This window comes from Grammomys surdaster, unplaced genomic scaffold (assembly GCF_004785775.1).
Source record: "Grammomys surdaster isolate TR1022 unplaced genomic scaffold, NIH_TR_1.0 97, whole genome shotgun sequence".
Classification (NCBI taxonomy): Eukaryota; Metazoa; Chordata; class Mammalia; order Rodentia; family Muridae; genus Grammomys; species Grammomys surdaster.
Window position 1 is genome coordinate 20,183,909 of NW_021604576.1, and position 102,966 is coordinate 20,286,874.

A 102,966-nucleotide genomic window follows, 5' to 3' on the forward strand; every position below is an offset into this window, starting at 1 on the left:
AGGAAGGAAGGAAGGAAGGAAGGAAGGAAGGAAGGAAGGAAGGAAGGAAGGAGAGGTAACTAATCAGCACTGTGGCAGAACTTAAATAAGTGTAAACAGGATATTTGAGTTATGAGCTAGTGGGAAACAATGCCTTACGATAAGGGCAAAAGGTTATAAATAAATATAGTCTCCGTGTCATTTTTTGAAAACTGAGAAGGGCATATGTTTTGGGTTTTACTGCTGTGAACAGACACCATGACCAAGGCAACTTTTATAAGGATAACATTTAATTGGAACTGGCTTACAGGTTCAGAGGTTCAGTCCATTATCATCAAGGTAGGAACATGGCAGCATCCAGGCTGACGTGGTGCAGACTGAGCGTTCTATATCTTCATCTGAAGGCTGCTAATGGAAAACTTGCTTCCAGGCAGCTAGAAGTAGGGTCTTAAAGCCCATGCCCACAGTAACACACCTACTCCAACAAGGCCACACCTCCAAATTGTGCCACTCCTCGGGCCAAGCGTATACAAACCACCACAGCATAGAAAGGCCTGTAGTTACACCTTGGCGTAGGCTCAGATGAGCCAGTTCAAGAGCATGATAGGAGAGCTGGCTCTGCTACTTGCTGGTGACATCATTGGATGGGCCAGCCAGGAAAGGGCAGGAGACCTCACTCCAGTGGTATGGGTATGGGAGAGTTGGCAGGCTCGTGAGCTCAGGTACCTCTCAGGCCCAGAATTCTATAATGACTATATCTGACCCCAGGCTTTTTTCAGTTGGGAGTGTTTTGATTATTGCTTCTATGTCAGTAGATGCTATGGGTCTATGTAAATTATTTACCTTATCTTGATATATCTTTGGTAGGTTAATATATCTAGAAATGCATTCTTTTTTTTTTTTAGGTTTTCCTGTTTTGCAGGATTCAACAATTTAACGTATGACCTTATGATTTTCTGTATCTCCACAACTTCTTTTGTAATGTCCCCCTTTTCATCTCTAAATTTATTAATTTGGATTCTCTTTCTTTTTGGTTAATTTAACTAAATGCTCTGAATAAGTTTGGCCCCCATAGATTCATGTGTTTGAATGCTTGGCCTATGAAGAGCGGCACTATTGGGAGGTGTGGCCTTGTTGGAGTAGGTGTGGTCTTGTTGGAGGAAGTGTGTCACTGTGGGGGTTGGCTTTGAGGTCTCCTAGTGCTTAGGCTCTGCCCAGAGTGGAAGAGAATCTTCTCTTGGCTCCCTGTGGAAGCCAGCCCCCTTTTGCTGCCTTTGGACCAAGATGTAGAACTCTCAGCTCCTCCAGCACCATGTCTGCCTGCATGCCGCCTTGTTTCCCTCCTTGATGATAATGGACTGAACCTTTTCACCTGTAAGCCAGCCCCAATAAAAGTTTGCTTTGATAAGAATTGCCTTGGCCATGTTGTCCTTTCACAACAATGAAATCCCATGACACTCGCTAACTTTCCCGAAGTGCCAATTCTTTGTTTCATTAATTCTTATCTTTTTCATTTCTATTTCATAATTTTAGCACTGAATTTGATTATTTCTTCACATCTTTGGAGTGCCTTTTCTTCTTTCCTTTTCTAAAGCTTTCAAATGTATCATTACGTTATTAATGTGAGATCTCTTCTGTTTTTTCTTATAGGTCCTACGTGCTATGATTTCTTCTTCAGGTTGCCTTCATTGGGTCCCATACGTTTTGGCATGATGTGCATTCATTCTCATTCCATTCCAGGAAGATTTAGAATTTCCTCTTTGACATGTCAGTTGACCCAGTTTTCATTCCATGGTGTCCTGTTAAGCTAGCTTCCATGAGTTGGTGTATTTTCTGCAGTTTCTATTGCTGGGTTTCAGGTTTAATTCCTTGTTATCAGATAAGATGCAAGATTTCAATTTTCCTAGATTTATTGAGAAGACTTGAAGCAGATGAGAGCAAACATTTGACATTTGTCTTTTGGAATCTGGGCTACCTCACTCAATGTGATCTTTGCTACTTCCATCTACTTCCCTTGTCTAGACCCTGGGGAAGAATGTGCGTGATATGGCTCTATAACTGCTGTTTTGAATCCTTTGCATATCAGCTAAGTTGTTTTTCCTCAAGGAATATTACAATGGAGGTCTTGGTTTCTGGAGGTATGTTGTCTTGGTTGTTTATGTTTTTTTCCCATAAGATGTAGGCATCTGGAATTAGGCTATTTATGGGGTCTCCTGGTGTAAATATCTGGTCCTAACTTTCTTGGGTGGCTGTTAGGATTTGCCGTTGCCACAACATGTCAAGTTGTGGACCAGATGAATGATGCTAGGTTTTCACTACTGTGACAACTCTGGGGTCCAGGTTCAGATTTCCAGTGATCCTAGATCAGCATGATATGGGGGCAGTGGGCTAATAATAGAACATGTATGGGTTTGGGGATAAGTGCTCTCTATGGATGTCTCTAACTTTTGGTTTGGGCTCTATAAGATCCATGGGACCAGTGGTGAGTGGGATGGCAGAGAGTCAGGCAGATTGGTGAGCAGGCCTTGGGAGCTCCTTTCTGAACTTCTGGTGAGGACACTCACCACGTTTAGATTCCAAGCTGTCCCAGATCATCCCAGCAGATTGGGTGGGTGACAGTGGAGCAGGGGATGAACTGGAATCACTACCTGAAGTTCTGGTTTGAACTCCAAGTACTCCCAGGTGTGCATGGTGGTCACATCTACTACACTCTTGGATTTCCCATTTACAGCTGCCCACTGCTGGGATAGTTGGATTACAAACTGTAAGTCATCACAATAAATTCACTTAATATAGAGACATTCTGTAAGTACTGTTACTCCAGAGAACCCTGACTAATATAGAGCCTGAGCCGATATGCAGCCACTGCCTCTGTGTTTTGATGGTTCCCTTTTTTTCCTCTACTGTAAATTCCCCTGCTGTCGTGGGAGAAAATGAAGAAAAAACAAAAACAAAAACAAAGAGGCTTTTTTCCCCCAAAGTACTTTATCCGGAGGTTCAGGCTCCTCTGGCTTCTGAAAAGAAAGAGCAGAAGATTTTAACAGGTCATGCAAATAATCCTGTGTATGCTAAAAGAGGAGAAGCACTTGGGAGGCAGAGGCAGGTGGATTTCTGAGTTCGAGGCCAGCCTGGTCTACAGAGTGAGTTCCAGGACAGCCAGGGCTATACAGAGAAACCCTGTCTCAAAAACCAAAAAACAAACAAACAAACAAACAAAAAAAGAGTCAGATAGAAGATGAAATATTAGGTTTCTTTTGTTTGGTTGATTTTCGTTTTGTTTTTAACTATTTTTCTTTATTAGTTTTTCTTTATTTACATTTCAATGTCATCACCCTTCCTGGTTTCCCCTCTGCAAACCCGCTATCCCATCCCTTCTTCCCCTTGGCTTCGCTTCTAGGAGGTTGCTCCTCCACCCACCCACCCATTCCCACCTCATGGCCCTAGCATTTCCCTGCGCTGGGGCATCAAGTCTCCACAGGACCAAGGGCCTCCCCTCCCATAGATGCCAGATAAGGCAATGCTCTGCCACATAAACAGCTGGAGCCATGAGTCCCCACCATGTGTACTCTTTGGTTGATGGTTTAGTTCCTGGGAGCTCTGGGGAGTCTGGTTGGTTGATATTGTTGTTCTTCCTATGGGGTTGCAAACCCCTTCAGCTCCTTCAGTCCTTCCCCTAACTCCTCCATTGGGGTCCCTGTACTCAGTCTGATGATTGGCTGCAAGTATCCACATCTGTATTGGTCAGACTCTGGCAGAGCCTCTCAGGGGACAGCTATATCAGGCTCCTGTCAGCAAGTGCTTCTTGGCATCATCAATAGTATCTGGAAACGACACAGATATCCCTCAACAGAGGAATGGATACAGAAAATGTGGTACATTTACACAATGGAGTACTACTCAGCTATTAAAAACAATGACTTCATGAAATTCACAGGCAAATGGATGGAACTTGAAAATATCATCTTGAGTGAGGTAACCCAGACACCAAAGAACACACATGGTATGCACTCACTGGTTAGTGGATATTAGCCCAAAAGCTCACGATACCCAAGATATAACTTACAGACCACATGAAGCTCAAGAAGGAAGCACCAAAGTGTGGGTGCTTCAGTCCTACTTAGAAGGGAGAACAAAATAATCACAGGAGGTAGAGAGAGGGATATACCTGGGAGGGAAAAGGAGGGGAGGGAAAAGCGGGGCAGGATCAGGTGTGGGAGGAGATGGGGCAGTGGAGGGAGAAATACAGAGGGTCAGGAAATTGAACAGAGGTGTGTAGAAGTGGGGGATGGGGAACTAGGGGTAGCAACCAGCAAGTCCCAGATGTCAGGGAAGCAAGAGGCTCCCAGGACAAAACAGAGATAGCATTATCTGAAATACCCAACAAAGGGGAGAGAAAACCTGTAAAGACCATATCCAGAGGTTAGGCATGGCCCCCAGTTGAGGGATGAGGCCACCCACCCATCTCAAAAATATCAACACAGAATTGTTCCTGTCTAAAGGAAATGCAGGGACAAAGAGTGAAGCAGAGAAAGGACTCTGAGACTGCCATCCAGAGACTGCCTCACCTGGGGATCCATCCCGCATGCATACACCAAACTCAGACACTATTGCTGATGCCAAAAATGTCAGATTTCTAAGAAAAACGTTAGACCAAATAAGTAAGGAACATGAAACAATCAAACAACAAAAACCACTGGAAATGTGGGTTACCATGAAAAAGAAAAAAAACAAAACTCTGAATTACATTCATAGATAAAAGAAAAAAAAATCCCAAGTCAATGGTATTGGCCAGATCTTCAAAAAAGGCACACCCATACAAATATAAGAACCCCACAGAATATCAAATATACAACATCATAAAAGAAAGAACCCACAGCATATCGTAGTAAAAACACAAAGTACTCATAACAAAGAAAGCGTATTGAAAGCTGGAAGAGAAAAAGTACAAGTCACATATAAAGGAAAACTTAGCAGAATAATAGCTCTATCTGCAATGGAGACTCTGAAAGCCAGAAGACCCTGGAGCAAATGTATTTCATGCCCTAAAAGATTATAACGACCAATCTAGAGAAATATACCATCAAAACTGTCTGCCAGGATTGAAGAAGCAAGAAAAGTTTTCATGGCACTAAAAGCCTGAGTGGGGGGTGTATATTCAACAGTCCAAACGTAAGGGAAATACAGGAAGCATTATTTCATACTGAGAACAGGGTGAGTATAGCAGGGGCTGTGGCAAGAAATACAAAGCTCTAATTATTAAAACAGACAACACAAACAACAACATAAAACCAACAACACAATGACCACAATTAACACACATGTTTCAATAATAACTTTAAATATCAATAGTTTCAATTCTCCAATTGAAAGACACACCTGACTGAATAGCTCAAGAAACAAAATCCATCTGCCTGCTGTCTACAAAAAAGGCATCTTAGTTTTAAAGATAGGCACCACCTTTGCGCAAAAGGATGGGCAAAATACCCCCAATTAAATCGGACCAGGAAATGAGCACCATAGCTGTCCTGATATTTGAAGAAACAGACTTCAAACTAAACTTAATCAGAACAAGTGAAGAGAGATCCTGCATTCTAATCAAGAAAACACTTAACCAAGAAGACATTAATATCCTAAATACATATGTACTAAACTGTGGGGCACAAAAAACATTTACTGATTCCATTAGTAGTAGGTGATTTCACTATCTCACTCTTTCCAATAGACAGGTCATCTGGCCCCCCAAAAATGACATCATATATTAAACGGACTTAGCAAATATCTCAAAATATTCTACTCAAACACCCAAGAATACAAATTCTCTTCAGCAACACTTGGAAGCTTTTCTAAAATAGACTATATCCTGAGGCACAAAACAAACAAAAAAAATATTGAAATTACCTCTCACATCCTATCTGACCACAATGAAAGGAAAATTAACATTGACAGCAAAGGAGCCCTAGTAAATACTCATGGAACTAAACAACTTGTTACCGAATGATGAATGGATCATAGAAGAAATTCAGAAAGACATAACAATCTTCCAGGATCTCAATAAAAATGAAAACATAATGCCTTAAAACCTCTGGGGCATACTGACAGTTGTCCTGTGAGGGAAATTTATAGCTCTAAGTTCCTACATTAAATAATCACAAGGAGCACAAATAAATGATTTAATGATACAACTCAAAAAGTTGGGGAAACAAGAACAAGCCAAATCCAAAGCCACTTGGCTGGAAGAAATAATAAAAATCAGAGCAGAAATCAATGAAATAGAAAGAAAACAATACAAAGAATCAACAAATCCAAGAGCTGGCTCCTTGAGAAGATAAAATTGACAGACCTCTTGCCTGGCTAAAGAAAGGAAAGAAAGTACAGATCCAAATGAACAGGATCAGAAACGAGCAGGGGAAGATTACAACAGATAACAAAGGAATTCAGAATCTTATAAGAGAATATTTTTTAAACCCTGTACTCCATTAAGTTGGAAAAGCTAAAATAAATCAATGGATTCATTTCTAGATTCAGCTAAACCATCAAAATTAAAGCAAGAGGAAGTTGGCTTAAATCTGTGCCCTTCTTCTCTAACGGCTATCTACCACACAACAGTATTAGAGGTTACATGCATACAGTCTCATCAATACGACTGCCCAAATGTGGGCTGAACAGGGATGGCAGCAATGGACATGCCAAACTGGCTGGAGAAAGGCCCATGAGGCCTCAACCCTACACAAAGAACTGTCGATAACCCAGGAAGGCTGGAACGAGGGAGGTGATCTATGGGTGTACACATAAATATTCAAAAGGCACTTTGATTACATGTTCATTTAGCAAATTAACAGTAGTAGGTTATCTTCTAGGGCATATGATTTGCCTGCAATAGGTCTTTGATTTACAGTATCAAGTATGACATTTCCTTCCGTGGAGCAGCCTGCTGGTCTTCAGTGAAATTGGCCCTAGCTTGTGTTTTTGAAACTTCAGAGCCCACCCCCAGTAACACACTTCCTCCAATGAGGCCCTACCTCCTCCAACAAGGCCACACTTCCCAATCCTTTCAACCAGTGCCACTACCTGGTGACTAAGCATTCACATACATGAGCGCACGGGGCTGCTCTTCTTCCAGTCCCCACACCCCTCATACTCTTTCTCCTGATTCTAGCCCTCATCCCAACAGTCACATAACATGTTGATTACTTATTGATGCAAACTTACTTCTAGTTTACACTAATTTTGTCTGAATATCTTAATACTGTACAGAGAACAAAAGACAAGGGTATTTTTCAAGCATTAAAAAAAAGTGAAGAAAAATGACAGTTGGCAGAACATGTAGGAGGGAAATAGAGACTTTTTTTTTCCCTAACCAAAGCCCAAGGCAGGAATTTCTTGGGATAGGCCTATCCGAAGTTCCCTCTCCAAAGTAACTTTGGGCCTTTTCTTCCTTCAGTTGTAAAAGAAATTGAAAGTGTGGAGAGCTCCAAGAATTTACCTAAAACCTGCCTTGTTTCCAGTGTGTCAAATAAACTTTCCCTTTCTAAAACAATATTGTGTCCATACATTGTCCAGCAGGAATTGAAACGAATTCTAGACATTAGTTACACAGGTTAACATTCCCATATACTTAAAAGTGAGGGCTCTAGGGCTGGAGAGATGGCTCAGGGTTAAGAGAGCTTGCTGCCTTTTCAGAGGACATGAGTTAGTTTCCTGTCAGCCATATTGAGTGGCTCACAACTATGTATAACTGCAGCTCCAGGGAATCTGATAGACCTTTCTGGACTCTGTGGACACCAGCATGCAAATTTTATATATATATATATATATATATATATATATATATATATATACACACACACACATATATACGAACCCACACACTCGAACCTACACATACACATGCTCTAAAACAAAACACACAAAGATGAATTATCAGACCCTTCCTCAGAAGATTCATGTAATTTATAAGTAAATATCTGGAGAATAACACATTTATAATTTCCATTAATGTTTTACAATTATTTTTCAGATATGTCTTCTGCTAAAGATTCAAGTAACTGGTATGAAATTGGGGACAAGTCTACAGAATAATAAATTGATGCTATGGACTCCAGATTCCCACTTTTTTAGGAAATGTTCACCGTTAAATCCTTTGTTGCAGACAACAGCTGCAGGTGACAAACATTAAGCAATTCAAGTGTTTGCTATAAACATTTCAATTTGCTATAAACATCATTACTAAATTGATGGTCCTTGATCCTATTTCTAAACAAATATTAATCACTGAGATGGCCAAGAGCTTTCATCCGTATTAATCTTAAAGGAGTACTGTAACATGAGATTTGACTTTTGGTGGAGATGAGCTAGCCTGATAAATTAAGCGTCCAGAGCAGACTGCTCCCAATTCATTTGATGGTAATATTAAGAACTACTGCCTGTGCCCAAGATCAAAGACTCAGTAATACTCGCCCTTATATCCCTGTCCCCACAAGTTAGGGACCTGGTGCTTCAAACCCCAACATTTCTCATAAAATACTTGGCATTCCTCTTGCCTCTTCCATCTCTCTAGTATTTATTCCTGTTCACATGAAAGAATCCCCAGTTTACTCAGCATGACAATTTGCCCTCAGGAAAACTGCATTTCCTAGGGTTTTTTGTTTGTCTGTTTGTTTGAATGTAGAGCTAATCATAGGATAACTTTATCAAAACTGATTTTGCGGTGGGGTAGTGGCAGGGTTGAGGAGATTGGTGCTTTGGAGAGTTATTTAACATATGGCATGAAGATGAAGATTTAGCATAAAGATGTCTTTTGCTGGATACCCTTTCCTGCCTGAGACATCCTACCTAGGTGTGCCTGTGAACATAGCTCACAGCTGGTGGCACATAAAATGTGCTTCTATCATGACTTTTCTGAGGGAAGCAAGACTATGACAATAGACTCTTGGAACACTGAAGACATCCAGTTAACAGTGTCAGTGCTGATCCACCTGTCTCCTGTGTTTGTGGCAGCTGAATGAGAGATGATTCTCATCTTACAGGCCATTCTACCAGTTCATTACATTGACATTGAAATGTGAGTGGAAACAGAGAAGGTGTCTTGTTATCTGCTGAAGACTCAAGAAACCGTTGGCCTGTTGCATGACAGAATTGAAACGTGATTTTGAAACATTTTTGTAGTGTGGGAACAAAGTGGTGGGTTTCAGGCCAGAACGTACTCCACTTCACAGCATCCCTGTAATTTTAATTGTGCACTACCCTAAGCAGAGCAAAATGCAGAATGGGACTTACATGCCTCTTACCTGTAAATCTATCTGGCTTGTAGGAGGCTAAGTAAGAAGAACTGTCATAAATTTGAAGAGTGAGTTCCAGGTCAGCCTGGGCTACAGAATGATACTGTCTCAAATAACCAAGCAACAACACAAGAAAGAGATGGCCTGGTGTGTTGACTCAGGTCTGTAATTCCAACACTCAGGAGGCCAAAGCAGAAGGATCATCAAGTTGTGAGTAGTCTGAACTACACAGGGATGCCCTGTCTCATAAAACAAGAGTTCAATTTAAACTTGTATTAACAGATGCTTCTAAGGGAAATTAGCTTCTTGAGGCTCAAAAGGCAAATCGTGTGTGATCTGAAGCTGCATTGTACAATGGGTGAAGAGCAGAGATGAAGTGTGTTTAAAACTTGACAAACTTTCACCAATTCACACTTCAACAGTCACCGAATAAAACAGTAGGATCTAACACTGAAAGTGATGTTAAAGAATATCTCTGAATTGTATGGGAGGGGTTTCTTGTTGTTAGTGGTGGATTTTTGTCTTTTGTATTGTTTCGTTGTTGTTTTTGTGCTAGCTGGACAATGATCTACAATAGCCACACCTTGGGTTTCACATGAGTTTATTAGGCATACAGCAAGCAGGAGTAAAAAATCAGCAGGCAGTAGATGGGCAGTCAAATGTCAAGACACATCATCTAGCAGGAACCACTGGGGAAGCCCCCTAACCCAAAAAGTCAGCTGGAGGCCCAGGGATCAACCAAGAGAAGCCCAGGCAGGATATATTCCAGCTTGGGTGAGATTTCTAACCAGACATTCCCAGTACAACATTTTCATATCACGGGATCAACAGTAGCCTAGTTTTTAGCTTTCCTTTACCTTCCATCAGCGTTCATGGGCACAGGATTTTCAAATGGTTTACTCCTATCCTCAAGACCATGGCATTTCCACTCAGGCTGTTTTCTGTTGTCTTCCCCATACCATAAGTGCAGGAGGCCCAACCCAGTCCAGTCCTGAACAACACTTTTGAGACAAACAGTTGGCTAAGCTCCCCTCCTCAACCAGCTTCTCTGTCAGCTTCAGCAGCACATGAGAACTTACTAACACAATGTGTACTGTAGAGGCACAGTCTCCAAATGTCCTTCACCCATGCTTCTAGAACATAGTGTACACACACACACACACACACACACACACACATTCAGCCATGCTAAAATAAGCCTTTTACTATATAAGCCTAAGCCCGCAGCAAGGTAAAGTACCTTTTGAGGTCAGCCTGGGCTACACAGAAGACATTGTGCAACAAAACCACACAGAGACGCACATGGGGCAGCAGTGGAGAACTAATTATGATGTGCTACACACATTCTCTGAAATCATGGCAGGTCAGTCAACATTTCCTAGGATTTTATTCTTTTTTCTTCACCTGGAGAAACTGTTTGAAGGGCTAGGAACAACTATTTCCCCAGGAGAGCAGGATGTCTAAGTGGGGAAAGACAAAAACACCTACATATTAGGTCTACGGTGAAGACTGAGTAAGGGCATCCAGGCAAACCCCTGAGAGTCTAAGTATCTGTCAAAGGTTAGGTAATGGGTACTTTCTGACACCACATCTCCCTCCATCATCTGCTTATATCTTTCTGTATCCCTCTAAATTGTCAGAACTGGAATGTAGGTCAGAATGATGTCTTGTATTTTATCTTCAGGGATGAACCCATAGTCCTTGGTTGGCAACAATGTATATATTCCTAAATTTTATTAGATGGACTTAGAGGATTAAAATGTTCTGTTACTGAATGACATTTTTCTTTTTTTGTGAATGAGTGTTTTGCCTGCACATAAGTATGTGGATCATGCATGCTGGAGGCTAGAAGAGGGCTTAAAATTCCCTGAAACTAGAGCCACAGTGGGGGTGCTGGCAATCAAACTTGGGTCCTCTAGAAGAGCAGCCAGTGCTCCTAACCATGGAGCCATCTCTCCAGCACCAAGGAAATTTAAAAATTCAAATGAGCTCTGCTGTTAAGAGCATTTGCTGGCCGGGTGGTAGTGGCGCACGCCTTTAATCCCAGCACTTGGGAGGCAGAGGCAGGCTGATTTCTGAGTTCGAGGCCAGCCTGGTCTACAGAGTGAGTTCCAGGACAGCCAGGGCTATACAGAGAAACCCTGTCTCAAAAAACAGAAAAAAAAAAAAAAAGAGCATTTGCTGTTCTTCAGCTCCCAGAACCGCATTAGGCAGCTCTCAGGAGTTGGTAACTCCAGCTCCTAGAGAGCCAACACCTCAAGCCTCTGTAGGAACCTGCCTTTGTGCACATACCCACACACAGACAGAATGCAGATGAATCTTTAAAGACTACAAACTGAAGCCCAAATCGACAGTGACTTGCCTGTTATTACATGAAGGCAATAATTCAGTGACAAGAACAGAGTTTTCTATTTTGCAATCCAGTGTTTCAGAGGTTTCACACCTGGAGTTGTCTCAGCCTAACAATAGTGTCACATAGTGATCCTTACTGCTACATTTATCTCATCAAAAAACTGAATATATCATCCAGTATGGAATAGTTTATTTCTGTTATGAAAGGTGGCCTACTTACCCCAAATGGACAGTCATCTTTAATATTTTTTTAGAAAGATTCATTTGTCATGTATAGTGTTCTGCTTGCATATATGCCTACATACCAGAAGAGGCCATCAGATTCCAGTATAGATGGTTATGAGTCGTCGTGTGATTGCTGGGAATTGAACTTAGAACCTCTGAAAGATTCTCTTAACCTCTGAGCCATTTTTCCAGCCACATCTTTAAAATTTTGAAAACAGTTAACTACTCAATTTGATCACGAGCAATCAAAAATATGTGAGTGCCTCATATCAGACTATATATCTACCAGTAAGGCCCATGAATCAGATGAACTGTAAACACACACACACACACATACACACACACACACACGAAGCGGGGGGGGGGGGGGGAGAGAACACACAAACAAGAGAGATGTAAAGAAAAAACCAACACTTACGTGCAGACATATGTGTGTGGGTATGTATGTAGGTCATAGGATAACTCTCCTGCCAACCGTATGAGGTTTGGTGATGGAACTCATACCCATTAAGCCACCCCATAACACCCTCCCCCAAGCTGATTTATATAGACTGCAGTGTCAGAACTAAACAAACTTCATTCTAGAAAAAGCTGGCAGAAGCTTAGATGGACCTAAGCTAGCCGTGACAACAGAAGTGAGTCATATAAAAAATATATGGTGGCACATGGTTATTCCAGCTCTCAGGAAGCTGAAGTAGGAATATTGGGGCTTCAATGCCAGCCTGGAATATGTAGCAAAACTCTGCGTCCAAATAAATACATACAAAAATCATCTGAAATAAGCACTCAAAAACACCTGAATATTTATTGAATAAGTTATGCATATACATTAACTAAAAACGAATGTCCTGGTGTTCGTTGTGGCAGACACACCTGTAATCAAGTGGTTGGGAGGCTGAAGCAGGGTCTCTAAAGTCCCAGGAGGCTTCGGCTACTTAAGAAGACTATGTCAAAGAAACAAAGCAAACATAATAAGAACATGGTTTTTGGATTGGGCTAATATTAACATCACCTGTAAAGATGAAAAAACAAGGTAGAAACAGTATTTGCGTGTAGATTTTGTCAACAGGAAGTTTTTCTTTCCAGTCATTTCTGTGTACTATTACTTACTACACAGATCTTCAATCAAGCAGTCCAGATCTCTTACGAACGTTGAATAAAGTAGTGTTCCTATAAATAAAAGCAGTTATCTCCCATGTCAGATATTCCTGGGATTTACAATTAAACGAGTTGCTGTGCAAAGGTAACAGAATAGCCCCTAAAACATGAGTATTAACCACTCAAGTTCTCACTCCCTACAGAGCCAGACCTGAGTCACAAGCTTTCCATGTCTCCTATGATCTTTGAGTTGGGCATTCTTTACTCATTGGGCACAAAAAGATTCGACATCTGTTGCACTAGGTTTACTCACTGCTCCATTGCACTGATTCTGAGAAGAGCTGCCTACCTAGATACATACTTGGTCAGAAAACAGAAAAACAAAGAGGTAGGTAGGTCCCAGGGGTGCAGGCTTTAAGTCCCCTTTCCATTTTTTTGCAGCATTACATGGGTATCATCGTAGGGCCTTACGCATTTCTATCAACGGGCATCGATAACTCCTAGGTTACTATTAAATTCAAATGTGAGATCATTCTCATTACCAGGGATATTAGATTTGGGGAATAGTGGGAGAAGGGGGCTGATAATAGACCTGAAGTTCAGTGTCCATCACCACAGAGTTCATTAGATCCTTCTGTTCTTTCGCTTCTGGGAGAGCAGCACTTGCCTTTTATACTTTGTCTGGGAGCTAATGTGGCATCAAGATTTTGTTGGAAAAAAAATAAATTCAGTTGTTCATTTTACACAAAAAACAGACCAAAAAAATCCCTTTAAAGAGAACAGTGTAATAATGTGCATGTCATCGGTTTTTAACTTTTTCAAGTTGTATATCTTAACTTACAATTTTTACTATTAAAAATTTTAATTACAAAAACTATCTGCTGAGGTTTGTGTGTTTGGTTAGTTTTTTTGAGACAGGGTTTCTCTGTGTACCAGTCCTGGCTGTCTTGGAATTCCCTTTGTAGACCATGATGGCCTTGAACTCACAGAGACCCTGCCTGCCTCTGCCTCCCAAGTGCCAAGATTAAAGATATGAAACACAACGGCCAGCCGGCTGTCTGCAGTTTTCTGTATAAGGTTCTTTTCACACTCCTAAACAGAGCCCACTCCAAAGTCCTAGCTTGTAAGGTCAAAACTCACACAGTTTGCTTTGGTAAATATATTCCAGAAGGACTGATAATCCACACAAGATCAATAAAATTATCAGCTTCCTAAAAAATATAATGGACACATTTCCCTGAACAAAAAGGGTACAAATACTTGCAGACCCACAGAAAAAAACCAATGCTCTTGAGTCAGCAAGCCCTCTCTTGCTCCGATAGTCCTTGCTATGTTTGAGCCTGCACGCCGCCCAGGGAGGTCTGTGGGAAGCCACCAGGAGAGTGGAGTCTTAGAGACACATTTATCACATGTCAAGTCAGCACGAGGAGACATTTATGTTCAGCTTCTCTCCCTGTCTTACGTCAGAATGCTGACTTTTCTGTTCTCATGAAGCAGGGGGTTTGTGAGGACTGTAGTTTAAATCAACACCCAATTGCCAAATTAGAAAATTATTAGACTACAGAATCTTTAGAATGTTCAAGAGTGATGCAGTTGAGATGATTTTATCTCAAGCAGGGTCAGTCAGTGAATGATTTTTCGTTTTGAAAACACTGGAAATAAAACTCAAGTCTCACAATGTGAGGTCAGCCTCTTCCAGTATGTAAATCCACTTGAATTTACCAGCTTTTTTTTTTTTTTTTTGGTTTGGTTTGGTTTGGTTTTTCGAGACAGGGTTTCTCTGTGTAGACCAGGCTAGCCTTGAACTCTCGAACTCAGAAATCCGCCTGCCTCTGCCTCCCAAGTGCTGGGATTAAAGGTGTGCACCACCACTGCCCGGCTTGAATTTACCAGCTTTTAGGTTTATAGCCAGCAAACAAGGACTGCTGTATGATTGTGTCAGAAATCTGTGTACATACAGCATCCCCTGAAAACTGTAAGTGTCCCAAGTATCAGTATTTTAAGACCTCCACATAAAGGGGGCTAACTTGGCTGGCTAAGATGTAGGCCATCCTTACACCTGTTCCAGTGAAGAACTCTCTGGCACAATTTGCTCAATAGTTTGAGACCTACCATATATTTTCAAAAAGTCCAGTGATTTCCTGAACACCTCAGTTACAGTGGGAACATGGCTCAGACTTCTGCAGCTTGTTTCTTTTATCCAAAGTACCGTCTCTCAGGGGACCCAGGGTAGCTAATCTGTGCATATGCAACATGCAAACTGAACATTCTTTCAAGTTCAAATGCATTTGGGGAAACAAACGGAACTTGTAGCTACTTTTGATTATAAAAGTCCTGCTGTTCGCCAGAGGCAAGCTTGTGTTCAACTTCTGTGCAAGCCTCTCACTTTTTAGCACCTTGTATTTAATGGTTCACAGCAGCAGTGCAAATGTCCTAGAGACAGCCATTGCTCTTCCACACTCCCCGCTTCCCATCAAGTCCCAGGTAGCTTCCAGTTTTCCTTAAACGCAAATAAGCCAACAACCAAAAAAAAAAAAAAAAAAAAAAAAAAAAAAAAAAGAACATGGCCTTTAAAAGACCATCCATTAGCTGTTCTTATTTTATTATTAATTTACTTTACATCCTCATCCATTAGCTCTGAATGTTGCTTCCTAATCATCAAGAGAAAAATTTCAAACCAGGACGACAACACTTTCTATTTCACTGCTTATGCTCTCCAAATCACAACCTACAGAAAGCATCTGGGAAACAAGTTTGCTGGTGTCAACCCTCATGTACTGTCTTGGATAGAGGAAAGATCCTCATTTAATTTTTACATTTTAAAATGGGATCAGGAGTGATCTGAAAGTGTCTTAGTGGGAAAAATTGCTTGCTTTGCAAGCAAGAAAACCTGAAATTGAATCCAAGGACCCAGGCATGGTAGGGTCTGTCTGTAATCCCAATGTTCCTCTGTGTGATGGGAGACAGAAATTGGGAAATGCAGCAGTGAATAAGAGACCTTGTTCTTAACGAAGAGAAGATAGGGAGTGACATAAAAGATCATCCTATGAATACTACAGATGCACCATGACACATAGCATGTCCAGGTGTGTATGAACACTTGCACATATACACACAAAAAAATTTAACATTGGGGATTAGACTCCCCAGTTGTGATGCCTATGAATCAATGCCCGGCATTCGATATTCCTAAAGGTGCAATGGTAACACTCAACAGTCATCTAACTGGACCTAAGGCCCACTCATCCGGAAATCACGCCTGGTACTGGGTACTGGAAACCTAGTCAGCTGCCTGGGGCTGGTCAGATAGTGGATGTAGAGAATTTACTATTATGACTTTATTAAATCAGCAGAATTCCTAACGGCATTCTACATAGTTTTCCTTATTCCCACAGGTTAGTGTTAACTCCCACCCCTCATCAAAGAAGCTTTGCAGCAGATGGAGACAATTACAGCAAAGTACAATGGGTCAAACGTCAAAGAACAGCTGACTGGAGGGTGTCCAGCCCCAATGAATACTTCTCAACCCAATCCCTGCACCTAAGGCTCAGGGAACAGTATGAATGAAGAGGCAGATTATAAGAGCCAGAGGGTCAGGGAGTATACTGTGAGGTTCTATCTCCTAGAAATTAGAAGGCTTCATTCATGATATCTCAACAATATGGCTGCCTAACCAAGCCTGAACCAAGGACACGATAGACTTGCTAAGTTGGAAGGGGAAAATCCCACCAGGTCTTACCTTAACTACAAGAAAATGCAGGATTCTGACAAGAGGAGATTGAGTTTTTCCCAGGGATAAGTTCCCTAATTGGATATAAAATACCAAGTGATTAGCCTTGCAATCACATACATACAAGCAATACTAGACACAAGCAGACTTCATTTATGTATAGATGTAACAATAAGTTGTTACATAACAATTGGCCATGAAGTTGAGAAGGGTGAAGGAACACGGGACAAGTTGAAGGGGAGACATGATATAATTAGTTTAATATAAAAATGGAGTTTAGAGTTGGTGTAAGATTAGGTAGAAGACTGATGGCTCCAAAAGCCTAGGCCAAAGCAGAGGCCTTGGAAGCCAAGAAGGCAGTGCTGAAAGGCATCCACAGCCACAAAAAGACCCAATCCAGATGTAACCTAAATAACCTCAACAGAGTGCACCCAGGACAAACCAGCTTGAGTACTATGCCATCATCAAATTCTCGACCACCAAATCAGCCATGAAGATAGAGGACAATGACATGCTCATGTTCATTGTGGATCTCAAGGTCAACAAGCACCAGTTCAAAAGGGTTGTGAAAGAAACTCTATGACATTGATGTGGTCAAAGTCTGATGAAGAGAAGGTTCGAGTGGTTCCTGATTATGATGCTCTGGATATTGCCAGGAAGATTGGGATCATCTAAACTGAGATCAGAAGGCTAATTCTAAATATACACTTTTTCATTATTAAAAAAAAAATAGGGAGTAGAAAACATAAGTTTGTAACAGGCACACTCTAGCTGTTGTTAAGTTACAGAATAGCTGTAGTGGGAGGCAGAGGCAGCTAGATTTTCTGTGAGTTCTAGGTTAGTCAGAGGGCTACACAATGAGACCCTGTCTCCAAAACAAACAAGAATTTTAACTTATTGTCATTAGCTAATCTGGTATATGGGAAGGCTGGAGAGGACACAATTCTGCCGGATTCTAACACTCAACTTGGAAGAATTCAATTACAGAGGTTTTTAATTTTTTTTTTTTTACTTTCCCCCACCCTAAAGGGTGCATACACGTATACACACACACACACACACACACACACACACACACACAGAGAGAGAGAGAGAGAGAGAGAGAGAGAGAGAGAGAGAGAGAGAGAGAGAGAGAATCTCAATTAAGCTTTTACTCAAGAGTATTCTAATTGCTTCTCCTACGTTATTTTCTTTAGAATGGATTTCCTGCGGAAGTCCTTTTTTTGCTTCAAGGATTTACACACTGCAACTTCATGTTAACTCAATCTGGATTCCTCAGGACAATAGCAAGATGTGCGTTAAGTTGCTGCTCTCCAGTCACTTTACATGTACCACACATAGCCTGGAAGGACTGCTTCTACTGTTCCTAATTTAGGATATCAAGTCTTCTCACATACATCTTCTCTTATAAAGTACAAATACAACCTATTTAGTATGGCTTAAAATCTTTATTCTACCTCTATCGCCATTCTAATCAACAACAACAAAAAAATCCAATCTGCCTACATGGTTCTTTTTCGACACTGCTAGCTGGATTATGCCTACAACTCAATGCCATACTCATGATCATGTTTGACCTTATTCCTATGCCCTCTCTCCAACACAGGCTAAGACCCCTAGGCTAATTTCTTCCATATCTTGGCCTGTGTCAACGCTACTTCCACTTATCCATTGCTGCATCATTACCAAGACTATGCAACCAACGACTGCCACTAGGACTGCCACATGATCACACAGATGCTACTCATACTGCCTTCTACGTGAGAAGTTGAAAATATCACTTGATTAGTGTGACACATGTTCCATTTATCATGTCAATATTTTACTTCTGATTTCATTTTCTCTGAGAATTTGTTTCCTTCCATTCCAACAAGGAGCTTAACATTACAATTTTTCTTTTCTTGTATTTTGAGACAGCATTTCACTGTTTTATCACTCCATAGAGCAGGCTTGTCTCTGGCTCCCTAGCTGTGGGACTAAAGGTGTGTGTCACCACTATTTCGCTAATGATACTTTTAGTACATATCTAAATTGTGTTCTCTATCATGATTCTAACATTACATACTTTATTCCTGGGAACAGGTTCCATCTATTACCCTAAATTTTACCTCTTTAGCAAGCAGGTAATTATTCATGATGTATAACTAGGAAAAAAAAACCCATACACTTAAAGTTCTCTAAATTAAAATGACTAGCAACTAACTTTAGGATTCAGTTCTTACTAATTGATCTTGAAAAGACATTTGACATGGCCAACCACCTTGCTCTGATCTTTCTGGATCTTGTCTCTTCCTTTCCAAGACTTGGCTGGTTCACTTTCTTTTGCCCACCACATATTGATGTTCCTCAGGCCTAGCTGCTTAGCCACCCTTAATTTTCCACATGAAGATAATTTTTTTAAAGATTTATTTATTTTATGTATATGAGTACACTATTGCTCTCTTCAGGCACACCAGAAGAGGGCATCAGATCCCATTACAGATAATTGTGAGCCATCACGTGGTTGCTGGGAATTGAACTCAGGACCTCTGGAAGAGCAGTCAGTGCTCTTAACCACTGAGCCATCTCTCCAGCCAGAAGATAATTTTCAAATCTCCACCCTATGTTAAAAATGGCAAATGTCTAAACTTTTACTTGTAGCTGTTCTTAATTCTAACAAAATATATCAAATACTCAAGAGATGAAAGACAGAATGTTTCCTTTCCATGTATTTTCAACTCTAGAATTTATCAATTAGGAAAACTGTACTTCTTTGCCGTAATAACCCACATGAGCCTCAAATTCAACACTAATACTTCTAAGTTTACTCCTATATTAGCTTGGCAAATAACACTGCAATTAAAATAAATTACCAAAGCTGAAAATATTACAATTGAATATATACTACTTCTCATATTTTAATCTTCTACCAAATCCGTCATGGAGACTTTTAGGCAATTACTTTCAAACACTTGTACAGGAAGCCATGATAGCCTCCAGTTACCAATTCCATCTGGCTTCTTCTAAAAGGAAATAATTACAACTTCTCCTTTTAAACACTGGAGTTCCCCTGCAACAAGCTACAAATAATTTTCTATATACACTCTTCCTTTCACAACCATCCACTTATTAACACTTGCTCCAGTCCTTCACTGGTAAGTGGCATCTTGCATGGAAACACATATTCCTTGTCCCAGTATCTTCCTTTCCCATAATCCATAACCAAATGGCATCAAATATTCTATATTACTCAATCCTACCTACTTTCCCTCCCGGTCCTTGACTACTGTTCTATTCAGTCAATATCCTCTCTCTGGAATGACTGAGACAATCACTCAACTACTTGAATTATCCATTGGATTTTTTTCCTTACTGAAAATTTAAAACTGCAAAAAATCACATTTTTCTGACTCAATACCAAATGCCAATTCTTTGGTTACTATAAAGTCCAATACAGGTGGGTCTAAGACACTAGGGATGATCTAGCCCTTGCTTACCTTCCCTGCTTATACCTCATTTTTATCAGCTTTCTATTTTTTTCCTTAAAAGCCACTCTTATCAGACCCTTTATAAAAAGGCATACTGTTCTTTTGGCCTAGAATTGCTTGGGGCCATTACATGAAGATGATTGTTTGGGGTCATTACATGAAGAGACTTGGTTTCTTTTATGTAGGAGGTACACATGCTTTTGCTTTTCAGGAAACATCAAAGAACTTAGGTTTGAAAACCACAGACAGAGATTTAAACTTCTAGATAAAGAATATTGGGAGAATAGATCATAGCTGGAGTGATAAATGGTCTTGGTGTATGATGCTTAGCCTACCTGTGCATAGAACTGGAATGGTGATGTTTGTTAAGTACACTGGTAATACACAACTCCTCAGAATGGACAGACACACACACACACACAGATGGGGGGGAAAGAAGGGGGACTCATATACACATCCAATGATTCCTTCCCCAACATATGTCAGAGGCAGGTACTGGAAGGCAGAGATGGAGCAGATGAGAGAGAGAGGGGAGAAGGGAAGAGGGGAGAGGAGGGAGGGGGAGGGAGAGGATGTTCTGAAAAACAACAACAACAACAAGTTTTCAATGGAGTAAACATAATGTATAGTAAATATCAAGTAAGGAAATAGATCATGCAACCAAATGAGCTACCACGGGGTATTATTTGCATGAATAGGACACACATAATTTTCATTAAAAGAACCCAGCAAAAGAAAATTTGGTGGGAAAGTTCTCAGTCTCTGACTTCGGAGTGACCTTCCCAGGGAGATGTAAACTTAGAACTGAAGGAGAGAGAGTGAGTCATGTGAATGAGCAGCAGGAGTGGAATGTCTCAAGTTCAGCAGGTGCTTTGACAGTTAAGACTGAAGTTTGGTAAAAATACACAAGCCAATACTCATGATTACTGAATACAAGATAATACTGAAATCATTAACAGCCAATAATACTAAGGATCAATACACTGGAGTGGTAGGCCCATCAGAATGATTGCCATCTGTACATAGCTGAGATAGGGTACACCTGATCAACTCTGACAAAGTGCTCCACCCTTTTAGTTAACACTACTGATGGAGCTCAGGTTCTTATGCCTGTAAATGAGCATTCTGCTAACAGAGTGAAGACGCTTCTGCGGCCCTTCAGAAGTCAATATATCGAGACACACTCTTAACGTTACAAAAGGAAAATGTTTTCATTATCACCTAAGCCTTAAAGATTCTCTCCTTAACCAATACCCTGTTTTCTCCAAGACTTTAAAATATCTATCATGCTAATGCACTCTCTCCTTTTCAGGAAGGCTGAAGCACAGGAAAGCACTATCATAACTCACTATCCATGACCACAAAGAAGGCTTCCACTAGTATCTTTCATAAACACTAGTTTCTCTCCCCCAAGTTCTACTTACTCTGCTTAACATCAATTTTTCTAAACTAGGAACGTGTCTCCTGGCTAATCTCCACTTTTCCCAATCTATTCACTAAACAATGCCAACTGTCTAAAATGAGTACTTCATTAGTTGTCCAACTTAAATGCACTCAATGGACATGCTTTCTTTCATTAAAATGTATGTATCTGTCTAGCTTTCTAAAATGTAACTGATCTTAACACTGCTGAAAAATTTCCCAGAACGGTCATGCTTAACTTAGGGCAATAGTTTACTTTGAATAAGATTCTGACCTGTAATATTAAAATCCTTGAGATTTAAATAGAGGCAAAAACTCCACTTCTAATGACACCTTGGGCAAATTTAGGTTAGAGGATATTTTAAGAACAGATTGAGAAAAACTGTATTTGAAAAAAATGTTTTGTTATTTAGTACCAAGGCATTCCATTCCATATCTGTGTTACCAGCATGCTATTCTGTACTTCTTGTTTTACTATATAATTTCATCAGTTGCACACCAAAAATGTTGTCCTAATTGCTTTACCATCCACTACTTATAAAATATATACATAAACAAATGCCAGTGTTGGCAATTCTCTCTTCAAAAATAAAGAAAAGCGTAGTGGTTAATTTTCTAATGAGTAAAGAAGTTGCACAATGTACTGTTTTCTCTTCCATGTTTTCTGCAGACAGGATTGCATATGTAGCACAGGCTGGCTTGGGTTTTGAGTCAATCCTAAATACTAGAATTCTGTGTGGACCAAGATGCCTAGTTTTGCATTGGCATTGTCTCTTTAAAGTGGCTTACAATGATTGGCAATGAACCTCTTTGCTACTGTATTCTATCAGACATTATTGGTAAATACTCACATTTCAGGGTTAGGAGAACGTCTAAGAAAATTGTATGAAAATGTTCCATGAACAAAACATTATTCAGTTGTTTAAAAAAATATAAATCAACCATGAAAACCACCTTTATTTTAACATTAATAAATAACAGTGGGCTTACCAAGGATTTTAATATGTCAAGTATTATGCATACTGAAAAGAAATCTTAAAATGAAACAAACTACTCAACACAACCCATTAGGACCCCCCCCCAATAAAACTGTATTACTTTAATAATTAAACTTTAAAGTTTCCAAAAGAAATTAAGTCCATTCCTTTACCATGCTTATTTATTCAGAGTACCAGCGATTTCAGTTAAGTGACTTATTCTCTGCAAGTTTGACGCAGAACAGGGGAAACACATCCATGTGACCACAACACCACAGGTCGGGTAACACTGTGAATGTAAATGCTTTATAACATGTCAAAAAACAAACAAAAGGACAAAAAGAAAAACAAACAAACAAAAAACCCAAAACAAAGAAACAATGCTATTTATGGCAAACATGAAAGTATCCAAATGCTGCCTTGTTTCCAGTACTGACTTCAGCTGTGCTTTCCATGAGGGCTGTCAGTGCTCCAGAAATACCTTCTTCCTCCCAGCATAGATACGGTGAATAAAGCTAGAAGAACTAGTTACTGGATCAAATAATCAATCATGACTAATACTGTTCTTGAAGACTAATCTAATGAAAATCGTATCATCAGATAATGTGAAGACAGACAAATCTGCACAACCTAATGCCTATAAATAGTAAAATCAAAACAATACTTCCTTATAGAAAGTGTTTTATCTATGTAACTATAAATGTTAAGGATTCTTGCATTTTATAAACACAAGATGGGCTCACTTGGATGATACCAATTTTAAAATTTATAAAAATGTCTAAAAAATTCTTTCCACAAAAGTTTATACAGTTTAAAGCTATACACCATCCATAAATCTCAGAAAATGGGAGGGAAAAAAAATCTTATAAGATCACATACAAAAGAAGAACTGAAATGTGATTTTATTTAAGGCAATACTGGGCTACTTCACAAACCACCACCTGGAATATTTACACTGTGCCACTACTAGTTTCTATCACATTGACAAAGGATATCTTAAAATACCAATGTTTAAAATCTTCAATGTAGTAAAGTCTTTATTCACATTTCCATTACATTTCAGGGACTCATAGTAACTATATCTGATCAGAAGCAATGGAAAAAGAAAAAAGAAAAAAGCTGTAGCTCCATGAATGAGACGAAGGAATCTACTCTAACTTCACATGAACACCATCCAAGAGTGGAGGACGGCAAGTTCACAAGCAGTTTGCGGTAATGTGCCTACCGTGGGAAACACCGTGATATCATCTTGTAAATGTTTTATGTTAAAAAATTAACTGTGGCAGTTCTAGATTTAGTTCAAAAAGTTCTTAATTTAAAACAATAAAAGTTTAAAAACTTGATCACTTCGTTAAAATTAAAATTGCAAATATAAATGTATCATTTACTCATTTAGACTTACAGACTGCTGGTGGCAGCAAATGATTTACAATAATAAATATATACAAAAAATATCTACAAATAAAGAGTACTGCTATACATGAGTGGTGATCTGCTGAAAAGATACCAATCACACAGATAATTATTCAGTATTGTTCATGGAAAGGACAACTGGGTGACAGAAATTTGAGGCTTAACTCAATTATTTACAATAACTGAAGTATTGATTCTGTTCAAGTCCCATAGGGATAAAATAAAGTTCTACATGACAAATGTCATGGCTTTTTTTTCTCGTTTTTTTTAAAGCTAGGTTAATCCATGTCAACAAATTAAAAAGCTCACAACAGCATGCTTGATGGCTTTCTATTTAAAATAAAACTACAAATGCTATGTATTTATAGTACATGAGTTATCAGTACTGCCCTCTGCCTGTGGCTTTACCTGTACTGATTTCTTTTAAGACAGTCCTATCTAGATGATTTGATAGTACTTCAAGTTTTTTTAGAGTGACAGTAGGTTTCATTTCCTGAAGCTGTTTTAGGACAAGCTCAGAGCGATCTTTTAGAGTCTTGTCTAAAACAATTTTTACATTCTCACTGCACTGAAGCTTTGAGGGATTGGCAAACTGTACAAAGATTTCACTTTCTTTACAAGAACACACATGATTTCCACCAGTCACAGCAGTTTTATCAACATGTCTTCTGGAGTTTGAATGGGATCCTCTTTTACTTCCACTGTTTGAATGGTCTCTGTCAGTATTTTTCTTCTGCTTCACTGCAGACTCTTCAAGAAACTTCAGAAAGGACGCTTCAAATCCCATAGGTTTAAAGGAGCTCCAGTCAAAGGATGCAGGATGCTCCTCAGTGGTTTGAACTGCTACAGCAGTCTCTTCCTCTTTACGTGTATTATTTACCACCAATGACACTTCTGGCTCAGTTTTATCAATCTTCCGTTTCTTATTCTGCACAATGTTTTTTTCTTTATAAACTCTCTTCAAATTACCAGTCTTTTGTCTTTCTGATATGCAGGAATCATGTTCCTGAAGATCGTTATTTACTTGGGTTTCTGTATTTGTGCTGTCTTCATTTATTAACTTTGTAATAAATAATTCTGTTAACTCATCCATTTCATCTTTTTCACCTTTTATACCTTCCTGTGGAATGGTGGCTGGTTTAGAGTTATCATTTTTCTCTAACACAAATGAATCAGGATCTTGTTTATCATTCTTTTCATCTTCTTGCTCAGAGATTTCCTTTCCTTGTGGGTTACCATATTGTTTAAAGACAATAAGAATATTGCGGTGCTGTGATGTAAATGCCTTGGACAATTTATGACACTTATAATGTCTAATTATATTGCTTTCACTTGTAACAACTGAAGTACAGCCTTTTATCATACATGGATACTGCGTCACAAATTTACTTGTGCACTCTGCCAAGGCATCATTCCTAGCCTTTATGGAATATACATGCTTCCCACGTTTTAGAGAGTAAGGCTTATTTTCCTCAATCTGCACTATTTTTGCGCTCTTGCTTTCTAAATTACTTTTTTTCTTTCGCTTTGTCTTTGGCATTTTCATTCCATCTTTCCCGGATCTGTTATGTTTTGTTGCCCGATGTTTACACTTTGATTTTTCTTGGTTTGCTTTACTTGATATATTTTCCTGGCCAGTTAATTTTCTTGGCCTAATCAGATGGGCTTTATGCTTGTCATTATGTTTATTAAAAATGTGTCGGAGCAGATTAGACCGAGTGGCATATATCCTATCACAGCCTTCACAGTCACACTTGTATATGCCATCTTCTTCTGTCTTACTTGTCCTTGTCCCAATTCCATGGTCTACCTCAAGATGAACAACATAGCTCAGATATGTTGTAAAAGAAGACTTACACTCCAACTGATCACATGGAAATTTGCCAACATCCACAGCAGCAGTCATGCTTTCAATTTCGTCAGGGGTCATTTCATGAAGTTTCATGTAGTGCTGTATTAGGCCAGTAATGGCTTGGAAAATCCTAGAACAGTCACTCACCTGACACCGAAATTCTTTCATTGATTGTTTAGGTTCTGTTTCTTCACTTTCTTTAACGGCTTCACTTTCCTCTTCACCCTCTGCAGAAAATGTAGGAAGATTTGATTTATGTACAGCTTGGTAATGAAGAATCAAGTTTTGCTGTATTGTAAATGCAGCAAAGCATCCCTGGTGAACGCAACAATAAGGTCTGTACGAACTGTATCTTGTTGGAAGTTCAAAGGACTGAGAAACTGGATTCTTTTCTCTTTTTTCTTCCTTTTCTTTTCTATGCCTCTTATTTTTCCTTCCTTTGGTTTTTAGGTTTGCAAGATTTGCATTATATTGTTCAGCAGAGGCTGTGAAAGGCTGTGAGGAACTTTCTGGCTTCTCAGGACTTTTTTTTTCTGCAAGTTGTTTTTCTGGGATTAGTGCTGTATTATCAAGTGCATCATCACCTGTCACTGCTGGTACATTGAAGGCCGGCTGTGACTCAGTTTTTGTTTCCTCTGCCATGGGTGGCTGTTTCTTCACTTGATTAATCTGTGGAGATGACAAATTTTCACTCTGAGATTTTCTTCCATAGGGTCTTTTTATTTTTAGCTTTACCATTTCTTCTATTGTAAAATGATGCACCAACTGACAGTGTGCCCGGAGATTAGAGTTTCTTGTAAATGTTTTGGTACATGTAGGTACTACACATTTAAATGGAGCAAATTTTAACTGATTCTTCTTAATTTCAAGAATCATCTCTGGAGTATACTGATGAATTTTACCATAGTGTTTAAAGAGGGCATCCTTTGTCATGGCACTGTAGTTACAGCCTTGGTTCTGACACACAAAGGGCTTATTAATTCTGTCATTAAGCTGAACTTGCATCACTTCGGAAACTGGCTGGACTACAGCATTTGGAGTTGATTTAATAGGAGTAGGGGACAGTGCTACTGATTTGTTCATTAGGATACCCTGGGAAACTGGAGCAGAGATGTCAGTTTCTAATTTTAAGTTTTGCAAGCCCTCTAAGATGTCCTGTATTTGATCTTCCTTATGTAATGCTTCAGACTGAGGAATGCTGCCTTTTGTTGGCATTACAGTTAGAAAAGAGGAACACTGAGAAGAATCAGGCAACTTGTTATCTGGGATAGAATTCACTGAAGGAAGTTGCATGCTGTAATTTATCTGAGCATTCTGTGTTGTCTCACCAGTACCCTGAGATCCACTTTTTACCTCAAGTATTTGAGAATTCATAGCAGTTTTAATAATTTCAAGAGTCTTCTCAAAGTTCTGGATAACATTATCTTCCGAAATCTGCAAATCAGAATTCATAGGTGTGCATGAATTCAAAGGCATCATTCGGGAATCACCATTTTCAGTTTTTAATGTTAAAGGGGTTATCTTTGTATGGGGCTCAAGAGTGGCTTTACAGTTCTCCTTTACACCAGTTATAAACAAATGATTGTCAATGTTATTTAATTTCTGTGTGAGATTTTCCACCAAAGCTTGAGGTTCACAATCAGGAATCACATCTGACCGTGTGCTGGTATCCGGGACTGTAAGACTCTTCCCTGGAAGTCCCACTGCTGAGTCAGTTGGTACCACATTTTGGGAAGCATTAGATACAATTACTGCAGGAGCAACTTTTTTTCTCTTCTTAGATGCACTATTTCCTTTTTTATTCAAATGACTGGATCTTGTATTTTGATGACCACTTATAACAGAAACGTGTGCACTATTAGTGGTAAAACTTTGTGGTGGCTCAGTAGAACTGCTGAATGAACTGGAGCACAAGCCATTTTCAATAGTCTTTAGCAACAAATCATTTGTTGTAAAGATAGGCAAACTGTTACATTCTTTGAGGGTGGAAGTTTTGGAATTTGGTGTTTGATTCTGGTTTAATGGTGAGGTGTTTGGGTGGCAAACAGTCTGTAACAAGGGTGTCACAGTTGGACCTGGCATCCCTGCTGCATTTACTTGTGCTGCATCAGAGACACTGCCTATTGGAACAACCTGAGAAAGCATGTCGGCACTCTCAAATGTGCTGGGAATGCCAGCAGTTTCTAAAGCCTGCTTAATAATTTCACTGCCTTCCTGACTAACACTGGCATTAAAGTTACTCACATCACATCTAGGAAATGCACTTGGTAAAAAGCTTGGACGATTTTCCACAGAAAGCAGTTGCAGAATTGATGGATCTTTAAAACATGTTTCTGGATTAAAGTTAGACTGTTGTGGCTGTTGCATATTTACTGCACTTGTGGAGAGAATCATGCTGGCCAAAAGGGAAGGCTGTCTGTTGGTCTGTAGAAGTTCTTGTGCAATTTCTGCTCCATCCAGTGGTTTGCAGTAAGACCTTTTAGACAGGTGTCCACCCAGGGACCTGGGGTTGGTGAAAGCCCTGTAACACCTGCTACAGATGAATTTCCCATCTCTGATAATCGCAGGCCATTTAGCCCTTTTGTTGTGCTTGGGTTTTCTTTCCTTCCCATTTGGGCCTCGGCCACGGTCTTTTTTCACCTTCTTAGGTGCAGACTGCTGGGCACTGGTGCTACTGAAGTCATCTGCAGCACTGACTTGGGAAGGAAAAATTCCGTTTTCACTGCTGCCTCCTTTCAGAAAAGAGGAATTTATGTTTCCTTCCGTCTGTGAGGGATAATGATTTGTACTATTTTCAAGTTGCGAAAAAACAGAATTATTCTCACTGTCTGCTGGTGAAGAGAATAGAGAGCTATTTTCTGTGGGTAAAGGCAGAAAAGGATCTGAGCCGCTGTCAATATTCAAAGGCAAAACTGTTTTGGTTAGATCTTCCATTTGTGCTGGTAAGGTAGTATTAGACAAATTTTCCATTTGTGAACATAATATACCATCTTGTACATGTTTATCCTGAGAAGATGTGTTTGGACTTAGGACACTTTCCACTGAGGGTAACAATGGAGTTGATACACTTGCTAAATGAGCTGGGAAAATGGAAGGCGAGACATGCTGCAACTGGGCTGAACAGGCAGGGTTCCCATTGGCTTTGGTCTGTGATGTAAAAAAAGCATGATTAGAGCTGTTCACTTGTGACGGCAAAAAATAAACACACTTTCCATGATCTGGTGTATTTAAGTTGTTAGCTTTCTGACCTTTCTTAGTTTTGCGCTGCAGTTTAAAAGCAGCATATTGGTCAGGGTGTGCCGTCTTCATGTGTTTCCCAATACTCTGTGAGGAGTTATATGTTCGAGTGCATCCCTCAACCTGGCAGCTGAACTTCTGACCTGGAGCTTTTGGAGGTACCGATGGAGCTCCCAACGGACTGCTCAGGTCGGGCTGCGATGGAACAAATGTGATACTTTCTAGTGTCTTAAGAGGTAAATCATAAAGGCTGGATGAGGTTTTAACATCACCTCCACATTCAAACTTGCAAATCTGTGAACTGTCTTCAAGCCGTGCCTCATTTTGTACAGAAAAGGTCAGAGTGTTCACCGGTCTTTCTAGGCTTTGTGGGTTCAGGTCATCTATCCTCAGTGGTTCTGAGTTGGCTAAAGAACTCTGAGCAATCTGGGCTTCGTTTAGGCACTCATGATCTTTCTTCTCTTGGAAACCTGGACGGCAGAAATGGACACCAGCACCTATACCTGGTTTATGCACATCTGTCATCAGCAGCTCACCAGTGCCTTCCGCAATTAGGTGGTCTTGCTTTTTAAAGTCATTCTCAATCCCATGGTTAACAGACACCTTAATGGATACAGCTACTTCATTGGTCCGAAGAACAGTAGTACTTTCAGGGTTTTCTAAACCATTTGACAATGGTATGTTAGCGTGCCTGAGTTCAGAGGCAGAGATCTGGCCTTGGTTAGTCACAGCTGACTCAGCTTTGTTTTTCTCCCAATCACCACTTCTGTCCGATCCTAGGCTCTTTTCAATGCTGTGCTCTGACCTTCCTTCCCCAGTTGTTCCTTCTGAGTTCTGATTCACCTCATTTCCAGATGGATTAAGCTGGTCTTCAGGAGGCAGCACTTTCTCAGGTGTACTGTGGTCATCCAGATGCTTTTCCATCTCACTCTGAGAACGATACACTTTACCACAACCTGTGAACTTACAAGTATAGGTATTATAATGTTGTGCTTCATGATCATACAGTAAATAAGCTTGTGAAAAAATTCTGCCACATTTTGGAAATAAGCACTTTGCTCTAAAGACTTGATGTTCCTTTCGGTGGGCTAACAGCTCTGCATAAGTATTAAAACCAGCCTTACATTTCATCTGTATACAAATATATGGCTTACTGCCACAGTGCATTTGTAAATGATCATTGAGATGAGTGACGCTTACAAAGTGCCTTCTACAGTACTGGCAAATGACTTTTTTGCTTTGCATTTCAAGAAAGCGTTTGGCATCTTCATTATCCTTATGGGCTTTCACATGAGCAATTAAATTTTTGAAGTACTTAAAGCCCTTTTTACAAAATGTCACAGGACAATTAAATTCATTAACAGGTACTGGCTTCTGCACAGGGATCACCTCCGGCTCGTAAGACTTGTCCTTGTCATCATTCTCATCATCTGAACCATCGTTGTCATTAAACACTATGAAATCTGTTGAATAAAGACTATTCTTTTTTATGGGTCGCTGTTCCTGTTTAGCCACAGTGTTAGTATTATTCTTTTGATTTTCATGGGTGGCTGTGATTTTAGGAGGCCTTCCCAATCTTCTTAATGGTTTCATAGCTGCTAGTCTCTCTTTACTAGACTGTTTAACATGCAGTGTAACATGAGGGACAAACGATTCTTTAGAATTAAAATTCTTTGCACATATGGGACAGCTGTAAATCCCATCTTTGTAATGTTTTTGAGCATGCCGTACTATTCTGTGTCCAAGGAATTCTTTGTCACACAGCAAACAATACTGCATGTAGGCTTGCCAATTCCTAAACCTAGCAGATATAAACCCCCTATCTTTTAATTCTTTTATCTCCTTCTTCTTTTGCTTTTCATCACCAGTATCCATCAGCAGGTCAGAATCAGTACCAAGTCCAGCAGGAAGGCCGTTCACAGATGTGTCTCCCCTTTCACCCTGGTAGTCTACTTTCTCATAGACTTCACTATCGTTCAGTTCATCAATTGAGGACACAATAGATGCCTCTTCCCCCATGAGTGCAAGACATTGGCGTTTCAAAGTTTTCCAATCCCAAAATTCTGGATCAAAGGGCCACTGAGTTTTCAAAACAAGTAAGAGCTCACAACGTAGAGAATTTGGTATTGGAAGATTCTCTTCATCATATTTCTGGTCTGGCTGGTTGTATAACATTTCCACAGCATAATATGCATCTACGGTAGGCTCAATAAGAAATTCACTCAATTGACAAGCACGTTTAACTTCCAGATCCTCGGGCAACAAACATGAAATGGTTTTGCAAATTGATATTTTCACTTCAGTATTTTCTGTAGATTCCAAGCGAAGAGCTTTTACACATAGTTCTATGCAGGTAGCAAGTCCAGCCCCTTCAGTCTGTGAAACAAGCAAAATACAGGAAAGGTTACTCTATACTATCAAGCATAGATTCTTTCTTTCTTTTTAATTGGACTTTCAAGACTGACACTTGCTGTTCTTGAATCTTAAACAGCAACACAAGAAAAGACACCCTGGCTAAAACCAGCTAGATGTGAATAAGAGTGTACAAAGAACCAGAAAGAAATCCTTAAAAACACAAGTAGTAAAAACTAAACAAAGACCTGTACCCCCTGTCCCCCCAAAAAAATCACTTTTCTAACTTTTCAGATCCTTTTTATAAAGCAGGGGTCAAGGGGATAGAGAGACAGCGCAGGTCTAAGAATACTTGTTGTTCTTCCAGAGGACTTAAGTTCAGTTCCTAGTACCCATATCAAGTAGCTAACAATCAGAGTCTGACTTCTGATCTCTGCAGGAACGTGTGTGTGTGTGTGTGTATGTGTGTGTGTGCACGTGCACACACACTCTCACTCATATGAATAAAAAGATAAAAACACACCTTTTAATAATGTTTAAAAGACAACTCCTGCCAGGCAGTGGTGGCGCACGCCTTTAATCCCAGCGCTTTAAGGACAGGGCTATAATTTTCAAGTCTAACTTCAAGGAGTATGAGAAAAACTACTACATGAATGGAAATGCTCCAAACTACCTGCTGGGTGTGGCAAACACCTGCAATCCAAACATTTTGGAGGTAGAGGCAGGGTTCTAGATCATCACTTACATATCAAGTCCCAGGCCAGCCTGGACCATATGAGACCCTGTCTCAGTTGATCAAAGCACACTAATTATCATGAGGATATGCTACCATCTGTGCTACAAAAATCTGAAGGAACCACGGGGCTTAAAAAATGGTTGTCATTATGGAGAAACACTCTAGGCAGAACAAGAGGGCCTCTTTACAAGACAAGAAGTAGGGATGAGGCAGTCCCTTTCCCCCATCCCTTTGACTCACCTAATTAAGAAAAGCATGCCAGAGTGGATAAGCTGGTCAGAGTTGGGTAAGACTAACACCTAGCTACCATGCTGCTCACTAAGCAGATACTAAGTAGTAACACAGTCGACTGTTCAAACTGCACAGCGATATCCTCCAACACTCGATGCCCTGTTTCAATTTATTGTTAACTCTGACACCATGTTATTAACATAAAAAATAAAGATGAGTTAGTTAACAAGAGTGAAGAGAAGAAGAGCTAAAAAGTATTTTGTTTTCACTCCTAAAAGAAAAATTATTTCAGGACAAAATAGATACAAAAAAAAATATATTTAAGATACCTGACCAAATACAGACAATAGAAAGTATTTTTAAAAGAGGATATTTGTTTTGTTTTTATTTCATCTTTCAAAAGAATTTGTACATGATTTTTTAAAGTTTTTATGCTTAATCTTTACATTCTCTGCAATGATAGCACTTTTGGTTCATCTGTATACATTCTGCAGAAAAGAGATGAATATAGGTTACTGGAAGAAAATCAGTAACATTGGCTGGGGTATGCTCAGTGATGGATTCTGATCTTGGGAAATGTGCAGCATCTGCTTGTCAGTCTCTTCAGACACATATAATCTATGTGTTCTATCTATGATGCTTTTAAATTTTCAATTACTATGTTCCTGCATTTCTACAAGTTCTGACTCTTTTAAAATCTGTTTAGTCATTTTAATAGTGTCCTTTTTCAGGCTTTACTATTTTGAGTCTTTTTTTATAATTTATTCTCTTTACATTACCCATACTATTAGATATATTGATCCTGTTCTCATTGATAGTGCTTTCTATTTATTTTTATAGAATGAGTTCTTCGGTTGAAAGTATGTCTTCACTATGTGTGGTTGGTACTCTTGAAGACAGCACCACCTCCCGAGAACTAGATCAACAGGTGGTGGTTATAAGCTGCCAGGTGGTTGCAGGGAATCAAACCAAAGAGCAGTTGGTGCTTGCAACCACTAAGTCATCGCTCCAGCACACAATTATTTTTGTTATTTTTAATTATATGTTTGTGCACATGAGTTGCAGGTACAAGAAGAAACTAGAGGGCCTGGGTTCCCTGAATGTGGAGTTATGATTGTGACCTGCCTTCTATGGGTGCTGGGATCTCAACTCAGGTCATCCACAAGAATAGTATGTGCTTTTAATAAAAAAAATCCTCTTACCATCTGCATAATATTTCCTATTTTTGTTTTTCATGTCCTAGTATGTGTTATATTGCTTTGGTAGTTTGGCTTTATGCAAGTTCAGAAAGTGGAAAAAGGAATATGGTAATTATTCTGTTGCTGACCATTGGGGTTGGGGGGAAGGCTCTAAAAACCCCTCTACTGCAAGAACAGCCATAAATACTTGATAAAATAAAGCAATATTTTTTTTTTTTTTTGTGGCAGCTGAGATTACAAGAACATTAAGAAAATACTCCTCCCCTCCTAGGATTCAACACAAAAAGTAACTTAATAACTGGATCAAAAAAGCCTGAACTAGGGGCTAGGCTGAAGATTTGGTAGAGTGCTTGCTATAGCAGGCAGAGATCCCTGTGTTGGAATCCCAGCACCACATGGACCAGAAGTGGTGGTACACACATACAGTCCCAGATTAGCCTTATCCATGACTACATAGTTCAATGCAAGCTTGTGATGTATCAGATCTTGTTATAGAGAAGGAGAGGGAGGCATGGATGAGAAGAGAGGTGAGGATATATAGAGATCAGATGAAGTGTTGAACCCTCTCAAATTAGTGAGTTCAATCTAAATTCTTCCCTCTCTGGAACCTGTGAAGTACCATTTCATTGAAAAACAGACTAGAGCCGGGTGGTGGTGGCACACGCCTTTAATCCCAGCACTCGGGAGGCAGAGGCAGGTGGATTTCTGAGTTCGAGGCCAGCCTGGTCTACAGAGTGAGTTCCAGGACAGCCCGGGCTACACAGAGAAACCCTGTCTCGAAAAACCAAAAACCAAAAACCAAAAAAAAAGAAAAAAAAGAAAAAGAAAAAGAAAAACAGACTAGAAAAATATACCACTGATGGATGATTGACAGCCTTGGATAACACTCAGCTAATTTCTGGGTCAAAACAGGTAAATCTTCCCCTAAGAAATTATAACCATAACTCTTAACACAGATTAGGGGGCTGTTTAGTTCATAAATCCCCATGACAAGTAAATGATCAGCGTTTACGAGGTGAGAAGCCTGGACTATGACATAGTTGCAGACGGAGGAACTGCTTTGAAGGGGCATGCTGTCAAGTACGTCTCATACTGACGTACAAGATTCATGTAAAAAGCCCTGCTTAAGCTGAGTTCATCAAGGCTTACAAAAGCAGATAAAAGGATAGAATTAAGCACACAGGCATAAAAGTTATAAACTGCATATAAAGCCATGAATGAAAGACTGTAAAATAATTTCCCCAGAGAACAGTAGGATTGGGGTTGGAGGAAAGGCTTTGACCTTAAAACATTTACGTCTCTCTAGATCAAATATTTCAAAGGATGGATACACACACACACACACACACACACACACACACACACACACACGCGCGCGCGCCCAAAGCACTGAAGTAAAAAAAAAAAAAATCACTGAAGAAAGTATCAAAAATAACAAAAGTAAAGATCTTATTATAGAGGAGTCACACAATTTAAACTAAGGAAAAGTAACTTGAATACTCTTACCTCTGAATTAATAACTTTAATCAGGAAGAAAATGTGATATACAGTCTTCGTTAACAAAGAAAGTTGACGACACCTTTCTAGGTACACTTGTATTGACGGTTCTACCCTTTGCTGCAATTTACTCCAAAACAGAGTGAGTTCCCTTTGGAAAGAAAGTTTGCAGGTAAATAGGAGTAATATAGTAATCATGGAGTAATCATATAGTGCACCAATGTAGCCATTAAGTTTGAAATTAAAACTGACTTTAGATCCCAATTCTATGGATAAAATTATGCCTAAATACAAGATAAATCAGTACTCTGAGTTTCTAAAGAATAAAAATCAGATGCAGTTTCTTACTGTATTAATCAGTATTTTTCAATCTCAGAGTAGCACTCTTTAATTAAGAAAACATCTAACACACAAATTATATAAAGAAAATCTTTCAGTCACATTTGGACTTCAGACTATGTAATATAAAAATACAAAGTCTGTGTGCATAATATCTAACAAAGCATAAGAATTAAAAACACACCCATCTAGGATTAGGGGGTGTACCTCAAGGATAGAACCTTCACCTAGCATGCCTTCAATTACATCATCACCCCCAAATAACAGCCCCGTAAAGCAAGTATCTTCTACATTAAAATCTATCCAGAAGGTTGTTAACTATTAGATGAACAAAACTACCAATGATGTTACAGACCCCAGAAGGAAAACACCCATGTGACATAAAGGTTAAATAAAAAGAAAATTAAATTCTATGCATATCTGACATTAATAACTGTTTTCACAGATATCTAAAATGATGAATGTGCCGGCTGTACCCAACTTCTCTTCCATCCCTCATTTAATTCCCCCTGCTTCAGAATGTTCAACAATTGGTCTCACGAGCAGCTTTTGCTAATGTTGTCTTCAGATTCCAGCTCCTTAGGTCCTGTCCTCTTCACTGCTCACTTACTGGACTGGAACTTTTGTCGACATTCACCTTTCTAGATTTTTAGAAGCCTCATCTACTTTAATTTTTCTAAAACCTGAATCTAATAAACACATGATTCCTTTAACAGCATTTTAATTAGTAGCAGGCCACATACAGTTTGATTTATTCCATAACAATATCCATTTAGTGAGGTACACTACTGAAGCCTTCTCAATGACAAATTCTTTAAACCACAAATTTCTAAGAATGTATCCTATCTCTAAGCAGTGTGTATTGTGCATGAAAAGGGTGCCTGCCATTCTTCCTCCTTCAGCATCTTTTCTAATTGAATTCATCATTGTCTCCAAATAGCCTAAACTTTTTACTGTACTCTAAACAGATGCTGAAGTTTATTTTACATTTCTTTTGCCTCATACCATACACATAAGGAAGGCCTGATGCTAGTTGGATTACTCACCTAATCTCTGTAATTCCACTCTCTTCCTCCCATGTGTCCTCTCTAGTCATTCTCCAAACAACTCTCAACTGTGCTTTGAACTATGTTTTTTTTTAAAGATTTATTTATTATATATGAATACACTGTAGCTGTCTTCAGACATACCAGAAGAGGGCATCAGATCTCATTACAGATGGTTGTGAGCCACCATGTGGTTGCTGGGATTTGAACTCAGGACCTCTGGAAGTGCAGTCAGTGCTCTTAACCACTGAGCCATCTCTCCAGCCCTTGAACTATGTTTTAAACATGAAGTTTTTAATGTTGCCCTTCAGAGTTGGTAAGAGACCACTTCTGTGTGTCATATAAAATTCACTTTGATGTCGTTTTAAACCAATATAACAATGATTCCCTAGATACCACTGACTCTCACATTATCTTATGCCCAGAAAATCTACTTGACCATGATAAACACACTGTAGTTATCCATGATTTTAAGAGCAATCACCTCTGTATTTAAGATATAACTTATTTACAAGAAGCAACTACTAAGGAAAACTGGTAACTATGAACTTTATTTGACGGCACGGCCATTTATTTACCTTGCCTGTTCTATATTCATTCACATGCCATGTGAATGCAAATATTCTTAAATGCCAAGATGCTACAATCCAAATTTTCTTTAAAGTCTACCTTGTCACTAAGTGACAATAGCTCATCTCAGATAACAGTAACCTAGGGTTGTTATCAAGTTTTTTACAGTAATGGAAGTCAGGATAAGCTACAGCCTCCCAAAGGGGTGTTATAGCAGGTTTGGGAATGTGCTGGGTCAGGAAGCATATAAAGGAGGATACCCAAGAAGTCAGTCAGGAGAACGGGCTCTACAGGTACTAAATAGACTGTATTTCCACAGGCAATTGCTAAGCAATTCAAAATATATAAAATGTAGGTGAAAAAAATATAGACTCGAATCACAGTTTGGTAGAAAGAGCTAAAAACAAATTTAATACTGTCTGATAAAATAAACCTTTTGAATTGTATTGTCCTTAACACAAAGAATTCCTAAAACTAAAATATGAACTATCTGATATCAGATTGCACAGAAAGGAATACCTTAAAATACACTTTTTTGTCTTGGTAGAAAAAAAAAGCTCTTCCTCTTCTTCCCCCATCTTCTTGCCCTCACCTTCGCCCTATCTCCTGAATAAACTTCACTTGGAAAAAAAAAAGATTTTTAAAAATCTCTAAATTACATGAATTCTTTTGTGCCCCTATCACGTTCACTTCACCAGTGGCCAGCCCCTGAAAGAAAACTGAGCCCTCTCCCACTCTCTGTACTGTTTCTTTTTTTTTCTCTCTTTCTTTTTAGGCGTGGGAGTTGTCACACAGCCTTCAATGTCATTGCAGTTATTGATACCACTTGCCCAAAGCAGCGGGTAGCAGCATGGATCACAGTGTGATACAGATTCCAGTGGTAGCACAGACCACAGACATCAATATGGCCTCCAGCAGCAGCACACAATATAGACATCAACGCAGTCGGTCTCCTTGCTGCTTCAAGGGGCCAGGTTCATCTCAGTGATCTCTCCTGCCACCAGAGGCAGTGTTAATCATGGTCAGTGTTACTGGCAGAGCCCATGTAGATATCTGTGATCCCTATTACTGCTGCAGGCCATCTTGACTATATGAATTCTTAAAATCTACTTTGTATTCTTTTAACTTTTATTTCTTTTTTAGACAGGGTCTCACTATATGGTGTTGGCTGACCAGCAACTCACTGTCTAGGCCAGGCAAGACTGGAAATAGTAAAGATCAGTTTACAATGCCACCAGAGTGATGGGATTCAAGGCATGTGCCACCCTACCTGACCTGTTTTCTAATTTAACAAAATCTATTTTAAAAAAGAAAAGCAACTCACCAAGCACAGTACATATCCCCTTGCTGGAGCTGCCGTGATAGAAAGGCGGTACATAAAACAAGGGCGCTTTTCTCATCTCCCTCAGATTCTAAATTACAGATCATTTCTAACGCATCTTTGCAATCAACTTCTGAAATCTATAGAAAAAGGAAACAGAAATAGGCCATGAAGTGGAGGAGATATACACACACACACACACACACACACACAACAATAAATCTTTCTCTCGATACACACAACTTCTCATCAGTAAAATGTAGTAAGTTATACACTATCAAGTGATAATTGAGAAAAAGACTTGGCAATAGTTTTTAAAAAATAACCATTCTTATCATTAATAGATATTCTGAGAGTATTAAAAACCGCAGAATACAAACTACCTTCAGAAATCCATGAATGTTCAGTAAATAACAGGTGTTAATTAATCATAAGCATCTTTTATCCATTAAATTGGATCTATTACCAGAAAAGAATACCACAGCACTTTTACTGTTACTCTTTGACTCACTGATCAAATCATTACTAAAACTAGAAGACACAAAGAATGTAGTGGATATAGACTAATAAACTGTCTATTAATCTTAAGGGAATAAACAATCCAGAATATTGTATATAGCTGTATCACTTTAAAAATAGGTTCACTCATCTCTACTGTTTTGCTGTTCATATAAACTTACTCCAACTCAAAGTGTTCCTGAAGGTTCATATACTCTAAAGGCAACCTGAATCATTTAACCTAGTATTTAAAACAAATTTAAGATGTAACACTTTATTATTTATACATATAAAACAGAACTAGCCGATGACTTCTACACTTTGCTATAACAATAGACAACCAAAGATTATCTTTTTTTCACAAAATAGAAAACTTTAATTCCTCATGGTATAAATGAGATGGTAAAAAGAACTGAAGAATAAAGGTCATCAGCTTTCATGTACCACAGAACTGTGTCTCTCTCTCTCCTGGTTGACACTTTCTCTCACAACTCATCAAATACAGGGTAAGCAAAAGGATATGTGTTGTGTTTAAGACAGAACAAGTGTTTAAGTGAAGGACAATGATATGATTTTAAGGTTGGTCAGTAATAATAAGGATGACAGCTGTGTGACAACTGAACTGGGAAACTAGAGTTTTGCCATGGTGGTGCTTGCAGATACATCTCAGCACTCAGGAGCAGAGAGGCAGAAAGATCATAATTTCTAGGCTACAGTGGATTACAAAACAAAAACAGAACAAATAGTAAGAAAACCATCTATTCCCCTTTTTGTGATCTAACAATGACTTGTTCTTAAATATGTTAGAAAAGATTTTGTTTTTGTTTATATGTATTAGTGCCTACATGTACATATATGTAGCATATGTGTGCCTAGTGCTAGAGAGCAGAAGAGGGAATCTGATTCCTTCAGACTGGAGTTACAGGTGCTTGTAAACCATCATGTAGGTCCTGGGAGCCAAATCAAGGCCTTTGGGCTTAATCCCTTACTCAGTCAGCTCTTTAGCCTACCAACAATCATTTTAAAGTAAGGATGCAATTAGTAGCTTGTTCTGACTGAATCCAAACTGTCTGTGGTCAGACACATGTAATCGCCCAGAGAAAAGGCTGTATAAAGCCTGTGCCTGGACCACCTGTTGGTAACTCCAGTACAGTAAGAGTAGTCCACTACTCCTGTCAGACATGCTGTAGCAAATCTTTATCTGTAAGTTACCCCACTTACACAACCCAACAAAGGGGGACCAAAAGATGTTTATACAATCAATATTTTAAAATAGCTACATTATGTTAAACACAATCTCAGACATTTCATGTACACTGTAATTATAATTTTCCCTAGGCAGAAAGTGTAATATTTTATAGATAAGAAATTATGTAATTTGCTTACAACAATTAAGAACTAAACTCACAAGTCAAACTATATCTGACTGACATCAGAGATCTAAACTCTTATCCTTCTATTACATCATCTTTTATAAGGCTTTTGTTGTTTTTAATCATTCTAACACGTTCATCATGACAAATGTCAGTCAGATGGGCTGCAAGTTCTTTTTAAAACCGTTTTTATGGCATGTCAGTAACAGCAATGAGAGCAAACGACTTATTAGGGGCAGCGTTTTCAGAACTAGCATGGACAGTCGACATGAGAGGCTGCTGGGAAGACACTCCCAAAGCCGAGGGTCACTTACCTAAATTGCCTGGAACCAGATATGCTTTATCTTTCAGAGTCTTAACATTATTTGCATATGTACAATGAGATACTGGGTTTGGGATCCAAATCTGAACATAAAATTTCTTTTCACATCTTATACACATTGCCTGAAGATCATTATCCCATGTAGTATCTTTAGTATACCTGTATCTTGCTGTGACCCATAACATGATGTCAGATGTGGGATTTTTCATTGGTGGTTATGTCTGTGTTCAAAAAGTTAAGAGATTTGAGGAAAATTCAGATCCCAGATTTGCTAACTCGTGATGCTCAAAAAGATTTAAGCTACTCAAAATTATTGATTTGCTGACAGTTTAGACTTGATGCAGGCCTAGATTCAGTCTCCTCTCCAAACTCCACATATCTAAGCACACTGAGGCCCTAGAGTGTTAAACATTGTCTTTCACTTGTTCAAGTTTTTAAAAATTCATTATCTCTTGAAAATATGATTTATTTGAATCTCATCATAGTTTCTTCTAAAACTTGAATTCCTGTTGAAAGCTCGTATGGCACCAATTGTATAATTATGTCCTACAATACCGCCATTAAATTAACTCTTAATATTTTAAGTGTATGTGTTAATTCCTCTCCCTCTATTTATATGTTGTGTATATAAATGTACACAAACAAGTTATCTCATATCCTCAAAATATACAAAAACTTCGATTAAAATATTTTATTGCTACTACTATTATCAGAGTATGTTGTATATTATGTATGTTGAAGTATGTGCATTCACAGCAAACAGTTCTGTGGTCCTGCTCCTCTCCTCTCACTTCTACACAAGTTCCAGGGGCTAAACTCAGTTCCCGGGCTTATATGGCATGGACCTTTGCTCAAACTTAATTTTTCCCTATTTGTCAGGAATTGGCCTCTTAAAAAAAAAAAAAAAGTCAATAGGAGAGATAAGAGAACTAAATTTAAATTAATGAATGAATAGATTAAATTTGTGGAAGTAAAATTAACTATTTGAACAATAATTGTGTTAAAACTACAAAGCAGCATAATTCAGAAATTACCAATATATCACCACTTTAGGGACTATGTCCTATTTTTAGAAAAGTGGGCCAAATTTCAAATCCAAGACCAAACAGAATGATCTATTTGTTAAAGACATACTATACTTAATCCTCTTATAAAAAAATATAATTTCAGAATACAAATAATAACTTTATTTTCATATGGTTCTTTGCACTGCTTAATAAAAGTATAAAATATTTAAGTAGTATGTCATGTTTATCAATTATATTTTAAAATATATTAGTTCTAACTACACATTAAGTCTCAAGACTACTGTTTGCTCAGCAAAATAAGATTGTTTCATGCAGAAAAGAATTTTAAAGGCAAACTTATCATCATGCCTAAAAGAATGTAAAAACATCATATAGCTAGCAAATATTTCTACATTAACACTCTCCAGTGTCAGAAAAGAAGTAATTTCACAAACTGTTTTCAGAGGGCAAAATTGTTGTCATGTTTTTTTGTTGTTGCTTTTCTGAATAATCTGTCTTTATACTATATACAATGTGTAGTTTGTTTTGTTTTGTTTTGTTTTAAAAAGACCAGGCATAGCTCAAGCTGGCCTTGAACTTGCTATCTTCCTGCTTCAACCCCCAGTGTTGGGATTATAGGTTTGTGCCACCATTCCCATGTTTAAAATATGTAGATTCTTTGAACCAATTCCACTTCTGTGAATTAAATGTATCAGTATACTTACAAGGATGCAAGAATGTTCACTTACAAGACAACAATCTAAATATCCACCTGTCTGGTTAATATACCATAAATCTGTATTATGTAACTGTAGTTGTTACATACAAACAGAATGAGTTAGAATGAGGTCAGTAAAACAAAGTGTTGTCAGTTAAGGAATGTGTGTTTTAAATATATAAAATACATGTGTATAAGAAATGTAAGAAAAGTGTATTAGTTATATTTTAAAGTTGATTATTTAAGGGAACTTTGAAAAAAATCTTTGTATTGTGTGTGTGTGTGTGTTGTGGGGAGGGAGGGGGGAGGGCCGCATGTGAATGACATGGTGTGTGTCAGTTGGAAGTGGTGCCTGTCTTCCCTGACTGTCTATCTGCCTGCCTTCACCTGGGTCTCTTGCCCACTGCTGTTCCCACCTCATCACAGGAGCGCTGGGATTCCAGACAAGTGCTGGCTTCCATGTTTTATCTCGGTTCACAGGGTCTGAAATCAGGTTCTCACACTTGTCTGGCAAACACTACACCACACTCTCCATCCCAGAGAATGGGGAGAGGGAAAATGATGATTAAAGAGGAAACAAAAGGACTTCAAAAGGCTCTCCCATGTTTATTCTAAAGATAGAATCAACTGAAAAACTGGACATAAGCTAAAGTTGCCAACTGTTCTACTACCTCTGCCAAGAATCTAAGAAAAGCTCACTATTTCAACAACTGTTAGGTGAACATCCCTTTCTTACAGCCCCTTGAGTCTGACATCTAACAGGGACAGCTGCTATTACTACAGGGAAATAGTTTCTTGTCCACTGAGTCATATGGACAAGAATTTACTCAGGATTATCAATCCAGAACACATCTGACTTTTAATTAAAATCTATCCCCATATTCTTTAAGGAACATGCTTTTAAAACTCAAACCTTACACACTCACAAGCACACACACACACAAGCATACACATACACACGCACACACACACCAAGAAAGAAAGGGGGAGTAGGAGGGAGAGGAGAAGGGAAAGGGAGAAGAGGAGGAGGAAGAGAAGGAGGAGAGGGGGAAAAAAGGAATAAAAGGAATAAAAACTGTGAGAAGAGAGGGTAGATATATATATTTGTGAACACAATCCCTAACGGGAGTCAATGTCTTTGAGAAGGTTTCAAAGTGCAAGTGACAGAACTATTTTCCCTTGGGTAGAAATAATAAGACAAGTCAACTTTAAGACACTTTCCTCATATGGGACAAGAAACAAGTTTCAAACACACTTCTTTAAACAATATTAGAGCCGGGTGGTGGCGGCGCACGCCTTTAATCCCAGCACTTGGGAGGCAGAGGCAGGTGGATTTCTGAGTTTGAGGCCAGCCTGGTCTACAGAGTGAGTTCCAGGACAGCCAGGGCTACACAGAGAAACCCTGTCTTGAAACAAACAAACAAACAAACAAACAAACAAACAAAAAACAATATTAGAAAAGTAATCTATTTCTAAGAAAATGGACTTTCACAAGGATTTATCCATACACATAGACCCTAAAACTTGATCAGTATGATTGACAATTTTCCTTGGTTGAAAAACACAGAGATCTTAGTGAACCATGTTTATTAATAAGAAGATAAAAACAAACAAAATGAAACAGTTCATTCTACCTGTTTGATAAAAGAAATACCTAGAATCCCCAGAGAGAATTTTTCTGGTGTATAACTCAGAGCAGTGTGGGCTGCTGCTACTTAGCTCCAGATAATTATACCAAGAAAGAATATGAATTGCGTATTTCAAGATCTGGTTATTTAAACATCTGGAAACACAGTTTTTGAGACTATAAACTCAGTCTTTAAGTTCAAAGGTAACAACTATAATGTCGGACAGTTCTCCATTAACAAGCATAATTAGTAGAGACTACACGTCATTTACTGTTTACTGCCCCCCATTGTCTACAAAATTCATTATACATTTGTTGCCACACACACTTCAGAGGCTATTATAAGAAATGTTTTATATGTCAGTTAAATTCTCATTTTTAATTAATAGAAAAGTTTCAGTTTTAGACTTGCTCTCATATATAGCAACTGAAAATGCAAACTGTGAAAATAAAAGAATTAGTAAGGAGAAATAGTTATAGATTAGACAATGTCCAAACTAATAGAATAAGGTCCAAGACTGAAAGCCTATGTTTCATTCCCTCCAGCTTAGAAACTGACAGAAATCACTGGTTTTTTCTAATATCCTCACCATATCCAAGAAGCTTATTTATCATCTTAGTCTACATTTTTACCATCTAGCTTCATTTTGCAATCATGGGAAAAAGCACACAGCTATTACACACAATCTTCACCCTCATGTGACAATCACCTGCAGCAACCCTGGTTCTAAACTCTAATTACAGGCCTCTCTGTCTACTGGGGAGTACACAGGATATGATAACCTGTTCTCCATCTTAGATTTCAGCTTTCCCTTTAAAGTACCAAGTCTACCAAACAGAAAGGTCTTCTAGTCCTGGCAACTTGGACTGGTATACAATGAAATATAATCACGACTACCTGGGTGCTGGTCATGTGTATGTGAGGCTCTTCACTGGTGGATGGGAATTCCATCCGTGGCTAGCCCCCTTGCCTTACCTCCCCACAGTCTCCCTCTCAGCAACTACACACTGCTAACGTAAGAGATGGAACCTGGTGATAATCTGCCCAGTCTATACCAGAATTTTGCCTGGCTTCATCTCCACAATTCTTTTACTTCTTATTACTGTTCTGGAGTCAAGATATATAGCAGAAATATGAGACATTTGAAAACAGTGCTCATAGAGTACTATACTATTGAACACTTACAGTTTAATACACTATTAATTTCTATCTAAATTCTTTAAACACAAACTACTATATCAACTTTTAATTGTAAAATTGAATGCACAAAAATACAGAATTTCCTATTGGGTGATGATTTCACTTTCAGAATTTTGTGCAAATTCTAAACTTGAATACAAATGAAGTATAAACAGAATCTTAAAAAGAAACTAAACATTTACATAAAATATGCAAATGACATTTAATTTTTGGTATGTTTTCTTATATAATATCTATTTAAATACAGTCTACTTATACAGAGATAATTTATATGACTTCTATCTAGTCTTACTTTTCTCCTTAAATTAGTCAGCTAAAAATATTCTTAGGTATCGTGATGTCAAATACAAATGAAGTTATGACATAAATACTGCCAAAACCCACTGCCACAGCACTGTTTTGGGCACTACCATATTTACTTTAGCTGAATCAAACAAACTATCCACATAATTTAAATGACAAGATCCATTCTGTCCCATATGATTCAGGTTGCCCTTACCCAGAAGCATACCGTAGTATAAGACAAGCGTGTTCCATTATTTACAAACAAGGAAGTCCAAAACATTCTAATCTAAATTTAATTTATTCGCTTTAAAAAATAATTACTAACAAAAAATATACTCACCTCTTCGATTAGCTTTTCACTCGGGGATGATGTGCACAGACAGACAAGGTAAGTCTGTTTAAAACTACCTTTCTTCCCAATCTCAGGATGATCAGAACACAGCTTTGCTAGAGCCGCTGCTTGACTTAACTGATTTGTTTTGATTAGATGTTTAATTCTCATATCCAACAAGATGGGACCCTCAAAGGCTAAAAATTCATTCACTTAAAAAAAACAAGACATAATATATTATTAACATTTGGTATTCATTTGCAACACACATAAATACTTAAAAAAAAATTAAAAACACAGAAACTCAAACTCTTCCCTTTTAGCAATTTTCTACTACTGTCAGTAAGAATATCACACAATATTTGACTTTGTAAGTAAAGGCAAGTAATACTGCCCACCTTGACACAGGGTCTTACTGTATAGCTTAGTATGTCCTGAATTCTCTATGTAGCCCACTGTGGCTTACAAATTGTGGCCTGCCTGTTTCAGTTGCCCAACTGTCAGGGTTCCAGGCATGAGATGCCATACCAAGCTTGCCAACTTTGAAAGTCACGGCTAATGTTTTTATATTTACGGCTTCATTTAGAATGGACTCAAGTTTTTGTTTTTGTTTCTCTTTTCTGTTTTCTTTTTTGGAGGATCTCAACAGTGTAGCCGTGGAAGGTTTGGAAGTATTAGACCAGGCTAACCTTGAACTCATGGAGATCCTCCACCCTCTGACTTCAGAGTGAAGGTGTATAACACCATACCTGGCTTGAATAAACTACTTGCTTATACAAATATTTCTACATCAAATTCTTTTAAAAAATCTCCCAATGCAGTTATTCTTTTTGTTTGTTTTTTGAGAAAGGGTTTCTCCATGTAGCTCTGGGGTCCTGGAACTCACTCCTTGAATTCATATATATATATGCCTGGCTCCTCAGCACTGGGATTAAACGCATATGCAACCATTGTTGGGCCCAATACCAACAATCCAAAGCACCACCCAATTATCCATGTAATGATAAAGGGTATTTGGACAGTCTAGAATAAGAAATTCAACAAATACTTGGTTTAACATTGACAATGTACTTTTATTCTTTTACAAAGGGAAAGGAAACCTGTCTTTTTAATTTGATGTTTTAAAATAAATAAAAATTTGCACAAAAAAAAACCAAACAGTAAGAAGGGGGAAAAGTCTGCCAAAGGAAAAATCCATTAAATGCATGTGGGACTTTCTTTCTTTTACTACATCATGGCTAAGACACTTAAGTACAATAAACTTCTTTTCTTTATAAGGCTGTGCTCTTTTGGTTTTCTAGAATAAGAAGTCATTTTGCACCTGTGAAGAAGAATTAATGTTTTAACAAGTATGAATTCAAATATTTCCCTTAGGTTTCTGTACCTGGATAAAAATTGTTTAAACATTTCTTTCTTGCCTTTAGACAATTCCTAGTAACCAGTAACTGAAAATGTTCTATAGATAAAGCACGTATTCTCTAACTTTGAATTCATGGAAGATGTGTCTAGTGAGTAGCTAAGAGATGGTCTTTCCTTTTGTCATTCAGTTTCTGTCTAGAACCTTTCTCTGCTCTCCTAGAAAAAGTCACGTCCATAAAGCACTGTGATTGTGACTCTTCAGTATTAAAGACACAAATACTTAAACACTAAGACAGAATTCCACATTTAAACCTTCACTTCAGTCTGGACCTCTGTACCTACAGTCACTTAATCTTTACACTGAACTAAAGGGAGGAAATTATAAAGACTAACACAGATGAAGCAAATGTACAAGTATCTAGTGTATCTGACACAAATGTAATACATTAATTAATTTCTTTTTTTAGCTCTACATGATCTTATTAGGACATTGATATTTCAATGTATTTTCCATTGAGTTCATTATCAAAACAAATTCTAATTAAAGTTTAAAATATTTACTTAAAGTTAAAAATAAGGCTATTCTGACTATTTATGAGTGACTGACATTTAGAAAAAAACAGCTATAGGTTCTCTCTTTTTTTGTTCAAAAGGAAATTCTAGAGATACAAAGTCTGGGAATTATTACAAATTCTATCATGAAAACACATAATCAGTGAGATTTGATAGATCACAGTGAAGAATGAATTTCAAAGTGGCAAGTATCTACCAAAGCTGATGACATTTCCTAAAAGGTTAACTTCAAATAAGCCCTACATTTTTTTTGAAACAGAGTACATAAATTAGATAACCTGTGCAGAATAAATTTTAGATAAGTGTATTAAAAAATAACTCTCAGGACAAGCGATTTGGTTGAGGAGGTAAGCACACTTTAAACACCTGTATTCTATCCTCAACACAGAAGCTCACACCCATCTTTGTAACTGCAGTCCCAGGGAATCTGATGCCCTCTTCTGACCTTCCCAGGAGATAGATACACACGTGGAGCACATGCATACATGCAAGTAAAACACAAGCATAAAACAATAAAATAAATCTAAAACAAGTTTTAGAGAAATGTTAGTCTTAAATTCAAAATCATAGGCACTTCTGTTTTAATAATGGGAAACCAATGACACACTTAAAAATAGAATTCTATGAAGCACTGGACACTGGGGCAGATGGACTCTGTATGGTTAGATTTTCTAGTCCCAACACTCTGCAGAATAAGTAAACTGAGGCTCTCACAAACTGAATGATTTCCTTAAGCCACAAAATTATCTCACGACAGAACCAAGATTAGAATGTGTTTTCTGACTTCTAACTTTATCAATTTCTGTAGGGCCAGTGGGGGTAAAGACCTGTCTGATTATTGTACCTACTTCTAATTTGAAAATTTTCACACTTTACCATCAATGAAGAGTTGGGAAATAGCATACACAACCCTTTGAAGAAAGACTGAACATCCCACAGGTGAATGGCTCAGATGAAGGCTCCACTAGCAGACTGCTCTGCTAAAGTCATTTCTCCCAGCTCCTAATACCCTTCCTATTCCTCCTCAATTCTTCTCATTACTTGGCATCATTCACTGTCTCCAACCTCCCTGATGGCTCTCCCTACAAGACTGTGATGTTAGAACAACGTTAGTGGCCACAGACTTGTTTTATGTTCTTTATCTCTGAGTACCTAAATAGAAGCGCCAAGTTTCATTTTCTTCTGTTTTTCACCAATATAACCATAAAAAAATAAACTGTAGTCATGTTTTGTCTGTTTACACTGCATCTACACTGGAAGAGGGAAAAAGGTCTAAACTGGTTTTAAGCCTATCAATATAGCTAAGTAACAAAACTGCAATGTAGGTGTATGATGTTCAACCAGTTTAATTAAAAATTCTTTCCATTAGTGACACTTTTATGAATATTAAAAAATGATCCAAAAAAAAATGATCCAGGTGTAGTGGCAAACATGTTTTGACCACACTTGAGAGGCAGAGGAAAATGAGTATCTGAGTTAAAGTCCAGACAGAAGTACAAAGTAAGACTTTGTCTCAAAAGAAAAAAGGAGAAGGATGAGGGGAGTAAGGATGAAGAAATAAAGATATTTTTAAGAGATAAATAAATCATAATGCAAATACTGTTGTATGTAAAGATTTGTCCCACTGATCTTGAATTTCCCACATAAATGAGGCCAACTCATTTATTACTAAGTGCATGCTCTCATACTAAGTTTAACAACTATTTTTGTTACATCTTTGATGCACTGCTCCCGAAGGATGATTAGCCAGCAGCATACAAAGAAAGTTTGTGCTGGACAAGATGATAGCATGTGGAAGACTAGCACTTGAAAGGTTGAAGCAGGAAGGCTGGCATGTGTGGGAGGTCAGCCTGGGCTGCATTTTAAGTTCTAGACCCATCTGGGGTATACAGTGAGACTCTATCTTGAAAAAGCAAATGAGAAAACTCCCAAGGGTGAGGGGGTACTACACTACTCAATATGTAACATATCCATACCTACATCTACTTAGCTATGTTAAACTCAGAAACTGAAGAGGCAGCCGCAAAGGGAAAAAAAAAGTTCTTCTATGAATAAATTACTAATATATCCAATTCACTTAGTCCTTCTGCTATTCATTTCACTCTACTGTACCACTGACCACTAACCTCAGGCCCACCCCAAATCACGAGACCATTATAAGGGGCCTCCTTGTCTTCACCATCACTCTTCCCACTTCAATCCATTCTCACTCACGGAGGAATCTAGGACACGAAAGTCTTTAGCTGCCGTTGTTTGTTTCAGTTTTTTTCATTTTATTCTGATTATTTCATACATGTACATATTTTAAATATATCCACTCCGCTTCATATCCTTGCCCATTCCAATTGGAACTTTTTTCTAAGAAGTAGTTTTTCTACTTTCATGTCTTTTTAAAAACAAAAAACAAAAAACAAAAACCAAGGGGCTGGAAGAAGATGGCTCAGTGGTTAAGAGCACTGACTGCTCTTCCAGAGGTCCTGAGTTCAATTCCCAGCAACCACATGGTGGCTCACAACCATCTGTAATGGGATCCGAAGCCCTCTTCTGGTGTGTCTGAAGATAGAGACAGTGTATAGTGTACTTAAAACAAATAAATAAATCTTTAAAACAATTTACACATACATACAGACACCTACTGAGTTTAATTAGGTTTGTGCATGGGTGTGGTTATTTACTAGAATACAGACAACTTTTCAGGGCTGCATCATGGAAGAAACATATATAACAAAGGGAGTAAAGGCAGAGGGTGACTGGCAAGATGGCTCTGCAGGTCAAGGCATTTCCTATATACATTTGGCAAGAACTGTGTTTGATATCCTAAAGTCCCATAAAGGTGGAAAAAACTGGACTCCATAAAATTGTCCTCTAACTCCATATATGGGCCGCGCGCACACACGCACGAGCAGATGAAACACTTTTAAACCATTGCTGACAGGTAGAGATAGTGCATCCTTTACTGAAGGTGGAAGGTGAACAGCTCCAGCAGAGGAAGGAAACTCCTTTTTATAACGTGTGGCTACTAGTCTAGTAGATCTCCCTCTCCCCCTGCCCTTACCCCCCCCCCAAAGCCCACATCTGTGTGACATGAAACAGTCACACAGATCATGTAACAGAACAGAATTTAGGAGAAACTTTACCACCTATGATCAAATGATCACCAAAAAGTGTTCTTAAGGTATAACTCAGTGGACAAAGAAGAGTCTCTTCATTAAATAGTGCTAGAAAAACAAATCCACATTCAAAAGGAATGATGCTAGACCTTTAATATTGAACCATTTACGAAAATTAACTTTGAAAGTATTAAATATCTGAATATGAGACTCAAAACTATATAACTTCTATAACAAATCATGGGAAAACTTCTAAATGAATTATATTTTGAAATTATTTCTTAGCTATTACACCAAAAAGACAGGCAATGAAAACAAAAATCAAACAGGAGTCTCTCAAATTTTTGTGCCTCAAAGAGAACAGTCAATAAACTGAAAAGTAAATGATAGAAAACATTTACAAATCATACATGTGATAAAGGATTCCTATCCAGACTAAGACCTTATAACTCAAGTAAGTTCATATTTAGATGGCTATGCAGTAAGGAGTGCTTTCTCTAAAGACGATAAACAACTAATAAGCATATAGAACATTAAAACTTCACTGGAAAAATGAAAGCTGAAATGACAATATGCTACTTCGTAACAGCAGCTAATCAAAGAACTAAAAGTATTGCTGACAAAACAGAGAAACCAGGACTGTAAAATCTTATAACCTTTAGAGTAAACAGTACAGCTTGCAACAAACCATCATAAAAATTCATCCATTTCTGGATAGTACCTCAAAAGACCAGAAAGCTGACTTCTGAGATAATAGTAATCAGGTTTATAGCAGAAAGTGCTAACTAGTTTTATGTCACCTTGAATTAGGCTAGAGTCATTTAGAAAAAGGAAAACTCAATTGAGAATAGAATGCCTCTTGAAAAACCAAAAATCAAAAAAGAGAGAACAGAATGCCTCTGCCAAACTGGGCTGTGGTGTATTTTCTTGACTGATGATTGGGCAGGCAGCTCACACTGGATAGTCCCACCCCTAGGCTTGTGGTTCTGGGAGCTATAAGAAACCAGGCTGAGCAAGCCAGGAGGAAGAAGCCAGTAAGCAGCACTCCTCCTGCAGGAAGAAGCACTCCTCCAAGGCCTCTGCATCAGTTCCTGCCTCCAGGTTCCATAAGCAATAAGATGAAATAAAACTTTTTCTTCTCAAGATGACTATGTTCATAGTGTTTTATCACAGAAAAAAAAAATCTCACTAGGCACAGTACTTACTACCCATGGGGTTAAGGGATGGAAGTAGCATTTGAGCAAGCTTCACACTTTAAAAGTTTCCTTTGAGGAAGGGACGAGAAAAGAGAATGACTAGATTCAAGATTCAATAAAAGGCTGACAAGCTGACATATTATTTCAATAGAGAAGCACAGTGGGGAATTCAGTGTGGCAGAGTTTTGTTTTATAATTACATTTTCATATTTAAGAATGGTAGATAGAAAAGAAAAAAAAAGTTCATGTCTAAAGATGTGCAACAAGTGTCCGAACTCAGTGGTAACATGTAAAATGTTAGAAAAATTAAAACCCAAAATGAAAATCATTCAAACTGTTAGAGCACTAGAGCCGAGGGAGGTGGTTTCAAGGGAGGGACCTCCTGTTAAAACTAGGTATTACTTATTATAAGAGGAGAATTTGTCTCCTAGGAATTGTAGTAAGACTTTAACTTAAAACAACAAAAAGAGAATAATCTGAAACTGATAAAAACTATAACTAACGTTAAAAATGAAGCTGATGGTACACTTTCAAAGCAGAAGAAAGGAGATGCTTTCCCAAATACAAGTCCGAGAATGGCTTGTGACTAATTCAACACATGCAGGTTATAATTTTCAAATACGTTATCTAAAACACATGAAAACTCTGTATGTAAGACATCTAGAGAAAATTACAAAAGGGAAATCTTTATCATGTTCTATTTGCTCATGATGTTTGAGATGAAAACATAAAAAACCAGGACTCCTAACAGGGAGCATTGAGGAGCTGGCCCTTTAATGGTGAGACCTGCTCTATCAGTGGCTGTTAGCAGGAAGGCTAAGACAGTGTAAAAGAACACACACACAAAACTTCTGACAAAGCATTCGTATGTTGCAACTGTTAACATTCAACCAGAAAACAACTCTCCAAAAAGTAAGCAATGATATAAATAGAATAAATAAATAAATACATATATATATATATTCACACACACATATATACACTAATGACAAATGTACATTTGAAAAGATAGTGAATATCAATCACTGCAGAAATGCAAATTAAAATAAAATATTGTGACATCTCCACAATACCTATCAGATGGCTAAAATACCCAAGGGAGACAACTGCTGGTAAAGATCTAGAGTCACAACAATTATCTGGCAAAAATACTAAGTTCTATATAAGCATTTTATTAGATAGCCTAGCAGTCTCTGAAAAAACTAAACAAGAGTTTTCCACCAAGATAATGTAACTAAACTCTTAAGGATTAGCCTAACTCATGTGGAAACTCACGGAAACTTACATATAAGCATTTACAGTTTAAGTTTGTAGCCTTGTTAAAACACTAAAAATGATAATAGCTAGGGAGTAAATCAATCAGTACATATGTACAACAGCATGCTAACCAATAATAAAAGGGATTAACTATTATGTCACACAAAGACACAGAGAAATGTTAAACTTTTCTGTTAAATTAAACAATTTAATGTTAAATTGTTATGTCAAAGACAGCAAATAGAAAAAGCTGTAATTATTCAGCACAGAAAAGACCAAACTACAGGCAGCAAGTGGATCCGTAGTTGTCCACGTAGGCTTTGGTGAAAAAGGCGAATCGGTAGTTTAGTAAAACCATTATGGATGGATATATAACAGTTTTTGACAAAACTATAGAACTTTACAGCAAAAGGAATGAATGAAAGGACACAACATGGGAAGATCAAGCTCAGAGTATAGAAAACTGACACACTGTTCAGCTAGGCCAACTGTCAAAAGGTCACTTCAACAATGGTTAAGTCATGCTGACTTCCGTGATGACAGAATGGTATTCCCCTTCTGTGGTCCTTCCTACAAAGCCTGAATCCCCATGTGATCACAGAACACTGAACAAGTTTCAATGAGGACACTGCACAAACTATTTAAACCAGCACTCTCGAAATCGTCAAGTGTGTCAAAAATGGTAAAGTCTGAAAAGCTATTACATCAGAGGGAACTTGAAACAATGCCTAATGTAGTGCAGTGTACTGGCTTGGATCCTGGGGCAGAAAAAAATTGTAAGTAAAGATTACAGGACCCTGAATGAAGCACTAGACTTCATTAATAACACAATATTTATACTGGCTTATTCATTTTGTTCAATGTACTATACTAACGTAAGACATTAGTACCTCACAATCATTCTGTAAACGTGTAATGAAAAACAGTAAATGAGGCTGGCATTGAGGCTCATAAGTATCAATCCCAGCACCTAGGAGGCAAAGAAGGATTATAACAAGTTGGAGGCTAGCATATCTCAGAGAAAAAAGGCAACATAAAGAATAATAGATGAAGTCAAACTTATTTCAATACTGAACGTTCTTGCTTAAGATAACTCTGAACAATGATTATGGTCTTTGATCAAATACTTAAAGAGAAAAGTAGAGAATCTGAGTTCAAGAGTTCGAGGCTAGCCTGGTCTACAGAGTGAATTCTAGGACAGCCAGGGCTACACAGAGAAACCCTGTCTCGAAAAACCAAACCAAAAAAAAAAAAAAAAACAGTAGAGAATCGTGGCCTAGATATAAGAAGAAATAAGTGTGTTTTAATAACAAAGCAACAATAACTAGATTATCTGGATAAAACAATTGAGAGCAGGCAAGAAGCTAAGAGTATATGAGCACCTCAGTTTCTGAAAGCAGCCGTCCCACCTGCTCCCCAGCAGTGCCGGATCATACACAGAGCCTTGTGAAGACTAAGCAGGTACTTATCAACCAGCCCTTGAATTTTTTTTTTTTTTTAGACAGAATCCCAGAATAGAGCTAAGACTGGTATTCAATTCAGTATGTAACCCATGTTGTTCTCCTATTTAAGATCATTCTCCCTCTAAACTGCTAGAATTACAGGTATATACTATCATTGGTTGGCTTTAAGATGTCTTTTTATGGTTATAATTAAGGACTGATTAAAAAGCTATATGATAGTAGATCTGCTATGGTAAAACTGAGAAAGAAAAATAACTTGAATAATAAATACAGTGCCAAAAGGATCTTGGTAAGTGGGGAGACAAGACGGATGGAGTACTGAAGTTAGCTTTAAAAAAATTACTTATGGGGGACTGAAGAAAAAGCTCAGCAGTTAAGAGCATGCTTATAACCTCAGTGCTGGAGAGAAGAGATAGATTCTTGGAATTCTCTGGCCATCAGTCAGTCTAGCTGAATGACGACCTAAAAGTCCAAATAGGAGAACCTGTCTCAAAAAGCACACTCCTGTTCCTAAAGTATGACACTCAATATTATTCTCTTGCTTCTGCAGGTACCGGTATACATGGCCATTGATACCTATACAATATATGTGATTTGTGAAACACACACACACATACATACACACACACACACACTGCAGACTTTGGATGAAACTCAAATGGTAGAGTGGTTGAGACGCCTCCGCGCCCCCCCTCCTTAACAAAAAAATGTGAGTTTAGCAAAATGCTAATGAGAAACTAATCCTTCATTGGCTGTATTTTTTTTTTTACTTTTATTAGGCTACTTGTAATAAGATATAATACTAGAAGTTCAGGACTAAACTTTTATTCTTACCTCTACCTCATATCACTAGAAATGTGATTCAGCAGACAATCCATCTTTTTACACTCCCTCTTCCTCATCTGTGAAACAGACAGGGGACCCTAAACTCTACCTGTATCAGAGGACCATTTTAAAAGTTATATTAAATGACACACTTGCATGCTATTATGAACTATGTTCAAAATAATTTGGTATCAGAAATAAAGCATGTCAGTATTAACCCCTTATAGAGAAATAGAGTATGTGAAAAGCAAAGAACCCAAGACTCACTACTCTAAAATTGTTGCTGTCGTTTTAGGTAATGACGTTCAGTCAGAAAGGGTGATTTTTTGACCATAACTCCAGCATTAAGCCTGAAATTCCAGGCCACTCTTAACTATACATTGAGATCCTACCTAAACCACCACCACCACCACAAGCAGCAGCAACAGCAGCAAGTAAGATCTACTTTCCATTTCTCTAAAATCTGAATACTACAGAGACCTGGATGTCCTTGAAGGAAGAGTAACACTACAGCAATCAGGAAAGCATGGCCAAGATGGCAGAAGAAAGGAGAAAACCATTTCTCTGAGACAAACAGAAATTCTCCCTGGTAAATATCAGTAGAGATCAGTAACACTGGCTTATATCCCATCTCATGGCCATACCTCACTGTCACAGAGCAAAGCTACCTAGACTTGGCCAACCATCACTAGGAAAAGTAGCAACAATGACAGAGGCAGACAGAAATAACTGTATGCCCTTTCTACTGAACATGCTAACGTCTTATCACTCCAGCTAAATATCGATTCAATTCCTTAGGGTGGAGGGGGAAATCTAAACAAATGTCCATAGGTAATTTTCTTTCTTCTTATTTACTTTTTTTGGAGAAAGTGTTTCACTATGTAGCTCTGACTAGCAGGAAATTATCTATATATAGACCAGGCTAACATCACACAGAAATCTGGACCTCTGCTTGCCAGAGTAATTTTAAATAATTTAAAGAAAAATTACCTAGGAGACAACTGTGCTGCTATTCTTCATGGTATAAGCCATATAGCACTCTAAATTAGTACTAGTATTGGTATCTAGTATTAATACTTAGCTACCTACTTCAGTGGAATACCTGCCAGTTTGAGTTTTACTGAGATCTTTATTGCCTGAGCTCCTAAAACACAATAAAACAGTAACCTGAGAGAATTAATCTTAGAATACTGACGAGTGAGTTCCAGCAGAGGTCGCTCGCTCTGGTTTGTGAAAACCATTCACTACCTTATTTCTGCTCTTCATCTGCTAATGAGTTCATCATTACATACAAACGATTGCTATTTGCCAGGGCACTGCAGAAAAAACTCTTCTGATGAAAAGAAGAAAAAAAAATTGCAATTTTGATTATTCTAAATTCCTATAAATATATCTCCCCCCACAAAAAGTTGTAAGGCTTTAAGGTCTTCACATAAAATTATATGGGCCTCATTTGATACATCTTGGGAAGAGTTATATCCAAACAAATTTAAATATTTGTTTTCATAGGTTAATGACTCTTTGCTTTTCTTTCTATCTCTGGAAATGTACCTTTCTCTTTATCCAGTGGCTCCTGGGAAAGGATAGTGGACAGCACTGCATTTTTCCACACCCCCGTCTCCTGGGCTAGAGTAGCTAGGAACTGCAGCTCGCAGCTGCCGCTCTCCATCAGTGTCTCATGCGCTACCTATAGCAGTAAATAAACACATCATTTAGATGCTTTAAAGTTTCATCAAATAAGCAAAACTGATTAAACTACATCTATATTAAATAGGTAAGTAATCTCACCTGCACCAAGGTCTGAAATTGTTCCCACTGTTTATCTGATAGCTCAACAGGTAGACAGAGTAAAAGTTCAACACAGCTTCTAAAAAAAGAAAAGGATACAAATGATTATTAAAAATAAAACAAAATCAATAATCCTACTATTAGAGTATTATTTTAAATTAAATATTATAAGACCTGAGATATAAAGTTTAAGAAAATATTAATTATGGTGTTTGATTCATTTTTCAAAGTTCTACTCACAATGCCAAGCGTTCCAGAACCAAGGCTACACTTTCACATTCAGAGGTAAGGTATGGTCGAGCTTTAACATAACTTTGGATGGCCACTGTGTATACCTCCAGTAAAGGTAAAGGGTCTTCTGAAGTTTTCCATTTCTCTGCATATTCAAGGAGTGTCTGTTTTAGAAGGAATAATAAAACATTCAAACGTAAATAAAAGAATTCATGTCCCAACAAACAGTCCTTCAGAGAATACCAGAAGGAACATGTAATACTGAAGAGGATAAGCACAGCCAAGAGAACAGACTACAGAAAGGCAACAGAGGCAACTACAATGACTGAAAAGCAAGGAGTGTGACAACAGCAAATGCACACGCATCCGTGTACGCACACACCCTACTGACAAGAACTTTAAATACTGATGGTCTCAACTAACCAATGAAAAAACAAAAGTGAAAAGAATGGATTGACAAACAAAATCCTTGACAGGCCTGGTAGCACAGGCCTTTAATCCCAGGAGGCAGAAGCAGAAGGATCTGTGAGTCTTAGTCAGACTGCTGTACATAAGAGTTCTACAGCTAAGACTACAGAGACTTCCCAACCAAAACAACAACTACAACAAAAAGCAGAGGAGGAAGTAGCCTAGAACTGTTTTAGCAGCTAAAACACAGGAGCAGTTTGAACTCTGTATTCACTCAGAGCTCATCGGCTAGTCCCATCCAATGTGCATTTGCTGCCCTATTCCAACATCACTTGTATAAATTCCACCATCAAACCAATTTTATGGTGTGACGCAAAATCCCAAAGAAGGTAAACTTCAGGAATCTCCAACATATAAAAAACAAAGGTTATATACAACAAACTGACAGCCCGCATCATCATAAAGAAAAACAAGGATCAGACAGAACTGCCCACTATCCATACTCGTTTTTGATGGAGTACTCAGCACATGAGCTGAAGCAACAGGGAAGAGAATGAAATCAATGGGGTACAAACAGGAAAGAAGTCAAAGTATCCCTATTTCCACATGTTGTTAGACACTCATTATACCTAAGAGATCCTAAAAATTTCACCAGAAAACGTCTAGAAATGTCAAACACTTTTAGAGAATCTGTAGGAAACAGAATCAACTTAGAAAAACCATTAGCCTTTACATACACCAACAGCAAAGAGACTGAAAAGAAGACCGTGGGCACATTCCCATTCAAAACATTCATATATACAATGGGACAAAGTATAAGTTATGGGACAGACTTTGTTACCACTTGGGAATGTATACTAAACAGACCAGACTAGACTTTCTCACAGAACAGCAAGCTTTCTGGATGTCATCAAGGCTGTGTATTATAATATACTCCTAATTATTCAAAGTAGAATAACTGGCTTTTCTTTGAAGTCACAAAACTCTTAATGCATAATAACTCACACATTATATTATTTGAAGCCACAAAACTCTTAATGTATAATAACTTACATATTATATTCTTTCACAAACTGTATGGTGTCTTTATCTCACCTGGAAAGTATTCAGGAAGTTTTTAAAAATAATGAAATTTCATTTTCAAAACCTGTGATCTGGTGGCAAGTCCCATGAAGAGCCTAATTAGGCAAGATTTATGGCTATGAGTAACTTTATTTTAGCATTAAGTAGTGCATTTTCTTGGAAGTTTATGCTAAGTTATCTATACATCAGTTATTTTTAAAGCAAATACACAAGTAAACATCATCATTACTTAAAGCAGAAAAAAGGAAACAAAGTATTACTTTGTATTTGAAAATTTGAATAACCATTTTTTGAAAACATGTACATAGTTAAATTTTTGTACATATTAAATTATATATGAAGGCTGGGTGGTGGTGGCACACACCTTTAAACCCAGTACTTGGGAAGCAGAGACAGGCAGGTTTCTGAGTTCGAGGCCAGCCTGCCTGGTCTACAGAGTGAGTTTCAGGACAGCCAGAACTACACAGAGAAACCTTGTCTCGAAAAAAAAAAAAGAAAGAAACCAAAGAAGGAAGGAAGGAAGGAAGGAAGGAAGGAAGGAAGGAAGGAAGGAAGGAAGGAAGGAAGGAAGGAAGGAAGGAAGAAAAAATTATTATGTGAGGGTTTGTATATGCTTGGCCCAGGAAGTGGTACTATTTATTAGGAGGTATAGTCTTGTTGGAGTAGGTGTGTCACTGTGGACATGGGCTTTGAGACTCTCAGTCTAGCTGCCTGGAAGCCAGTCTTCTACTAGCTGCCTTTGGAACAAGAGGTTGAAACTCTCAGCTCCTCCAGCCCCATGTCTGTCTGAATGCTGCCACAGTCCTGCCTTGATGATAATAGACTGAAGCTCTGAATCTGTAAGCCAGCCCCAATTGTTTAATGTCATCCTCTTAAGAGCTGCTTTGGTCATGGTTTCTGTTAATCACAGTAAAACCCTAACTAAGACAGGGTTTGGGGGTAAAAATCAAAAACAAGGTTAACTACCATGTTCTATTCCCCGAAGTAAGACAGAATTAGGACTACCATTGCCCTACCTCTTCAGGTGCCCGCCCCTTCCTTCTCTACACACGGTAGATGGGTTTGTTAACACCCACTGAGCACGCTGCGATGCCACTGTGAAACATTTTCAGGAATTAGGTATGAATGAGTGACTCTAGTTCAGTCTAGATTCGTGCTGCCCTCTCTAAGGCTCAGCTGCCACTGTGCTGAAAGCTTCTGTGTTCATCAGGTCTGCCCCCAACAAATAGGAAATCTCCATGGGTAGTCCACTCAGAAGAAAGTCCAAACAGCAGAATGAGTTCAGTTCTTTTCAATCAAGGAATGAGGCCATGTCCCCATTTTTATCTACTTTTTGAACATTAATTATTTGAAAAGTCAAGCTTACATGTTATTTCACTTCACTTTGTTACTGACCTTATAAATTAGTAACATAACACTTTGAGACAAAGGAACACACATTTCAATAAAAGATGAGTTTGTAGATTAAAATTTAATATAAATAAATACAGGTTCTATATGTAGTTTCCTATAATAAAAATTATTTTTGTATTTTATTAACATTTAATTCTAATGCTTATTATTGACATATATGTGCAGTTATTGATACATGTGATTAAAATAAACCCTAAGTAATCTGAGAAGCTACTTTGTCTGATTTCATTTAATTAAGTTCTAAAGAAATACAAATACAAACAAAACTGGTATTGGAAAGTGTGTTAATAAACATTCTAATTATACTGGAAATAAAAAAAAAATAGTCTTTCTTTTACAGCCAAAAATACCATTCCCCCAAAAGAAATAGCTTGAGCAAGCAAGAGATCACAAGACATGGAATGAAGAATTTAAGAGAATACTTAAGTTCACAAGTGTAGAGTGAAACCTCCATGGGTAGTCCACTCAGAAGAATTAAATAAATAGCAGAATGAGCTCAGTTCTTGTCGATCAAGAAAGCCCATTCAAAAAGTAGTATGTAGAAATTATTTTGGTAAGTTTTACCATTTCTGCAGACCTCACACACAAAACCTCACACACAAAACCAATTTTAAAGAATGATTATATGATTGAAACTATTTGTAATAGGGAGGGATTTTCTTGAATTAAAAACATCAATCACATACTGGGCAGTGGTGGCGCATGCCTTTAATCCCAGCACTTGGGAGACAGAGGCAGGCGGATTTCTGAGTTTGAGGCCAGCCTGGTCTACAGAGTGAGTTCCAGGACAGCCAGGGCTAAACAGAGAAACCCTGTCTCGGAAAACCAAAAATAAAACAAACAAACAAACAAACAAAAGACAAACAAAAACAAACAAAAACAAAAAAACATCAAGCACTCTCAGGTAAGAATGTATCTCAAATTGTCCTCACAATTACTACAAAAGACAAATGATGCTCCTCTTCATAACTGAACTAGAGAGATAGAAAGCATGGCAACAGAAAGAAAGTACTCAGACAGACAAACATCATAAAGGTTCAGCTGCTAAAATCACAGTCACTAAAAACTCTCCCAAACCATTTCTGGTCAAGATGAATGAAGAGGGACCCTAAACATCTTAATACTGTAGAAGACTTCCAAAACTGGCGATTTTTGTCCCTCAATGTTGAATACACATTTCATCACATATGTAAATCCAGGTGTCCTCTGCAAAAAGAAACAAAACAAACAACCACAAAACAAACCAGACTGTCTCTTGAAGGAAAAAGACTCATTAGACTCCTGATCAGCAAATCCATACCTCACTAAAACCCTTCATGGTGTAAAATAGGCTCTGTGGGGATAACAATAATCAGGTAAGTTCTGTATAGCCATCCAAACTGGACATATGCAGAGAAAGAAACATAAATGTTGAGGGTCTAGGGGTATGAGTGTGCATTTGTGTTTGGTTTTCCCCCCACAGACAAGGTTTTGTTATATGAACCAGACTAGCTTCAAACTCATATAATCCTCCTGCCTTGACTTACCTGGTGCTGGGGTTACAGTACTACAGCCATTACCTGTTTGGGAAGGGCAGTCTCGTTTTTACACAAAGCTAATCTCAGGGGGCTTTATGCGGTGCAGGTCTTTTCAATTGTGAGGAATGGCTCTCTCCATTCAGGACATACACTGAGGTGAGGCTACTCTAGCTCCAATATAGCTCAACTAGAACTGTATCATTCCAATTTGGTAACATTTTTTTTTTTTGCAGAATTCTTATTATTGATTTCCTAAATACCTTGGAGATGAAAGAGTAACTTTTCATTTCTCACAGATCTAAACTGATTATATCCTCCAGTCTCTTAGACTAGCTAGATAATTCAGATAAATAATAAAGTAGGAAGCTTCAGAAATTAAAAAAAACAAAAAACTACGTATGGTGACTCATTAGTGCAATTATGAACTGGCATTAGTTCCTGGTACACCAACATGAAGGATAATAACTACACAAGAAAACTGGTAACTTGGTGACACAAATATCCTGGGGGGTGGGAGGTGATGAACTGCAGGCCTCTTCAAGATTTTCTGCCAAAGGCATTCAGTTATCAGCCTTCTGTTTCCCAGCTCTTAGGAATGTCCCAGGGTTTGGGGGCATTCCTGGTTTTTATATTCAGTTTCTAGCACATAACCTCTAAAATCCTTGAAATCCACTTGAGTACTGAAGTCTTTTTTTTTTTTGGCCGAGGAGCATCTTACTAACTTCACTATGGAGAATGGCCATGGAACAATCAGTCTGGGACTTTCAGACCCACTAAGGTTCTAGGGAAGGTAAGGCAGTTTGGAATTGTGGTGGTCTGAATAGGCTTGGCCCAGGGAGTGGCACTCTTAGGAGGTGTGGCCTGGTTAAAGTAGGTGTATGTAGCCTTGGTGGAGAAGTGTATCACTGTTGGGGTGTGGGCTGAGACCTTCCTGCTAGCTGCCTGAGGAGTCAGCCTTCTCTTGTTTGCCTTCAGAACAATATATAGATAAAACTCCCAGCTCCTCTAGCACCATGCCTGCCTAGATGATACCATGCTCCTGCCTTGATGATGATGATGGACTGAGCCCTCAGAACCTGCTTTGTTTGTTTGGTTGTTTTTTGTTGTTGTTTTTGGTTTGGTTTTTTTCGAGACAGGGTTTCTCTGTGTAGCCCTGGCTGTCCTGGAACTCCCTCTGTAGACCAGGCTAGCCTTGAACTCTCGAACTCAGAAATCCACCTGCCTCTGCCTCCCAAGTGCTGAGATTAAAGGCGTGCGCCACCACTGCCCGGCTCCCTCAGAACCTGTAAGCCAGCCCAGATTAAATATTGTTCTTTAATAGAGTTGTCTTGGTCATAGTGTCTGTTCACAGCAGTAAAACCCTAAGGCAGAAGGCAGAAGTTGGTACCAGGGAATGTAATATTGCTACAATAGGCCTGAGCATGTTTTTGTTTGGAGGAATGTGGATTTTGGGACTCTGTATTTGGAAAACAGTGCAATGCTTTAAGTGGGGCTTAATGAGCCATCCTAGTAGGAATATATAAGACATTGATGCTGAGAATGATTTGAACTACGGGGGCCTGACTCAAGAGGTTTCAGAGGAAAAACATGTTACTATTATATGGACTAGAGATTGTTCTTGTGACACTTTGGTGAAGAATATGGCTACATTTTGCGCCCTTGTCTGAAGAGTCTACCTGAGGCTAAGGTGAAAAGATATAGATTAATTGCATAGACAAAGGAAGTCACAGAAAAAAGCCCAGCATAGACTTTGTCCTTCAGTTCACTTTCATAAAGAGTTTTGATGAAGTGTAGCAAGCTTAAAAAGAAAGAGAAAAATAAAAACAAAATGTTTGGTTCAAGTGTTAAAGGGGCACCAGGAAGTAGAAAGGACCAGAATCCAAGGTTAAAGAAGATAAACAGATTAAGGGAGTGGTGACTTCAAGGCAGATCCCACCCTGCTAAGCTTATTGTTTACAAGGCAAGTTGATCACTGGGCTCAAGGCCAGCCTGGGACTGAGGAAGTTCTAGGTGAAGAGAAGCTTAAGTCCAGGCGTGGTGGTACATGCCTTTAATTACAGCATTCAGGCGATCAAGTCCTGCAGATCTCTGAGTTCAAGGTCAATCTACAGACTAAGTTTCAGGAAAGCCAAGCTTAGGCAGTGAGAGAGCTGGGAAACAGAAGGCTGATGATACTGTAATAGAACAAGGGAGTCAAGCTCCAGGTCCTGTAAGCAGCAGGACTCGGCAGCTTCAGCCATGTGGCTCTGGCTTTAGAGTCCAGAATAGAAGGGACTACTGGGAGAATTGATGCTGGTTAGCAGGAGCTAAGGAATTGACTGTGATTAAGAAGGGACCAGCATCACTGAGGTGAAATCTTCTGGGAAGAATTTTATAAGAGCACAAAGAAGCTGTGTTCCAGAAACAGTCAAGATTGTACCTGCTGGACTTGGTAATATGTATTAAGTCACCCAAGTAGTACTGGTTTTGAAAACTGGAAGGAGTCTTGGTGAACAGGCCTGACACTTTGGGAGGCCATGAAAGGCCATCGATGAAGGTGCAGCCTCAGTTACAGATGTAGGCACAGGACTGAAGGGGTCATGCAAAGAATTTGAGGCTTGGCACCATGAAGACAGCCTATAAGAGGCTACTGGTGAAGCCTAGTTGCAGCAGAAGACTCCAGCAAATTGGAGATGCCAGTACCATGGGATCACCAAGAACAGCAGCAGCAATGAAATGGAGTCAACCAGAGCCTAGCATCCTACAGAGGGCACAGCTGGAGACATGACTCCAAGCCCTTTTGAGAAGGGATGTGAGAGCAGAGAAGGCGGAGCCTAGGAGGGCTGGAAGGAGGGGAAACTGTGGTCAGGATATATTGTTTGAAAAAAAAATCTATTTTCTTTTACCACACACACAAAAAAATTTTCATTGACCTCTTACCATACAAATTTTATTCAAATTATTTCCATTTGAAATGGTAAGATCATAGCAATAACAGGTCACCCTGTAACCAAACTATTTACAAAATTCATCATAAAAGCAGTTCTTGAGCCTATTTTTTAACATTCCCACACCCTGCCAGTTGCCACCAAGCTTCTCTGAGACTTTTTCAGATCTCTTCTCTTACAATACAACTTGTAAGACACACACTTGGGTGCTGACTTGTTTTTCTTAAAGCTAGTAAAATGTAAGCACTTTTAGTAGCACAACTCGATGGTACTAGGGAACCTGCATTCTCAGGACTTAAAGTAACAAAAATACTATATAGTACTACCTACCTTGTGGGCCAGATACTGTGAGCAAATAAAGTGTCTAATACATAGTAAGGGTATCTTATCTGTATCAATTAAGTCCATTAACTGCAAATGTCTTATTGTACATAAAAGAACCCTTGAAGACTAATATTCTTTTCATTTTTAAAAACAATAAATACAGTATTATAAATACATAATTTGTAATTACAAATAATGGGAAAAATCGAGGCAGGGGAAACTATGGTAAGGATGGACTGTATGAGAGACGAATCTTTAAAAGAAAGCCAAATTTCAGAGAAAACAAAAAACAAAAAAGCCAAACCAAACAACAACAAACAAACAAACAAAACTACACCTGAAGAGGAGACTGTAGAAATCCTTAACTTTGGATCCATGGAATCTAAACTACAGATAATTTTGAAGACATGCCCTTAGCCTGTGGAGCCTACCTCTTGGTAGGCAGTATCAGAATTAAACCAAATTATAGGACATTGATCTGGTGCTGGACAACTACAGAACAAAAACTAGTTGAAAAGTCCTTATGCTTTTGGCAGCAACAGTAGATGTCAAGAGGATTAATAAAACTGTGAATTAAACAGATGAAGTGGTAAATACCTGTGGTCTCAACTAAAGTAGAAGACTGAGCTGGAGGTTGGCTTGAGACAAGAGTTCAAAACTTGCTTGAATGACATAATGAAGTCTTTTTCTCAAAAATAAAATAAAAAGCCAGCTTGGTGGCGCATCTCATGATCTTAGTACCCAGGAGGCTGAGGCTGGAGGATCACTTCAAATGAAAGGTCAACCTCAGGTGCACAGTACAAGCAAGATATGCCCGGGTACATAATACTCTTGGGGGGGGGGGGGGGCGGGGGAACCCGGCATGTTGGCTTTAGTCCCAGCACTTGTGAGACAGAGGCAGGTGGAGCTCTGTGCTCAAGGCCAGCCTGATTTACAGAGTAAGTTCCAGGACAGCCAGGGCTACACAAAGAATCTCTCAATCAATCAATCAATCAATCAATCAATCAATCAAAATCAATCAATCTCTCTCTCTCTTTCTCTCTCTCTCACACACACACGAAGAAAATTTAAAAAGTTAATACCTATAATCAGTAAAAAGTTTTAAGACCTGACATTCATAGTAAATATGTATTGAGAGCACAGTATTGTTATTAAGCCACCCTTCTGTAATCTCAGTAAAATGGAAAGCATCTACAATATAATGTAACAAAGTATACTTTAACTAAAGAGTTATCTGAATCTATTGTCTTAACCTACACAGCTTTCAGGAAGGAATACAAAAATGATTAGATTCATTTCAGTAAAAAGTGATTTTAGAGATCATTTAATTTAGATCTGGTCTTAGGGGTAAAATCTTATAGTCCCTATTACTTTGGAGGATAAGTCAGGAAGATCATGAGTTCAAGGCTAATCTGTTAAAGGGCAACTAAGAAGACTGTCTTAGTTAGGGTTTTATTGCTGTGAACAAACACCATGACCAAAGCAACTCTTGTAAGGTCAACACTTAATTGGGGCTGGCTGAACTGCTGAATTCCAGACAACAAAGTTGAGAGTTACTCCGAAGATGAAGAACCATTTCTAAACAGATCTACTTGCCATGAATCCACTTTCCCACTATCTTTGTTGGGGGTGGGGGGGGCTAAAAGGGAGATTAAACTGTTTAAGAACCATCATTAAAAGTAACCTTTTAAAAAAAGTTACACTGCATTGAAATTCTTGATTCTCAACTTTAATATTCTATGGTAAGGGGCTCCTTTCCTTTGCCATATCTCCACAGTTTCTATCCTATCTCCATAAAGACCAGAAGAAAATGAGCCAAAACAAACAAACCAACAAACAAACAGAAACAACCTACGTTTACTGCCAAGTATATCTTTCTTAAATGAAATACTGGTGTTATATACCTGGAGTATTATGGATATTTTATTTATGGGATATTTACATTTTAAAACACATTTTTGCTTATTGAAAAAAATGAGTATTTATTACTTCTTGTTCCTACAGTGCTGTAAAAAAAAGAAAAAAGAAAAAAAAAGTCCTGTCTTCTATAGTACATACTAACCTCAAGTGTGCAGCATACGCCTTCTGCCTTTAGCCTTCCCAGTGCTTGTTTTTCAGGTACTTGCCCAGCTCTAAGATGGTTTTATGGTATGAACTATCTCTAGTTTTCTTCCCCCTCATGAATTTACAACTAACTGAAAACAAGCTACACTTGTAATATTTCAGTAACTAAGTGGAAAGAACAGGCTTTATTAATCAAATGTTGCCTTAATTTTCTAAAGAAGATTTTCAGTTTTAAATGAGATAATTTTAACATTGGTTGGAGAAAATTATATTTTGCTGTGTTTTGAATTGTCCCATCTTGTATATGATGCAGTTTTGTTCTCTTTCTTAAGTTCCTTTACTACAAATAGTTGTACCTTTAAAACCCATGTATCACACCTTAATCCCAGCACTTGGGGCAGAAGCAGGCAGATCTCTGTGAGTTCTAGTCTACATAGTGAGTTTCAGGACAGGCAAAGGTATATACTGAGTTTCTGTTTCAAAAAAACCAAAACCAACAACAAAATCGCTTATTTTATGTCTTTTTAAAAAATATTTAAAGCTATAAATGGTGGTGTTCATCTTTAATTCCAACAATCAGATGTCTGTTTCATTAAAAGTTGGCATTTCTGGCTTTTCTGTTTTAAAAACGTGGGAAGTTTGGCCACTTTGGGCCCATGCTGCGTGCTAACTGACTAGAGCTGAGTGAGGACTAAGTCCCCTACTGAGACAAGGCTCAGCAATTTGGATACCATACATTGCATATGGTTCTTTAAAAGGCAAACTCTACACCTGAAAGAGTTTATGTCTGCCCTAGAATGTATATTATGGGGCCAACCTGAAACAGGGATATAATACAAGCAAAAGAGAGAGAGATAGGATCAAACTCCATCAATAACTCAGGTTTCTTAACCACTTTTCATTACTTTCTTCTAGTAGGAGACTTGATCTTTCACCTAACTTAAATTGTGATACCAGGGGCTGGTGAGATGGCTCAGCGGTTAAGAGCACTGACTGCTCTTCTGGAGGTCATGAGTTCAAATCCCAGCAACCACATGGTGGCTCACAACCATCTGTAATGAGATCTGATACCTTCTTATGGGGTGTCTGAAGACAGCTACAGTGTACTTACACATAATAAATAAATGAAAACTTAAAAAAAAAATTGTGATACCAATCTCCTTTACCTGCTTATAGGTTATAAGCCACAGTAACAGCTAAGGTTTTTGCTCACTAAGAGCATGTGTATATTCCTTTGGAATATTAACACACTTCTTTATAGTTTAACGATTAAAACATATATTCTCTGAAGAGGACAGTACAGACAAACTTTCCATAGATTCCTTTAGTTACTTGCAGAATTACTAAGAATTAAAACCACAGCTGTCTCATTTGATAAACCCAAATGGAATGTCAGAAGTGTTAACTCATATTCCAGTTTATATCTGAGTGCAATTTCTCAACTGTTTTTATTTTAAGATTAGTCTCGTAACATTAAAAGGGATCCTGGAACCTTCTTTTATATGGACTATGATTATTGATATTCACTCAAAATGAACATTAAGTTTTTAGATTTACTTATTTATTTCACATATGTGAGTATATTGTCACTGTCTTCAGACACACCAGAAGAGGGCATTGGATCCCCATTACAGATGGTTGTGAGCCACCATGTGGTTGCTGGGAATTGAACTCAGGACCTCTGGAAGAACAGTCAGTGCTCTTAACTGCTGAGACATCTCAAGTTTTTAAATGATATATCTACAAGTTAATTTAAAATAAACCAATTACAGAAGTGTAAGTGGTTATTTGTAATTAAAGATACAATTTAGTAAAACAACACAAAGTAAAGCTGCATGGCTCTCAGATCTCTCCAATGACTTACAGAACATACTTACACTGGTTCCATAACTACAGCATCAAGTAACCTTTCAAAACTGTCACTGTACATTAGTGAAAAATGAACAGAATCTTACACCTCTGACTTTTACCCTCAAGATTTTGATAAATGTCATTAAAATTCATTTTGCTAAGTGTGGTTGTACATGCCTGTAATCCCAACACTTAAGAGGTTCGAGGAGTTTGAGAACAGTATAGACCACACAGTAAGCCATATTTTTAAAATACCCAGAAAAATTATATTACAGTTTTAGATAGAATGGTACAGTAGACATATTTAGAACTTCTACTTCTAGGCCTCATTAGAAATATAGTAATTTTTACAGACCTTCAGTAAATAGGAAGACTGGAATGAACCAAAGACATTGGGGATATAGGTCAATGGTAGAATGTGTGTTTATCACGTACAAAGACCTGTGTTCAAATACCACCAGTGACCACCCCTGTAAAACAAACTGGAAAAACAAAAACCAACAACTGTAAAAACCATGGTGGTCTGAATGAGAATGTCCCACACAGGCCCAGATGTTTGATGTGTAGCCATCAGGGAGTGGCACTATTTGAGAAGATTAGAAGGTGTAGCCTCGGAGGAAATGTGTCATTGTGGGTGGGCTTTGAGGCTTCAAAAGTACATGCCCGCCCTTTCTTCCTGCCGCCTGTGGATCAGGATATAGAGCTACTTCTCCAGCACAATGTCTACCTGCATGCTGCCATGCTCCCCATCATAATGGACTAACAAGCCTCTGAAACGGTAAGCCTGCCCAATTAAATGCCTTAGTCATTTAATTGTGTCTTACAGCAACAGAGTAACTAAGACAGCATATGTAATATTAACACTCCAAGAAAAAAAGTGACTTTTAGGAAATTTTAGGTCTAAAAATTAGGGGCTGACAGGATGTCTCAATGGGTAAAGGAACTGGCTGACAAGCCTGACAACCTGAGTTTGATCACTGGAACCCAAGGCTGAAAGGAGAGGAAGGAAAAGCTCCTGGAAAGTTGTCCTTTGACCTATGTACTTGTGGGACACACACATGCTGTCTCCCACAATGAATTAATAGATCAGGCAGACGGACAGACGGATGGAAATGATGTGATAAAAACAAAAAATGAAATCACTTAAGAATGTTGCATTTTTGAACAGTGCCTTGGGGAACTGTGAGAGAGGCTCTAGGAATAAAGGCAAAGGGGTGGGCCAACTAGAAGCACTGGATCCAGGTCTGGGTAGTAGGGTAGTAGCTGAGTTGGTCAACCAGCCAGCTCTCCTGTATCTGCACCACCAGGGTGAGCTCTCCAGCACTGCCCTGGTTAGCTTACCAAAGGCTGCAGCCAACAGGAGTTGAGTCAAAGATGCAACATTCTTTTGACTGTGTTCCAACAATTAACAAAAAGAATACTTATATCTACACAGGGTAATTTTAAATGCAAGTCTAAGTCAGAGATGGAAAAAATCATAATACCCAAAATCAGAGTACCCAAGCCGGGCGGTGGTGGCGCACGCCTTTAATCCCAGCACTTGGGAGGCAGAGGCAGGCGGATTTCTGAGTTCGAGGCCAGCCTGGTCTACAGAGCGAGTTCCAGGACAGCCAAGGCTACACAGAGAAACCCTGTCTTGAAAAACCAAAAAAACAAAAAAACAAAAAACAAAAAACGAAATCAGAGTACCCATAGATCCAAACTGTAACTGTCTTGGCGTGTATGAAGATAAACTAAAGAGACACTTGTGTTCCTCTTATCAACTATAAGACTACTGACACAATGGACCCCACAAAATTGGAGTTTCTTATGCCGTGAGAAGGAAATGCTTGGCATCCTGCTACCACACAGAAAGAGGAGCTTGTCTGTTGGACAGATTTCCACACAGCTTTGAGAACTTATCAGACCTCTACACAATGACGTCTCGAGACAGTGATGATGGAGAAGATCACATCTTAACCAGGAATGCCTACTTATGCATACCCACTCTCTCTATTTAAATCCAAACTTTATGTCCTGAAAAAGGACTTGGGAGATGACTTGATCTCTTTGTTGTTCTTTCCAATGTAGACACATTGAATAAATCTTCTTTCTCTCTTCACCATTATTTGTCTAACGAGGTCTATAGGGTGGGTAGTCACCCCTCAATTGTTAATCAACTGACAGCTTCCAGAACTAAGACTGGCATAGGTATAGACGACAAAAGGTGAGACCGAGCTATGAGAGCCAAGTATTAAGAGCACTGGCTGTCCTTGAGAACCTGGGTTTGGTTTTCAGCATCCACATAGCAGCTCACAGCCATCTATAACTCCAGTTGTAGAGGGAAAAGTTATGGATACTGGGTATATAGAATCCTTTTTAGATATAAAATATTCTTTAGGCTTTCTTTAGGAATGTGGAAAGACCAGTCACCACTACTGGAACTGGCCGACCCGCAAAGAGAAAGGAAAGAATGCAATTTAGTCAGGTGGAACCAAGCTGAGAACCATAGTGACAGGGCAAGGCCGAAGTGACAGGGCAAGGCGGAAGTGACAGGGCAGGACTACATTCTTGAGAAAGATAAGTGTATAGAGAGTTTTCATCTGATCCTGACTCATGTAGGTTGGGTTCCTTTGGAATGTTCCACTATTTTTATGTTATACCACCCTAGCAACCCCCTCATCCCCTCCTCATTTCCTTGGTTTGTGGTTTTTCCCTTTAAAAACACCCCTCAAACTGGCAGTCGGGGTCAATTCAGCTCCTGCGTGGGCATGCGAATTGACCGGCAGCTAGCTGTCACGCCCTAATAAATAACCTCGCAATTGCTCCGGTATATGGTGTCTCGAGTAGATTACTGGGTGGTCGCGACTTTCTGAGACTTGAGAGAGGGTCTCCCCTCTGCGGAGGTCTTCACAGTACCATGGAATCTGATGCCCTCTTCCATCACTGCATGCATATGGTACACAAACATGCGTGTGGGGAAAGTACTCACAAAATAAATCTTAAAAAAAATATCATAGGGCTGGAGAGATGGCTCAGAGGTTAAGAGCACTGTCTACTCTTCCAGAGGTCCTGAGTTCAATTCCCAGCAACCACATGACCCATCATAACTATCTATATATAATGAGATCTGGTGCTGAGTTCTGGCCTGTAGGCATACATGTAGGCAAATCGCTATATACATAATAAATAAATTTAAAAAATCACAAAGGAAGTCCAAAGTACCTGATAAATAGTGCTAAAACTGCTACTCCTAGGCTACAGTTTTGATTCTGGTGGGCCCCAAAAGGTAGGTACAGCCACCAGTTCCAAACACCAAATGGAAGAAGCTAATGGTAACAACCAGGAAAGGGACTTTAATCAAAAGGAGACTTAAAAGAAAAAAGATACTGAGTATTTATCATGTTAGGTACTGATCTATATCATTTCCCTCCACAACATGGAGGAAATGAAGGATTTCTTAAACTTGACATGAAATTAAAAAGTGACAGAAAGATACTAAGTACATTAGAATTTAAAACTTCACCGGGCGGTGGTGGCACACGCCCTTAATCCCAGCACTTAGGAGGCAGAGGCAGGTGGATTTGTGAGTTCGAGGCCAGCCTGGTCTACAGAGTGAGTTCCAGGACAGCCAGGACTACACAGAGAAACCTTGTCTCAAAAAAAAACCAAAAAAAAAAAAAAAAAAAAAAAAAAAGAATTTAAAACTTCTACTTGCCCTGTCTCAAAACCAAGATTATTCACATGTTCTGTTATTTATGGGTTTATAACCTGAGGGACTCTTTATGGATGTTGTGTAATATTTAGTACATACACCAGGTCATATCTTAGAAAGGCAAACAATTCTCAATACTCAATCATATTAGCTTCAGCTTTAGGGAAAGATATCCACAGATAATAGGTTCCCAAGCCCAGCTAACACATGTGAGCATCTTATACATTACAATAACTTGAACTAAGCATCATCCACTTACTGACTACTATCAGTTTAATTAATAATTTTATCTTTTAAAAAGGCTGAATTTCAAACACAGAATAAAGCATTTAATAGTGACTTGACTGGTTAGAATTTAAATTTAAGTACATCTCTAGCCATATGAGTTTCTGTGTCTTTTAGGACTCAGTTTTATATAACCAACAAACTCATTGAAAAAGAAAATAATTACTTGAACCAACAATGTTTCAAATCACACTTTCCCCCCCCCCCAGGAAAAATTAAATAAAATTCCAAGGACCTGAGACTGACTCCAAGCACCTACATGGAACTTTGAATGTCTTTAAGCCCAGGACTCAGCAAGTAGAAACATGTGGCTGTGAATTCAAAGCCAACTCCTATTTGGGGTGTACCAGGTCAAACAGGGTTACAAGAGACTCTGTCTCAAATGGGGGGGGGGTGCAGATAATACCAAATGTTGGCAAAGATGAAAAACAAAACAAAAAACCCTAAAGCCTCCATACACTGTGCTAAAGAGAATGTAAAGCTTTAGAAAAAAATACAGCTTTAGAAAGTCTTGTCAGTGCTGGGCAGTGGTGGTGCACACCTTTAATTTCAGCACTTGGGAGGCAGAAGCAGGCAGATTTCTGAGTTCAAGGCCAGCCTGGTATACAGAGTGAGTTCCAGGACAGCCAGGGCTTTACAGAGAAACCCTGTCTCAAAACAAAACAAACAAACAAACAAACAAACAAACGTCTTGTCCGTTTCTTTAAAAGTTAAACACAAACTTTCTATACCTGTGTGTGCAGACAACCTAAGGAGTTGTTCCTAAGATTCTGTCCACCTTGCTTTCTCAAACAGTCTCAGTGAACTAGGCTTGCAGGCTACCAAGTCCCAGGGGTTTGTTAGCATCTGTTTTCCTAGCAATGGAATTACAAGTCCACTACCATGCCCTATGAATCTTGGGGTTCAAACTCTGGGGTTTGCTTGTAGGGCAAACATTTTACCAAATGAATGATCTCTCCAGTCTAAATACTCATTTGCTACCCAAAGCAGCAATCCAACTTCTAGTGATCCATCCAAAACCTGTCGACAGAAATTTCAACATCCACTATTCATAACCAAGAAAATGTTTGTCAGTAATGTCATGTCCACGTGGCTAGCTACTATTCAGTAATAAAAGGAATGTCCAGGTATGGTAATACACACCTCTAGTCCCAGTGTTTGGGAGGCAGGGTCAGGGCCTATACACAGTTCAAGGCCTTGGAGGACAGCCTCCAGAAAATAATTACTTGAACCAACAATGTTTCAAATCACACTTTTCCCCCCCCAGGAAAAATTAAATAAAATTCCAAGGTATCTATTATAAAGACATTTAAAATATTCTTAAAGTAGAAATACTTTAGGCCAGCCTGGTCTACATAGTGAGTTCCAGGACAGCCAGGGCTACACAGAGAAACCCTGTCTCGAAAAACCAAAAAAAAAAAAAAAAAAAAAAGAAGACATTTACACTAAAATATAAAAATGAGTATGTATCTATGAAATACAATTAATAATTTAAAACTAGCTATAACTCTCTACTTCAAGAGAAAGATTTGTTTTATGTGTATGAATGTTTTTCCTGTATGTATGTATGTGTATCATATACATACCCTGTGCCCTTAAGTCAAAGGTGTCAGATCCATCCCATGAACTGCGTTATGGACAGTTGTTGAGCCACCATGTAGGTGCTGGGACTGAATGCAAGTCCTTGGCAACAGCAGCCCTATGCTCTTAACAGATAAACCATCTCTCCTGCCTTTCTGTTTAATGCTTTAAACGGGATCAAACAAAAGAGCTACAGCTGAGGGCTACAGTTCCTGAGTGCAATACCAGTGCACAGAAGGCTGAGGCAGGACCACAAATACCAGGCCAGTCTGGGACTTACAGTGTCATGTCACCCTGTCTCCAAAAATAAATAAAATGAAATAAAATAAAATGAGGGAGGAGAGGAGACGTATGTGGGATTGGGAGCAGCGTAGCAGCTAAAGATAAAAATCTAAAATCCTCAAATTATGTACTGCTTTTAAAACCACCCATGCTATCTCTTCCTTTACTATAGTTAACTGAAATATTGAATTTTCTACTATAGGACATACTCCCAGATGAACAGAAACCAATAGGATAAACAAACAGATATGTAATTTTACTGACATATATTGGTCAAATTGCTTTCAAAAATTGATTTTCTCATTTCATCAAAGTTTGAGATCATCTTTCTAACAAAAAGTGGTATGTACTTTGCACTTCTGGCCAACTGCCTCCACTTCTTTAAAAGTGAACTATCTTCCCAGCCTAAATACTACTCTAATTTACTAACCAAACCAGCAATCCAACTTGCAATGATACACCCAAAACCTGTTGACAATAAAGAAATTTCAACTGTCTACTACTCATAACCAAGAAAATATTTGTCAGTGATGTAATGAGACAAAACGTACCAGGTCCACATGGCTCACTATTATTTGCACACACATGCACGCAGGTGCACACAGGCACAGTAAATTTGTGTTTAACTTCTAAGGAAACTGGCAGTGCTGGGATTATAGGTACACAGCACCATGGTGACTGCTGAGGATCAAACACAACTTCCCCGTGCTGGGCAAGCTCTGTACCAACTGAGCTATGTGTGCAGCCCCTGTATCTCCTTTGCTGACAACTGAAATCGTTTTTCAATTTATAAAAACTGACCAGCTTTACTTAGTTTGTTGTTTACTGCCATCTCTCCCTGGAGTAGCTGGAATGACGGTTCATATCTACACCACTGTCTCTACATCCATCCCCAGCTTTACACTGACCTTGTGAACCAGACTAAAGGCTGGTCCTTCCATCCCCATATACAGAAAATGTTCACTTTCACTTTTTATGCCATCTGGATTTCTAAGTCTCCATTAACAAACAGCCTCAGACTCTTGCTTGTTGTTCAAAAACAGTGTATGTGAGCAAGCATATACACTGTCAGGGGTTGCTTTTATATGGTTTGCTTTGCGTAATTCTGCATTTTCATTTATTTTATTTTTTTTCTTTCTTTTTTTTTTTTTTTTTTTGGTTTTTCGAGACAGGGTTTCTCTGTGTAGCCCTGGCTGTCCTGGAACTCACTCTGTAGACCAGTCTGGCCTCGAACTCAGAAATCCACCTGCCTCTGCCTCCCAAGTGCTGGGATTAAAGGCGTGCGCCACCACTGCCCAGCAGTTCTGCATTTTCTACTATTTTAAATTAGCTAGACAGTTTAAGAACTAGCAGTGTATTCATGAAAGAACATCTGCGTACCTATCCCACATAAGGTTTTAAGTTTGATCTGTACCAGAAATACAATCAAATTATTTAAAATACTTTAAAGCATTAAATTTTATAATTTTGGTATATTTGAATGTATAATTTTAATGACTATCCATCTGTTTACCCATTTACACTAACTAGCAGTAAGGAAGTTTTTATTAGTTTGGTTAAAAAAAAAATTAAAAGTCACAAGACAACTTCCCATCCATAATTAGAACATTCTATAGTTTCAGTATTTGTAGATATTTGTACAGTGTCTAAAAGTATGCCACACAAGGCAAATGATATTTTACGTGTATGACAGTTATGCCTGCATTTATGTATGTGCACCATGTTTCTAACTGATGCCCTCAGAGGTCAGAAGAAGGTATCTCAGACTCCTCTTTAACTGCAGTTATGAGTGGCTATGACCAACAACAACTTGCAGAGGACCTGGGGTTAGTTGCTTAGAACTAGCTCCAGACATGTACCACTGTGTCTAGATCCCCATCTCAACCCCAACTTGGTCACACTTATCACAATCATTCTCCTTAGAAATTATTGTCTGCTGGCTATCATGGCTTATACCTGCAATCACAGCAGTGGGAAACTGAAGCAGAAGTTCAAAGCCAGCCTCAGCTACATGAGGCATTTTCTCAGTCGAGGTTCTTCCTCTCAGATGACTTTGTGTCACACTGATGTAAATTAGTCAGCACATATGTAAAACAGAAAATTATACATACAGTATGTAATAAAGAGTGTGCACTACTCTTTCAGAGGATCTGAGTTCAATTCCCAGCACTGATACCAGGGTGGCCCACAACACATACACACCACAAAACTTTTTTTTTTAGTTTTTCGAGACAGGATTTCTCTGTATAGTCCTGGAACTCACTCTGTAGACCAGGCTGGCCTCGAACTCAGAAATCCACCTGCCTCTGCTTCCCAAGTGCTGGGATTAAAGGCGTGTGCCACCACCGCCCAGCCACACCACAAAACTTAAAAAAAAAAAAAAAAAAAAAAAAAAAACCTTTAGCTGAGCAGTGATGACACACTCCTTTGATCCCAGCACTGAACTAGAAAGGCAGAGGCAGATGAAACTCTGAGGCTAGCCTAATCTACAGAATGAGTTACAGAGAAACCCTGTACCAAAAAAGAAATCATTTAAAAATGATGACAAAATGGAGAATCAGCAAAACATCCGTATAAAGGAGAGCTAGAGAGATGGCACAGTGACTGAGAACACCTGGTGTGGAATTATGTGGGCCTGAGTTCAGATCCCAAGGCTGGGCAAAGTACAGAGATAAGAGAGGACCACCAGGGCCTACTAGCTAGCTTAAAATATATCAATTCCAGGTGCAGAGAGATGCCTTTCGTCGGGGGAAAACGAGTTATAGGACACCTTCTATCTTTCTTTGTCCTCCATACCACACATGGAGTGCATTCCACATATGCTCATACACATAAAGACAAAAACATTAAGTCTCTGCATACATGTAGATGAACAATTTGAAGACCTTACATAAGTCATAAAATTTATTTAAAGCAGAAACATAAGGGTTCTTTGTTAAGTCAGTTAGATAGTGTTTTGCTGGGGCAGACATGTGAAAGTGGGCACAGGTGAGAGAGAGGATGTTCTGCCCCCATATAGGCCTCTACATGAGGACTGTCACGTAGCCTCAGTTAGTTTATAGGACCAATTTCCTATCACCTGACAAAACCTGTTGAGCTAACATCTGAGATTCTTTTTTCTTAATTATTTTTTATTGTATATTTTATTTACACTTCAGATGTAATCCCCTTTCCCCATTTCCTCCCACCCAGGAACCCTCATCCATCCTCCTCCTGTTTCTATGAGGATATGCCCCCACCCACCCTCCCTCCCACTCCCACCTCCCCACCTACGATTTCTCCAACACTGGGGCATCCAGCCTTCACTGACCAAGGACTTCCTCACCCATCTATGCCCGACAAGGCCATCCTCCCCTACATATAGAGCTGGGGCCATGGGTCCCTCCATATGTGCTCCCAGGCTGGTGATTTAGACCCTGGGAGCCCTGGTTGGTTGGTATTGTTGCTCTCCCCATGGGGCTGCAAACCCTTTCAGCTTCTTCAGTCTTCTCTCTCACTCCTCCATTGGGAACCCCATGATCTGATCAATGGTTAACTGTGAGTATCTGCCTCTGTATACTTCAGGCTCTGGCAGACCTCTAAGAAGACAGCTATATCAGGCTCTTGTCAGCATGAACTTCCTGATATCCACATCAGCATCTACCTTTGGAGACTGCACAAGGGATGGATACCCAGGTGGAACAGTCTCTGGACGGCCCCTCCTTCAGTTTCTGTCCCACATTTTGTCTCCCTATTGCTCCCATGAGTATTTTGTTCCCCTTCTAAGAAGGACCAAAGCACCCACACTTTGGTCTTCCTTGTTCATGAGCTTCATGTGGTCTGTGAGTTGTATCTTGGATATTGCCAGCTTTTGGGCTAATATCCAATTATCAGTGAGTGCATATCATGTGTGTTCTTTTGTGATTGGGTTACCTCACTCAGGATGATATTTTCTAACAAAGAATTCTCAACTGAGGAAACTTGAATGGCCAAGAAGCACCCAAAGAAATGTTCAGCATCCTTAGTCATTAGGGAAATACAAATCAAAACAACCCTGAGATTCCACCTCACACCAGTCAGAAACGGCCAAGATCAAAAACTCAGTTGATAGCAGATGCTGGCAAGGATGTGGAGAAAGAGGAACACTCCTCCATTGTTGGTGGGATTGCAAGCTGGTACAACCACTCTGGAAATCAGTCTGGTGGTTCCTCAGAAAATTGGACATAGCATTACCTGAGGACCCAGCTATACCACTCCTGGGCATATTCCCAGAAGATGCTCCAACATATAACAAGGACACTTGTTCCACTATGTTCATAGCAGCCTTATTTATAACAGCCAGAAGCTGGAAAGAACCCAGATGTCCTTTAACTGAGGAATAGATACAAAAAATGTGGTACATTTACACAATGGATTATTACTCAGCTATTAAAAACAATGAATTTGAGGAATTCTTAGGTAAATGGATGGAATTAGAAAAAGCATCTGAGATTCTAAAATGCTTCCCTCATGCTAATAAGTCATTATAGGTACACTGAGCCCCTAGCCAATGACCTTTGCCCATCACGGATGTCCTCAATCCCCCAAAACTTCATAAGCCTTCAATCACCCTAAATAAAGTTGATCTGCCTACTAACTGCAGGTCCTGATGTGGTTTATTCACTGTAGGTACTTAACAGGGCTTCCACACTCCCTGTTCGACATCTCTGCTCTCTTTCCCTGGTGGACTGGATTGGCTGAAGATCCATGAGGGTGAAGAGACCCACAATAAAATGAGATGTTTTAAAGAGCAGGGTACACAGCTTCGTGGGAAAAGCACCTGTCAAGGGTCATGATTTCAGTTGACTCCTATGTATCAGTCTGGCACTGGGGTACTTTCCTACTGTTCTGATAAAATACCAGTGACCAAGACAACTTACAGAAGGAAACATTAACTTGGGCTTATGGATCTACAGGGTTAGAGTCCATGATGGCAGAGAAAAGGCCTGGTAGCAAGAACACAAACAAGAGGTAGAACTACCTCAAAACATCCTGATTCGTTTGAAACCTCAAAGCTAGCCCCTAGTGACACCTCCTCCAACAAATTGATACCTCCTAAATCCTGCTTGTATAGTTCCACTGAGGACTAAGTACTCAGACACAGAAGCCTATGGGATTCATTCTCACTCAAACCACCACAACTGGGCTTTTGTTGTTGTTGTTGTTGTTGTTGTGTTATGCTGGGAATCAAACAGAAGACTTTACAGAGCTAGGTAAATACTCCATAACTCAGTTATATCCCCAGCATGCATTTTTTTAAGTTCTTTATTAAGTTAATTTATAAATCACATTCTTTCATTTGCTTTCGAATGAAGCAAACTTCTCAAAACAATGAAGGTTAATATAATGGCTCATATAGTAAATTTAAAGTTGGTAAAAAATGTTAAAAAGATTTAACTAATTTTAACTATGAGTATTTAAAAATGTTTACACCAGGTAACATGCCTGTATTTACCAGCACTTAGGAGATGGAAATTTGAAGATCATGAAATGAGTTCAATGCCTATCTCAAAAAAGAAAATAAAATTTAAATATTCAATCATCTCATTTTCATGTTTGTAGCTACAAACTAGTGTTACCTCCGTTCTCTTATCCTCCCCCTGAATTACTTACAGAACCACCTATGAATACACTCAATGTTTATACAGTCAGTGAGAATGATACTGAGTTTCTTTAATCTAGGAGACTTTAGGTTAAATTAAACCACAGAGGCTAGTGCATAGATCAGTTGTGCACTTCTTAGGAGGAGCTTCTCTGTAATAGTTTAGTCTGTTATATAAAGAAGTTTCTTTGATAGGTGAGATTTACACTTATCTATGGGTATCAAAATGAGTACTTAGAGTCAAGCAGTGGTGGTGCATGCCTTTAATCCCAGCACTTGGGAGGCAGAGGCAGGTGGATTTCTGAGTTCGAGGCCAGCCTGATCTACAGAGTGAGTTCCAGGACAGCCAGGGCCACACAGAGAAACCTGTCTCGAAAAACCAAAAAAAAAGAGTACTTAGAAGGTAGTTAGGGACTTTATCAACTTAAGTAAATGTTATAGTAATAAGTTCTCCTCTAGGGCTTGTGGGTTCTTGGCTATGTTTACAGTTTCAAGTGTATCATGTCCTACTGAGCAGGCCTTAAGTCCAAGCAGACATCTGTTGATTATCCCCGTGATATTACCTCCAACAGCTACTGATAAAAGTCTGAGCCCAAAGACAAAGAACCTGGAGTCTGATGTAGAAAAGATGCAGCAGCAAACTTTAGGGAAGAAGGATTAAAGTGAGGAAGAACAAGTTGCTTGCCTCTTCTTCCTTAGACAGTGGTTGTTCTGACCTTCCTAATGCTGTGACACTTTAATACAGTCCCTCCTCGTGTTGCAGTAACCACAAACCCTAAAATTATTTCTGTTGCTACTTTGTAAGTATAAGTTTGCTGTTATGAATCTTATTATAAATATCTGATATGCAGGCTATCTGAAATGTGACCCCTTGAAAGGGTTCAACCTTGTTGTACAGCGACACACAAGTTGAGAAATTCTGTCCCAGGAGCTTCTCATCAGTAGACTGCTGTCACCACTTTGCCATCTACTCAGTTCACTAACACAGAAACCATTCTTCTTCCTGGAAACATCACCATAGACATACATACCCAGGACAATCTATCTTAACAAAATAGTCATATACCACACTTTACAGCTCCTTTGAACTGCTAGTTCTGAAGTCAAAAAGCCATAGGCAGATGGGCAGTGGTGACAGACACACAACTTAAATCCCAGCACTCAGGAGGCATAGATAAGTGGATCTCTATGAGTTTGAGGCAGGAGTAACTAACTACTACTTCCCCACCCCCAGTACAGGATGGTAGTTTGTATAACTGTCAGACAAATTGAGTTGCTTTGCTCATATGGAAAAAGAGAATCATCTGAACAGTGTATGCATACAAACTACCAAAACAGAGTTGTGAAAACCAGCCTACCAGTTTATGGGACAGCTCTGTTGTTAGGCTCCTTGACAGGTTTAACGTAGACAAAAGTCTAAGAAAGCCAAGTGGAAATGACTGGAGATAAATTCAATGTAGAATGCATTAGAGGTCAACCTGGTGTCTTCCCCTGCTATTTAAATGTAGGCTTGTCAGAGAGAGAAAGGGAGGTAGGGAGAGGAGGGGCGCCTAAGAGACTCCACGTGTATACAGGAGTATGTACATGGGCTTTTAGCTCTGGAGGCAGAATCAGCTTTGGGAGTTTCCCTCTGTAGCTATCTAACTTCACATTTTCCAGACAGGACTCCTCACTACCTTGAGGCTCCCCTTTGGCCGTTAGTACCAACATCGACTTGTCTCTGTCCTGCTCCCGACCCCTACATTGCTAGGACAGGTATGCACAGTGTACCATCTTTTTATATGGGGACTGGAAATCAAAATTCAGATTCTCACAAAATAAAACATTTAATTGGAGGCTTGCTTACAATTTCAGGGTGAGCCCACAACCATCACAGAATGAAGCATGGCAGCACGCAGGCAAGCAGACATGATGGTGGCGCAGTAGCTAAGAGTTTACATCCTCACTACAAGTTGGAGGCACAGAGAAAGACTGGGCCTGGTGTGGACCTTTGAAACCTCAAAGCCCACCTCAAGTGATACACCTCCTCCAACAAAGCCAATCCTTCCCTAATCCTTCCCAAACCATTCCCACCAACTGTGGACCAAGTATTCAAATATATGAGCCTATGGGGGCCATTCAAATTCAAACCACCACTGACTAAGCCAACTCTGAAGCCTCTGTATGATATTAACATGTTTGTATATTTGATTTGCAAGAATTTTAGCATCTCTCTTCATAGGAGACACTGGCCTGCAGTTTTACTGTGTTAACTTTATCTGGTTTTGGTATACTTACTGGCTTCTTTGGATGAACTTAGTAGTGCTACTTTCCTTTCTATTTTATGGAGCAGTTTGAGGAATCTTGTATGAAATCTTTAAAAATGTGACAGAGAGGCAACCAGGGTGTGCATACCTTTAATCCTAGAGCACGAGGCACTTCAAAGCTACTCTGGTCTCTGAGTGAGTTCCACACCAACCAGGATTACACAATGAAACTCTTTCTTTAAAGGAAGAAATTGGACAGAATTAATAAGTGACTCCACTAGTGCTCCTCATTGTGGGAAGAGTCTTGCAGACTCAACTGTATTGCTTATAATGATGTCTGTTTATATACTCTTACTGTAGTTTTAGTTAGTCACACAAATTTATAAGTTGCTCTTTGCAGAGGACCTAGGTTTGGTTCCTCCTAGCACCCACATGGTGAGCCAAAATCACCTATATCTCCAGTTCCAGGGAATCTAACTCCCTCTTCTGTCTTCTGTGGGTACCAGGCATACATGTGATATACTTTCATACATGCAGACAAAACTACTCATACACATAATTTTTTAAAAAAAACACTTTTAAAAAAAAGAAACAGGTGCAACAGCCCATACTGTAATTGCAGTATTCAATATGCTGAGAATTGGCATGGATTGTGGGAAACCTGACCAACATAGTAAATTCTAGGCCACTGTAAAGCTGTAGTCTCAAAAGCATTTGTTTTCCAATAAATTCTCCTTCTCTTTACCCATCCTCCCCTTACTGTACTGATCACTCTTTAGAAAGCTTTATTTTTTTTTTTTTAATACAAAGTTAGAGGGAAAAGCAACATTTTTCTTCTGAGGTACAACCAAAAATACTTGAGAAGCACTTGGAAGGACCAGGACTTCAAGTTCATCCTCCTCTGCACAGCAAGCTCCAGGCTACACTGAGACTTTGCCTCAAAACAAAAATCCTGTTCTGGGTATTGTAAGGAAAGGTTTCTAGGGGCTGACAGTGTAAATCGTTGCTGGAGTTCTTGCCTAACAAGAGCAAGGCTCAGCTTTGGCTCTCCAGCACTGAAAAGTCAATAAATAAATCAAGAAACAAGGGTATAAGGATAACTACAGAACACATTTTCTCACCTCTTCTTTTAATTTCAGATCAAAATGTGTAAGGCAACAGAACGTTTGGTAGTTTCCTTTGCTTAAAATGACATAAGCACATTCTAGAACATGATATTGAGGCTAGGCTGACTCCATGACAGGCTTCAAATTGGCAGCAGTTCAGGAGACAAGGCCTAAATCTCTGTTTCCAAGAACTGGACAATTCCAGTCCTGCCCTCAGAAACTGCCCCGCCACCTGGCCTGAGACAAGGACAAAGGGTCAGCAACAGTTTCCAGACTTCTTCAGCAACAGTTTCTAGCTCCTGTACCCCAGGAACGGAATGTCCACAGAGATGGAGCAAGATAAAGGTTATCTGTTCTGGACTCCCTTAACTTGCTTTAAATCAGGCCTGCCAGCTCACCTGGTTGTCTATCTTGGTAATGGGAGACCCCAGCAACTTTCTTTGCATTCACATACCATTTGAGTCCAGGATATCATTCTTAAGGGAATCATGTATTTAATGATTACAGTATTTAATGTCTTCAGTATGCAAAAAACACACTAATTGTGAACAGTTAAAATGTTTTCCATAAATATTATTTAAGTTTTTAAATGATGGCCTATTATTCCCTCAATACCTAAATCAATTATCACTAATTAAAAAGCAAGCCATCTTATATTCTTATTTAATGTGCTCTTTACATTGAGATAGCCTCTAATAATCAAAATCAGGCTAGCTTCTTAAGGAACATGCTTACAATTTCAAACACTTTGCCTATTTATTTATTTATTTTTGGTTTTTTGAGACTGCCTATTTATTTATTTATTTTTGGTTTTTTGAGACAGGGTTTCTCTGTGTAGCCCTGGCTGTCCTGGAACTCACTCTGTAGACCATGCTGGCCTCGAACTCAGAAATCTGCCTGCCTCTGCCTCCCAAGTGCTGGGATTAAAGGTGTGCGCCACCACTGCCCGGCTCCTTATATTTCTAAAAATTACAGATTAAAGCTTTTGTCCTCCAAGTCAAGGTCTCTACCACTGAGGTACATCCAAAGCCCTTTCTGACCTCCACAGGCACCAGGAATGCACATGGTACACATACATACATATAGGCAAAACACCCAAACACACAAAAATAATCAAAATTAAATTTAATAAATAAATACCTTATTCTCCTAAATATCTACCAATAATTACCTAGTTAGACAATCCCAGGACATAATTATTAGGCAGAGTTTTTACTGTTATTGGGATTTTGTTTATTTTTAATTTTTAGGCAGTATTTCAGACTGTAGTTTACACTGAGTGATGACAGTAATCATTATACCTGACGAAATTATTATCTAGACAATATATTTTTGAGTGACATAAACACACATAAAACAAGACATGGCTGGGGATACACCACAGTGGTAAAGGGCTTGCCTAGATGACACGAGCCCGACTTCCAACTCTCAGTATGCAAAAAGTGAAACTATCTTGTTATTTAATGACACACAGCATCCTGACATGTGACAGTCATAATGAAGTGGTATTTAAATTTTGTTGTATTAATAAATATCATACTATATATAGTCTCTTGCATCTTACAACTCCTATAACATCTAAACCTAGGACATTGGCTATAAATGATATATTTTTGTCTTTTAAAAAATATTTTACTCTCGTTTTTATGTGTGTGAATGTCTGTCATATGTGTAGATGCCCATGAAGGCAAGAGGACACTGGGTCCCCAGGAGCAGCAGTTACAGAAGGTTATGAGTCACCCAACTTGGGTGCTGGGAAGTGAACTAGTGTCCTTTGGAAGAGCAGCAAGCATTCAATGGTTCTCTGTCTCCCTCCCCACCTGCTAGTAAACCTGGCTAGCCTTGAGCTCTCCTTCATCCCTCTACTCTGGAGTGCTGAGGTTACAGGCACAAACTACAATGCCTGGCTTAAATGTTTCCTTCTCCTTTAATCCCAGCACATGAAGGCAGGGGTGGGGTGTGTGTGTCATAGTTCATCTAAAGACTTAGTTCCAGAACAGCCAAGGCTACACAGAGAAGCCTTGTCTCAAAACAAAAGTTCAGAGTTTCTTTAATCCCGTAGTTGAGAGGCAGAGGCAGGTGATATCGTCAGGCTGAGGTCAACCTGGTCTACACAGCAAGTTCTAGGCAGACAAGAGTGAGTGAGATTGTTTCAAAAGAAGAAAGGAAAAAGAAAAGTTCAGAATTTCAAATATGTCAAATGGGGAGAGGATGTCTTATCATAGCCCAGGCTGGCCTCAAATTTACAGCAATCATCCCACTGCTCAGCCTCCTCACTGAAGGTGAGAGCCACCACTCCAGGCCCCAGATCATTTTTTTTTAATTTACTATGTAATTTTCATTGGACCCTTGCTATGTCTCCAGGCTCCAGAGCTGCTTTACACTTAGCTTAGCCAAGTGGCTGAGACCCAGCGGCAGACAGCTGTAAACAGCTGTTTGCAACTGTGCTAAGAAAGCAGAAAGTCTGTTAACGCTCATGCTCAATATAAACTACATTTAAATTCTAAGCGCTTTTACCTGAACCTGTTTCTAAGTGGCTATGCTGCTGTGACTTAGTTCCAATATAAAAATGTAAAAACTGCTCCTGTTCACTGTTTCTCAATAGCACAGTCCTTTCCCAGAAAAGGACAGGACTCCTTCAAGTCCTTTCTTCAAGTCCAACTACTTCAAGAATTCAGAGCTCAAGCTTTTTAGACTGAATGGAACTATCACAAACCAAGTCATTAGAATGATGAAAATCTTTGTGTGTGTGTGTGTGTGTGTGTGTGTGTGTGTGTGTGAATGACAGTTTTAAAACTCCAATTTAGGGAGGCAGAGACAAGCGGATTTCTGAGTTCGAGGCCAGCCTGGTCTACAGAGTGAGTTCCAGGACAGCCAGGGTTACACAGGGAAACACTGTCTCGAAAAACAAAAAACAAACAAAAAAAAAAAACAAAAAAATCCCCTCCAATTTAACCTTTAAAACAGAGGCTAGGCTGGGGGTGTAGCTCAATGGTAAATCACTTGCCTTGCTAACATCAACTCCTAGGGTTCAATCCCCAACAGTCAAAACGAGTAAAATGTTTAAAAACAAAGTCTTGAAACAGTCATAATGAACCAGTCAAGCAGCCCAGTGTACACTGTTAGCAAACATTATACCCAAGCAAGCCACTCTTCAATTACTAAATTGGCTTCTTTTTCAGTGAACAATTATCTTAAAGTGCCTTTAAGAACCCTGCTGGAATGTATCTATTTAAATTACTAAACAAATAACTTTCCATTATACTGTATTCACCTTAGAAATAAAAAAATACAAATCACATTCAAAATTACTTGTCTGTCTTCCAGAGACTATAAAGGTACTTGAAGCCAGGAATCATGGCTACCCATAATAGTAAGTAGTCAATAAAAGTACAGTCAGTACTAGCTCAGCAGAGTAAAACCATTCAAAATGTTCCATCAAGACAGCCAGATTTTATATTAGTAACTAGAGAAATTATTCTAAAACAATGTAAGAAGTTGTCTCTGAGGAATCTTATGATCTCACTGTAAGCTGGTGTTAAGAAACTATGTAATAAGCTGGGCGGTGGTGGCACGCCTTCAATCCCAGCACTTGGGAGGCAGAGGCAGGTGGATTTCTGAGTTCGAGGCCAGCCTGGTCTACAGAGTGAGTTCCAGGACAGCCAGGGCTACACAGAGAAACCCTGTCTCGAAAAAAAACAAAAACAAAAACAAAAAACAAAAACAAAAAAAAACCTATGTAATATAATTAAATGATACAGCTACATAAAAATAAATTTATGCTAACTTCCAAATAACAGGAAAATTAAAGATTTATAACAGGTTCTCTTGCAAGACCAACACTCCTCCCAACAAGTGAAACTTGAAGCTCTATCTCTTCACTTGCATAGCAGGGAAGGAGGATGACATAGAGGCCAGGGCCTTCAGTGTCAATTAGAAATTGTTTATGAGAATAAGCAATTGTGTGTCCACTGTATTCTCCAGCCCAACTCCTGCTGAGGTAAAAATTCAAAATTTAAACAAATTCATTTTTATCTCAAGCATCTACAGCTAATGTTCCACAAGGTGCCAAGAAAATAAATTAGGGATGAATACTGTCTTCAGTAAGCAAACTGGGAAAATCCAACATCCATAAAGAGAAAAATCAAGTTGAAATGCTTTTTCTCACTATATACAAAACAACTCAAAACAGATTAAAGACTTCAGCATAAACTATAAAACTAATACAAGAAAAAAGACTGGGTAAGGGCTTTTGCGATATAACCCTAAAAGCAAAAATAGGTAGCTAGTGTTACATCCAACTAAAAGGCTCTGCAGAACTTCTGTACAGGAAAGAAACAAGATAACGAGAACCTTCTGAATGGAGGAAAAAAGGGTTTTACAAACTGTACTTCTAACAAAGGGTTAATATCCATAATATAAGCAATCCAAACAAACAAAAAATTCAAGAAAAATCTAACTCATAAGTGATTTAAAAAAAAAACCTGCCAGGCAGTGGTGGCATACATCTTTAATCCCAGCACTTGGGAGGCAGAAACAGGTGGATTTCTGAGTTCGAGGCCAGCCTGGTCTACAGAGTGAGTTCCAGGACAGCCAGGGCTACACAGAGAACCCATCTCTCAAAAAAAACAAAAAAAAAAAGAAAAAAAAAAAAAAGAAAAAAAAACCACAATGAGAAGGCTGAAAATGAGGCTAGCTAATTGAGAATGATTGCTTAGCTTTTGCAAGGTCCCGGGTTCAAATGATAAAAATAAAAAGAATAACACCATAGAATCACCTCACCTCAGTCAATGGTTATTACCAAAAAGATAAAATTAAAAATCCCATTAAGCCGAGCAGTGGTGGTGCACGCCTTTAATCTCAGCACTTGAGAGGCAGAAGCAGGCGGATGTCTGAGTTCGAGGCCAGCCTGGTCTACAGAGTGAGATCCAGGACAGCCCAGACTATACAGAAAAACAAAACAAAACAAAACAAAACAAAACAAAACAAAAATCCCATTAAAGCCAAAAATCTCACTGTTGGGTCCACATACAAAGGGAATGAAATCAGTATGTTGAAGAGACACCATCCATGTCAGGATTAGTGGAGACTATTCAAAACAATCAAGACAGGCAATAAACCAAGTGCTCATCAATGATAAATAAAGAACACGTGAGCATCATGCACAATGGAATTCTATTCAGCAACAAAATGGTGAAATCCTGTCACCTACAAAAACATAGACTAAACTGGAAAACATGAAGTTCAATTAAATGAACCCAACACAGAAACACAAAACAAGTAATCCCAGTCACATACAGAACCAAAACTGTGGAACCCAAAACGCTAGGAGGAGACAAAAAGAACTTACTTAATAGTACAAAGTTTCAATTAGGAATAGGATGCCCTACTACATATTAGAGTAAGAGGAATAGTGTAATGTGTTTTTCAAAATATCTAGCTAGAATCATGGATATAGAATAACTTCATTATAAAGAAATTATTGATGTTTTGAGGTGATAGAGCTGTCAATTATCCTCACTCATTCTATAAGCACAACAGTAACATACTATCCCAAAGATATGTAAAACTACCTTGAGTAAAGACAGGAAGGAAGGAAGGAAAGCAATGGAGCTGCCCACGGTGGTCTGTACTTACCTCAGCACTGAGGCTGAGGCAGGAAGACCAAGGCAGCTTGTGTACATTTTGAGACTGTGTTTTGTTTTGCTTTGTTTCAAAGGGGGAGGGGGGAAGGGAAGAGAAAAATAGTAATTGGTTTTTGGTGTTATTGGGGTTTTTGTTGTTGCTATTGAGAGACAGGTTCCCCAGGCTGGCCTAGAATTCAGCAATCTTTCTGCCTCAGATTCCAGAATGTAGGGACTTAACCTTAAAATACAGGGCTGTAGGAATGGCTCTGCACATAAAGGTGCTTGCCACATAAACCTGACAATCTGAAACTGATCCCGGATCCCACTGTAGAATAACAATCCAATCTTGAAAGCAGTAGCCAGACTTCCACTGCATTTACATACAAATGCAGGAACATACAGTAATGATAACAATAATTAAAAGTAAGTAGGGCTGGAGAGATGGGTTCAGTGGTGAAAGCACATGTTGCTCTTGAAGAGGACCTCAGGTAGGTTCCCAGCACCCTAGTCCCTGTAGCTCCATGTTCTAAGGAAGGCATGGAGGTCCTTACGATCACAAATAAGCACTAGGAATCAGGAATGTCAAACACATAGGGTTGTTCCAGCAAAGGAAGGAATACATAACCCTCTTATCTGCCCTGAAGGCTGGGAGTGGAAGTGGGTAACAGCGTCTTTCTGAGAGTTTGTCAATCTTTATCTTTATGAAAGGTGTCATATGTACGAAGAGTTTAGATGCAGTCTTAAACTTTACTGTGCACATGGGACTGAATCAAGCAAAAGGAAACCTTTTGCCAAACTGTGCTGTGCTTAAGTATGTCTAAAATAAACTACTTGAGGCTGGCCGTCAGGTTTAAACCAACACCCACTATTTAGCCCTGTTGAACCAACACACCCTCTTGCCTCCCTCTGCTTGTTACTCTGCTGGCCATGGTAGCTGAAGAGACCCCCAAGAGGTTCAAAGGATTTGACACTCTTTCAGGCTTCTGAGAACACTGTAAAAAACATATGTAATTGCAGGCAAATCACCATATACATAAGATAAAAAGACCTTTTTTTTTTGTTTTTTCGAGACAGGGTTTCTCTGTGTAGCCCTGGCTGTCCTGGAACTCACTCTGTAGACCAGGCTAGCCTCCAACTCTCAAACTCAGAAATCCGCCTGCCTCTGCCTCCCAAGTGCTGGGATTGAAGGCATGCGCCACCAACCGCCCGGCTAAAAAGACCTTTAAAAGTATTTTTAAAATAATATATAAATAAAAATCAGGCTAGCAAGACAGCTCAGCCAGTAAAGGCCTGAGTTTAATCCCTGGAAGGTAGAAGAGAACTGTACTGGCTGGTTTTTGTGTGTCAACTTGACACAAGCTGTTGTTATCACAGAGAAAGAAAATGAAATTTCCTCCATGAAATCCAGCTTTAAGGCATTTTCTCAATTGGTGATCAAGGAGGGAGGGCCATTGTGGGTGGTGCTATCCCTGGGCTGGTAGTCCTAGGTTCTATAAGAAAGCAAGCCAGGGGAAGCCAGTAAGTAACATCCCTCCATGGCTTCTGCATCAGACCTGACCTGCTTGAGTTCTAGTCCTGACTTCTTTTAGTGATAAACAGCAATGTGGAAGTGTAAGTTGAATAAACCCTTTCCTCCCCAACTTGCTTCTTGGTCATGATGTTTGTGCAGGAATAGAAACCCTGACTAAGACAAATTGGTACCAGCATAGTGCGGTATTCCTGACCATGTTTTGGGGAGGAATGTAGAAGGAATTTGGAACTTTGGGCTAGAAGAGCCATTGGATGTTAAGAGCTCTGTGGGAACTTGGAAGATAACGTTGAGAACAGTGCAGAAGATGGAGACAAGGCTTGTGAAATTTCAGAGGGATGCTTAAAGACTCTTATCAGGACTGTTGCTGTTTTGATTGTAAAGACTCTGGTTTTGGTTAACTGTGGCTTTAGAATCAGTTGTGATTAACAAAATACAAGAACTACTAAAGCAAAACCTTTATGTTACGGGGACAATTGATGCTGGTTAGCTGGAGCTAAGAAATTAGCGTTGATTGAAAAAAGACCAGCATCACTGAGGTGAAATCTTCTGAGAAGTGTTTTCTGAGAGCACGAAGGTTCCAGGGATAGCAAAGGTTGTACCTCATGCTGCAGCTGTACGTGGTAATGTGTAAGAGTCACCCTCATGGTACTGGTTTTGAAAGCATGAAGGGGTTATGAAGAGCAGCTGAGGCTGGGCACTGTGAAGAGAACCTATAAGTGGCTGTTAGTAAAGCCTAGTTGCAGTAGAAGACCCCAGTGTTTTGGAGATGCTAGTACCATGGGATGATCACCAAGAACACAGCTGCGTCAGTGGAGTGGATCAACCTGAGCATAGAGTGGTCCAGAGGGCAGAGCTAGAGAAGTGACATCAGCCATTTGGAGGAGCCCAGAAGATCGTGAGTGGATCCCAGACATTGGGGCAGTTAGAGTTTGACTTTGCTTTTGATTGTGACTGTGCCCTGATATTTTTCCCTCTTGAAGGAAGAAAGCATTTTAGTGGAGCCCACAGTTAAGAGACTTTGAATCATAAAAAGACTTTGAATTTTAAAAGAGATTGGATATTTTAAAGGGATGGAAATTTTAATATGTAAGAATCTGTAAAGACTATGGGACTTTTAAAGTTATTTAGATCTTGGGGATCAATAAGAATGTAAGGGTTGAGGATTAACAGTGATGTGTTTGTGTGTCAAGTTGACAAGGGGTCAACGGTACTGGCTGGTTTTGTGTGTCAACTTGACACAAGCTGTTGTTATCAGAGAAAGGAGACTCCCTTGAGGAAATGCCTCCAGGAGATCCAGCTGTAAGGCATCTTCTCAATCAGTGATCAAGCAGGGAAGGCCCATTGTGTCTGGTGCTATCGCTGGGCTGGTAGTCCTGGGTTCTATAAGAAAGCAAGCTGAGCAAGCCAGGGGAAACAAGCCAGTAAGTAACATCCCTCCATGGCCTCTGCATCAGACCTGACCTGCTTAAGTTCCAGTCCTGACTTCCTCTGGTGATGAGCAGCAATGTGGAAGTGTAAGCTGAATAAACCCTTTCCTCCCCAACTTGCTTCTTGGTTATGATGTTTGTACAGGAATAGAAACCCTGACTAAGACAAGAACTAACTCCCACAAGCTTTCCTCTCACCTCTGCATGCTGTCACACATGCACACAGAGACACATACAGACACAAAATAAATGCAAATGTATCAGAACAATCTTAAATAAGCACAAAATTGAGGACTTTAAAATAACTGAACCTCAATGCTGACAGAATATTAGCTCTAAAGTCCAGTGACTGCCAAAAATTTATTTATACTGGCTTTCTTGAAGCATATGGACAGCCCAGGTCTACAGAAGACATAAAAAAGGTTGAACTGTAATTCCAAGGCTAGAAAACAAGACTTAATTTCTAGCTCTTCCTATACCTAACATTAAATTCCATGTTAACTAAGGTAAGTGTCCAGAAAGAATTCTAAAGCTGTCTTGAGTTGGAGCCCAATCCCAACTCTCTCCTCTGTCTTATGCTACAACCTGGGACTATGTAGTCCAGGGTGGCCTTAAACTCTGACCTGCCTGTCTCAGCCTCTCAAATGCAGGATTAGAGATCACTTTTATAATTTATAATTTTGGGGTAGGGAGCATGAATCTGTCTTCAGAGAACAAGCCTCGCACCCAAGAGACACTGGGTTTGGCCCTCAGCATGGAATAACACCCAACATCATAGGACACACCTGGGACACTGGTACTGGTGAGATAGGAACAGGAAAGGCCAAGATTTAAGGTCATCCTTCACTAACTGAGTTTGAGGTCTATATGTCCTCAATATGAATTACTACTTGTAATTTTTGAAAACCACCAATGATTATTTCATTACTATTTGATTTTTATCAGCAAGATAATAAAAAATGATTTATATACTTTAAGACTTATCACTTAATAAACCAATATAGGAAATTACTTTTTTTTTAAACTGTTTTATTCATTAGAAGTAACTTTAAGGCCAGGCAGTGATGGTACATATCGTACATCCCTGTGCTGGGGGGGGGGCAATTTGAGATGGGAGCAGGTAAATCTCTGAGTTCAAGGCCAGACTGGTCTATACAGCAGCCAGGGCTACACACACACACACACACAGAGGAGGGAAGGAGGGAGGGGAGGGAGAGATCCTGTCTTGAAAAAAAACAAAACAATAAACAAACAAAAAAGTAATTTAAAAGCTGGTGATGGTATGTAGCATGCTAGTCACTCAGCTAAATCCCTACTACCATTTTAAACACACACAGAGTGATACTTTTACATCAATCTCAAAAACAAAAGAGATTCTGTGCAGTGGTGGCACACACCTTTGATCCTACCACTTGGGAGGCAGAGGCAGGTGATTTCTGAGTTTGAGGCCAGCCTGGTCTACAGAGTGAGTTCCAGGACAGCCAGGGCTACACAGAGAAACCCTGTCTCGAAAAAACAAAAAAATAAAAAAATTTAAAAAATAAGAATAAATAAATAAATAGATAAACCACATCAGTGGACTCTACTAAAGAATATTCCGAACTGAAGCAGAATTTATTTTTCTCCCACAGATTCAAACACTGACTCCAAACTGGTCACTGTGGCACAAATCTGTAACCCTAGCATTTGGGATGGTGAAGTAAGAGGACTACCCAAAATTCAGTGCCAGCAAGGAGCGCATACTAAGACTGTCTCAAAACAAACATCACTCAGAAAGTCGAGTCCACTTATAAATGAAAGCTTTATTTGTAAATCCTACTAAAATAATTTTTCAGGCTTAAAATCAGTTTTCTGCATATAAAGACATAGTAAGAGATGGTGGGCGATTTCAGGGCAAAGAAAATAGCAAATTTCAAAGATTCTTAATACTAAGGTTTAAAACAATGACTCTGTAATATTGCCTCCAGATCTGTTACCTTACTTGATGAACTTTCTGACTGCATATATTTGTAGACAAGTCATCCTTGATCCTATACATTTTTTAAAAAATAATGCATGAAAATAAAGTACATATAGCAACGGAGATTCTTCTGTATGTGATCAGATACCCTATATCTGACCCTAATAAAGATTTCAGAATCTGGACGCTGTCAAGTGAAAGTGTAACTGTGAAATCCTAAAATGCTCCACCATTGTTCAAATCTTAAGCGTTTCCAAAACAAAATCTCAAGAATGACACATCCATCAGGCTCACTCTTTAGGTAAGAACTGCCTATTTCCTCCTCAACTAGGCAATTTAATCAATGTTCTCCATAGCCAGCAGCAGCTCCTTGGAATTGCCACACGTTAACTGGGGAGTCGTGGTTAAAACCAGGTGTAGATCCAAACTCTGATTTCTGTCATAAGCTAATTTAAAATGTTACTAACATTCTATCTAAATCCTAGTTAGAAGACGTTGCTGAAAACCAATGTCCTTGGGCAAGAATGGAAAGGTCTAAAACTGACCCAAGCACAAATCCCTTGTCAAGCAAAGACACTTAACAGAAAAGAACCCAAGAAATAATGCGGGTGGGGGTGCACGGGGGGCCGGAAATCGTACTCTTCCGGAACGTAAACGCGAAACAGGCACTGGAAAAGCCGCCCCCAAGGGACAACTGACTATGGAACGGTGACAGCTCCTTTGCACCGCGGAAAGCAGCCAGCAGCAACGGCCGCAGCGCAGACGCCGCCGCCACTCCCAGCTTGCAGGTCCGGCGGGATTGGCTCGAGAACATCAACAAAGACCCTACGGTCGCAGCCTAACCCGACAACAAAGGCCGGGCGACTGCGCGCGACGGCCGGGACAGGGGACTGGCGCGCGACGGCCAGCCGGGCGCCCGCGGCGCAGCCCGGGAGCGTGCACGGAGCCCGAGGCCGCCCGGCCCAGGCTGGCCGCCCGAACACAAAGGCGCGGACCGCCCGCGCTCCGGCCGCTGAGGCCCGCGGAGGGGGAGGGGCTCACCTGGCACAGCTGCCGGCAGTAGGCGGCGGCGGCCTCCACCGCGGGCTCCCGGCTCTCGCACAGCCGCCGCTCCAGCTCCTGCAGCCGCTCGCCCAGACGCCGCAGCTCCGCCGCGCAGCCGCCACCGCTCAGGCGCTCCTGCTCGGCCTCATCGTCCGCCATCTTCGCAGCCCGCTCCGTCGCGTACGCACCTGGGTCACGTGATAACACAATGCCACGTTCGGCGGGGTCACGTGCCGGGTGCGCTGGCACGCCTGGGCGCACGTACAAAGGCCGGGTGTGGGGCTGACGACCGCCCGGTGCAGCGCTGCAGCGCTGGGGCTTCTGCGGCCGAGTCTGCGGCCCCAGGCGAGTGCAAGGTCTACGGAACAGCCTGAGGCCAGAGCCGGGTAGAGAGCCGGTGCTTGCCCTGGTTCTTGGCCAACCCGAGAATGCCTCCTGGAAACAAGCGCTCTAGGTGTTGGAGGCCACCAAAAAAAAAAAAAAAAAAAAAAAAACAATTGGGTCACAACAAAATGAGAGGTTCAATTCTCGTTCTGGAAAATCTAGCAGCGAATGCAAGAAGAATAGTGTGGAGAGAATTCAAACAGACCGAAATGACTAATCTCATTGTAATAACCAGGTGGTCTTTAAGATACAAAAGCTTTTCTAAAATAAATCTGGTTATTGTTACAAGCAATCAACACAGAATGTAAGTTCTTGAAAGTAGGTCGAAGAAAAGAACACTATTAAGGATGCTAAAGTAAAAAAGAAACACGGATGTCAATAAAGAAATACCAGTAACAACCCTCCTCTTAGTGCTGCAAAACAGGTGGCCTTCTAAACCATATTTTAAAACAATATTTGCCATTAGACTTGAAGAAGAGAGCTGTGTGTTTGTGCACCATTGTAATCTCAGCACATGGAGGCGAGAGATTCAGAAGTTCATCCCTGGCTACATAATATTTTCTCCGCCAGCCCAAGCCAGAGTCCCTAAACCAAATTGAAAGGGGTGGGGAGCTGGAATAAGAGGTATTCAGGAAATCAATGTGCTTAAATATAAATTTCATAATCAAGCCAATAGCAAAAACCAGTGTTTAAGGGCTGGGGACGTGACTCAGTTGACAGAGTGCTTGGCTAGCTCGGTTCAGTACATTGCACTGCATAAACCAGGCAGAAGGCACGAAGCTGCATGTTTAATCTCAGCACTCCCCTGGTGGAAGTGGGAGTATCAGAAGTTCAGAGACTACACTATATAGCCAGTGTTAGACCAGTAAAAACAAACAAAACACCCCACAACCTAATGTTTATGGAAGGGGCAAGATGTCTGTCTTACAACTGAATTCTTTTAAAACAAACAATAGAGTTAACATACCTGGTCATTTTACTATTGTGTTCTGACTGAACTATATTATTCTAAGTATAATTATCTAAAATAAAAATGCAGCCTGGAGGTTGGTCCAAGCAGAACTGCAGCACAAAGGAAACTGGAACTGAGGGTCTCCTGGTCCAATCCAGCCTGGGCAACATTGTAATACCGGGTCTCAAAAAAGTAATTTCTATTGTGTAGAGTGGCCTTTTCAGGAAATTTATTTAATAAAGCCATATGTAATTCTAGTACTCGGGAGATGAAGAGAGGGGGACATTAAATGAAAAACATTCTCTAAACAGTAAATGTTTTGTAATGCGTGTTTTTTTAAATTATTACATAAGATGAACAAACACAAGCAAACAGCATCGGTATCACATATTAACAAGACAGAATCTTCTAATGTTTGCTTATGCATGAGCCCAGGGGAGCACACTGCAGGGCTGAGGATTTCCTCTACTGGATTGAACAGTGAAGAAGAGGTGAAGAAACAACTGAAGGAAGCTGTTTGGTCTTCGCCTGGTTCCTGTAGATACTCTACCACAGAGCGACTCTGTACCCTCTTATGATTTTTAATTTTGCAGCTTATTTTCCCAAGTTACAGATTTCGAGTATTGAAGTTTAATAAATGTATGCTATTTTAGGATTCCAGTGAACCACATCAAAAGAAAAACGTGACTAGCCAAGGCACCAGTAAATCCAGAGACTGTAACCAATACTAGCTCGCTTTTTCTGCAATTCAACTGTAATGAATTACACCACACTTCCTCTACAGGAAGGGAAGGTGTGTAGAGGCAGGTGTGAACAGTGAAATAGGCTTGAATGGTGATTTTTAAATGATTATGTAGGGCTCCGGTGTAGCTCAATGGTAGAGCACATTCGTAAGATTCTGGTAATTGAGGAGAGTGAGTTACCTAGTAATGTCATTCTGACCTTCAGGCCATAATACCCTGTGGCTAAAGAAACTGGATTAGGAGATGGGGAGATAGGCTCAGTGGTTCAGAGCATTTGCTAGGTTTCCAGAAGACCAGGGTTGGATTTCCCGTATCAGGTGGCTGCTTCACAGCTGTCTGTGAGTTCAGTTCCAGGGAATGACAGCTTCTTCTGACACCAGACATGCACCTGGCGCACAGGCCTCATGCAGGTGTGACACCCATACATATAAAATAAAGTTTTAAAGGAAACTGGAATCATAAATTGACTCTGAGTGCTAGTATGGCTAAATAAATGTGTCTTTACCTTTTGCTTTTTTTCTGGTGTCTGTGACTGTTAAATTTAAGAATTATGAGGAGAAAGACTGACTTAGGGTTTTATTGCTGTGAAGGAGAGACACCGGGACCACAGTAACTCTTTTTTTGTTTGTTTGTTTTGTTTTGTTTGTTTGTTTTTTGAGACAGGGTTTCTCTGGGTAGTCCTGGCTGTCCTGGAACTCACTCTGTAGACTAGGCTGGCCTCGAACTCAGAAATCCACCTGCCTCTGCCTCCCAAGTGCTGGAATTAAAGGTGGGCACCACCACTGCCCAGCCACAGCAACTCTTATAAAGGACAATATTTCGTGGAGGCTGATTTATATGTGGAGAGCTTTGAAGGCTGCTTAGCAGGAATCTGATATTGACCAAGGACAAGAAAATGGGCTTCAGGCTGGAATCTGACATTCGGCCATAACAAAGAAGTAATTTCAGGCAGGAATCTAAATCTTAAACTAGGACAAAGAAGTAGCCTTCAGGCAGGAATATGATTTTGGGCTAAAACAAAGAAGTAGGCTCAGATATTTTGGTCATCCAGATAAGCCCTTAGAAACAGAGATCACAGGACTTTGTTTATTGCCTTGCTTGTTCTTTGACTATTTGTTTTTATTGTCTTGCTTGTTTCTTGACTATTTGCATCTATTGTATTGCTAGTTCATCAACCTAGAACTGACCTTAATACTTGCATGTAATTAAAATGGTATAGAAGCAGATTGGGAAAAAACAAACCCGCCTTAGCCTCAGAACTGGCTGGGGCCATGCTACAATGTTGTCTTTTTTCTTTTTAATCCTCGCTCCTGCGCTGGAGAACCTGTTGGTTGACTGGGCTGGCCTGGTCATTTATAGTTTCAGAGGTTTAGTCCATTATCATCATGGCAGGAAGACATGATGCTGGAGCGGTAGCTATGGGTTCTCCATCTGGGTGGGTCTGCAGGCAGCAGGAAGGACAAGTCACACTAGGCGTGGCTTGAGCATCTCAGATCTTGAAATCTTAGTGCCTTTTGGCTAGACTGAGATCAAGGTGACTTTCCATGACCAGTTTGCTTTTTCCTATTTTTGGGGCAGGTGAGGAAGTGACAAAACATTTACATATAGAAAGAAGTAATGGGAGGCCAGCCTGGTCTACAAAGTGAGTTCCAGGACAGCCAGGGCTACACAGAGAAACCCTGTCTCAAAAAAAAGAAAGAAAGAAAGAAAGAAAGAAGTAATGGGCCACAGAAATGACAATTCCCAATATCCAGTCATGGTACTGCAACTAACAGTTGAAAATACAGAGGCACACCTACACAGCTATTTGATATAACCTCTGTGGGTGCAGGTCATCCTAACCACCCACAGAGAAGACCTTCAACAAGCTCACTGAATATAAATGAGGGCATGATTGTTCCTTGTTATGGTTATCAAAGGAGAGAATAAGAGGCATCCTGGAAGAGAACAGACTTAACATTGCCCTCAGAATAGACCAGACATTAGAGGGACCAAGAGAGTGCACCCAAAATAGCTAAGTTCTATAGGAATCACAAGCTGGGGGAAGAGAAGCAAAGTTCAGGAGCTGGAGAGATTTAGGGTGGGGATTAGGGGTTGAGAAGTGCTAAGAGAAGCCAGGACTCTGGAACAGGTCTTAGCAATGCTGAGAACCTGATGGTCAACGTCAGTTTTTATATAATAGGCCCCTCGGGTAGCCATATGTCCTGAGTTTCTTTGAGACCTAACACACACAAAACTTACCATACCCCTGAGCTTCCTAAGTACCAAACTGTCAGTTCACAGGAACCACTACACACACACACACACACACACACACACACACACACTACTCTGCTGCTCTTAGGAAAAATTGGAGACCCATTCCATAAAGTGGCAATAGGCCATTTGGGCCACAAGCCTCCAGGTTTCTAGGGACAGCATTTTGACACGGCAAGGCAGTTCGTGGGCGTGGTATCACAAGGGCCCTCAAGCAGTAGAGCATTTATTTTCCCCAGCCACCAGTTACACTTCCGGCACTTGGGCTGAGGGAGTCGTGCTTCCGGGTCGCGCCAGCTTCCCCGGTCCTGCGGGCTGCCTCCAAGTCTAGCTAGCACACAGGCTTTTCAGGAATTCCTAGACTGCGGGGCCTGAAGACTGGAAGTGGGGATGCGTGGTGGCTGCTGCACGCTGGCAGCGAAGGTCGCCTGGCTACGGCTGCCACCACGCTGCTCCCCAGCCCTGTTTGCATCCCGAAGCCCGCAGAGCGAGGGCAGGCGCTCTCCGACCGGAGCAGCCGAAGCTTTCCAGACAGCGCTAGCGGTGGAGCCGCCCGGTGGCCGCGGGGCACGGCCCAGCAGCTCCGGACACTGTCGCCTGCGAGCGCGCGGCCTCCAGAACCCGCCCTGAGGAGCAGCCGGGAGGCTCGCCCTGCAGAACTTAGCTGGCTTTCTCCCGGGAGCTGGGCAGCCTTGTGGATGCGAGGACTGGCATCTGCTTGGAGGGCATCCAAGAAGACTCTGGGGATCTGTGTTAAGACCACCGACTCATCTGCTAAAAACATACTGCGTTTTTTTAAGAGAATTTTTTTTTCCCTGAGAGCAACCGAAAAGTGCTGAAAACCTAAGCCAGGCACTGGTCCACTTAAGTCCACAATTCCAAAGAGCCGGAAACACGAAGCTCAGGAGTTAAAAGATTAATTTTAGTCCTTAAGTTCTTTTCGTGGAGGGAAACCGAGGGAAGATGTCCTTATTATCTTTCTGGATGTTTCTTATGAAGAAAAGCCAAATGGAAAATGAGTAATGATATTATAAAGGAAAAAGAAAAAAGAATTGTGTTTTTTGAGATAGTATCACTTTGTAGCCCATGTTTGATTTGAACTCCCTGGTAGAAAAATGACTTGATTTTCTTTTCCTACAGCCCTTCCCCGTCACACTGGTTTTGAGCAGTACTGAGGATCAAACCCAGTGCTTTGTGCATGCGTGGCAAGCATTCTGCCAAGGCAGCCATCGCTAATTATTCTAACTTACCCACAATGAAAGCAGTCATAAAATAAAGCAAGAACAAAACCTTAGAAACAAGCTCTATAGAGTATTGTTGAATTGGTGAGCATCATTTCTCCAAAGAAGCAAAGAGAAATACAGAAAATATTTTTCCTTCTACCCTCCTCCTCTCCCCACACTCTATTAACTAGGGGCTACATTCCCAGCCTTATAGTTATAAATTCTAATCATTGTATATTATTACCTCATCAGGAATATATAATACCACACTGTTGTAGTGTTAGTTTTTTTTTTTAAAGCAATGTTAGGTGAAATGAACTGAGAAATGCACAGGTCTGTCTCTCTTCTTATTTTAGGACATCAACTTAGGGAATTTTGTTGGTTTCCCTGAGTCTTATAGACCAGGGAAAGGGCATCAGATCCCATTACAGATGGTTGTGAGCCACCATGTGGTTGCTGGGAATTGAACTCAACCTCTGGAAGAGCAGTCAGCGCTCATAACACCTGAGCCATCTCTCCAGCCCCCTGTTATAAATCCTAATGTAAATATCTGGTATATGACCCCTGTGAAAGGGCTGTTTGAGTCCCCCCTCTCAAAAGGGAGTCACAACCCATAGATTGAGAACTTCTCTTTTAGACCCTTTCTTCAATACAGAAGCAATAATATGTTAATTGGTACCATTTTGAGTATCCTTGCTCTAATCACAAATTGAACAGGAGTTGGTCCCAACAAGCAGCTTCTATCAGACTTTTTTTTTAAGTTTTATTATTTTACATTATGGATGTTTTACCTGCATTTATGTCGTGTACTATGTGTTTGTAGAGCCTGCAGTGGCTGGGACAGAGCATCAGATCTGGAGTTACAAGTTGTTGTGAACGCAAAGTGGGTGCTAGGAATTGAACCCTGGAAAAATAGCCCGTGCTCTTATCTGCTGAGCTGTCTTTTCAGCCATCATATTTCTTTTTTGTTGCTTCATATTGCTTCCTGTAATAGAGTCTTACTACATAGTGCTAGTTGTCCTGAAGCCTTCCATGTAGACTGTGCTAGCTTCAAAGTAGTTTTGATGGACTTCATACTGTGTTGCAGTCGGGTACCATTTATCATAGTCACTCCACTATAGTTGAACCTCATTCACAAACCCTTAAGCATTTTAATAGTAAAAACTGTATTATGTCCAGTCTACATTGTATAACATCACTTAGCAAGATACTTAGTAGTCAGTATGTATCCATTGAATGGAGTGCAATCCAGTTTGTATTTGACTGTAGTCTGTCATCCTTTTGTTTTGTTTTTTGTTTTGTGTTTTTTTTTTTTTCGAGACAGGGTTTCTCTGTGTAGTTCTGGCTGTTCTGGAACTCACTCTGTAGACCAGGCTGGCCTCGAACTCAGAAATCTACCTGCCTCTGCCTCCCAAGTGCTGGGATTAAAGGCGTGGGCCACCATCGCCCAACTGTCATCCTTTTTCTCATTGTTATAAACGTTTTAGACTCTAGAGAGAGACCATATTCTCTTTTAAACTCCAGAATCTTTCTACAGATGTCCTTAAAATATTTAGGAGACTGTGTTTTATCCATAAACTGACCTATAGTAATAAAACTATGTTCTGGTAGAGGTGCAGCCTAGCACAGACACCGCCTTAGGTTGGATCCCCAGTCACTGAAAACCAGACAAACAAAAGCTACAAGCAGACGCATTTGTAAAAGACAAACCCAGTTGGAGCTGCTCAGTTTGGAGTGCTGGAACTTGATTCCTCTGCGAGGGCAGCAAAAGCCCTTGACTCCTGAACCATCTCTCCAGTCTGATTTTGACATAGTGTCTTACACTGTAGCCCAGGTTGACTATGACTGAAATACACTATGCAGCCAATGTTAATGAATGATATATTAGAGAGAGAGAGAGAGAGAGAGAGAGAGAGAGAGAGAGAGAGAGAGA

The 102,966-nt window shown here is 39.5% G+C and overlaps 1 protein-coding gene across 1 annotated transcript; it reads right to left on the reverse strand.

Annotated features, from left to right (window-relative positions):
* Nucleotides 1–22,490: 22,490 nt before the first annotated feature.
* Nucleotides 22,491–95,657, reverse strand: Znf292 (zinc finger protein 292). The gene is made up of 8 exons (XM_028780519.1): nucleotides 95,473–95,657; nucleotides 57,495–57,649; nucleotides 57,255–57,333; nucleotides 57,018–57,153; nucleotides 45,693–45,895; nucleotides 38,325–38,461; nucleotides 35,055–35,196; nucleotides 22,491–31,406 (listed from the first exon to the last, which is right to left on the reverse strand). Exons 1-8 carry the CDS (start codon nucleotides 95,632–95,634, stop codon nucleotides 24,321–24,323), a joined length of 8,100 nt encoding a protein of 2,699 aa, XP_028636352.1. The 5' UTR covers nucleotides 95,635–95,657; the 3' UTR covers nucleotides 22,491–24,320.
* Between the last annotated feature and the right edge of the window lie 7,309 nt (nucleotides 95,658–102,966).

Bases quoted from the DNA above. Each gene is read 5' to 3' on its own strand.
- Znf292 (XM_028780519.1), bottom strand. From the start codon at position 95,634: ATGGCGGACGATGAGGCCGAGCAGGAGCGCCTGAGCGGTGGCGGCTGC. The intron at 45,896-57,017 runs GTACATTTCCAG...GTTTTTTTTAAG, and splicing joins GCCACTGGATAAAGAGAAAG to TGAATGAATTTTTAGCCTTT. The intron at 38,462-45,692 runs GTGAGTATATTT...CTTTTTCTATAG, and splicing joins GTGAAAAGCTAATCGAAGAG to ATTTCAGAAGTTGATTGCAA.